Consider the following 144,179-nt stretch of genomic DNA (forward strand, 5'->3'; position numbering starts at 1 on the left):
GGCATTCACATATACTTCACAGGCGTATCCGGTGAGATCGTTTTCAGATCTCATTTGCTTTTATTTCACAGCTATCCTTTTGAAAAGCATGAAGAAAAACCTCTACTGGGCCAACTCAGTGCTGAACAAAAGTAAAAGAGTCAAGCTGAGCACATTTGTGTTGAGCTTCATTTAACACATTTGTGGTCTAGGTGTAGCTGTTGGCATCGCAACCATATTTATGGCTGAATTCTATATCACACAGAGCTGTATGTATAACTTAATCAGATGGCTACAATTCAAATAAGCAAAAGCCAAATGCTTCAACCGTATATCAGACGTAACCTGTTAAGAATGACTGTAGAAACAACAAAAACATACCAGCTTCCCCCTAACATTCCTGTGGTCAGCTTTTAGGAAATGGCATAATCGGCATGTGAACTCTCACCACTTGCTCGCTACTTAATCACTATGGGCCAGATTGGAAGCCTAACTGGACAGGTTATGTTACAGGTAGCATGGCCTTTGGTTGCACAGTGATGTCTGGCTTCCCCGATGGGAGCAATTAGCAGGAGACAAAAGGGCTATGAGGCATTTTAATGAATGCCTCTGTGCTCTGCCCAATGTCCCACACGCCATCTGTTGTGCACATGTGTCTGTGTGAGTAACTGTGGTTGTGGATGGTTGCAGGTTCAAATCCCCAATGGGATGCTGGCTTTGTACCTGTTGAATAAGGCACTTAGCTAGGATTGCTTCAGGGAAATATCCAGCTGCAAACATACGCTGTGAAAGTGGTCCAGGATAAGTGGGGGTCAGCTGAACAAGTTAATGTTAATGGTGACAATATACGGCCAAGTACAGCGTGTGAATCAGTTCAATCCCTAAGTGCATTAGTAGGTTTGAATTAATCAGAGGCACTTTTCTTAATCTGGGAGAAGCAGTAAAAGAAATCCTCAGCACTCTGAAATGCATTCGAAGCATGTGCAAGCCTCACCAGAGAAATATCCTGCAATGCTGTCACCACCAGCCTACAATTAAGCTTCAAGCCAGGGTGAGTTCAGTGAAAATACTGCAGAGAATCTCTTACTGAAGGTGGATGGAGTTCATTGTTTTTTTTTTTTTTTTTTTTTTGAAGTAGCTTCCAGCTAGCGAGATATCATTTGCTTTCTGATCACCTCTCAGGTCTTTAAAATATTATTTTTGACTCTAAACCATCCCGTTCTATAGGCTGTGATGATATCTCCATATGTGCCTATTACATTTTTGTAAATTTAGTGGTGGATATTTTTGTGGTCTGCAATAAATGTTCTGTTCAGTTATTTTGAATATTGCATGTTTTCTGGGATGTGGTATGGACAGAATGCAGTCCTGACCACTACTTGTCTGGCCAGTAGGAAGTATCTACAAAGAACAAGAGCAAACACACAAAGTAAAAACCATGCATCTGTGCAGTTTGTTATTATTATGTCCACCATTATGATTAAGTTAATCAAGTTAGCTTACAAGGTTAAATGCCAACACCACTGTGACACTTTGTTCATTTTGTCCCTCAGAGCACACTCAAACTATATTTGTTTCCATGACACTAGGCAAAAAAAAAAGCTGAATGAAGATAGATGCCCACATAGTTATCTAACTCCCAAAAGCTTTTTTTTTTAAACTTTTTTTATAAAAATGCAATGTGAAGAAAACACTTCTGGAAAGAAGGTGGCCTGCTCTACAGAATTATGCCAAACTGTACCTACCTGGGTGAATGCTTCTTATAAAAGACCCACTGGAGCCTTGACACTCACACATGGCTTTACTTAGGGTTTCTTGTATGTGCTCATTTCTCAGGACCTCTGCCTGTTCAAATGGTATGGTGTTTGTTAAATGTGAAATTCCAGATACTGTACTAATCTTACTCATAATATAAAAAGAACATATGAAGAAGGTTAATTTTGAGAAAAAGGGATTTCAATGATGAGGGTGCAGAGCAAAATGCTGTCACTCTAATAACAGAGGTTTACAAATGAGAACATCTTAAAGTTGAAATTACACATGCGCGCATACACACTCATACAAACACACACATACACGCACATGCACACACACACTTGATCATTTGCATGCAGACATAACATACAATCATTGATTGGGCAGAGAAACTGTTTCAGAGCATAATAAACTAACAATAAGGGTCCTGCTAATACTTACATATGAAATATTGCTAAAACTAAAGCTCAGAACACACATGATCACTGCACAATCCTCTTACTGCTTTAACAAGTTTATGCAATAAAAGGCCCACCATTGTCCTGGGTCACAGCTTCTGAAACAAAATGTAATTAAGAAACAATTTCTGTGCTTTGATTGGCTTTTACTATTTATTGCTGTGCGAGAGAATGTTTGGCTATTTATGTTGTCTATAAAATATTGTTATAATTATTGTTTATGCTGCCCTCTTGGCCAGGTCTCTCTTGAAAAAGAGATTTTAATATCAATGAAACTGGCCAGGTCTCTCTTGAAGAAAAGATTGTAATCTCAATTATATTTACTTGGTTAAATTTATTTGGGTAATAAATAAATAAATAAATGCAATCACAAACACATCATTTTGTAAATAAAGCATGACTGTAACTCCATACATAATGCTGCCTCTGAAAAGTACTTTCAAACCTCATTGCAAAGTTCAGATTTTTTAAGTGCTTGAAATCTTCACAACTATGTGCGCTTACTACCACCTAGTGCTTAGATATTAGCCTACAGTCTACCATGGAAATGCACCCTCGCAGTATAGAAATGAATTCAAAACAACATTAAAAGTCAATGCTTATATACAGATATATTCTTTAGTTTTAAATTTTATTATAAATAATTTCAGCCTAATATTTTACTTTGCCTTAAATAACTAATGTAGGGGCATAAATGTGTCAGAACCATAAATTTACTTTGGTAATCAAATTGGTCATCAATCAGTCAAAAATATACTTGAGATTATTGACCTTGAAGTACCAAGGAAACACATCTATACAGATAAAAATGTATTAAACATCTCAATAGGCAAACACATCCTTGGAATGCACATTACGGAATTAGCCGTCGACTTTCATCAGAGCCAGAAAATAAATTGATTAAAACGGTCAAGCAAGCATTTCAACAGGCTAAGCATGTCTGATGTATGCAAAACATCAGATTTGACTTGACCTTTCACTTAATTCACAATGTGGTTTGACATATATGTGGCAGGCTACTCCTCCTTTTAAAGATTCAATTTCCAGGCACAACAAAACGAACAAACTAATTAATTGCACCGTCTTTACTAAATCTCACAAGAGCCACACCGCAAACTAAAATTACTGGAACAAATTGCCACACGACTGATAATTCACTATATTAAACAACAGTTGCTGAATGGAATTTAAGTGTTGAAAAAAGATGAAGGAGCATTTTTTAGAAGTAAAAAGTGAGGTAGCGAACATTTAGCAGAACTCTGGCATGTGTTTAACTTAGTCACAGTTTAGCAAAAACCAATACAACTGCCTAATTTGAAAAAAGTGCCCCAATACAACTGTCTAATTAAAAAATACTCCATAAGTAACCCATTAAACAGAGTTCAGAGCAAATCCCTCCTGAACTTTCGACATATACGTGTTGAACTCTGGTGATCATCAGTGAGCGCTTACGATTGGTTAAATCTTGGAACATTTGTTGCTTACTGGATTATATCAAACGCCCCTAGACGTTTATTGGTTTATCATACTACTCTATATTCATTGAGTTTTTTTTACACAGGTCAGCTGATGAAATGACATGGCATCGGGCCGGGTGGGAAAAGGTGTACAGCTGAAACTCTGAAAATCTTTTATTTCCACGAGACAGAGGCCTGGTGTGTAGTTAGCTAAGCCAGTCGTTTTAACGAATACCCAGCTCTAAAGCTTGTCGGTCAGTTATTTAAGGCACGCATTGGTGAAGCCCAACTAAGACGTATATACGTGGAATATCGAAATGGGAGAGGAAAACCACATAGAGAAAGCAGAGGAAAACCACACAGGGAATGCTAACGGGGAGGTTGTTTCGGAAAGCGGTGAGAAGTACTACTCACTTGAAGAAATAAAATTGCACAACACGAGTAAGGACGCGTGGCTTATAATCCACGATAAGGTTTACGACATCACAAGTTTCATGGAGGAGGTAAGCAGACTATAAATGCCTATCGTGTCTTGTTCGAATTAGTGTTACTAGTTAGCTTGTTATTTCACCACTGTAAGTGTAACCATAGTTACATGGCCAGTTAGCTAGCTAGCTACAATCAAGGGCAGTCTTGGCAGGAGGCGTTTAGCTACGTGCCTAATGCTAACTAGTGTCGACGAGTCGATGGTTTTGAATATAGGTAGTGCTTAACTAGCATGCTTGCACCCAATTTGGATAGACTAATTCTTATATATCGATAAGTGACTTGATAAAATATAAGGTGGTACGTGCTGGCAGTCAAGCTAACTTTAGTAGACTATCCGTATATAGCATCGCCCATGCCTCTCGTCTCTTAGCGAGGAAGTGGCTCGTTGGCTATCGTCATTGATACAGTATGTCATACAACAAGCCCATTAATTTACCTAGGTAACGTTATTAGTTAATTTAAACTAAATTAGGTGATCGGTAGAAAGACTGATGAATGCATTTACGTAAATTGCTCATAAAATATTCTAGAGGAAGTTTTATTCAAACTCATGGTAGCTTCTAGTCTAAAGGTTGTTTGCTAATGTGTACCTCTAGGTCTAAAACAAACATAATCGCATGACGCTCTTTGTCTTAAAAACTGAGTATAATGTCCGAATTTATAGATGTCCAGTTCGCTAGATGTCCAGTTACTTTTTTACGTTGATGTAATAACAACATTAGTTATCGATACTGCCCGTTTACACTTTAGCCACGTACGTTGCTGAGCTAATTTTTCGAACTGTAATTTAGGCTAGCTAGCTAAATTAAGACTAATCGAGTTCGAATTTCGATTGCATTAACTACTTTTTTTATTTTTTATTAAAGGAGGCTATTTTGAGGAAATTCGTGTCTAAGATTAAAAAAAAAAAAAAAAACTTTTGCCAGAATCACTTATAGACTGAAGCTGCTAAAACATACCTCATGGCCTTTTCTTAACATCATATTTTTGCAATGACAAGAAAAGGATTATGCCACAACTTTAGGCTACATTTCCATACATTTTATTCCATTCATACAGGCCAGGGGTACGAGAAAGCAGCAACTTTACATGCTCAACGATGCAAAGTAACAAGCTCCATACTTCCAGTTCCAGTTGTCCAATTGCAGTTCACTGTCTTTCTGTAATGATATTGACATGTGCTGACTATATCCGAGATAACGCTGTATCTAAATGGAGTCATTCTTGATCTTGTGATAGGCTTGATCTTCAACTTGCAGGCGTATGTGAAGCCTTACTGGTGTCTTTTGGGCATCCCTGGATTTTGTTCATATCAGTGTTGATGTAGGCTGTATAGGGAGAAAGCTTTTGGCTGCGGTGGTCAGTGACATCACTCTCTGTAGGCCTGCAGTGTGGCAAGCAATGTTCATGTGACATGAATCTGCCACTATGGTGAGCGTTGGTGAGCCCAACGTCCAGAGACATGTTGTGAAGAACATTACAAGTACAGTGAGAGCCGTCCCTAGATTTATTTTTTGGCCCAAGGTGTAAAACATTATTTGTGGGCCCCTCCAAAACCTTGGCACAAATGTCTAATCCACAGTTTGTATTTTGGCAGTTTTACTATAGGGTGCGAAGCTTAGCAGTGCAATTTGTGAATCATAGAATCAGTTGTTCTGAGTCAGTGTGTAATTGTTAGCTGGAAAACATCAAGCAGTCCTGTGTACACACAGTCAACACAAAATGTTATTTTTTCTTTTGCAATTTTGATGCATTTTAATGCAAATCAGTCATCTACTGTATCTCATGGGATCAAGCTTAATTTTAAAGTAATTCTGAATTTTTGAGCATTTGCAAAGAGAGTGTTTGGCTGGCCAAACCAGAAGCTTTCCCTTGGTTTAATCCCATTGAGGTCAGCTTTTGGTTCTGTTTGTGCTGGGATGCTCATTTCTGGTGTCTTCAGCACCCAGGTGGAGAAGAAGTGTTGCTCGAGCAAGCGGGTGCGGACGCCACAGAGAGCTTTGAAGACGTCGGCCATTCCACAGATGCCCGGGAGATGCTTGAGCAGTACCTGATTGGCGAGCTGCACATGGTACCCGCCCATTTCTCTTGGCTGTCGATTTTTACCAATAATGGTGTTCTTCTGCAGAGCACAAAGTCTTTTGACTGGTCATTCAAAAGATTGCTAACCAAACTTTCTTGTCTGATTTATGAATACTGTCATATAAATGGTCTTCAAAGATCAATTTGTTGCTAGTAATGTTGATAGTTGCTTTAGACAAGATCTGGGCTCTGGAAAAAGTTCAAAGAAGAGCAACCAAATTAATTCCTGGTATGAAAGATAAAAGCTATGAGGAAAAACTAAAGATTCTTAAACTTGTCAGGCTTAATAAAAGGAGACTTGGGTGATTTGATATTGAGGCTTTAAATTCATAAAGGGGATCAACAAAGTGAACTACATATGATTCTTCAGGTTGAGTTCTGTTAGTAGAAGGAGGGGACATTAGCAAAAGGTAAATTCCAATACAGACATTAGGAAGAATTTTTTAATGCAGAGAGTAGCCAATGTATGGAATAACCTGCCAGGTCATGTAGTAGAGGCAGAAACTCTGGGGATTTTCAAGACTAGGCTTGATACAGTGTTCGATACTATCTAGTCTGTAGGTAATCAGAGCACTCGTTTAGTTAGAAAAATGGCAAGCATTGTTGGGATGAATAGCCTGTTCCTGTCATTATGTTATCTGATGCACATAAAATTGTAATCTAAGTATATTTATTTCTATCTGTTCTCTTGATCATGAGGAAGTTGATGGCCATTTATTATTCTCCTATATACACTTAACCTTTTAATACTTTTTTTTAGGATGACCGCAGAAAGGAAAGTAAAAAGGTAAGACCTAATACTATTTGTGTTTTTTTGCTGTGATGTAGTCAGCCTGATTATGTAAATTACAATGTTTTTTTTTGTTTGTTTTTTTTCTTTCTCCATAAGGATGTATTCATTACAACTTCAGGAGGAGAGGGCAGGTAAGTTTAAAAAAAAAAAAAAAAAAAAAAAATTGGTATTCGAAAACAATGACATTGGCATGCCACCATATTACACAGACGAATGGAATTTTAAAATAACCCTAATCCCCATTTACATAACCTGCCTCTTTAACAGAGTGAGAGCGAGAGAGATGCCTTCCATTCATGTCATAAATAAGGCATGCAGCACTGACTGACTTTGTAGTAACTTGCTGCATACAGCAATGTCTGCCTTGGCTTAAGTTGGTTCACTGACTGACAGTTTTTCTAATGTTAAAATTTGCTTCAAGCTCCAGCTAAGGATCAGTAGTCTTTTAACCAATGTAGGGTGCCTGCTTTTGGTTTTCCGTGGAATGTGTCCTTCATTTTTTATTGGCTTTAGAATTTATTTGCTTGTTTCACAACCTGTGCATTATTTGCTAGGGTTTTTATGTATATGCTGCTTTTCTATGGCTAATCGAATGTTCATCGCCTTCCCTCCCTCTCTGCTTGTAGTGCGTGGACCACGTGGTTGATACCCACCCTGGCCGCTGCCGTGGTCGGCCTGATGTACCGCTACTACACCCTGTAGCACCAGTCCTCCTGAACGTACCGCGAGCAGACGTACCACACCCGTCGTGACGGGCCTTAAAATCTGACCGTAAACTCTTATGTCCGGACCCACAATGCAATGCTGATCTTCTGATCCCTCGCCCCGCTGGTGAGGGGCGGGGACAAGGACGACATCCACTCGCATCCGCTCCAACCCCCCCTCCCCCCCCCCCCCCCCCCCCCCCCCCCCCCCCACATCCGCTGTAACCCAACCCCCGCCCTCGACAGAACAGGTAGTGCTGGAAACCAGCTGCTCTGCCGCACGACCTGTGCTCTCTCCTGCCACGCTTTCTGCCCCACAGCGACCCGTCTTACTGAGTCACATGGGAGCAGTCAGTCCAGCGGCTTAGTGTGCGTGTCCTGTTCCTAGCAACTGGTTCCTCAACTTTGGGGAAGAGTTGACAGGCTTGTTGGCTTTCATTGCTGGAAAGTCAGGAGGGATAATTAAAATGGACTAAAATCAGGAATCACAGGTTGTATGCATAAAGGAAAATACATTTTTGTCATTGCAGTCATCTTTTTATTGTGGGGTGCACAATATGTTTTTGCCACATCCTCTTAATATATCTAAATGTCTGTTGAGTGTACAGTTCAGTGCTGGGCCCTTCATAGTGAGTTTTCAGTCTGTTTTTAAGCCTTTTTTCATGTTAATTTTATGACCTTGTTCTGCAACTGGAAATAAGGTATGCAAAAAAGAAGGTCAGACTCGAGGTAAAAAGATTAATTTGAGGTCTGCCATTCAGTTATAATCATGCTCCTCCGTGGGAATTGCAGCCAGCCATGTTTAAATCTTGCTTCACATTCCACAGACATGTAAGATATCTTGCACACATGTTGGAGGAGTGTCCTTTAAGTTTACAAAAAAGATATTCACCTGCGTCTTGTATTGTTCCGGGTGTCATTTAAATGTTTAATTATGACAGTTTCCCACTTTAATTTAACGAGCCTTGTCGAAAACTTTTTAGATTTGTACAGAGTACCTGAAAGAACATATTATTGCCATTGAGTTTGTAAAATTGAGTGAGTATGAGGTTAAAAGTAAATTAAAAGTAATTCTTAGTGTGAAGTTCTGAAACGATGATATCTGGTAATGCAGGCCTAGACGTTGGCTGTTGGGGAGTACTAGTTTTTAGCAAAAACCACAATTTGAGGTTCAGCAGCTTTCTGAGGTACCACCTTTATGGTGAAAAAGGATGCACTGTTTGTTTTTCCCTTCTGTTAAAATGAAATAAATGTTGTGCTGTAGCTGATTATCTTTTGCATTTTAGACTTTTAGATTAATGTAATTGATTTATAACTTCTTGTCAGTCTTTGGGGAACAGGAACCATATGCCCAAAAGGTGAAGCAGCACCAAACCACAGAAGTGATATGAAGTGGTTTTTACTCACACTAAATAAGTAATTGTATTAGTTACATTTTCATCAAATATCTTGGAAAATAATATTTAAAAAAAAATAAAACACTGCAGCCCCGAGGCTCTTTCAGATCAGGGTTCATAACCCCTATGCTAATCAACACTGGGGGTTCAATCGCAGTTACCTGAGCCCAAGTGTATAGCTGTAATAAGCTACAGTTAATAGTTCGCCCAGAATGAGGCCATACCAAGATAAATATTGGGCCTGTACAGGAAGGAAGAAGTTATTTTGAACTATGCTTGGAGCAGCTGTAAGGATGATGGGTACTGTGCTTTGAATGAATTGCATGGTTGAATTAATGATCAGCTGCATCTTTATACATGCTTAATTGAGTAATTTATGCAAAACCTGCTTATAATATGAATACATGCATATTGCACAGTATGTTGAATTGTCTCTGCAACAAAGAGAAATGTCTTTCTTACACACTTTTTCAGTATACATTGAATTGTTTATGGGGGGCACCAGGTTGCTTTAATCAGGTTGGTTTCAGTTTTGTTGTCCACATGAATTCATACTTCCATTATTGGTTGTAAAAGAGCAAATAGCTTGCTATCCATTTAAACAAGGCCTCAAACTCAAACTTCATCTCTGTTTCAGATCACAGCGCATACAGAACGTACTGTATTGTCTGTGTGTGGTGTGTGGCACATTTTAAAACAGGACAATGAGCTGATGTTTTTTAAAGATACAATTCTGTTTACGATTTGTTACAGCTGTTTGCTTATCACCAGGTAAAAATGGTCCGTGATGTATTCACGATAGAGAAGGTGCACTGTACGGTCTGGTTGGAATACATTTTCCTGCATTTGTCACTTATGTTCATTTTATAAAATGTTTGAGGTGACTGATGTTTTGTATCTTGGCCATTTCCCTCTGTTTGACATTGAATAAAACTGCTGTAACCAAGTAAATTATATGAAAATGGAACTCAGGTTGCTTTTATGTTTATGTTTTAAACTGAAGTTTGTCAAAAAAAATTTTTTTCCATCCATTACTTTCACCAAAAATGTTTGAGGTCTGTTGTGTTGCTTTCACCATAAAGCTCATTAACATTTTTACATTTATTACTATACAAAGTAATTTTATAATGGGTTATGCAGCTTATCTATACACATTTTATTTACCGCACACACAAAGATTTGCTTGGAATAAAGTCAGCATACAACCTGAATGGCCAGTATCACTACAAGACCCAGAACAATCAACGTACTCAAAATGCATGGATGTAATGAGTGCATTAATTCAATAAAAACAACTTGTCTAAGCAAAACACATTTATTCTTTTTTTTTTTTTTTTTTGGTTGAGTATTAAACAAATGCATACTCCAATACAAAAATCTGAATCATTTAGTAATATGTACAAACAGTTTTTCTCTTGGCAAGGTACATATACATGTGTACCAGTGGCATGTACATAAAAAGCGAACAAATTCTGCTGTCATTACAGTAAAAACAAAGGTAGTACACTTGCTCATTGAAGGTACCTGTCATCAGTACTCCTTACGCACCATTTGTTTGTTTGTTTTTTTCCCTAAAGACAAAACAACCCTTACATATAAAGATAAAATCACAACATATTAAAGGCAGTAGTGTAATTGTACAGTGAAATGTATTAAAGAACAATAATTTGAATATTAGTCTGCATAGGTAAGATCAAATGTTTCTTAAGCATTATTATGTAACAGTACATACTTTCATATGATGATAATGTTAGAAAACACAAAACAGAAAAAGAAATTTCTGCCATAAAAGGTACATTCCACTCACACAACTATATATTAAGTACAAGCTGTACCTTACATATGTCACTTCTAAAAAAAAAAAGCATTACAACTAAATTAGCTGAAAATTATTTTGTTCTAAAGTTATACCTAGTAGCTTTTTGCAAATGCTGAAACATTAGATGCATTTTACAAACATGCTGTATGAATTTCATCGTAACAAAATAGTGGTTGACAATACTGAGTAGTACATACCATTTTTATGTGTGTGTACTCAAAGTTTGAGACATACACATTTAATTTTGCCCTGTTCTGCTTCCTTGAAGTATGAATGGTGGCCCTGTGCCATCATTAGCGCACTGAGGCTAAAAAAAGCGTGGTAAATCACAGGTTGACTATCAATATCCATATCCATATCCAGAGGCACTCAGAAGGCTAGCTCAAGTGGTTGGGAGGACAGAAGGGATTCAGTAGTTATAAAAACGCTGGCAGGGCTGCTTGTAGAAGCCGTATCGTTTCACGGAGGGGCAGAAGCGTGTCTTGGCGAGGTTCTGCCTGCAGAGGGCAGTGTGGGTCAGCGACCTGCGCTCCACATGCACCCTGGCTCTCTGGACTGCGCGGAAGTGGTCGGCGTGCTGTAGAATGCTGCCCCTGCAGGGGATGGAACGCCCAACCGGCACAGGCCTGCACAGGGTGAAAGAACGCCGTCAGGCTCCTCCCACACGTCCCCTCATGAACCCCCCGAGTTTGGCCATATGATGCAATCCCGGCACACTAAGAAGCTCGAACCTCTGGCCGTTTTTACGCAAAGGCTGCGGTGGTTGTGTCACTGACATTATTGAATATTTTGGATTTGAGAGCCACATTACTTGCTCACCTGGCAGAATCCTCGTCTTCCTCTCTCTCTTCATCAGACCCAAGGTCATCATCCTCGCTTCTCTGGCTGCTCAGTTGGTACACGGACATACTGGGATGTTCGATGAGCAGATTTTCCAGGGGGTCCACCTCGGGCGGGGCCAAGGCATTCCCCTCTGTGTACACAACGCATCCTCAGCACAAAAGTGACTACCTTATCTTCGATAAACTCAAGTGTTTATTTCAGACACTGTTGATCATATATTTTCCAAAGCACAGACCAATATCTCCTCTTCCAAATTCACTGACCGATGAAGATAAATTTACAGTCTCGGCTTTGACCTTGAACCCACTACCCAGGCCCTTATTTCAAGACTAAATAAACCTAAGCAATTTTTCCAACATAGTTTGGGGATCCCCCCCCTCCCAGCAAAATTAGAATTTTGTGTTCTCACCATGAACGTTGATTATGACCCAGTCTCCCTCTTCAAATTCGATCAGGTCTTCACAGCTTTCGTTGTCCTCAACATCATTGACATTTACAGCATCCTCGTCGCCGGCTCCAAGCAGGGCAAGGACTTTTCTGATCATTGTCACAACGGCTTTTCTCCCAGACTACGGGTCACAGTAAAGCTCTGCAGAGCAGACAACAAAGGAAACAGGTCGCCCTCTTGTGGTACATTTTGAAAAGGTACATCACACAACATTCATATAGGGAACATCAGGTACACCATTTATACCCCTTACATATCTTTAATTAGACAAATGATATGTAAAATATAGCATGTTGTGTGTAATTAATACACATTAAAATGTTGGAAAGCGAAGACGGATCTTAAAAGGCTTCGTCTCCACCACTGAAACTAGATCCAGCAGCAGCTTGTATAATACCCCTTGCAGCAGAACGTAACATGCTGTACTTTATTTTTGACCTGCTAGCCAGCACTGGTCAAGAATAACATGGCTTTGGCAGCCCTCAATACTTGGTCTCATTTTTCTCCCTGGAGTTATTTTTAAACATAAGCAATTCCTATCCTAATTTAGTTTGTTAAAATGAATGAATGAATGAGTAAATAAGTGAGATCAAACTACATATCTCTCTCTCTCTCTCTCTCTCTCTCTCTCTCTCTCTCTCAACATCAAGCAATAAAAAATATGTTTCTTTCATTGTATTTCTTAGCTGTGTCTATATTTGGACATGGCTTATTTTGCTCCCCTTTTCAAATAAATATGAAAAAAGATTAACTGAGCAGTTGTCATTATAGGACATCAGATCATTAGGGACTTTCTGAATATGTAGATCGAGCTTTGCAATTCCGATTTTAATTGACCGTGATGGAATTAAAAAGGGGTTTAAAGTCAAATAAATAAGTTAATCAATTAATCAATAAATTATTAAATAAGTCCCATCAGAGCATTGACGTTTCCGCAAAGGCAAAGGCCACTGCTGTTACTTCTGTTACGTCTGTTTACCCAGACACTCCGGATGTCTTCGCGCACTTGAGACTGTCTGCATGTTTGGTCAACAGCTGATAACCAGCAGATGCAGCATAACAGCGAGCCAATTACAGGGTGCTAAATATTTCAAACAACTAAAAAAAATTTCGATATTCATATATAAGAAAAATACTGCTGTACAACAGCAATAACCTTTGGGATCTCATAATCGACAACCATAAATTAACCTACTGTTTTTAATGGGATTTTAACTCGCTCACGTTTAAATCCTAATTTAACAGTTGGTAAAAAGGTAATAACCCGTACTGAATGCAGTTTACTCAAATAAATGCATCTTACGTTGAATTGTATTAAATTACACAGATGTGTTTTTGTTTTCAAGATTATATAGACAATAATGGGATGCGTTAGTGCTGGCCCGGGCATGCACAGGGCACTTGGCACCTGTCCCATAATGGAAATAAACAGAGTAGACCTAGGCTGTCACAGGCTCCGAACTTGGACAGGAACGCGCGATCAGCTGTTGCACTGGTGACCTTTCATAAAGTAATCAGTGGGCGTCCTTATGAAAACTTGAAAGAAAGAAAGTAAAAATCGGCAATAAGTAGGCTATGCAAGGATTGGATTAAATGCATTGTGTCTACTATCATTTACAGCACCACTCGATGCGTAGAATCAAGATGCAATATCAACAAAAAAATAAATGATTGTCATGAACAACTGACATGTCGACATTCAAGAGCAAACTGAACTATTAAAGACCCGGAGTGTTTTTTTCCCCCCCGAGTCGTTTATACTAAGCTGAACTAGACAAAGAAAACAAGCAGCAATACAGTTGACCGTGTAGCCTACATAAGGATGCAGACAATAATGTGCACACTTCTAAACGTAGGAAACGTAACGAATCAATTACCTGAAAAGATGAGAGTGGGTATTTTGTTGAAAAGTTGTATCCGAACACTTACATTTCAGTGTTCTGTTCCCATGCACAGTATTGAGCTTCAGGACTTGTTTGTGAACAGTGTTTTGTGTCGGTGCTGTCGTCACTGGGTTTTAAACATCGTCACTTAATCCCTCCTCTTAAGGCGGAGCATGCACAGGAATGAAATTATGGGGATGTCCTGTACTCTTGCGAGCTCAGCTGATCTAGAAATGGGACGTTAAATGGCCAAGCAAGATTTGTCGTGTGTAAACTAGAGAGCGTAAGATGATCTTAGATCCATTGTTAAATGCTTAAAATTGGCATATCCGCGCCAATTTTATTGCGCATGCCCTGCCCATTCGTTGCATATTATTTTTTTGAACTTTCGAACAGGCAGTGCTCGTTATAGCTTGGGGACTTTTGTCGTTGTTTACGTTAACTCTTCTTATTTTTCTCACGGTTAATTAAGTTCTCTTGTCGCCAAAACGATAAATCAGATATTAGCCACACATGAAAATGTAATTTAAAAGCACATCACTCTGTTGGATTGATTGGGATTCTTGGAGCAGGTTATGGAACAGGCTCCAACGACGATTTAAGAATACATTTTCTATTCTTTTTTTTTTGTCTTTTGAAAGAATCAGATGTTAAACAATAAAAACTGTAGATCAATTTTCGACAGTTTTTGTCCAAAATGACTAATTGTCTGAATGTACACTAAACACTGGGAATAGTTGCAATTCGATCATATCAATATACCACACACTTTGGCAGAAGTAATAAAAACACTTTGTACTGTTACCAAGGAGAATATCCAACTTTTTAAATTTAATTTATACAAGTTTAGTTTTGCCAAAATACATATAATGCTTTGCTTTCAGGCCAAAGTGCTCAACGTTTGTCTCATCAGACCCCCACATCACCTTCTTCCAGAAGGTCTTAGGATCTGTCACATGGCTCCTGGCAAACTCCAGTCATGAATAAATGTTGACCTTTCTCAGAAGTGGGTTCCATCTGGCCACTCTCCGAAAGATGCCATATCTGTGATGTGCTGAAGAAATCGCTCTCTGGATAGTTTCATCAATATCAGCCAACAACCTCTGCATGTGAAAGACCATAGTTTCAATACAGGATGAATTCTGGCACTGTTGAAACTGAGTGAGATTACAGACACTACAGGGATCTTTCACATCATTGACACTATTAGGGTTTTTAAAAAAATGTGTTCTGCAAATATATTTTTAATCATTATGATTTTAAAATATCATTATAATAATTTGATATTTCAGTTATTTTTATTTCCAGTCATGTTTATATTCAGTAATGATTTTGCATGTTATATTTTCTTTTTTACTGACGTACTTTTCCTTATGATTCACAAATCGCATATCTTGAAAAGCAGGTGGAGGAAAATTGGTGAGGACATGATCATAACTCTCAGTAAGATGTTTTGTGAACTGATGTTTGGACAGAGTGATTTATCAGCTCTTTCTGTGGCCTCCAGATAAGCGCGTGCATTGCTGAGCACGCTATGGCAGCTGAGGGCAAACAGACTGCAAGCTTCAGGCAGAAGTGAGTTCATTTGCCAGTGTAGGCTGCTATGGTTACTGATGAGTATTGACTCAATGAGACTATTTTGTCTCATTAAAGCCTTTGTTACCCTTGGTTGAGGTCGTAAAGGTGCATCCAGCAGGCTTGGGGTTTACACCATTCTACCAAATGCACAATATTTTCTTGCAGGGTAAAACTGGCTTTTGCCTGAGTGGTGTGCTTTTGTCTGTTCATGGGTTGATTGAGGTCAGCACACAACTGGGATGAATAAAGAATCCTGTTTGTGCCGCCTCTTGAATATGGTGAGCCCCAACCCATTGATGCTTTTACACCCTCTTATGAAAGTCCCAGGCCAAAAACACACAAGAATACACTGTGTTCCTGGATCACAGTCCGTCTGGTTGGTGGGATTTGTCAGTCTTTCACTGAATGTTTGGTTAAACAATTTAATCTGAAGACAAACATGGCTGCTCCCACAAGCAGAGATCCTCAGTGATCAATGGTCAATGGAACTTAAATGAGACAAATTAAATCAGTGTCCTGTGGTTTAGACAGTATTTTAAAAATAAACTGACCTTGCTCTTCCCAGCCAGGTATAAATAACTAGGAAAATGACTATAAGGTGCTGTTCTCCACTGTTGAGTTTGCACCACAAGCAGCTATACTATGAACTTTGTCCAAATGTCTGGGGAAATAGTTAAAGAAGGTAGAAAAAAGAATAATGAAAGTGATCATTCTAACTTCAGAAAACAGCATGGTGGAAACTGGGATTTAGAAAAGTTCTTTAACTGCCAGATATGACAGAATACGTGGTTAGTGTTGATTATAGACTGTTGTAATTCAAGTTGTCTTCTGATCCTTTGTGTGGTCTTTTCCTGATTGTACTTTCAAAAGGTTGCTAACACGTTGCAATATTGAAACTACAACGGTTGTCGCGTGCAGGCGGGCCACTTGAAGCGGGGAAACTTGAGTGGTGGTTGCCAGAATACAACCGTTGTTGCAGTTTCAATGTAGCCACTTGTTAGCAACTTACTTCTTTAAAAGCACATACGGCTTCGAAATTCGCTGTTGAGATATTAATGGGTGTAATTTATCTCGTAGAACAAAAAGTGAAATTCTCTTAGACTTACGTTACCACAGACCTTATTTTATGCAGAAAACAAAATCCATATGGAAGGGTAAGAAAGCATTCGAAAACTGCCGAGGGAAAACCATGGCTCAAAAATGCGATCTCACTTCCATGTTAGGACTACAAACTGTAACACCCCGGAAGTATTGTTCCCGAAACTTCCGCTTCACTTCCCTATGGTTGAAGAAAATCAGATGGTGGCTTAATGTGTCGGTGGTAGCACAGATACGGTTCTGTGGTTGGTAGACTAGACCATAGCTAGTGTGAACGGTACGCGTGGATTTCACAGAAGTTGTGCGCTGCTAAGGTAGACTACGTCGTGTAATTTAAAAAGTCACACTTTATCCTTTCATTTATTGAAGTACGTTTCACTGAGTTTCTTTATGTTACAAATAGGAACGACTGGCTTGCTATTTAGCGTTAGCGTCAGTTAATGTCAAAGATCAAATGCTGCTGTCTTGGCAGCCGAAAACGAAAAGTACAGCCGCTGGATAAAGCTAGAAAGTATTACTTCTGCATAAAGCTAGAAAGACAGCTAACGCCAGTTACCAGTAGAAGTAGAAGATTGTGTTCTACACTGGAAATAACTGAGTGAAAGAACGAAGGCTGAGAATACTGCCTTCTGTTCTGACAGGTTTAAAGAGAAGAAGGTTGGCTGTTCAGATAACTGAAGGCCTTGCCCATGGTTTTGATTTTAAATATAGCGTTAGCCACACGTTTGCTAGGGATATTATAGAAATGCCAACTTACTGTCATATTTACTAACAAGGTGATACCTTATTAGCTAAACGTTATAATGACTTTTACACTTGTTGTTAAACTGGTTCATGTAAGCTTTAAGTTGGGTATCATTGTACTCCTTTCGGTTTTGATTTTGCATAGCATAGTGGTATCGTTAACTTTAGGTAGTATTACTTTTAAGAGAGTATATTTTGATATTTTACACCTTTAAAGCTTTGGTTTGGGGAATTTTTTGTCCGCTGTATCAACACAAATCATCAGCCGGTCAATGAAATGCTAGTGTGATAGTGTAGCCTCCTCATCGGCCATTAATGATTAATATTCGTATTATTATAATGATTATTATTGTGTCTTATTAATGTTTGTGTTTTTTATTATTAGTACACATTTTAAATCCTTAATAATATAATCATCATTTTTGTGCCGTGCTACTTAATGAGAAGTTCACGTGTTTTATCACTAGCCTTGTCTTATGTAACTAGCAGAGAAGTTACTGGGAACGTGTTTGAATTATCGCCCGAAGAAGTTAAAACTGCAAGGATGCCTGCTAGAATGGATGACGTCATGCGACTATGTTGCGAGCTGTCTGCTAACCAGCAAATGAAGGCAGCTGTGAAGAATTCTGGGAAGGGTGCAATGCTGGCTGGGGCAGTAGCATTCGCGGGGGGGCTGATGGGAGGTCCTCCAGGAATTGCAGTAGGTAAGTTGAAGGGCTCTAGGTATAGTTCTGTTTTAGTGTACATTTTCCATTTGTGCTTTACATACCCCCAGACCCCTATACCAGCCACTGAAAAGCCAGCTGATTGTCAGAAACTTCTGTCTATACAATCTATGATCTAAAATAAGTATCTAAACTATTTAATTGCACACTAACTAGCTGAGTTGATCAAAAACATGCACTTATGCAGAAGTAACATATAAAAAAGCCAGCAAACTGTTCCTTTAAAATTTGTAATAATATAATAAATACCTTTCTTTGTAACCTGTATTGACAACAAGAAGGAACCATTTGCAAATTAAGCAGTAATACAAATAAGGGTTGTTAAGACTTCTTAACATTTTTTAGCATGAGGGTGTGTTCAGCTGTGACCCAGGTAACTGGCCTTCAGCTATTTTTGTGCTCCTGTTGAACACAAGTAATGCTTCTTAAAGGAACCATTCACCCTAAAAAGGAGTGAATTCAGTCATTTTCTTGCCTCAAGTATTGTCTTTGTAAACAATGATAGCTTTCCGCAATGTCTTTTTGCAGATTTGATAAGTCCATATCTGTAAACGTTTTAAGAAGGCTGCCAAGTAATCAGTTACTGTATGTAATACCTTTGGAAGTGCATTAACTAACATGGAAGCAAACAATCCACAGTTGTACTTTTGTTCTCATTGTCCAACTTCTAATGATGTAGGCTAGCACGTGTGTGACTGCATACCCACTTTAGCTGGTTAGAAAGGTTACTTTAAGAGGTTATGTAGATATGTATATGGTTGTAACTGCACCTACAGCCTTTTTTGTCATTTCTTTTTGAAGAGATTTTAAAGCAGAAACTTATTTGGATCTTCCCATCAGTAGATTTCCATATATATATAAAAAAAATGGGCCCTGTGGAACTCTTTTGAAAATCAAATAACATCTATCATAGTTATGAAGTTAGCGAATATTGACAGATGTCAGACAGAAGTGTGTGTATATAGCAGCTCCTTGCTGTCCTCTCCAGTACTGTGACCAGAGACCAGTTGAAAGCCGTGTGTCAGGTCTGGTATCCTTTGTTTAGGAGCCATTCATTGATAATGGCAGGTTCTGGCTCTGTCTAGTTGGCTAGCTATGGAAAGGGAAATTTTGTCTTTGGGAATGACCCCTTCAGTGAACATGTTTCTCTTCAACATCACCAACATCTAGCTACTAAGTTCAATATCTGTGACTCGACTCGGTACTTTCTTCTCGTTTCTGTGGTGCAGGCGGTGCGGTTGGGGGGCTGCTGGGATGCTGGATGACCAGTGGGCAGTTCCGACCCGTCCCTGAGATCCTCATGGAGCTGCCTCCCCAGCAGAAGCAGAAGCTGTACAACGACGTCTCGGCGGCGCTGGGCTCGCTCGACTGGACCGACTGGGCCCAGCTGATTGCCCTGGTGATGGGGAATGCCACCCTCCAGCAGCAAGTGACTGCGGCTCTCCTCAGCTACGTCACCCGGGAGCTGAGAGCAGAGGTGCAGTACGGAGACTGATACCACTCCCTCCAACCTCAACTCCATAGTTTTACAAACATTTCTGAAAGAGAGAACACATCCACGTGCAACACAGGCAAGCACGGCTTTTCCTCTGATTGGAAGAGCACTCCTCCCAGTATGAAGAAGAGCAGAAAAAACAATCCAAACCCAAATACATATCGGACTGAGGAAAGCCTTATTCGTTTTCATTGAGCCTTGATTTTAAGAGGATGCATTATGTTTGGCCTCTAGTCAAAGTGCCTCTGGTTTACTGTGGTAAAATGTTTGCTTGTCACAAGCGAGTTGCAAGTACATTGGAAGCATTACTTTTATGAATGTGTTTTAGTACTGTGAAATTGGAGAGGGGTTAAATCAACAAATTAGCAGGTTTATGTGGATTCATAACAGAAATATTTATTTTATGTGATTCAAATGAAGATCTCTTGAGTGAGTGTTCTCCACAAGAAAAATATATTTGTAGAATTGTTTTATTTTTGAATTGGAAAAGGTGACTGGTGACGGGTAATGTTAATATTACAACTAGACATATGCAACATAAATGCCTACTTTTGTACGTTAACCATACAATGGTTGAATAAATGTACACAGAGTATAATCATCTGTGCATTGATCAATAATTAGAGACCTATGGGCACAGTGGAAGCACCACTTGGACACCTAGATATTGATAAGTCAATGCTTGGCTTGAAAGTTTTAGATTTGCCCAACAATTCCAATGGATCATTGAATGGATTGAACATTCAGTGCATTAGTTTTCCTATTCACAACCTAGCCAAATATTGTCAAGACACTAGCCTTTTACATTCACTTTAATCTGTTGTTGGCCTTCAGTCTACATTTTATTGTTATTATTATTATTATTATTATTATGTAACATAATAATATCAACAATAAGCAAATTAATTTATGGCTGCCAGATGATTCTCAGTTTGTTTATTTGGTTTCTGCATCAATATATCTAATTATGGACTTGAGCGGAACCAAAATAGAGCCATGATGTTCTATCCTGGTCCTGGGAATTGTCCATCCTGCACTTTGTTGTCTGTCCTTCACGTAAGGCACATCAGCATTTTATGCATACCTAGTTACAGAACACATATTCAAGGTAATATTCTGTAAGTGTGTGATTGCAGTGTGTTTCCATTAGTAAAATAATTAATTTCTATTGTTACTTTAGGGTTGCATGATATAGTGATTCTGGGGCCAACATTAATTCATTGAATATTTGATTTTTTGATATTGATTGATGTTTGCTGATGGTAATACTCTGTTTTACATTGTAGCACATAGGCAAACAGAAGCCAAGTTTCCGTGTTCTTGGGAGAAGTAGATGAGCTCAGGTGTCAATTTTTGAAGACAACATAATGCATTGTAGTTGTATAGCAAATAATTTCAACTTGTTTACTTTGAGAGGCGAGAGCATAGGTCTAAACAGCCGCTGAGTTTGTTTGTGACTTTCTGAGTTCGGCTTTTAAAATGACAAAAATAATAAAAGGGGTTCAGATGTCAATGGCTATTTTCTGGGCATGATATTTTCACTCAGATTGGCACATCGAGTGTGTCACCTTTGGTGCATGTATATTATATCATGGGTGTAATTTCAGCTTCTCAGTATCAACAGGTAGAAGGTTAAACTTACTGGGGTCGGCCAATACCAGTATGCCCCAGATATAATTGTATGACCCTGAATGATGCATTACTTTTAGTTTTTGATCATTTTTGCGAATCAGTGCACTTGATGAAGAATAATCTGAGGCCTCAGTTACACTTTAGTAGACCACTGAATCTTGCTTATGTACGAAATTCTGCCACCATTTTTTTGGAGACAAAAAAATGAGGAAAATAAATCTTTAAAAAATCTTGAACAGGCACTCTTTGTCAGATCCAATTGCAATTAATAGCTCAGTCTGATAGTCAATTGAGGTTTATTTAGCTGGATTGCCTTAAGGGGAGTGTTTCTTGGGGGAACCAGAAGTAAGTATGTGGAAAATGAAGCAGTCATTATAAATCAGAAAAAAACCCCAGAGTACTTGGAACTCCTGCAGACATTGAAACTTTCTTATATTTGCTTTGGAATTATCTTCCCATATTTCTTCCATGCATTAACCTTCAACATATTGAGGAAATGCACAAGCACATATCTTTAATTGGGAAACGCTGCTTGTGTGATGTGATTATTTATACTCACTAAGAATGACAACAAAACATAATATAATCTATGGTTTGGGGATGAATTGTGTTTTTTAAGTACCTTTTCACTTCCACTTGATGTCATGCAAAGTGAATTCTTTAAAACCAGGCTACTTAAAATATGTACATTGTAAAACACCTTGAATAAAAGAAGACAACAACTTGAATCGGATGATTAAACAAAATAAAATTTGGTTAACTTATTGCTGGTCAGTTAGCCACTCATCTAGCCAGTCCCTTAGGAAGTGGCATTCTCCATCGTTTGAAATGGACTCCACTGACTGGCGACACATAATCAGCCATTGAACTCTCACCCTAAGGGGTAACATTTTGCTGATAGCAAAGCGTTGCTTTTCAGTGGCTGAATAGTTCACCTTTCTGGATTGCTCCTTCCTGCTGATGTGTGCCACAGACTATCATGCCTCTTTGTCATCGTGCAACAAAGCTTCCCCTCACCCCATATTTGTGGTGGCTGTTCATAGGATATAGTGGTTTCTGAAATGTTTTCAAGAGCTTAAGCCCCCGTTGTCCAGTAAAACTTTTGTCTTTGCACGTAGGTGTTGGTTAGGCTATAGCATGCACCACCCCACTGAAACCCTGTTGCATACTGATGGGTGACAATGGAAAAGACAACATTAAATGTCTTGGGAAGGTTTTGGGCCATCATGAGCCACCACAATATCTTCAATGTGCCTTGGCATATATTCTACAAGTCACTGGAAATCTACTGGAGGGATGGAACACCATTCTTCCAAAAGCTATTCCCTCATTTAGTGTTTTGATGATGGTGGTGGAGAGCGCTAACACATCGATCCAAAATCTCCCTTAGGTGTTCATTTGGGTTGAGATCTGGTGACTGTGAAGGCCATAGCATATAATTTGCATAATTTTCATACTCATCAAACCATGCAGTGACCCCTCATGCCTGGTAGATGGGGGCATTGTTATATACACAGTAATATAAACGTGATGGAAAAATTCTCTAAAAATAAATCTTCCTTCTTGGTACCATTAGGGGGCAGCATCAGGCAATACAATGTTCATTATGCCTAAATGCCTCAATAGGCTGTTCTTATTGGTACATTTTATTTTCTGAATGTATTCCTGTATTTGTAAATGTGAAAATGAAGTGTGGGGAAAATAGACATTTTCTTGGCTTTTCATAAGTGAAACTATTTTTATAATGGTAATAATATCAGTTGTTTCATTTCGTACTGGGTTGGGAATATGAGGCTTTCCACCAACCAGAGAAAGATGTGTTGGTGGTGTTTGATGTTTGGTGAAGGACAGTAGGAGTTTAATTCTGCTGTCACAAGGTGTGATAAGATTGACATGTGGATGCCATAGGTCCTGTTGCTAAAAACATGTGTCTTTGACATCAAAATTCCTGTGTGAAAATTGCAAAAAAAAAAAAAAAAATTGCAAAATGTCTATTTTTTCCATATTTTTTTTTTTTTTTACAATAGGAACCATACAAGTAAATGAGAATATGATAAGAATATAAGTAATGTCACTTCCCTCAACCAGGCGAATTTAGGAAATTTGACAATCGAGAGTTAACTACAAACTTATATGAACCATGCTTTAAACCGATTTTTTTCACAGTACTGCTATTCTGAATGCCCAACTGTGTCTGTAAATTTGGGATAGCTCAAACAACTCGTGGTAACAGATTGTGTTTTTGGAAAATGCCAGCTCCCTTGTCAGTACGCGAGCGTGATTCTGCTGGTGTCTGTGCCCCAAGAGGCCAGACTGTGTGCTTCCATGTGGCTCTGTCAGAGATGTTTTTGTACTCACCAGAGACAGAGCAAAGGATGCCAAACCCCCCATCTGTTTTTCCCACCCAGAGATAAAAGCCCTTTTCTCTGCGGCATCTGCCTTGGCACCAAGCAGACTAACCCCTGAAAAGTTTTAAGGATCTTTTTTTTTTCAAACTCCCACTTAATTGGCAAAGTAAGTGTACATCGATTGGAGTGCCATTTGTGAATTTATTGAAAATTAGGGTGGTATAAAAATTATCCTTGGCTATGTAGTCAGCCCCTGTTATTCAGGACACTTGCTAGCCTGTTGGCATCTCCCAGTCTCTCATATAGATGGGAAGAGCTAATGCATTATATTATTATCCTGAGGAATCCTGACTAACTTAATCAGTGGCTACTGATGTAAACAATAAATTCAAGCTGTATCTTGACATCATTCCAAGATTTTCTTGGCCAAATGCAAATATTTGTTTAATCAGTGAACCTGACTCTCCTTGAAGTATGGCACTCAATGATAAATCTGCTAGTTGAAAAAGGGGAGGGAGGGAGTGGGACAGGGTGAGGGAGAAAGAAAGTTTGTGTCCTCTTGTGTGCAGAAAGCAAAGGGGAGGGGGTGTTTGTTCCATATTCAGTTATTCAGTGATGCACTTATAGTGAAGTAGCTGTGAAATTATGGTAGGACACCAACTGGTAGGACACCAACTGTTTCTAATCCCTTTTCTGCACAGTTTCAGTTCGTCTTGTCACGTTGTGAAAGGACGACAGGGGAGCTGAGGCTGAATGCTTTCATAACAGATTCTTGATTAACGAAAAGCTCAAATAGGTAGTTGCTGGTCACACTCTTATGGCAACCTCTGTATCCACATCCCAATCAAGACTGAGTCACTGCCATAATGTAGCCTTTTTCCAAAGTAGGCTGAATGTTTTTGTCTTTTTACCACATGAGACATTTCTTTGATGCTGAAATTATGGAAAACATCCTTCAGTTTTAATGGGTAGTCTAACTTCCCAGTAAATATGCTGAAAACGCATTTAAAAATGGAATTGAAAGTATGAAAGTATTTCTCATTATTATTCACTGTTTAGTTTAGAAGTTCTTCTTTTTCACTTCAAGGATTATTGTGCTTAATAGTGCAGAAACCCATTTTCTTGACAATGTCATGTTCTATCACCGACATATGGCACTTCCTTTATCTAATACACAAATGAGTAATGAATTCATAAATCCCTGTGACAACTGTCAACTTTCTTCATATGAATGTATAATTTTAGTCTCTATATGAGCCTTGTAATAGAAAGTACTATGCAAGTACTAGTACTGAAACTTCTAACAGCATTCATGGTACAGATAGAAAATAACTTCGTACAAACAATGTAATCCTCATCATTATCACCACCAATATAGCTATTGTCATAATCATCATCACCATCATCAGAAACATCTGACATTCAGTGTGTCACCACTGCATACAAGGCTCATTCATAATATGAAAGGTCCCAAGGGAGCTTGTGTGAACTCACAGGCATGCTCCCTCTTGTACATCTTCCCAATCACCAGACCCTGTTGACAGTGCACCAAAAATACCCTGCAGCTCAACAATGTGTCCTGACGGCTAAAAAAAAGAAAAGAAAAACGGACAGATTCCTGACGGGGAACTTGCCCTTCGTGCTCCCTGTTTAAACTGGGACACAATCCTGGAAGCTGCTAACATCTGTGAACTCCCTGAGTTGAGCTCTGGACTTTCTGTCTTGTAGGACAGATCTGGGTTTGGCCAGAACATAGATGTATCCCCAAGGTCTAATGTAATGATTCTGATTGAGGATCAGTTGCGGAAGTATCTGCTAAACAGACATCCACCTTCATTCCCCTTCAAAGATCACATTTGACAGCATGACCTGGTGTCATCGCTAATTAATTGTCATGATTGACCATCATACATTTAAGTTGTTTGCTTGTTGAGCTTATTGCAGCCCTAGTTTCTCCATGTTGATTACAAAGGTTACAAAGGTTACAGCAGGGGAGTACATCTCTGGTCCTGAAAGGCCGGTCTGCATGCTACTTTTTGTTCAGACCAACTGCCAAGTTAGTTTACTTGAGCACAGTAAAACCTTTATGTTACCCTTGCAGTCTGCGATTGTCACAGGTGCATATACAAATGTCAGATCAAGATATGATTGAGCTAATGAAACAATTTAAGAGCAGATGTTGCCACAAATTCCTGAAGTGGATTGGTCCTTGTTGTATACCCCTGGGTGACAGGCTCAATCCCTACTTTGATAATACTTGTGAAACCAGTGCAGGGTAAAAATGGCAGTGGGGAGGCCCCTGGAATCCCCACCACAACCCATAACAGAACCATGGTAACGGCTGCTGTTCCCTTCAAGACTGTCAGCTGCACTGGGGGACACAACAGAAACAAGTGATGCGTCAGCAGTGGCAAGAGTCAAAGTTGTGGCCATTCACAAACCCCCCCAGACTCAACCAAGCCATGACCCTTATCACCCTCAATCAGCTCAACGAGTCTTCCTTGTAGAGGCCATCATGGGGGTTGGGGGGGGGGGGCACATGCTTCACTAAAATGACTATTGGGCACCTGCCTGTCTGGGGGGGTGTGTGTCTTGTGCACGGACTTAAAACAACATCAAAACTCTGTCCTATTAATAACCACGACTCATATTTCCTGGCATACTTGGTCTAATCTGAAACAGCTGTTATCACTCCACAGGAAGTGGCCTGGCCACCCAGCTGGGTGGGCAGGCCGGTGTGGCGGCGGTGATATTGTGACGGGGATGGCGCAAACATCCAGTTGAGAGGCCGATAAGCAAGCCCCCACGTCAGAGGTCCTGAAGTCCCTTCCGGAATGTTTCCGCTCTCCCAGGGCCTAGCGGCTCCTCCCACTCCACCCGTACCCACGCGCATTCCAGGATGAAGGGCCTGAAGGTCCTGGCACTGTGGGATAAGTGATGGGGACGTCTCTCTACAGATCCCTTCTGCTCAGCACCGGGGGCTTCACCGTGTCTGACTACGTCCAGAAGTTTACGGTAAGAAAACCCTGCCACTTCTGCCAGCGCTGTTGAACCAGGAGCAGTGTGTGTTCATTTTCATATGCAACTTATAAATGAGATATACTGAAAATATTGAACAGTTACATAAAATGTATTATAAATCTCTAGCGGCACTTCACAGCATGAGGGCAAATATGAATTACAGAGTCAAATCTTCATAGTTGGACTAAAAGCATACTCTCCTGAAATTTAAGCAGTGCCTTATTGTTGACCAGTTCCATCAAAAGCTGTGCACAAACATAGGCTAGCTGAGCCTCTGTCCCTTAATCCAATCATACTATATAAATTTTGCCAGACAAGTTAAGTTTTCTTTTTTCTAGAATTCTATCAGGCACATATGTTTTTCGTTTTAAAGAGCACACCATCAACAACAGATTAATCTCTAGAAATAGAAAGACAAAAAATCCAAAGCTTTGAGCTTGTGTGTGCACAGGGACTGCAGATGGAAATGTGCAGTTAGCTAAATCTGGTACAAAGCATCTCTTCTCTCTGTGATTAATGTATTTGTAAATGGTCTCTGACAAAATAGATAAATAAGTAATGCCAGGCTCAGGAGGTCTTGGTTTTCATATTCAATAAACCCTTTCCATGTATAGATCTGTCCTCTCGAAGCCGGTAAGAGTTCAAATGCATTCTCTCTTGTAGATTTTAACTGTATGCTTTTTAAAAGACCAGTTGTTTAAATATGCCTTTACAACATTTTTACTTTTAGCGTTCACTGCTCTTATCACTAATATTTGAAGTGTACTGGCTGCTCTGGTGCCTGCACTGCAAAATGGCACTGTTCAGCTGAAGTTGAAAAGGCATTATTTGAAATTGTGCAACTGAAATCATCTGGAGCTGTAGAAAAGAGCTGTCTATCTGTAACACAAACCATTTTCAGTTTCATAAGACTGCCCTATTTTCTCGCTCCTCCCCCTCTCCCTTTTCAGATTGTCAGGTATGCATTCATTGTCAAATTTGTCAACCATAGGTTTCAAGTTAAAACATTAATTCTTGCAGTAATATGAAGTACCATATAATATTATAATGTGTCCATTCTTATGGGGACAGGAATTATGTTGAGGAGAGCAAAATGAAAACCTGTTGTTCCTGGCTCATTGTCAGGGTGAAAAAAGAAAAACTTCTTAGTTTTTTTAGAGTTTTATAATTATTTATAATGCCAGATGGATGTGGTGGTCTCAGCGACCTCTATAGAAGCAATAGGGTTTACTTAAACAAAAGAAATAAACCCAAGCAAAACAAACAAGTAAACATACTCTGGCACATCTCAGCAACAAGGATGATAGTCCACTGGGCCTGTAGAATGTCACTGGCAGGCGGAAGGAATTTTTAAAACTTGCATTACTGGCATGCTTTCCAGTCAACAGCATCTTCTGAGCTGTGTTCAAATGACGTCAAAGGATCACTGCACCACCGGATCTGAGGGCAGATAACATGTTCAAGCCGAGCCGTTCATTTATGTGGTGTGTCCTCTGGCACATACAGACCACAGGGGAGAACACTGTCTCCCCTGGGGCCTGTCTGAGAGGAGAGTTTAGGAAATACAGAAATGGGAAAGGAATTTATGGGGTGTGGGGTGTGTGTGGGGGGTGGGGGTTTGGGGTGGGGGGGGGGGGGGGTGGGTTGGTAGAGGCCTACTGTGCATCCTGTGCAGACTTCAGTTGTCCTCTGTCTGCCCTGAAATTACCTGGAGACCATGAGCAAGCAAGCCTCTACTCTGGCCACCCGCATTGCCAAGATGTAATGAGGCGGTCAAGCTGGACAGTGCAGGGCCATCTGCGATGGGCTCTTTGGCAAGGAAGCCCAGCAACACTGTACTCAATAGCCTGAGCACCGAGGCCAGACTAAACCTGCTGGACGCCAAAGGCGGAGAAGATCTCCAGCAGCCGGGCGGTGATGCTGAAAAGGCTGGACGTCCTGCGTCAGGGCCCGGGTGCTTTGGAGAGGGATGTGGCCAATCCGAGGCAGGTGTGAAACCCACCGGGAGGGGAAGGGGTAGATCCGGGACACTCTCAGAGGTGCGTGCTCTCTGCGTGCAGCAAGTTTCTGGAGCTGCTGGGGAGCCTGATGCTGGAGAGGGTGTTCCAGCAGGAGCAGGTGGATGGCATCAGGTGGTTAGTCTCTGCCATGGATTCTGTCCTTCATTACCTGGGTAACATCTTCTAAAACTCCTGGTGGTGAAGTTTATTCTGAGGGGCGTGGTCTCCTGGAGAAGCCAGAGACTTCTGGAGGGAGGAGAGGAGTGGAGGTCAGTGTTTGCAACACACCTTAATTTTAAGTTCCTGGATCTGGATCAATTTCACATTTCTGACTGATTCATATGCCTTTTTCTTAATAATTTGCTGATACTTCTGTTATTATAAAATTGATTTATGAATGATTTTACTGGCCCAAGAAAGCAAAATGTGACACCCTGTGACATTTAATACCATCAAGTATCATGGTAGATGAAGTTCTGAGACTAAATCATGAGCTCTGGAATCCACTCCCAAAAGCAAGCACTCCTAAGCACATTTGGAACTTTGGCTATTAAATGTTACTCTGATGTTAGCTGCTCTGATTTTGTAGTGTAGTGCATATTTTCAGCCGGTATGCCACAAGCCTCATGGAGCAAATGTAAATATGTATATGTAAATTAAGCATGTGTAGGCTTGGTTGGTACTTCAATGTGAGACTTGGGAAGTGGTGTGGCCCAGAACAGAGCACTATTCCCACTGAACCAAATAGTCAATAGTCAAAAGAGTGATGGGGACGTAGTGTTGTAGAACTTGCTGTCCTTCAGATGTGACATTAAACTGAGGTCCTGACTCACTGTGGACATTATCCATTCAACTTTTCAAAAGGTCTGTTCTCTTTCACTATTAGGTTGTTCTGGATGAGTGCATTTGCTAAATTAACTTTATGTGTTGTACACCACACACAACATGACCAATATTGGAATCCCTGCTGTGTCTTCTTCGGCACTGATGAACAACACTTGGGCAGAAAATATTGGCCATGTTGTGATCTTAACTTGTCCACCATGATATCATGATACTAATCCAGATTGTTATGCAAATGTTTACAGAACTGCCTCTATGTTTTCTGTAGGAACGTGCATTCAAACAAATATTTCAGTGTGATGCATCAAAACCATCTCAATGTGTTCCAAGGAAATGACTTGAAATTTGAATGCATCCAGCTGCCTATGCATAATATGTCAGTCCAGCTGTATAACATTCTGTGTTTTCACATTTATTTGTGTATAATAGTGGTACAATTCTGCCTGCTTTGGACCGTAGAGGGGCAGGTGGCTATTTTAGTTTTGCACTTCAATTTTATGAACAGTGCTCATGAAAGAATACATTAAACACAAAAAAAGCAAAAGAAAAAGACCTTCGCTGTGACTTTTATGAATCAGTCAATTGCTGTTTTGATAGCAGTGACAGAACCGAGAATGTAAGTGCGATGTTTGAGTGGGATGCCAAATCACAGGTCAGCCATTTGCTGCAGCCAGTCCACCACAGAGGCACTTGTGCATTTTGTTTGGGGAACTTTACAGGCGAACGCTTCCATCTCAGGGTGACACGAAGGCCAATGTGTTGCTCTCTGTGGGACTCCTGGCCTCAGAAGATGCTGGCCTGATCTGGATTAGATTCTGGGCCACAGAACACACCGCTGTACTTAGCTGAAAGAGGCAGCCGCGTACCCCAGGCAGAACTAACTTTCAGAGTGAGAGAGCTGTGGCAGTGGATCCAAAGTGCAAAGACTGCTTTTTAATTTTATAGGTAGAGCTGAGATTGATGTACCAAACTGCGGGTTTCCTAAAATAGGCGTGCGCATGCAGGGGAGTCAATAGGGAGGGCTGAATTATGTGAGAACAATGTCAGTCATCAGATTGTGACCTTAATTATGTTATTTGACATGTGGTAGTAATTATGATTCTATTTCAGTACATTTCAAGCAACATAAAATATAAATTATGATTTTTTAAAAACCAACACAAAGAAGAAAAAAAACAAATAAAGGGGCTGAGGCTATTTTTGAAAAAAAAAAAGTATAGTTCCTAATTTATGAATATAATAAATAAAAGACCAAAGAAAATAAATAATTTGATATAATTTATTTTCGATTGATTTGGTTTGATGGCCGAGATTCAAACCTAGCCCTTCTTGCTGTGCGACAACATGGCTGCCCACTGCACCACCACCCAGCCCGACTTTGTTATCAGATTAAATTGAATTAGCTAGCAAGCTATCTAACTTGGATAACTAGTGAGCTATCCAGACATGCTGCTTCACCTAACTGACAGTTTCAGAACCTGCTCCAAAGGCACTGACGGTGCTGTTCTTCTGACTGGGAATGACCAAAATTAAGCTTATGCATGTACCGCTGAATTCGTCCATTCCTACTGCTGTTTTGGTCCTGTTTCGGCAGATAAATGACAGCTCAGAGGATAAAACTGTGAAGCCTAAATTGACCGTCCGGCATCGAGGCAACCAAGTCCAAGCTGAAGGCAGTCAGTCAGGAGCTGCTAAAGGTAAGCTCTGGGAGTTATTTGGGCGGCAGGGGGGGGGGTAAAGTATAAAGTATTTTGAATGTGGGTTGACAGCAGACTGAAATCCACATTTCCCTGTCTGCATCCTCCTAGATATCGGCCAGTAGTTTCTATAGTTGCCATATACATTTTCTGTTCCTCTACCAGTGTGACTCAATTAGCCCAGCGCTGTGCCAGAGTTAGCCTAGTCTGATAGTGGCCATCGCCCCCCACCCATTCACATGGGTGTATGTCACTAAATAAATTTAATAATGATATTTTTAAAACATGTTTTCTGTTTACTCATGGTCCCTTTGTCTAAGATATAAAATCATTCAGTGTGACAAATATGCATTAATAGAGGAAATCAGGAAGAGGAAAAAATACTTTTTTTCACAGTACTGTATGCATAAAATATGTCATAAAGCACAAAGGATGAAACTGATCATATACACGTGATAACACGTGTATCTGTACATATGCATGCTTGATAAGTCAGGCTGCATGTTTGTTCAGAGTGCTCTTTGCAGAAGGAACTGACATAAGCAGTAATGGAAAAGGGTACAGAATACATGCCCACGTGTGTTTTCCCTGTGGTATTACATAAGATTATTCACTAACCCCTGCTACCCATCCGCAGATGGAAGTGGCGCTGTGGCTGTCTCCAGGGAGACAGTGAAGAGTGCGGTATGTGGCAAAAAATCCTCATGTCCCAGTAGGCCGGGCCCCGGCTCCACTCAGGTGGGCCGGAAGCTCCCCTGCCATGGAGACCGGGGAAATAGCGCCCCCCGGAGGCCCAGAGGGGTCACTCTCTGGAGCAGGGAGTCCACTCGAACCCAAACTTTCGAGAGAGACGGCGGGCTGGGTGCCGAGGCTCCAGGTGAGGTGTCGTCGGTGCCATTTCGGGAGGGAGGCGATGACAGGGGCTTGGCAGCCGCGAGGGCGGAGGGCACTGACCTGGTGATGACTGATGTGCAGCCACAGGAAGCTGTGGCTGGGGCAGAAAGGTACGGACATGGCTGTGATGGTGGAGGGCAAATTGCACAAGTTTGACATAGTACTGCATTATGTTTTTTTGCACAAGCAATATATCATCTCTAACAATTTTAAAAGCTATCAACATGACATGACTTGTTTTGAGCAATTTTACAAATCTGTAATGGTGTAGTTTTGAATCACCAGCCATGATTATCTTTTAGCAATGCAGATTTACATATTATAATTGCATATACATTACATAACAATTACAAATCCAGCCACTGATAAGTGTTTCATTATTAGTATTAGGAAAAAGGAGTAGAAGCAACAAAGGCAATTTTCCATCATATGTGATCAAATCCAGCTATAGGTAGCCATCTTGGTAGCCAGATCTTTATGACCTCGGCTACAGTGTAATATTTTAAATAAATGAGGTGCCTTGATAGGATGGGCCACCCAGCAGTGCCCTACATAGGGTATTTCATTTCTGTTTACTGGAAATGAAACTGAAATGAAAATGGTTGATTGGTTCTCATAAACAATACTGGAGGCTAATGAATTCCATTATCAATTTGGAGTTCTCTGGAACACGCATAAGTGCCTCACATTCTTTAGTTGTGGCTGTGCTTTGTGGTTCATGCAGTTTGTGTTGAATTACAGTACATTCCTGACTTGAATACATTTTATTACCGCATAATCTGAATACATTTTATTACCGCATAATACAATTATTTGATAGTAATCCATATTGTAATAAGAATTCCACCTCTTTAGTGTTTCTGACAGGATTAAGATTGCACCATTCGTCCAAAAGCCTGTCACCAAGGAAACTCAGCCAGGCACATGTACAGAGTGGCAGAAGGAGGGAGAACAACAAACATCCCCTGCAAAGGCTTCACTCTGCTCCAAGAATGAAGTGACCTCCTCTAATGAGGATGTTGTCACAGCAACAGAGCAGAATGAGAACAGGGCCGTGAAACCTGACTCAAAACACAAGGCCCAACATGTTTGGGGTCTCTCTCCGAGCAAGCCGGTTCTGTCTAGGCCCCCGGAGATGATCCACTCCAAATTGGGAAGGCTTGGGGGAACCTGTGAGGCAAACAGAGGTTTTGAGAGACAAACAGACACTGCAAGGGGCACCTCAGCCAGCGGAAATGCTTCAGCCCCTGGGGTCCTGGGGACAAATTCAGAGGGAATGCTACAGGTCATTGGTAAGTTTTTAGTACACTCCATGATTCTCTTGCTGTTTGCAGTGATAAATAATTAATAATGAATTAGTTAATTAAAAAAAGAAACAGACATGAAAATCCATCCAAGATTATTGTTGTTTTTATCAGCTAGGGTAGTTACCGTGGCAATCAAACCATTCAAGACTATGCTCACACTGGGGGGTGCTCTGGTAAAAGCTGATGGGTTCTAGGGACCTACAGCACTGCCCTTTCTTATTCTTTCAGTCAGGAGTTGACAAGCTACAAATCCAATTTTAGTTTTCTTGGTTATCTTCTTTCCCCAGACGACTGTCCCCCTTTGCCTGCTCCCTTTGAGCACCGAATCGTTAGCGCGAAGCAGGTACCCATGAGCACTTATTACACCATCAAGCCCCACGAAGTGCTGGGAGGGTGAGTAAGGCCAAGCGCTCTAATGACATCCGCAACAGAAACACTTAGTGCCGCCAGCTACGTTAACCGCCAGTAAGCTGAACACCATTAATACAGAGAGCGCTTGACTGGGTCAAGCGATCCATGTTTATGGAGGCTATTTTGACTTCTCACGCTGGTGGAATGGAGATGAGGTCAGAGTGTGCGGTACTCGATGAGATTTTGCATGCATAATATCAGCCACTATTTGAATATGGTGGGTTGAGAACACGGCCTTCCAAACCAAATGCAATAGGCTAAAAAAGAAAAACAAAAAACATAATCAACCAGAGATAATACATACTGTGATATTAAACACTTTTAATTTAGTTGAGTGTTTAAAATTTGAAGATCATTTGAAAAAAAAAAAGATCTTGTAGCCGCCCCCCCCCCCCCCCCCCCCCACTGCTGGGAAATTAGGCATTGGGCTTTGAAGATCATGTTTATGATTTCATCAACAAGACTATTTACATAATACGCTTTGTCTTCCTTCGCCAATCAGCGCTGACAAAAAAAATAAACAAATTATATCAATGTGTTAATGTGCCTGCTTGTTGTCACTTAACCGGCACTGACTGCACCATATGGGCTGTAAAATTGTTATGGTTTGTTGGGTAGAAGTTGTGTGGGCATGTGAAAATTTAAGTGAAATGTATAAGTGAAATACAGCTGTGTGGGCAGGAACACTTTGCTTCTGAGATGGAATAATTAGCTAAGACACCTGGGTAATCCTACACTGAGTCAGGAGAAGATGAGAAGTGAACATTACCCAGGTTCAGAAAATGGCATGGTATAACTTCCTTGTTAGAAGTTTTAATTAGCTGTCTAGCAAGCTAGAAAACTTGATTGAACAAGGAAAAAAAGCAGAAGTGATTGAACAAGGCCTCTCCCTTTCATTTATTCAAATTGTATTCCCTCTGACATAATATTGCACTTCACCTCCAGTGAATCAAAAGTGAATGGATATTTGATTGACCAATCAAGCCATTTGCAGTTTACAATAATGTCATTAGAAAACAGAAACACATGTCAACAGAAAAGTACATAAATTAGAACACAGAAACAAAGGCCCAAAACAAAACATATCGCATCACATGACCCACAGGGATTTAAAGTCGCATTGCAATCAAACCCTGGTGGTGTCCCCATAGGCACTCAAATTAGCACAGCCAACTGAATAATACAGCAACTGATTAATTGTGACCCTCTTAAAAGCAATTTGTCTTTCTAATGCATGGAAATGAAGGAAAGTAAACATAGACGGAAAGTCAAACAAGAAAAGTCTTTGAGTGACTGAGTGCACCTGGTACACTGCTGACAGACAGATTCAATATATTCTGCATGGTTTCCAATTTATCCATACGCACACAAAACAACTATAAATTCATATTTACAATTTAAAAAATAACTATTACGGTCTTATTGCATGTAGACCAACAACAACAGTGACTTTTGTGTCAGTAGGGCACATGAAAGCATTGAACAGCAAATAAATGTATTTGCGTGCGCGTGTATGTGTGTGTGTAATGCATGCGTGCGTGTGAACGCGTGTGTGTGTGTGTGTGCGCGTGTTTATGTGCGTGTGTGTGTGTTTCCTCAGTGGACGCTTTGGCCAGGTCCACAAGTGTACAGAGCGAACGTCAGGGCTGACTCTGGCAGCAAAGATCATTAAAGTGAAAGGGATGAAGGACAGGGTAAGTGCAGCTGTGAGAACCTGTGCTGGAGGCCCTCTTTGCCTTTCTGTGACCGTTATTTATGAGTACCATATCCGCATTTCCCTCGAATCCTCCCTACCCTATTGGTCCCACTCACACAGCCCTGAGGGCGGAGGGGCATGTTTCCCATTAAATAAAGCTTCTAGCAACATGCATTCATTATACATGGTGGTATAATTTAGAGGATGGCCCATGCTCAAGGTAACAGGTACACCGGCTGCTATAAAGAATTCACTGTCTACCTGAACTCAAAATACCCTGTTGTCCTGAAGATTGAGGTTGTAAGCTCCCCACCCCAAGCGTATAATGCTGGAGCCTACATTATTAATTAAGGAGAGCACAGACAAGCATGAGCTTTCTTCTGAAGCATGTGATGTCAGCCACCATTTCTTACCACACCAGAGTTCACAAGTGGGGTTCACACACACTTGAGTCGGAAATCTCTTCATATGTAGCTCACCAGGCAGATCTGCAATCTGATCTGATCAACCTGCAAGGAATGCTGGTGTGTAATGAGATGCTATAACCTGGCCAAATTCATACCTCCCATCCCTGGGTGATGGTGCTGGAGTCAGTGCTGGAATGGTCCGGATTTGAAACCAGACAATGGGGCCCATTTATGCACTGGAACAGTGCCTTATTAGGATGAGCCAACCAGCTGCCCAGAGAATGGGTCTTTTTTAACCTGGGTATGTGGCATAACCAGTTTAAAGGAATGCTTATACGTCTCTCTCCTTTCATCTTAGTATCACCGCCTTTCTCCACAGGTCACTCTGAATCTGGAAAGACTCTGGCCTTGTCTAACACAGTATTTCTTTTTCAAACTGTCTTTGAATTCTGAGAACTAAAGTGAAACTACAGTGTAATAAATGGAAGGGCTAAACTCAATTCATAATCTCAAGTAAATACCCAGCTTGAAAATTACTTGCCACAAGCAACTTTTAACCACTTTCACCTTTTAGTCACTTTCTCTCAAACGATAACTATAGATCTGTGCTCTTACAGAGATCAGTGTTCATTTCACTTCAGCCTTGTTGAGGAATGAATTTCATCTCATCCCTGACACTGTCATTCTCTGTTTCAATTAAAGTCCTTAACCCTTTCTCCTGAAGCATTTATAAAGGCAATTTTCACCTGGGCGTACTACTCTTAAATAAAACCTTGCAACTTTGTGGCAACACGCAGCAGAGAGCTTACGGCATTATTTTAAGGGCACAAGTGTGTCATCAAGACTAAGTATAAAATTCACCCACAACCTTTTTCCCACCACTGAAAAAAAAACGAATAATTTTTTAATTTTTCTTTTATTTTACTGTCACTTATTGACCTGAGCATGACAAAGACAGGAGTGGCACTGTTGGGCAGAAAGGAGTCTGTTGAAAGAGCTGACCTCAAATTTGTGGTGTGTTTGTGGCCCATTTTTAAATAAATTGTGGCTATTTGCTTTATTACCATTCTGTGGGCGCCAACACCCTTACCACTAGGGGGCAGGAGGGATAGGGCCACAAAGAGTAATGCCATGTTTTGGGTAACCGGCTTTTGATTTTATTATTATTTTTTGTTCTTTTCACATTGTTCTCTGCCTCTTCTTTTTAATGCAGGATGAAGTCAAGAATGAGATCTGCGTCATGAACCAATTAGACCACGTCAACCTGATTCAGCTCTATGACGCCTTTGAGTCACGCACCAACCTGACACTTGTTATGGAGTAGTAAGTCCAAAGTTTTGTTATTTACACTCGGAAAACACCCTCACTGGAAAATAATATGCCTAATCTATAATTAGTTTGACTAATCTTGAATCAGAGTGTCAACCTGGTTAGGCACACAGTACTGTAAGTTTAAGAACAGGTGAGGTTAGCAATCTACTGATAGGTACATTGTGGACATATTGGTGGTTGGCTACTTGGTTAAATGCATTTTTAACCCTATCATCGATCTGTATGATTTGTTATACTATCGTAAAATGTTCATATCAGGTTCAAGGTGGGTTAAATTAATGTCAGTGAACAAACTAAATTAGTGAGTTAGCAAGATAATTATTTATTCACAAACCAGCAAGGTAGCTAGCTCACTAAGATTTACATTTAGATTTTGGTTGATATCTTAGCTAAATAAGAAATAAAAAATAAGAAAAAACGAGCAATCTTTTTTATAGCTTGAATGTACAACACGGTCATCAATTAATCTAAGTTAAGGTAAGTTTTACAAATATGTCACCAAACAAGCAAGACAATTTTTTATTCATCAAATACTTTGTTGAGGAGCTAACTCACTAAGGTGGAAAAATTGGATTGAATTTTTTCTTTGCTAAGAAATGGTTTAAAAAGCAGAGCAAGAGATTGATCTTTATTAAATAAAATAGCCTGCATGTACAACACAGTCACTGGTTACTCTGATAAATATGTCACAAGATGAATATCCCTTCTTGCTGGTTACCACCATGGCAAATATATGGCAAATTTGAAGAAAGTTTAGTTTTGGTGTTGGAATTAATAAAATGTCAAAAGCAACATCTTTGATGTACTTTTCCTAGGCTATATTTGCTGTGGTACAGCTGTGGAAAATCTATAGACTATCCGAATGTTGTTTGAGACTGTGTCCTTCCCAGTATTGCCAGATGCCTGTGATTTTCATCCTCAAATCTGCAACTGAATTCTCATGAAAATTTTCAAGACTTTTCTTAAGACATCTTCTATTTACCATTTACTCCCATACACATTTACACTGAAACTAACCCCATGAATATTTCACAAACCTCTACATTTGGGAGAAAATTCCCCAAATCTTATAACACTGGTCTCTTTCCTACAATGCGTGTGTCTAGCTGTGCTTGTCCCAGCATCCGTTGTTCTCATGCTCATTTTGGAAACTGGTGGGATTTGCTTGAGTGGGATAATTATGGTGAAGTAGAGCTTGAAAAGAAAAATCCTTCAAGAAAATGGTCTACTTCAGCATCAGGTATTGATAACATGCACTGTACAAACCCCTGCTTGTCAAGCCCAATTTCCTCAGTGATGCATTACAAAGGGATGCCTCTTAGACGAAGCTAATTAACACCTGGAAACTGTTGTAAATCTAGCAAAGTGCTGTCAAATTATCTTTTCCTGCAGCTCACTTAGCATTCTTAGCATCGCTGTTTCTTTGGATCTTTCACTTTGTGACATTTCACTTTTCTGCTTGTGACTCATTGTAGTGTGGTAGGTGTTGAACAGTGTGAATTTGAGTGAATCTGAATGCTGATCCCCGTGTCCTACTTTGCAGTGTGGAGGGGGGCGAGCTGTTTGACCGAATTGTCGATGATAATTACCAGCTGACAGAACTGGACACCATTGTATTCATGCGACAGATCTGTGAGGGTGTGCATTACCTCCACCAGCAGTACATTCTCCACCTAGACCTCAAGGTACAGAAAGAATTATGTCTGCATTGGCAATACATTCTCTGGCTGCACCTGAAAGTGGAGGAGAAACTTTGATTCCCAGTTAAATGCAAATGTTTCTTTCCAAATACAGTTTGCCACGTTCTGCAATCTCCAAAATTAACTTGCAAGCATGTGTTTTTGAAGAAAAAACAAATCAAAAAACAAAACAATTGCATTTATTTGTTAGTCAAAGTTAAAGAAAAAATAAATAAAACAATTGAATCATTTAATCCATGTCCATACATCCAGTTCATTTCATATTTACTAGAGGAAATGGCCCATGGCTTTAACTCAGTATATACCATTAGCTTTGTGATGTTCCATCGATCACTGTTTTGATTTAATTTTAGTCTTTGTAGGAAATGGTCTCCATTGTACCCCTGCCATCATTGGTCCTCATTGGCATATGCACTGACCTCCAAAATTGCACACACCAACTTGATAACGATGAGCAACAAATGCTGTTTCAAATAAACAGCACAATTAGTAAGCTATATTGTGCGTTCAAATAAATGTGGGAATTTTATTCTTTTGTATTTACAACCACAACTCCAATACTTTGTGCCCGTAGCATCACTTTGCAAGGATAACACATACTGCTTTTTATACTGCTACTGTCATCTTTTATACTGATTTATGAGATGAGAGGAAATATCAAGTGGCATCTTTAATAATTCCTTCTTATGGAATCTTTCCAGATACTATAGAGTCTATAGTATAGACTAACATGTGGACTGCCCTCTTTAATTCAAACCACACATCTTAAGTAAGGTTCTTGTCTGGAGACTGAACTTTGTAGTCAGTTAGCTATTTCTTGATAGATTCTGAGCTATGCTTGAAGATGCTGGCAGATCAGTTTGCAGCCAAGTTTGAGCTTCCTGGCAGGGGCATGCCAGGTTTTCGGTTAAATGACTTGGAACTTTCTGTAGTTCATGGCTCTGTTGACCTAAACACGAACCCCAGGACTGGTAGATGCAAAACAACCCCATAACATCAAAGATCCACCACCATATTTTGCATTAGGAGTGATGTACTCACAAAACCTACCATTGTTGTACATGGCCAAAAAGCTCAATTTTGGTCTAATCTGACCAAAACACCTGTTCGGAGTTCGAGTGGATTTCGTATTAAAAGGTCACTTGTGTTGAAAAGGACATGAAAGGAGGGTGCACAAAGTATTGATAACAAGGGTATGAATAAATATAACATACCTTTTTGGGGAAACAATACCACTTGTTGAAAAAATATTTATAGCAATTGTATTTGTGTAAAATCATATATCAATCGATTTTTGAGGAGACAACATTGCTTATATTTATCCATTTATTGTTTTCCCAGCCAGAAAATATTTTGTGTGTGAGCACTACTGGCAACCAGATCAAGATAATTGACTTTGGATTGGCCCGAAAGTAAGTCTTCTTCGATCTCTGCCTCTCTCTAGGTGATTTCTTATCTGCTGCAACTGTGGCAAAAGTTGTTGCTGTAAAGGACCTGTTTCATTGTTTACTCCGTGAAGCTCTCTTGTGACAGATTGTTAAAATTAAATTGAAGAGCACAATATTTAATAGCATGCTTGATAGGTTGAGCTGGACAAAGATCAGTGTGCTGCCTTTTTTGTGAGGTACCGGCCACGAGAGAAGCTGAAAGTGAACTTTGGGACCCCTGAATTTCTGGCCCCTGAAGTGGTCAACTATGAGTTTGTTTCATTCCCGACAGACATGTGGAGTGTAGGAGTTATTACATACATGCTGTGAGTATCATCTGCCTGGAATGCACATAATATAATGTATATATACAAACGTGTGTAAGCACTATCTGTATAATTGTTTAAAGTGATTGTAAAGGTAACTCTTTTCAATTTACCCTGTGTACGTGCCCTCCCTGGATTCACAAACATAGAGGATGAGTCTTTTTTTCAGTTTCCTAGGAATGATGCATTTCAGAAGAAATGGGTGCAGTTTTTGAAAAGCTATGGCTACACATTTGAACTATATTCAGCCTCCTCCAGTCACTTTAAATAATATAACAGAATGTAAGGAAAGTACTGAACTCAACTTTATTGAATAATAACTTGGTGCTGAATCCCACAAATTATAAATGGTAGAGAAAAACGGACAGCACTCTCTAGAATACAATTGCTTTTTTGATTTGGTTCTGTACTCCACAATTTTAGATTTGTAATCAAAAAGTTGGTTAAAGTGCACATTCTCAGTTTTTATTTATATATTTTGGTTTCTCCATGTAGAAATCACAGCATTAAAAAAGTTTTTTTAATAAATAATCCCCCCATTTCAGGGAGTCATAATGTTTTGGACAATTGACGTCACAGGTGTTTCTGATTAATCTAGCGTGTTCTGTTGCTTCCTTAGTGCAGGTACAGGAGAGCTTTCCGTGTCTAGTTTTGAGTCAAGCCTTTTGATTGCCTTTGGAGTCTGTAATTGGTGTTTGTCAACATGAGCACGAGTTGTGCCAACCTTAGGGAGGGAAGTGGAAATAAAAAGGGGAACGGGGACGATAATAACATGCGGGCAGCTGTCATGGCGTCAGCCGCGGCCTTTCTCCGAGCCGCTGTGATTCAATTAAACTTAACCTGACAGCTGTTGCAGGAGATTTAAAACTCACCCACAACGAGACACATCTCATTCCATACCAAGAGTCAGTTGACCTGAGTAGTTGGCGCTAGCCCACAACAATGCTGATTAAAGCAATTATTTATTTTTCTATGTTCTGTTTGCAACAGATTTGCATTTGCTTTAACTACAGTGTTTCTTTCCATTTTGTTTTTTTTTAGTTCAGAAATAATGCTAGCTCAAAGCTTTATGTGAATTCTGAGGGTGAAGATGGGTTTCGGGTGATATTCTGCCAGTTTTATTTAAATTTGACTTCTATCTCAGTCTTAGCGGTTTGTCCCCTTTCCTTGGGGACAATGACACTGAAACGATGAATAACATCCTGCACTCCAACTGGGACTTTGATGCAGACGCCTTTGAGAATGTCTCTGAGGAGGCCAAAGACTTTGTCTCCAGGCTGCTGATCCCTGAGAAATGGTATTCCTCCTCTCCTCTCTTCTTTTTCTTTGCACCCACCAACACCAGTTTTCTCCCGCTAGGTTGTGGAATGTTACACCTCTTTACATCAACAGAGCGTCGCAGCAATACCCCGTATTCTTTCTGAAGCACTTCTCCAAATCACTGACACCACAGGTCGTTAGCACTTAGCTTTCCCTTGATGTTTACAAGGCACTAGGCCTAGGTAGTCAACTGTGATAGGGAGAGCAGTATGGGTGATACAGATCCAGCTCTTAATGTTGCACTGATATTGGTTTCAAGACTTATATTAGCTTTTTCTGTCGTTGAGAAAAGAAGAATATTTAAAAGACAGTTCATGGCTTACCCTTGCCTCTTGGGACTAGTACTGGATCATACTGTACTGGATTTATCTGGAGTCTCATGATTCAGGCAATAAATTCATGCATTGAGGTCCAATCTCACGATCACACGCCTCTGATTAAAATCTCACAGCTTCTGCTTCACAATTTCAAATTTTTTTTATACTGACATCTAATGGCATAGCATGAGCTTTCCCTGATGTTGGGGTGCATTCATGGTTTTGTTGGCTTCCGGCTATCATGGGGACAAAGACGCCAAGTGTGTTTGCCCCATGTGTACAGCAGATACTCAGAACACATGGGGCAAATATTGGAGGAGAGGCTCTTTCTATTTACTGTGCAGTCATCTAGCTGAGCTGCATGCCAGTGGCTTTACAATAAGCACAGGCAGATCCCAGATGACAGATTGACTGGAGAAATTTGAAAATTGACATTTAAAACTTGAGAAATCACAGATTTTATTAAACTAAAGGTTAAGGTTAATCCTGCACACCTTTAATTTGAACATGGGTGTTTGTTGTACCAGGTGTCATCTGTATCTTGCTCTGTTTGCTAAAGGGATTCTAAAAGTTGTGGTTTTGGTCACATGTTGCATTTGTGATATAAAAACCACCGTTTGTGTTGTATTACATTTTAGCCTGATCTGACATTAAGGAGACAGAAAAGGGTCGAAGTCTGAGAATTGTGGTGAAGATATATTTATGAGCACCACGTGTTCCACATTTCTCAGGCTCAAATCTTGCACCCCCCCCCCCCCCCCCCCTCCCAAAAACAGCAGCCGCCTGAGTGCATCAGGCTGCCTGAAGCATAGCTGGCTGAATCACCTGGAAGAGAAGGCCAAAATGCAGCGGGTCCAGCTCAAGTCTCAACTCCGCCTCCAGCGCTACCTGGCCGCTCACAGGCAGTGGAAGGTGAGAAGTCACTCGAGTAAGCACATCTTGTTACCACCTGCTGATCCTGGGTCAACAGACAGCTTGTGAACACAGTGGTCTGGAGTTGCAATTAGCAGTGTGCAAACTGATCCCAAAACAGCTGGACAAGAAATGCCTGCAGTTCCGTTAATGAGGCGTCGTGATATATTCGAGACGCATATTTGCATAATGACACTTACGATTGGTTTTGACACTAATAACCTCAAGTAACCTCAAGTACTCTAGATAAGAGTGTTTGCAAAGTGATTCAGTGTAAATGTAACATTGCATCACGGCATGTGTATGTGCACATGCTCAAAGAATCTTGCTTGTAGTAGGCTACAGTGTGTGCAATAGACTGAGAATTACTGTGAGAGTTCAGTTTCCCGAAATGAATCAAAAACGAATCAGGATCCAAATGTCTTTCCACAGAAGCATTTTCATGTGGTCGCTGCGGCAAACAGGCTGAGGAGGTTCTGGGAGAGGCATTCAACTTCAACCAACCAAGCGTAGGACCAAGGAGGGCCCCTCATACAGAACACGACTGAACCGTTATGCCAATGGCACCCCTGCCGTGTCACTATGGCAACGCTTCTTGACTGAGAGCGTTACTTTTTCTAGCTGGGTACGGAAGCCATTCTTAAAATTCTAAAATCAACTTTCTAAAAGAAAAGGAAAATTATACACAAAACATTTTTGTGTTCTGTTCATGTAACAGGTTATGTTCAGAGTACTTTCCTTTTACTGAGCTACATAGTATCGTGCTCTTTCTTATGCTGATTTGTTGGATATTGTTGTGTAGAATGCTGTCATATAAGCTTTAATGCTTAATTTATTTTTTCAAAAAATTCTCCATACTAAATCTTAATGTGGTGCATACATATGGTTAAGTTTCAGTGGGGACACATGCACACCCACGTTTTTTGCAGTTAAGTTCCTGTATTAAGTATGCATGCTTTTCTCCACGAGATGGAATACATCAGTTCAGTAGATACATCAGATTTGTTACAACTGAGCACTGATCACAGGAATTTGATCATCATGGCAGACACTGTACCACAATGTCAGGTAGCCTATCTAAACAGTAGACTTTTTTATTTCTCCTTCTGTGAAGGCTGATTTACCTTAGCTGCAGCATATTCTGGAGAAATGTTTTTCTGGTGAATTTGCTTGTGTAAGCACATGCACTTTTTAAAGTATCGGGTTGTTCTGCTGAAAGAACAACTACATAGAATATTTTGCTAGGGAACTGGTATCCAGTGCTGTGATGCAACGCACCACCCAAAAACGTCACTGCCAGGACTTACTGAGTTCAGGAGGCCGAACGTAACCATGGCAGCGCTGTTAAGACTCTAGCTAAGCAAAGCATGTTCCAGTTATCACTATATTCTTCACCTCACTGCACAATGGAATCTCCTCTTCAACACATCTGTTGTATTTCTGCATTTATGTACATTAAGCCCCCTACTGCAAGGTGCAAAATAGTCAATATGATATAGCGGCAACTGTGCTAATTTAGCTACAATATACAATTATAGGATATATAATTTAGCTGTACCATATAGCAAAGTGTGTGAATTTCATAGGCCGTATGCATTAAAACCAGAAATTAAAACCGTATGCATTAAAACCAAAAAAAGCCATGTTAAGCATCTCCAGCTAAAACACATTGCCATGCTCTTGTTTAGAATGATAATGCTTCACATGTGTTTTGGGTGCAGTGTTTTTATGAAGTGCCCTTTCCCATGGATTCCATGTTGATGCACATTTGCTCTGGCATTAAAACGCTAATGTTTCTACTGTAAACTGCACTGAAACCATGACAAAATATGCAAATTAATGAATGTTTTAAATTCTTGCATTGTTAAGTATAATATCCTTCCCCCGCTTTTCGACATTTCATTTTCACGCTCAGGAGCAGAACACGTTCCACAAACTTTACCACAAACTACGTTCATGACACAAAAACATGATGACTGATGACTCCTGAGGGGAGGGAGAGGAAAAAAAATCCATATCCATATCCATATAAGGACTTCGAACAGCCCCTCTTGCACACTTCGACAAGAAAATCTGCAACTCATTCTTTAAACTTAAAAAAAAAACAAATTGTTTATTTCAAGCATTTCAAAACTAAGGACATCAAATGTTTCCCTGAAAAATCAATGAACAAATATTTTTCCCAAGACCTACTAAGATGCCATTACCTCAAATGCTGAATGGAAAGCTAACAAATCTGATTGAGACCTAGCACATCATTCAAAAGCTGGATGTGAGCTTTTATTAAAAAAAAAAAAAAAACATTTAAAAATAATTTAAAAAACTGCACTCTTAGAGACAGATTTATATACTTGCATATGTACAGGTTTAAAAAAAAAAAAAAAAAGGGAATCGTTAACTAAACACTCACCATCTCGAGTTGCAATTGGAGATTTCACATCTTCAAAGGCTTTAACATGCACCATCATTGTACAAATTCATATATGGTACATTCCTGTCATCACTTAAGGAGGCAATACTACAATTTAACTATAATTGTCCACATTACAATTACCATCAAAGATCGGAAACTTTGCTACCCTCTAGAAGGTCAAACTTGGCACCTCCCCCATCAAACTCAAACAATGAACAAACTTTACAATTAACATAAAATGTACAAATTAAAAATAAATCTATGCATCCACTTTCTTGGCTTTGAGGGCATTTTCCAGAATTCTCCTCTTCCATTCTTCATAGTCCTCTTTCACACATTCCTCTGGGTCACATTTCTGTTTTTTTGGAGAAGCTGACAGCTCGTCCTCTGGTAGTTAAAAAAATAAAAAATAAATTAAATTAATTAATAAGCTATCTAATACTGCTACAAATTGTGCGAAATTCACAGACCACATCTGTTACAGTCAACATATTAAGCCATAGAACATACGGGAAAGGGGGGAAAAAAACATTTTCCTCCACACAGAAGCAACACAGCTAGCACTTAATCTGTACTTTTAAAAGGATTAATCCTACCTTGTTCTTCCTGCTCAATACGCTCTTGCAGTGATTTTGGCCTTTTCTGAAGAGTCCTTGATGGCACCTTAAGCGGAGGCCGCTCAACTACATTGGGGGGGGGGGGGGGGGATAAATAAAAAAAATCAACGAGGAATTTCATGGTGTCAGCATTTGGAACGCATTTGAAAAGCGCCTCGGGCCTTTAAGAGTAGTGCATTCTCCATGCACACAGGCGTGTGCACACACACTTGCAAATTTAAATACCTATTTATTTCAAATCAACATTCAGTTTACAACAAGATAAGAATGACAACACAGGGCTGCAATAATTTTAATTTTGTCAATACATTACCATTTTTAATTCCATTTTAGCACAGAATAATTTCTGTTGCAAGTAGCTGTGGTACAAGCAGAATAAACTCCAAGCTGTGCAGGTGCATGAAAATAAACCACTTAAAGATGGATAAAGAGCCCTTACTTTGCAGCAGGATTGTATAACCACTGACTTTATGATTTCATTTTATGTGCAGGACCCATTTGAAACAGGGGGCTGGTAACTGGGGCGGCAGTGTAGTATAAAGGCTAAGGAGCTGGTCTTGTAACCTAAAGGTTGCAGGTTTGATTCCCCAGTAGGACACTGCCGTTGTACCCTTGAACAAGGTACTTAACCTGCATTGCTCCAGTATATATCCAGCTGTATAATCAGATACAATGCAAGTCGCTCTGGATAAGAGCGTCTGCTAAATGCCTGTAATGTAACCCATGGAGACAGACCTAATGCACCGACACAGTTCCACGAACTGTCCACGTACACCCAGTAACAATAAGCAGACTTACTGCAGACTTCCTGCCCCAGCTTCTGCAGCTGGGTGCACAGCCGGTCGAAGATCCCCCTTTTGGCTCCCGATGAGGCTGCCATTTTCTTGTTCACTTTGATTTTCATGCATCTGCAGACAAATAAATAAAAAGCATCAAGGATCACTGCGTGCCCTCAAGTCTGAATTCCCCAATACAAAAGCCACTGTGCGCCTGGACACATTATTAGTAGGCCAACCATCCTTCCACACCATTTATCGGTACATTCATGTGCTAGTGTAGCATTTTTTCTCCTGGATTAAACCAGACGATTAACCTTGACAGTAACATGACTGTAGCTCCCTGTTGGATGGTGCGACACTCACTTGCAGGCTGTGAATAGGGCTGCTGTTGTGAACAGGGGCTTTGATAGGTCTATGTCCAGCCTCTGGGCTTCAGGGAGACTCTCTTCATATCTGAAAGACAAAAATTCATTCAGTCATTCAATTCATTTAAATACACACACTGTTCCTGAATTTTGAAGCTCAGGAATGTAGGTCAGCCCCAGTGCCTGCTGGAAACTGCCTGTTGTTCAAAACGGATATGACTTAAGTATCCAGATGAGGTATCAGACAACTACTAGCACCAATAATCATTATTAAGCTACAGGAAATAGCTGACCTTTTCAGCATAATGGCGGCAGCCTTCACAGACTCGGTGCACCCATACTGCACGGCCAGGTCTCGGAGTCCCAGGTTTGATTCCAGGCCCAGCATACACTCCATAGATTTTAAATTGCTCTGATAAGTTCTCGTATTTAACCCAGACAGTTTAACGGCATATTCCTATTTGACAAGAAAAGGTGGACACAAGACAAAGTCATAAATATCATCAGGTTTCTTTGTTTCATTAGACAGCTAGCTAGCTAGGATGATGCACGTTACAGCAAGTATATAAACGTTGAAGCAATCTTACTTTGTCTAGGGGGAATCTCATGACCTTCGCGGCCAGATCGAGGCATATGACAGCTTTACTCGTCACTGTTAAGTTCCTGAGGCCGGTGCATTTGACTTGACACAACCTCATATATTCCTCTGCTTGGCTGCAAACACATTACAAAAGCGACACTTCAATAAGACATGTTAAGAGAGTTGTGTTCTTGATAAATGAAGAGTCGACGCTTTAACCTTCTCACGCAATGCTGCATTAGATTAATAGTAAAACATGTTTTACTGACTTCATGACTTTCCGACTCAGTTTAACAACTGATTAGCAAAACAGAAAGTTAGCTAGGTGATTTAGTTGTCTCAAACGTCGATCCAAACCAGTATAATTAAATAATTCGCCACTCACCTTATTATTTTTGTAGACGTTATACCCATCTTCCCCGCAAGTTTAATAAACATTCCCTTTTCCATTTCCAATCTTTACTGCCTGCTACTGCAGCCCGCTGACTAAGACCTTAGATTATAGACTAACACTCTTACCAGAGAATGAAATCTCGCGCCAAATTTAAGAAATACCACACCTACCCAATACGTTCATTGGTCGCCGAAGTTGTCTTATGCATAATCATCTATTTTTCGTTTGGTTAAAAAAGATGGTTCCCGCCGAGTACTGCTTCGCTATTGGACAAGAATGTCAGAAGGGGAGAGGATAAAGGGTTGCAAAACTGGTTGTGAGCAGAACTAAATATCACGTCATCAGTCTATTTCTGATAGATGTCAATGTTATGATAAATGTTACTGGAGAAGGGGCTGGGATTTCAACGTCCGGAGTCTGCTGCCAGTTTGTCCAACTTTCATTGTTACAGACATTATATACCACAGTTTAACAAAAAGTAGCTGATGCTATATAGGCGTACACCTATCGCCAACCAAATGCTCTTGATCAGACAAATGACAGGTAATGTTGATTACTGCAATACAAGAACAACATTTTAATGTTAAACCCGAATTTAGGTAAGTATTATTTTTAACGAAAGAAAGCATATCATAGCATATAATTTGATACAAATAAATGCACAACTGTGAGTCGACATCGCTGAGTGAAAGCCAGTGACGTCTGTTATTTCCCTCTGCCAATCTACATATTCTAACCAATGGGCGAATGAGTTCCACGCGTTTATTTTTTGCTCGACCAATGATCTGTGGAAAATGCGTAGCAAAGTAAACCGGCAATGGTCACATGATTAGGAACGCTTGACATGTTCTGGAGTATTTCCTGAAATAGACTTGGAAAAACATGGTAAGTACTAAGTATAAGAATAATCAGACTTAAATTATGCAAAATAACTAAGAGTAGGCAAAAGACGATCTTCTGTCTTCGGTGTCGTGCAATGCATGTTTACCGTTAATATCTACCACTTGGGTGGGTAGTACAAGGCCTAGCAAGCTAACGTAACTTTTAAAGTTATCTAGCTGGGTAGCCACATACTTGTTAGCATGTCTTTCCCCTCTTATTGTTTTTATTTTGCCTATTTCTGACTCATGATTGAGTAGTTATTTTTTTGCACGTGACTAATCTTGAGACAATTACTATTTAGTGGACGTTTTGACTGCAAGATGCTACATGCGAAATGCAGACAACCGTTTATAAACTAAAACATGACTTTGATTTATCTTGAATGTATTGTCCGTACATGGCCTTTATCTCACGTTTGTCTTGTTACAACATCCCGCAAGGTGTATTAGTAGCCTAATATTAATTGCCTAATGTTATTATTAGGCTATGTCAGACTTCCTGGTTTAAATAGTTAAATTCATTATCGTTTCAATACAATGAGCTGTCGGTCATCATCACGTGTTTTGGTGAGGCGTTGCTTGTCTGGCACATAAATATATGAGATTAAATATATGGAGTCAAGTATAGATGTGGAGTATAGCCTAAATTAATATACGTAGTTATTTTCATAACCTCTTTTCCTTATGTGAAGTGGACTAGCAGTTGCCAAATGGCACTTGGGTTTTTGGTACTGGGACTTTCTGTATGAATTTTGGTGCCAACATTTCCTTGAAGTATCCGATTTTCCACGAAGAAAAATTCTGTGAGGGAAGCATATTTGCTGCATCTTTCGGATCACAGATCCTTTTTGCAGGCAGAATGTCCTTTTATAAGCAGTTGGGCATATGGGTGCTTCCTTTAAGACTGGATTTGTTGAACCATACATTTTATGGACCGCATGCTGCTGTTTTATAATTTTTTATAGGATTTTGTTAATGCTGTAATGGCTATGCAATTTGTGTAGGCTTCAGTTATTTCTTTGTATGATAAGTACCCACTAAACTACACTGGCCCCCAGTGTAGCTTAGTGGGTAAGGAACTGGGCTTGTAACCGAAAGATCATAGGTTCAATTCCTAGGTAGGAACTGCCGTTGTACCCTTGAGCAAGGTACTTAACCCGAATTGTTTCAGTATATATCCAGCTGTATAAATGGATGCAATGTAAATCCTATGTAAAAAATCTTGTGTAAGTCGCCCTGGATAAGAGCGTCTGCTAAATGCCTGTAAAGTATAAACATTTCAGTAATCTTTATTTATTTATTTATTTATTTATTTATTTATTGCTGAATATGCTGTTTTAAAGCAAATGTCATATAAAACTTCAATCTTCCGTTGTGTGTTCTCTCAGCCAAGCACGCAACAGTCACCCCAGGATGAGCAGGAGAAGCTCCTTGATGAGGCTGTCCAGGGTGTTAAGGTTCAGTCCTTTCAGATGAAGCGCTGCCTGGTAAGGTCGCCCTCGGGGACCATCTTTCTGTGATCCATGCTCTTTGCCACCGGTCTTTTATTCTGTAATTTATCCACTTAGTTCTTCGTCACATTCGGTTTGTTTGGGTTTGTTTGTCCCCTGTCTTCATGACACGGTTCCTCTTTGCAGGACCAGAGCCAGCTGATGGATGCATTAAAGCATGCGTCGAACATGCTGGGGGAGCTGCGGACCTCCATGCTGTCTCCGAAGAGTTACTACCAGCTCTGTATCCTCATGCAATTGGAGCATACTGTGGTCAGCAGCTTGAAAATGAAAGAAAAAAAAAAAGTATTTTGTCCTCATTTGACTCCCAACAATGAAAGGTTTTTTCTGTCACATTGAAACCTGGTACTTTCCCTCAACAACTATAACAGTTCCAGACAGTGTTCCCCAGATCTACAGTATTAATCTTCTCTATAGATTTCCATATCAGTTTAGGAAGTTTTACATATTAAATATTATTCATTTATATATTTATACGTAGCAGATGCTTTGTAGAGCTTACAATCTTTACATAGTCTGTTTATACAGCTGGATATAAAATAATTCAGTTTTACCTTGCTAAATGGTACAGTGGAACAGTGCCCCACTGCAGAATTGTACCTTCAACCTTGGAGTTACAGGCCCAGTTCCCTAACCATTATGCTACATTGCTGCGATATTTGTTGCTGCAATGCAAGTTAAGTGAATAGCTTAGGTCAAGTCGAGCTCCATCACCACCATGAGTGCTATTGCAACGCTTGTTCCTTGCTGTATAAAATTAAATAACATTAAAATAAAATAAAAAGTTTTAATTCCTTGACTTCTGGCACAGACATGGCCATCTCGGACGAGCTGCACTACCTTGAGATCTTCCTGACAGATGAATTTGCCAAGGGGAGGAAAGTGGCTGATCTGTACGAGCTGGTCCAGTATGCTGGGAACATCATCCCCAGACTGTGAGCAGACTCTGGGTTCTGGCAGAAAAAGATCAGAGCCATCCCCTCCTCCTGCCACAAGTCCATAGTGGCCTTTGGTTTTCTAATCAATCAGATCTGAACGCACAGTAACATCTCAAGACCCATTTACACTCGTATGTGGAGGAGACCGAAATTACTGCTTCGCTGCTCAAATGTTCTCTTGCAATTTGTAATTTGGAAATAACTAGGACACTAATGAAGTACTGTGCAGGTGTCTGATCTAATTGGTGGCTCTATTCATCTAAATGAATAAAAAAAACCCTGAAAGGAAAAATATTAAACCTAGAATGAATGCACACAAAAATCCTATTTTTCCACCCTGTAATTAGATATAATTTTTTACGGTCTGTATAACAGTGGACCTACATTCTGTGTGCATTGCAGTGTGCTTAAGATTCTCAATTACACTTAAGGAATACGTGAATAAAAGAATATGGAATATTTCAATGGGAATATGTTCAAATTTCACACAATGGGCACATTTGCTTCATATTGCTTTGGCCTTTGAGATGTGCCAGTGCCTTTTGGGTGTGTCGTTTTTGACCCTTTGACCTCCCTGTGGTCTTTCAGCTACCTGCTGATCACGGTGGGCGTGGTGTACGTGCGGTCGTTCCCTCAGTCCAGGAAGGACATCCTGAAGGACTTGGTGGAGATGTGTCGTGGGGTCCAGCATCCGCTGAGGGGTCTGTTTCTCCGGAACTACCTGCTGCAGTGCACCCGGAACATTCTTCCCGACGACGGCGAGCAGCTCAAGTAAGACTTGCCCGCCGATGAGTCTCTCATAGCACTGACTCCCTGCCACCCAAATAGAGTGAAATATGAATACCCAGCACTGAGTGTCTGTATGGGACTCAAAATGACCCTCTATATGGCACTACTCCAGCACTGAGTCACTGTGTAGCACTACTCCAACCACAGACTTGTGTACTCAAATCACTTCGCACTAATACTGTTACAGAGACATGGTGGAGTGCTGTTTGCTAATATCATGAAAGAGACTACATGACATACTGTGTGCTTATACTGTGATAGAGAGGAGGTGCTGTGCCGTGTGCTTATACTGTGACAGAGAGGAGGTGATGTGCTATGTGCTTATACTGTGACAGAGAGGAGGTGCTGTGCTGTGTGCTTATACTGTGACAGAGAGGAGGTGATGTGCTGTGTGCTTATACTGTGATAGAGAGGAGGTGCTGTGCTGTGTGCTTATACTGTGACAGAGAGGAGGTGATGTGCTGTGTGCTTATACTGTGATAGAGAGGAGGTGATGTGCTGTGTGCTTATACTGTGACAGAGAGGAGGTGCTGTGCTGTGTGCTTATACTGTGACAGAGAGGAGGTGATGTGCTGTGTGCTTATACTGTGACAGAGAGGAGGTGCTGTGCTGTGTGCTTATACTGTGACAGAGAGGAGGTGCTGTGCTGTGTGTTTATACTGTGACAGAGAGGAGGTGATGTGCTATGTGCTTATACTGTGACAGAGAGGAGGTGCTGTGCTGTGTGCTTATACTGTGACAGAGAGGAGGTGATGTGCTGTGTGCTTATACTGTGACAGAGAGGAGGTGCTGTGCTGTGTGCTTATACTGTGACAGAGAAGAGGTGATGTGCTGTGTGCTTATATTGTGACAGAGAGGAGATGACGGGGGACATCAGTGACTCAGTGGACTTTGTGCTGCTGAACTTCACGGAGATGAACAAGCTGTGGGTTCGCATGCAGCACCAGGGCCACAGCCGAGACCGGGAGAAGAGGGAGCGCGAGAGGCAGGAGCTCCGCATCCTTGTGGGAACGAACCTGGTGCGGCTCAGCCAGCTGGATGGAGTCGACATGGACAAGTACAAACAGGTGTGTGTGTGTGTGTGTGCGTGTACATGTGTTCAGTCAGTGTGGACAAAGGCAAATGGGTCAGCTTTCTATGTGTATTCTGTACATGTTCTCTCAAACACCATACGCCCAATGGCCACTTTATTAGGTACACCTGATCGTTGATGCAAATAGCCTGCTCATCCAAACAATGAATCCTGTGGCTGCAACTCAATATATAAAGCCATGGTGAAGAGGTTTAATTTTTTGTTTGACCAAACATTAGAATGGCAAATGCATGATCTATAACTTTTTAAAGAAAAAACACAGTGAGTGGGAAGTTCTGTGGCAGACTTGTTCAGGCCAACAGAAAATGCTCAGATAACAGCTGTTCACAACTGTTGTGTGCAGAAGGGTGTCAGAGTGCACAACACATCAAACCTTGAAGCGGACAGGCTATAGCAGGAGAAGACCACATCGGGTTCCGCTCCTGTCAGCTAAGAACAGAAAGATAAGGCTACAGTGGGCACATTTATCACCAAAACTGGATGATTGGAAAAATGAATCCTGGTCTGATGAATCTGGATTTCTACTGCAACATGGAGATGGTAGGGACCGAATCAGGCGCAGGGTGGTGGTGAGAGGGAGAAAGAGAGAGAGGGGGAGCTTCAGACAAAACCACGTCTGTTTTCATGTTGCTTTCATCAAAGTAGGGACTTAAATTTCTTAAATGGATCTGGAGATCATGGACAATTATTCATCTGAACTTTGGCTGAATTAGCATTTTTCTAAGCCAACTGTTTTCGGTCAAATTGTCGGTTAAATTGTAGGTTAAATGAATGTTAATGAAGTTTAGTTTATAAGGCCAATCAAAGCAAACTCGTGCTTTCTTCTACCAGTTTTATGGTGAATGTCCTTTTCATGCATTATTCTAAATTAACCACTCTGGGAAAAGCTTTTCTGATGTTTAGATGTGTAGGCTGGCAAGACCCTCATGGCTAACTATAGGTCCTATTAAAAAATAAAAAAATGGAACATCAGATAAACTTGAGTGGAGCCTCCTGGAGTCTGGGAGCCTTTCTTTTATTGGATGTAAAGAAACAGACCCTCCTGCCACTTATGATGTGGCTGTATATCGTTTACCAACATGCTTTTATAAAAAAATCTTGTGAATCTCAGTTTTTGATTCAGGCTGAAAAATACTTCACTGTTCTGCATACAAGCTTTACCTGGATATGTGCTGAAGCCATTTCAAACCACTACATTATTCTGGATTATATATATTGCCTTTAGTATAGATTTTCAGAGTGTATGGTCGAATCCAAACATGTAAATCTATGTAACTTATAGTTTATGTCAGTGTCTTTGATTTTCCTTTCCAGGTGGTGCTGTCGGGAATCCTAGAACAAGTGGTCAACTGCGGTGATTCCCTGGCCCAGGAGTACCTTATGGAATGCATAATACAGGTATCATTTCACTCTGAAGCCTTTCAGGCTCTAGACACTGTGCTATAGCAGTAAAAAAAGGCCCACAGGATGCTGGGATATATGGCCAAAAGCATTGAGTATAAATCCAAGGAAGTTATACTTATCTTATACAATACATTTGTTTGACCACACTTGAAGCATTGTGTGCAGTTCTTGGGACTGTACTACAAGAAAGATATAGAGGCTCTGGAAAAGGTTCAAAGGAGGGTAACCAAATTGATTCCTGGTATGAAAGATAATAGTTATGAGGAAAGACTTAAAATGCATAATCTCTTCAAGATAAGTCAAAGGAGACTTATATTAGGGGTGATTTGATTGAGGCTTTTAAATTCAGAACAAAAAGGTCATGTTGAGTTTGTATGATCGTAGGCATCCTGGTCTTAATCCCTCTTCTGTATTTTTGAAAAAATTTGGTCAGGTGTTCCCAGATGAGTTCCACCTCCAGACCCTCAATCTGTTCCTGCGTTCCTGTGCAGATCTACACCAGAATGTCAACGTGAAAAACATCATCATCGCTCTCATTGATAGGTTCTGCATCACTGCAATCATGCTCTTTTATGAGGACAGTCTTAGAACTGTACATTTCTGTAATGCTATTTTGTTTAAGCGGACAACAGAAAATTTTGTATGTAATTTATGTGTAGCTTTACGTATGTAATACATCTGGATAATACACTTACAGAACAGTGCATCACTGTCGACATTCATTCATTCATTTATTTAGCTGGCACTCTTATCCCGAGGAACCTAAATCCACAGAAAAGTATTATTTGATTATATATTTGACAGGGACCTACTTCCTACTCTGGATGTTGCTTTGATGTTGTTAGAAAATGCTACAATCAGCTGTGCTGATATCACAATATAGCATACTGACAAACATTTTCAGATAATGGCAAATTCTTCCTCAGATTGGCGTTGTTTGCTCACAGAGAAGATGGCCCAGGCATCCCTTCAGATATCAAATTGTTTGACATTTTCTCACAGCAAGTAGCTACAGTCTTACAGGTAAGTGGATACCGTTGAAGTTGAGTACTTCATAGAATTGATTAAATGTTTCCAGGAGCTCCATTCTGAAATGTCACTTGCTGTAACTGGACCAAACCTTGAACTGACTTGTTAGCTCAATTTGTCATAGCGTGACCTTTTCACCCATTTTCCAGTCTCGACAGGACATGCCGGCAGAGGATGTGGTGTCTCTGCATGTTTCCCTCATTAACCTGTCCATGAAGTGTTACCCGGACCGCGTGGACTACGTTGACAAGGTCCTGGAGAGCACTGTGGAGATTTTCAACAAGCTCAACCTTGAACAGTAAGCACAGGTTGTGGCCTTGTGGTATCGACTGCAGTTTTCTGGAACAGGAAGAGAGAGGATCAGCCTTGTGTGTCACAACACTGAGCTGTGTACATCCTGTATCTTACAGGAAGTGCAGGGCTCCGCTTGGTGTGTCACGGGAAGTACGTGGTCCTGTGGGTGTTATGGGAAGTGTGGTTCCCTGCATTAGGAAATGAGTGGATCTGTCATGTGAGTTACAGGAAGTACAGGGCTCTGCTGAGTGTTACAGGAGGTGAGATGTTTGACCTTGTGATTTACATAAGCAAGGGGCTCAGCATTGTGTTTTACAGATAGTCAACATTTTGTCCCTCTGTGGTGGGTGTATTAAGCTCTGGGATGAGTTCATATTGAAGACTTTCATGCATCCTATTGAAGGGCTATTGAGACAGGTCAACATTTGTAATGCATCTTCACAAGTGTCATTAATTTACATGCATGCATTTTGTTGCCGGAAAGCTATGTTGAAGAAAGTTACTGTTTTCAATTTCAGGTTTTTTTTCAATAATTTTGTTGTTGAAGGAGGTTACTCTGGTTTATAGATACAAGCGGTCACAAGAATATTTTTGTATGGAACCTGACCTTAAATAGCCTAATAGCTATTTCCTTTCATGTACCGAAGAATTGGACACTGACATTCATTAGCGCTTTCCATTCATCGTGTTCTGTGGAAGATGAATAGAGAACAGCCTTTTTACAATTTTCGGCTCATGTTCTTTCCGCGTTTTTCACTTTTGTAGGCAGCGCAATTGTTTGTGCTGTTTGGACGTAATTACCTTAATGTCCACTCAGGTTGAGCTGAACATAGCCATTTCCTTCCTTGTGTATATCCCCACGACGCTGTGGCTCTCGCCGCGTACCAAGGTTTCTGATAGTTGATGTATTTAGTTCAATTAATAATGTATAGGCACCTTCTTCTTTCAGACTAATTGGTGCCTGCGAGGCAGGCATCGATGTGGCTTGTCTGTGAAGAATTAATGTCACGTCGTGTGTCATGATCAAAGCTGATGGAGCGACCGCTGTGGTCGTGCAGCGTAGAGCCACGGCTGTCTTTAATACCGGGCAGTCAGATCGGCTCCTGCTTTGATGGATCAGATGATCAGAAGAGATTAAATGCTGGAAATGTCTGGTTACTGCAGCGGTGGTTTGGATTCATTTTGTATTTCTCGCTCGGGTGTTACCACATGTGGTTGCGTATGAGTATATTGGCTCTGTGAAGAGAATGTCACATAAATGGCATCGGGTGCATTTCTCAACAGAATTCAAATGAGCTCGCATGGGTTTGCGTTTGGGACTTTATATTTAAGTTTGGATAATCCCAGCTCTTTCTGTCTTCCCTTGATGAAAATGACCTTTTCGGGCAAGTTGTTTGTGCTGTGTTCTGAAGACAGAAATAGTCCTATGAAATGCAGGGCAACAGCCCCCGAGTGCATTTATGCTGAAAACACAGAATATAAAACCTGAACAAATACCCAAGCTACATAAAGCATTGTACACTGGACAGGTGTACTTGCTACTCATTCTTTCTCCCTCTGAAGCCATTAACTTCATTTGCCCTTCAGCGTCGCGACCAGCAGTGCCGTATCCAAAGAGCTGATGCGTCTGCTGAAGATCCCGGTGGACACCTACAACAACGTCCTCGCCATTCTGCAGCTCAGGCACTTCCACACGCTCTTCCAGTGCTTCGACTACGAGTCCCGCAAGAGTATGAGCTGCTACATGCTGAGCAACATCCTGGACTGCAGCACGGAGATTGTGGGCCAGGATCAGGTGAGTGGGTACAGAAAGATGTGTGAAAAGCCACGCCTGGGTCTAATTTTGGCTTTTGATGTCCCGCCAGACATTTGAAGATGGTGACTTTCACTAGCTCTGATCAATTAGAAGTAGTGATTGATGAAAGATATTTCACATGTTATTTATGGAGAAGTTTTGCTTGAAGTCTTCTTTACTACTTTTTTGCTTTTAATTGGGAGACTTGGGAATTTCTCTTTCAGTCAAATGTATAAAATACTAATAATACATTTAGCTCCTTCACACATCCCAAGGATACAGTTTAATATGTGGTCAGCCCAAATGGCCAGTGCACTTGGCAGATTCCTCAGCAGCCCTTTGAAAAGAAGGAATCATTATCCATCTTTTTTCAATGGTATGATGAGGATGGGAAGTTGAAAAGTGGTGTTTGATGCTGAGGTGGATACACAAGCAACTCAACAGTTTTCCCAAACCAAAGCGGTACATAATGTCCAGTGGCAGGAACGGTCTATAAATGAGCAATAAATAAATAATATAACACAATTTCACAAATATGCCTTTTTCCTTTTCTCTCATTTTACATGTTTAGTCTCCTAATTCTCTCTCTTGTGATTTTCAATCCAATTCAATTCAATTCAATTCAATTTGTATAGCCCTTTTTACAGAGACCCTGTCACAAAGACTCTTTAACAAAATAGGAAATGGGAAAAATTAGCCAAGGCTGAATCACCAAAAATGCAGCAAATGAATAAAAAAAACAGTGGTGAGAAAAAACTCCCTGGTGGGATGAAATCTCTGGGAGGAAAGAGGGTATGGAGGGGGGGAGCTGATTCTCTGCTGGTCAATATGTTGTCAATAGTTTTCTTCTGTGCTTCATTTTTAAAATTCTTTATTTGCCTATTTTGATGGATTTTAAAGCTTTTAAAGGCTGAAGCGCATGTCTATCTCTCTGGACAAGGCTTATATACAGTTGTGCCCGGCTCGGTTAGGCCATAACAAAGAAGGGGAGGTCCACACGGTAGCAACAGTTTTCTTATCAAAAGTTTTTTAAACTAAATGAAAAATCAAGAAATGGAGTGTGGAATCAGTAATCAGGAAGCGTATGCATGTGTGGATGCAATGAAAACAGTATGGTGTGTGTAGGTGTTGAAGGGTGCAACAAACAAAGAAAAACCAAACAAAATGGAGGTGCCCAGGCACCAGCTGGCCGGAGAGTCGGGAGAGAGCCCAGTCAGCTACAAGCAGGCCTTTCATGCCTTCTCCCCCATAGGTACAGCTAATCAAGGGCGGAGCCAGTCGCTCAAACTGGCTCCTACGGCACAGGACTTTAAAGAGACAGAACAGGGAGTTACAAACAGGAAGTTCTAGACAAACAGGGAGGGCAGACGGCCAGGGCCATCACAGTGACTCTGTTGCTACCATTGAGGAGGAACTACATTTACAATTTTTACTAATGCAGATGTACTGGAAAATGTATTTTTGACAATTCTAAATTGAACTCAAGGTCTATTATCTTCCAATCTCCTCTGCACATAGAAGCAAAACTTGTGTACATTGTTGTGAAAAAGTATTTGCCCGCTTCCTTATTTCCATTACTGTTGCATATTTGTCACTCCAGAATGGTTCCAGATCTTTAGACAAAACATTCCCTGTGTAAACACAAAACACATTATTAAGTTTAAAGGGACGATTGCTTTTTCATGATATGGATGTTTGATTGCGTTTTTCATTGAGGTATGTGTTTTGTATTTACTCAGTTTTCATTTGTCTATTACAGGAGCAAATATTTTCTCACAGCACTGTAAATGATTTCTCAGAATTTCAAGTACATACATTACACATTTGCCTCAGGTCATTACCTGCCAGTCCATTTTCTCTTTGGTAGTAGTAGTGTCTTGACATGGTACCAAATGAAGACTTACCCCATGTACTGCCAGAGTCTACCACCATTTTTAGGTTGTTTCATTAATTAACAGCAAAATCACTACCTGGTTTTTGTCGTAGTATGGATCGAATGAGATCGATTTCTCTTTCTGTCTCAAGGTTGAGACCATCTTGAGCCTGGTATCAACACTGATCCAGGATCAGCCAGACCAGCCAGCAGAGGACCCAGACCCAGAAGATTTTGCTGAAGAGCAGAGCCTGGTTGGCCGCTTCATTCACCTCTTGCGCTCTGATGACCTGGACGAGCAGTATCTGGTAAAGAAAGCTTACGAATGCTCAGATTGACAGCTGGCAAACATTAACATAAATTCATGGGAGGATTGTGACCAGGGCCATTACCAGCACCTAAATAAAACGCTGAGGATGAAGAGATTCGGTGGGGGCGGTGGGGTGAGGTAGGGGGTGATGGCGGTTAGACTAAGGCATGTTCTTTTTACCCCTAATAAATTTCATTTGATTGCAGATGTATTTTACTTGAATACTGTAGCCTATATATGCCTCTATTTTTGGCTTCAATTTGAGAAAATATTAAATGAATGGAATTAAATCTATGCTTTAAAAAAATACCCAGTGGCCTTGATTGTGATTGTGATATACGCTTGTGAGGAACTTGCTCTTGGAAACTTGCTGCCGGTTGCTGTTGATTATAAAGTGAGATGTGCTTTGAGACGGCACCACCCCATAGGCTACTTGGTGACTCACGCTCATTCACAAACTATTACATTCTGTCGACCCCAAATTTAGTTGATTTCAGCCAGAGCCTTTTCTATTATGGCAATGGGAGACCCTCATAGAACAAATTGCCCCGCTGCGTCACGACTTAATATAATTTTGTTTTGTTATCACGCCCTCAGACCAGCTTTTAATGGCCCTCCTCCCTCTTCAGATTTTGAATACGGCCAGAAAGCACTTTGGTGCCGGCGGGAACCAGAGAATTCGGCACACGCTTCCGCCGCTGGTGTTTGCAGCGTACCAGCTGGCCTTCCGCTACAAGGAGAGCTCCGAAACGGTACACTCCTTTTCACCTCTGTCCTCTGTGTGTTCCTTTTGATGTCTCCCCTTCAAGCTCTTAAGCCACTTAAAACAGCCCTCGCCTTTCGGATGAGAGGGGCGCAACTGTTGCCACGCAATTCAGCATTACTCCACTACCTTTCTGTAGTCTAAGACCGGATTAGTCATTTACAAAGAAGGAAGTGCTTCTTTCCGTTTAAAAATAGGAAACGCACAATTTTGATTCATGGGAACAGGACACATGTTCCACAGTGGACAAACAAGTGAAAGCCCACCCTGGTTTGATGCCTCAACAAATACTGTAAAATTGGCAACACTGATTGTGAGTAGTATCATTGGAAAATTTAAGGAGCGTGAAAAAAAAATGGCTGCGGTTGGAAGGTACTTTATATTGATTTGGAATGTTGTTTGTGCCTGTTAGTGTAGTGAGCTTCGTCTTATCTGTACATATTGTGAGTTGAAACATGAATCGAGAAAAAAAGTGTTCTGTTCCCACAGTTTTGGTCCTTTTTAGTCCACCCTCCTTTTTAAAAAAACTTTTTTTCAGAGGGGTAGAAAGCAGAAAGCGTAACAGATAGAAAAGCACAGCTGAGATAGCGCCCTGGCAGGAAACAAACCCCTACCTATGTAGGGGGAATCTCATAGGGCCAGGAGTCGCCCGCCCTATTGACTATATCACATGCACTGTTGCCAAGTCCAAGTTTCGGTTTGTGTTTTTTTGGGGCTTCTTTTAAAAAAATCTGACTGTAAATATAAGAAGCGATCTCCACATTCATGGTTCCTATGGCTTAATGGCACGGTCGAACTTGTAAATGTAGTTGTTACCCAGTAAGCACACAGGGTAACGATTGTCACAGTGTCTGCACGATGAAATCAAATTCATGGGTGACATAGTATTTAGAGCGTATATAGCTATTCTCCCCAGGACTGCAATCGCTCCCACACCCCCACCCTCCATTTGCTAGTGCTCTAACCCCCCCCCCCCCCCCCACCCCTCACCTGGTTCACAACTGCCACCCTAACCACCCCCCCCAACCCCCCACCCCCTGGTGCTCAATTGCCCTTCCAGTTCTTTAGAGCTTGTTTCTGACGACGAAGCCGCGTAATTGTCTTTGAGAAATCAGAATGTCAGTCTTAATGAGCATGCAATTATGTGAAGTCAGAGAATTAGGATTAACAAAGTACATGGTGTGAAGCCATGCAGGAAAAGTACTGTGTGCTGAAATACCATGCTTTCAACAACTGAAGCCATTTTTCTCCAGGCAGGTGTGCTTCGCATAACAGTAAATTTTGTACATGTAAGTTGCAGAGGGGAATTTCTTTGAAAAGTGCACACATTTAAATTGTTTGAATTACCTATGTGAACCTAGCTGGCTTGGAGTACACATCCTACAATCCATCATAGGTCACTCATTCGCATGTGTTTACACTGGGGGGAAGGACATTGGCTGCCTTCTGTGGTATGACCCCGTTGGTTTATGGACCCCAACCTTTTAGGTGCCAGGGTGGACTTGCTAACCAAAAGGGCACATATATTGTATGCATGTTCTTTTTTTGTTGTTGTACTTTTCAGGATGACAAGTGGGAGAAGAAATGCCAGAAGCTTTTCTCCTTCGCCCACCATACCATCGGCGCGTTGATCAAAGCTGAGCTGGCCGAGCTGCCCCTGCGGCTCTATCTCCAGGGTGCGCTGGCGGCTGGCGCCGTCGGCTTCGAGAACCACGAAGTGGTGGCCTACGAGTTCATGTCACAGGTAATGGGGACAGCGCCCCCCCTCCCCTGATGGCATCCATGTGTGTTGTGTTGTGTGAGTGAACCGACAGTGTCTTGGCGTATTCTGTATGTGGGTGTACGCCATCCACCTGGCACTGAATCCAAACTGTGTCCACAGGGCCCTGCATAGTGACTGTGTCTCGTTGTGCACCAGTGTTCCCCTGTGGACATGTTGCAAATGAAGCACTCTCCAAGGACTCTGACTGCGAGTGGAGAAAAAAAGAGATGGTTGACAGCAGGGTATATTTTGGAGGAGAGCATAAGCTTGGCTGCTCTTTCTCGAATCGAGGGAGGCTGCGGTGATTAACTCGGCTTAAAGCACAGGCGCGCTATGCAAGATTTTTAGAATTGCTGTGGTCCTTTGTTTACAATCGAAGCAGTCTCCTCCTCCATCCTTAACCTGCCCACTCGCTTCAGTTGAGGACAAGAAACACCATTGAGCACAGAAAGCGTAGTTGGCTGGATAACTAGAGGTAGAATTACTTACCAACTCCTTGTCGCTTTTCATCTCCTTGGTGAATTTTGATTGCTGCAATCGAGGAAAAGCAATTCCAAAGCTGACTCCAAATTCTGATGTTTTTTGAACAAGCCCTGTTGGGTTGTTGTTTGTCTTTGCTGTAGCCTACTTGTGCTTCTTCCACTCTGCCATTGCAGTAACTTGCTAGCTAGCTACAAATGCTCTGCTGAAACCTCATCCCACCCGACAGCTCTGTAGCCACATCCACCCATAGATAACACTGAGCATGTTTTTTGAAAAACAATTTTATGTAAGATTTTCAACGTAATCCTGCATATCATGCCTTTAAAACACAATGAAACATTCAAAATGTCCAAATTACACAAATACCATTGGTATGTGATTTCATATGCTGGCCAGTAGGTTTGCCCTGCTTGCTTTTTGTGAAACCAAAGGCCACATAAATAAAACAAGATAAAAAAAAAAGTGCCTCATCTCAAGACAGAATTCATGTGACTCGGAATTCAATGGGACATATCTAGACTTAACCCAGAATGCACATCTATCGTATCCCACTTAAGTCACCCAAGCCAGGGTGCACGGAGGGAAAATAGTGCTTCATTTACGTGGATATTCCAGTGAAGTGAATATGTCTATTGCCAAGACTGGACCTAAAGTGCATTTGACTGAATCTGGCATTTCCTGTTTGGCCCTTTTCCAGGCCTTCTCCCTGTACGAGGATGAGATCAGCGACTCCAAGGCCCAGCTGGCGGCCATCACGCTGATCATCGGTACCTTTGAGAGGACCCGCTGCTTCAGCGAGGAGAACCACGAGCCGCTGCGGACCCAGTGCGCGCTGGCTGCCTCAAAGCTGCTGAAGAAACCTGATCAGTGCCGGGCCGTCAGCACCTGTGCGCATCTCTTCTGGTCCGGGTGCAACACTGACAACAACGGAGAGGAAGTACGGTTCCACCTTGCAGCCGGTTATGAGAATGCTCCTGGTTATATCACAATAATATACCTAGCTACTTTTCTAAGATTCTAAGAGTACTGCTGAGAAAATTCTATTTTTTTCAAACTATAGTTTTTTTTGCAAACTATTGCTACAATAAAAGTGGGGGGAAAACAAAAATACTGAGTAGCACAAAGCAAACTATTGCTGAGAATTTAAAGCAGAGATAGAAAAGATCTCTAAATGTGTTTATGTCTGCAGAAGGTCACAGGCCATACTCTGCTTGCAGGGTGACTTGAGGCATATAAACTTCTAAGTCATTCGCAGCCTACAATTTGGTGTAGTACATACCCCTGACCATGAGAAGTCTGGACAGCTGTTTCCAGTTTTTATTTTTTTTAGGCATGTCGTACAAATATTGGCAGAGCACTGGTAAAATAGCAGAAATGATAGGGGTGGGTAATTACCATTCAACTGAGATTGCGGGTGGTGGAGTACGAATCCTGATTATGAAGCTCCCTGAGATTTCTCCCCTGATGTTCTTTGTTCCTCTGATTGACAAGAGCTGTGTGTGTGTGTGTGTGTGTGTGTATTCATATGTGGGTACACTTGCATCTGTGTTTATGTGTGTATGCAGGAGTTTGCATGTGAGGGGCTGTGCATGTATGCGTTTGTGTGCTTGTGAGCATATGTGTGAAAGAGAGAAAAGGATTTCGCTCCGTAAGTGATGTCAAAGTCAAATTAATTGGAGTAATGTAGAAGGCTGCAGTCTGTCTCCTGCACTGGTTCTGAATGTGTCCGTATCACTGTTTCGGATCTCTGTTTTCATCATTTTAAGGACAACGTCACTTTGGCCTTGGCAAAGTGAAGTCTTCATAAGAAGAGAAGGCGGTAAAGCCCAAATCAGACATGAGCCATTAGCACATCTGTTCATATTCATACAATAAAAAAGTAAAAATTGTGTTTATTTATACTATTTATAAAATGACATTATACTATATTATGTGCTATTTACACCATATTCTATTAATATTTATACTGTTTCTGTATTGTCATTGTGTATTTAAACTGAAACTATTAAAACTATATTTAAACTGCTGGGTTTTTAACGGATCACCCCCCGCCCCCCCCCCACTCCCTTGTCTTTGCAGATCCGCGATGGGAAGCGTGTCACGGAGTGTCTGAAGAAAGCTCTGAAAATCGCTAACCAGTGCATGGACCCCTTGTTACAGGCCCAGCTCTTTACTGAGGTCCTGAACAGATATGTTTACTTCTACCAGAAAGGGAACGAAGTGGTAAGGCTATTTATGCAGTCTTTTATTTTTTATTAATTTGGATGTTTAATTTGGATGTTTTCAACTGGGCATGGGGAGAACGTTCCATTCTGAGCAGACGTTATCCACCCACCATGGGTTGGGGGGGGGGGGGGGGGGGGGTTGTTGGCTTCTGCCACTGATTGAACTGGGGTTTTTTTTTTTTCCCGGCCCATGAACCTCCATTTCTGTGTTCTGAACTTCCTGTTCCTGCCGTCATTATCGGCGAGGTATTTTTAGCTGTGGCACTGGAAGGGGTCTGAAATAATGAGGAGCCCTCCAGGTATAATGACAGCAGATGCTCTTGACCCATACGTGGAAGGCCGTAACAGGGCTCTTTCAACACCGGGGGAATGCACTGCTTACACATGTTTACGTGTGTTTCCATGACGGTGGCTGCAGTACAGGCCCTGCAAAGCATCAGCAGAGAGGATACTCACCACCTGGTGATGTCTATGGGTCACAGATTTCACATTTCGCAGTCATTGCTTGTAAAGGATATGCATCAAATTACTGAACATGACTACTGTCATTTACATAACAGTAATATGTCTCAAACATTATGGTGCCCTGAAATGGGGAGGCTATGTATTAAAAGTGCTATAATTTCTACATGGCGAAACCAAAGTTTATAAAAATTCTCTGAAATCAAAGCTGAAAAAGTGCACTTGAACCACATGTGAATTGTTGATTTAAATCTAAAATTTAGTACAGAACCAAATCAAGAAAAAAAAAAATGCATAATGGAGTTCGTTGTATGTTTAAGCAGTGTGCAACTGTGCAGCTGTGTACATCCATCGAGAGCATAAAACATTTTCAGGTGTACACACTGGCAAAATGTTTATAGCTCTAGTTATAGTTTCCTGTGACAAAACTTCCCTTGTTCTCTCCAGGTGACAGTCCAGGTTCTTAACCAGCTCATTCAGAAGATTCGGGAGATCCTCCCGAATCTGGAGGCCAGTGAGGAGATGGAGCAGATTAACTGGCACTTCCGCAACACGCTGGAACACCTGCGGCTGCAGCAGGAGACGGCCGTGGCCGATGGCCCGGTGTATGAGGGCCTGGCCCTCTAGAAATTGCCAATTATGGCAGAATATTCTGTCCAGTGCAAAAAATACTTTTTTTTCTTCTGATATTTCTCCTTTCTGTGTGACAAAAAAAATGCCTTGCCACCCCAGGGTAGTGATTTCTGTTTAAGAACAGAAGGTTCACCAGATTTTTAAAAAATCCAACTTTACCTTGGAAAATATGGCAGATGTTGCCATAGAAATACAAGCACTCGCACCCCCTTCCTTGCTTTCCAAGCCTGCCCTGTTATTATTGCCAAAAGAACTTTGCACTCCTGCGGTCAAATTGGATGTCGCTGGACATGTACGGCTGTGTTGGCGGCCCCCATTTTCTGCTCCAGAGTCTGCACTTTCTGTGCACGGTCGCTGTGTTGTGTGGTGAGTGGGCAAGGTGAAACGCACTCTTCAGAAAGGAACATTCGCTTGCGTTTCTGGGACAGCAGGAACATTACCCACCTAGCACATCCAGTGTTTGCCGTTAATATTGTGTGGCAGAGGCCATTCGCTGCACACCAAGGCTGCATTGAGAAACGGCTGGGCGGAAGAATGAATGAGGTACACTGTGAATGAGCGGTGTACTTCTGGGGTTACGAGTGTTCTCACCACCATGAATGGTGGAATACAGATGGCCTGGGAAGGCCTTTTATTTCTGAATATGTTTAGCCTAAAAAAAGATTATTCCCCCGCTTTAAAAAAATAATTTCTTTTTGTATTATTGTAAATTGAAAAATCAAAAATGAATAAAATAATCATAATAATTTCACAAATCATTTGGAGAAATAGCCACGGGTTTTTATTAATGCTGATTTCTCCCTGGGATAGGTGTTTTATTAAGTGAGCGGCCTTAATAAAGTATGAATATGTATTAACATCATATTTCCATTTCACAGCAGCTTTAATGGTATTTAAAAAAATGAATTTGATGCCCGGCGTGGGGCTGAGCGGGTCCAATTTCCACCTTGGAATGGCCAGCAATCTACAACCGCTGCCGATTTGGGAGAGTGTAGACATCCGTGGCTCTCCTGAAAAACACACTGTGTCGCCAGCTGCTTCTTTTCACACCACAGACTACAGCTAAGCTTGTATACAGTGGAGTCGGAGGAAAACCTTTTATAATCAACTAACGTAGTCTGCGTGCAACTCGACCTGCGGGAGTCGCTAGATATTAATGAGACGTGGCCCCCTAACCCTAACCCCCCATACCCTGGGTGACGCAATCACCAATTGCGCATCACCCTGTGGAGCTACCGGCCACTGGCCGAGATTGGGGCTCACGCATGCACCACAGTGTGGTGCCTTAACAGAATATGGCACCCAGCTGTGGCACTTCAATGGCATTTTGAATGCATTTATCACCTTCTTCCTGAAAGGTATCGACACCTGTGCAGTTCTGAGTCACTTCATTCAGTGAAATCGAATTTTGAGATTTTGCATTTGCAATGGTGGCAGACTTAAGACGGCTTTAAATGCTTATCAGATTGAGTCTTATGTGCTATGAATGACGCAGTTTTGCCCTCCATAACTTTGTGAAGTGCCCTTTGTGAAGAAAGTGACTCAGATATAGCAAATAATGCCTTTGTCATCTGTTGCCCAGTAACAGGGTTTGCAGTTTCCATGTAGGCTGGTTTTCATCAATGGCCTTTAAAATTAATTTGGTCAAATATAAATTAAAAAAATCTGACACCCTTAGACTTTCCTCCCTTCAACAATCTTTTCCCCCGCAATTTCATTTTAAATATCCAAATGCAGTTAATTAGTTTCAGAATAAAAACAGAACATCAGTATGTAATCTGTATGTACAGCTTTATTTAGCTAGCATGCATTGTGTCAAAGCTCCAGATGAGTATCAGCATCAACGACCTTCAGTCAGGATTGCAGAGGGGAAAAAGAAAAAAAAAAGTTTTCAAACACACATATCACCCATTTGGAAAAAGTGCCCCCTTAGTTACTCAGCCAATTAACCTAATTTAATTGATAATTTGATTCAGCTGATTAAGCACAGCCAACCTTGATTGCAGCCAGCTCTTTTGAATCTAAACCTCACTCGCATTGATTGTTACCATCAGAGTGAAGTAGTCACCAGTAAGTTTCAACAAGTACATTATGTCACGATCAAAGGAAATTTCACAAGAGATGAGGAAAAACATGTTGAAATATATCAGTCTGGAAAGGGTCACAGGCTTTAGGCTCTGGGACTCCACCGAACCACAGTGAGAGCCATTACCTCCAAATGAAGAACACTTCCCAGGGTTGATCAAGCTGCCAGAATTTCTGCAAGGCTCATCCAGCACAAAAGATCCCGGAAGAACATCCAAAGAACTGCAGTCCTCGGCTAAGGTCAGTGTTCATGACTCCACAGTAAGAAAAACACTGGGCAAAAATATGATTAATGAGAGAGTAGCGAGGAGGAAGCCACTGCTAACCCAGAGAAACATCAGTGCTTGCCTTACATTTTCAAAAAAAAAACAAAAGTACTTGAATAATCCCCACGCATTTTGGGATAATGTTCTATGGAAAGATTAGTCAAAAGTGGAACTTTTTGGGTGACATTGGTCCCATTATGTCTGGTATAAAGCAAATACAGGATTTCACAGCAGGAACATCATACCAACAGTCAAACATGGTGGTAGCAGTGTGATGGTGTGGGGATGCAATACTGCCTTGGGATCTGGGTGACTTGCCACCATTGATTTCTGCTCTGTATCTGAAAATTCTTAAGGAGAGTGTCTGGTCATCTGTCTGTGAGCTGAAGCCTAATTGGGTTGTGCTACAAGACTGGTTTTCTAATATGTACATACCATATTACGGAACACAGTCTATTTTGTGATGTCGCAATATTTACTACTGAGGACTGTTCTTTGCTGTTGTGCTTCTGAATCAGTATTATCCAAAACACAAAAGCAAGTCCACATATGAATGACTGAAAAGAAACAAAATGAAAGTTTTGGAGTGGTATGATCTCTGGTCCAAAACCTACCAATTTATCTGAATTACATAAAGCAGTTCTGCAAAGAAAATTGGGCTAAAATTCCTCCACATTGTTAGCTTGCAGTTATCGCTGCTGAAGATTGTGCAACCAGTTAAGTTTAAGGGGGCAATTACTTTTTAACATGGGTGATATCAGTGATCTTTTTTTTCTCATAAAATGTAATGATTTTCAAAAGTGTATCTTGAGTTCACTCAGGTTCCCTCTGTCTAAAATTACATTTTGTCTAAAGATCTGAAACCATCCAGTGTGACAAATATGGAATAGAGGAAATCTGGAAGAGGCAAATACTTTTTCATGGCACTGGTTTTCTAATATGTACATACCATATTACGGAACACAGTCTATTTTGTGATGTCGCAATATTTACTATTGAGGACTGTTCTTTGCTGTTGTGCTTCTGAATCAGTATTATTATTCCTAAAGAAGTTAAAGTGGTAGGACAAAAAGCACAGATATTACCAAGGTCAACTCTGTGATTCTATAATCACTTTGAGCAGACTTTTCTGTGATGGCACGTGCACCACTCACTGGCTATATAATTCAAAACGCAATGCCATAATGCTGTGCCTTTAACTTGCATTCATGCTGTTGATCATTGTATGTTTTCTATTGTGTTGCGCAAATAAAATATTTTAAACTGTATAAATCTAAAGAATGCAACAGCGTTTTTTAAAAAATCCCATTCTTTACACCCATGCAATGGTAAACATTTTGTTTATCCTTTTTTCATACTTTCATGGCAGTGAAAAAATGCCTAATTTAGTCTATATAAGGTTTATAAGCTTTTATGGGTATGGATAAATAGTTTTTTTACCCACAGCCATAAAATTATGAATGAAAGAATGAACCCCATGTGGCTAGCTCCCTCCCTAGCACTTCTGTTCAACATACTGGGGCTGAATTTTGATCTTGGAGGGGCAGAGCAGTTTTGCGAAGGCCCTCCTGAAGCTGGTGTGACACAATGGATACAGGATGGGGTTAATGGAAGAGTTGAGCCAAAGCAACCAGAATGAGATCTCGTACAGATAGTGCTGCACACACTGCCCATGACAGGCAGCTCTGATGATCATCAGCATGGTGTAGGGAGCCCAGCACAGTCCGAACACGCACACGATCACCGCCAGCGACTTGGCCACCTTCTTGTCGCGCAGGAGGCGGAAGCGCACTGGGTCGACGGCAGCCTCAGAGCGGCCCTGCTGGGCCCCGCAGGGCCCGTCCCCCGGCCCCTGGGCCAGGTCCTCCAGCTGCAGGGGAGGCAGGTCCAGCAGGTCGCTGTCCCGCCGCTTCCCGTCGCTGTCCCTCGTGGACGCCTTGGTGCCGCCCCTCCCATCACCGCCGCACCTGCTGGCCGCCGCCGCCCTGACGAAAAACACCTTCGGCTCCCCCCCGACCCTGCCGCACGGCTGCATCTCCCAGTCCCCCAGCGCCCCCAGCCCAGCCCCGCCCCCCGCCGACTGCCCCTCCCTCATCTGGTTCCGCCTCCTGATGTTGATGTAGATGCTGAGGTTGAAGTAAGTGACGCTGATGAAGGGGGTGAAAAACTCCACGGTGGAGGCTGTCATCAGGAAGTACCAGTTGAAGTAGAACTCTGCGTGACACTCGCCGTGCGGGACCACGCTCCCGCCCGCAATGTGCTCCCAGCTGATGATGGCCGGACCGTACAGCAGGAAAGCGGCCAGCCACACGCTCGCCATCTTCAGCACGGCCTCCCTGGTCACACCCTTCTGGCACCTGTAACTCACCTGACACAGAGGACCCGGCAGGCTAAAAATCACTGTTCTGCCTTTGTGATGATTCAGGACCATTGCAACTAAGGTTCACAAAGGAGGCATCCAAGACCTGTTACACAGACCTTCATTTATTAAACCATTAATTTATTTAACATTGTAACAAAATATGTTCTGCACTTCTGCTAAACTGTCTGGTGTTGGTTTGTGTTCCCTCAAACAATACAATGCAAAATGCTGATTTTGTGTGTCAAAATGCTGCTGCTTAAAGAGATGGGGACTGCGTTCTCTTACCGCTCTTGTGACACAAAGAAACCGGTCGAAGCTGATCAGAACGATGTTGAACACAGAGGCAGTGCAGAGCATGTAGTCCACCACGAGCCACAGTTTGCACAGACCTCGTCCGAGTCTCCACTCTCCAGTTAGTACATAGGGGATGTAGACTGGAATGCAAAACCCCCCTAAAAGAGATTTTTAAAAATGTGAAACATCGTTATTCACTGCAATGTCAAACTAGCATGCATTTGTTTTGGGACGTGGCAATATAGTCCTATAAAATCCTAATACAATAAACTACTCCATGGGAATCGTTTAACATGACAATCTCGAATTTCTAAGGGGGTAAAGAGTATTAACATCAGCCGTATTTGGTGATATGATGCTGCGGGCACCAGTTTAAAACTGTCAACATCGCGCTCTTAAAAATCTTATAAATCTTAAATCATAAAGTGTTTAACATTATTGTTCGTATTGTCAGTATTTTTCTTTTGGTCACAGAGTTCGTTCTTAATGCTACATACGCGCATTTTCTCTGTGCTTTATCTTACAGTGGATCATTAAATGCCATGTTAAACGCTTCAAAAGTTCATAGCTTTTTAGAATGTCCTCCAATCCTCACTGCTCTTGCAGTCGAATTGCTACCTTAAGTAAAAAAATAAAGATAAATAAAAAAAATAAAAAAAATGTAATCGCTGGATTACCAGATGCAATCGTCGTAACGATTGTAACTGCATAATGGCATTGGCAAAAATATACAATATATTTGTCAAGTTTATTTCTAAAGCGCATTTAAAATGACTACCGTCAACCAAAGTGCTGTACAATTAATACATCAGTGTACAAAACAGGATAAAAGGCATAGGCAGGTTATAAATAAGCATACCATACTGATTCAACTTACCAACAAGAAAGTCCGCTATTGCTAAATTCAAAAAGAAAAAGTTGCCTTGGGTCCGCAAACTTTTTTCCACGACAAATGCCAAAATTACAAGTGCATTGCCCATGACTGTGGCAAAGACCAGCAGCGTCATGAGCATTGCTAAAAATACTGATGTGGACGATGAGAACTGTTTATAATGAGGGACGCGTGTGTTCTCCGTATCCAGGTGAGAGGTGTTTCCCCGCATTAAGGACCAGTTCACCGTGAGAACGCTGTCCGGCTCTCCGACTTCTGGAGCGAGGGTGGAGTATCCGAATCGCTGTGGGGCGGCATTGAATGCGGATTGCATGGCTGCAGCCGTTTTCTTAATGTCATCCTAAAGTGTTGATCGTGAATTGCCTAAGCCCCGCAGGACGCAAGGGTGGTGGTCCAGATCTTAGAGCTACCAGAGGCAGAGCCCGAGTGAATCTCTTATAGCACAGGGACGCCTGTGTGCCGTTGGTCGTAGGTTCCTTTTGAGACGGTGAGGAAGGCTATTGATGCGATCAAACCGGCGAAATGACAGTATCATCGCAGGAAAGAGTTTATAGCGAGACGTTTTGTAAGCCTATTATGAACAGACATACATATTGTAAATAAGGCGAGTTTAATTGGTAGATCATCATTACAGTTCTCTTACTCCAGTTTTATACATTTTGCACACCTGTATGCCCACATTCTTTTTTGTAACTCAATCATTGCTATATTTTTAGCTTTATAAGGTCATTAATGCGTAATTTATGTATTACTCTGAGATTACATGTGAATCTATCACGCAGCCTACAAGTGTCAGGTGTTTGCCCAATAATTGGCCTTTGACGCTAGGGATTTGACTATTTAGATCAAATCAAGTTGGTCCAGGTAATAGGTTAGGTTTCCTTGCTGTCTCACTAGTCGCAATGAACTTTTACGTCACTCAGAGCAGCTGTAACCTACGTTGAGTTTAAGGCAAGTGGTGTCCAATTTTATCCGAAAACGGTCGATGTGCGTGCAGATATTTTGTTTTAGCCCAGCACCACGACTCCAGATTCAACTAGGCTAATTGATTAATCATGGTCTTCAATCAAGGTTGTGTCAAGTCCAATCATGCATCTTAGTGCTGGGCTAAAAGAAAAACCAGCATCCACATCGGCCCTTTTTTAATAAAACTGGACTGCTTTCGACCTATCAACTAACAGTAAATTCCAACAGGTGAACATCGCGTTTTAATTAAATTAAATTAAAGCACGAAGAGTCCCTGGTGGTCCTGCTTTAGCTTTACAATACAAGTAGGCTAAAGGTCGCACCGGGAGAGAAATTGCCTTGGCTATGAAAGTAAACATAAGAAATAATGTCATTGCAATCGGATTTTCTTGCTACACCGTTCAAACGGCATTAAAAATAGACCTCTTAAATATTAAGAACCGAGCGTGACTCAGTTTGCGTTTCTGATGTTTCAAGTCCTGCAGAGATCCATTCAGAGTAAACAAGAAAAACAAACGGGAGGAGAGGAGGCCATAGCCAAAATTATGCTCAAGAGAATAGCTGCGCCAATTGCCTTTTGTTGTAGGCTAAATCATGTCTTGCTAATTTCTAAAATCTGTTAAAATGATCTCAAATGGCGAGGAACCTTCTCAAGAGTTTTGAATCCACTCTTTCTGCTTGGTGGATTATTTCGGGCTATTGCTTCCTGCTTAGCCTGTATCAGAAAAGAAGACATCACTGGCGCTTTTGGGTGCTCTCCCGTGTGAATTTGTACAAATGACATCAGCCTATGTCCCCAGTTTCCCCTGTTTTCATGTGCTTTTGACAATTGTGTCGTTTTGTAATTTTACGCTTGATCCTGTTGTGTTGCTGGTTTGTATTAACATGGCTTGAATTTAATCTAACTTGAAGTTTGTCAGAGTTGTTCTTTGCCCGTAAAAATAATGACCTATAGGGACAAACAAATGTCTCTCTTGATCTCGACATTTGAAACAGTGATCCAGTCAACGTTGACATCAACTAAATATATAAAATATGATACACTTTTTTTCAGCAGACCGATACACTAGGTGCCTGTCCTAACGTGTCCTAACGTGGGGATTATCTGGTTTGATAACACAGGTTTCACGCACAGCATCACGTAGAGTAAATTAGCTGGAGACACGTTACTCAGAACACCCATTTTCGCGTTGGTTTTTTTTCCTAGTCATTTCCCCTCGTTATTTTTTTTTATCGCAACACTGATGGGGCCGTATCTCCCGTGTTTCCAAGCAGTTGCATTTGATGTGTGATCACCATTGGGAATTTTGATCATATGATTACTGATTTATCACCTGGTTAACAGTTATTACACAGAAGATGATATATAAGAGTGACTTTAAACCAAGACAATCTAAAAGTGTGAATTAAACATTATGTAGGCTCACAAGGCAATTCCCGTATTGCGGATAACTTTTTAATTTTTTAATTCACAGTCTAAAGACCCAGTCAATTTTGAATATGGTCAGAGTATAAAATAACGCCGTCACGATTAACATTTTTATACACCACAACAGAAACGTTGTTAAACGTTATTTATAGACGTGCGTATTCACATGGTCACCATTCAGTATGCAGCCTCATTATCCGAGAGAATCAGTCACTAGGGAAACCGACGGATAGAATATATGTACATCTGATTTCTGTCCGCTTAAAACGTGGAGATGTTCGGAGTAACATAGTTTAAGTTGACCTGTTGTGTAAAAGAAGCGTGATTTCGTCTAAATAAAGGATATGGGGATGGATCCATCAATCTATTATTTATTATTATTATAATTCAATTAAAAAAAAATAAAATAAACGAGTATCAGGTGCAGGCCAACCAAATCCAAAATTGTGCAGGAAATAGGATGGAAAGTGATCCCAACGAGAATGTTTGGAGAATACCATTATTAGTGAAAAATGAGAAGGGGCTTTCTGAAATGGCATATGATACAGGTTCCAAGGGTCAGACAGTCACAAAAATAGGTAGCTCAGTTATGTTACATAAATAACTACGGGGGTGGTTAGTCCTTTTTTTTCTTTCAATTATTATTATCTTTATGTCACAGTCTGATTTTCTATTTCATATAACAGTAGATGAGTAATGGACTGTGACCCACTTTAACAGAGCAGAAGAGAGAACTGGAAAAAGAGGAGACTTTTAAAAATTATGTATGAACAATGTTCAGTATAAGTAGATGAATGCACTTTTAAACGGAGGCTCCACAAAGTATAAAAATTGCAATTTAGACACTAGCTTACTATAAAGCGTTTCCTAAAGGTGCTTGTGCAAGCAAATCAGATACAAATACAATCAAAAAAAATAAATAATAATAATACTTCTATGTAGGAAACACATTCTGGCTATTATTTTGACAAATTATATTTTATTCTTGTGGAATAAGTTAAAAAAAAAAAAAAACTTCTTGACTCATTCAACTGATCAGAAAACACATTTGGAAGTTAAAAAAAAATCTAATAATAATACCACCCCAGTGACTATTAAATGTCCATTATAATTCAAATCTGGGAATGAAAGGGGTTATCACTTGATGGGTTCAAAATTGTCTTGGGCTCCTAACACAAAGATTAGTAATACAAATCAGCCAGTGCATGGCCACAGCTGTTGGAGTCATAATAAACAATGGAAATGATACAGGAAGATGTGAACAAGAAGACATGATGAGACAGACTTTGGCTTTGAATCATCTTGAAGAAAAAGTATGAATAATTCAGATAAAAGAAAACCACCTTGATTCATTCATGATAATACCAGATTAATTTCACTCCGAGCAAGATACTATTCACACCAAAACGTTTGCATCAGTATCACATGTTCATACCGTGGAGTCCCCCAATTTGTTTCGTATTGATACTACATTGTTAACGATTAGGCTGCACAAACACCAGGCTTCAAACCAGGCTCATGACAGCCAGAATAAATACTGGTCACAAACTGTTTTCACGACAGCCTACAGCAAGCCTATATATATACACACAAAGCCCAAAATAGCATTTCCACATATAGTTCACATCACACATGCATTCAACCAGGGGTGTAGCACAAAATTCTGGGCCCTATACATAAGCAGTCTCTGTGGGCCCCCTTCCTCTCTTGATCCATGATGCATGGATCCATTCACGCATCATTTCAGGCTTTTCGAGGGCCCTCCTCCCATTCGGGCCCTGGGTAGTCAGTCCCACTTTTCCCCCCACTACGACGCCCCTGCATTCAACAGCCATCTTTGTAAAAATTCAACAGTTAGGACTTATATACACATATATGCAGGTGAGTACTACGGGGTGCATACATCTGTAAGCTTGTTCAGGGCTGATATTGCCATAGGGACAAAACTCTTCACAAAATATGGCATTTTCCATTTTAGAGTTCTGTACCTCTGGCCTGAGTTAAGAAGGGAAACATAAGAGTTGAGGGGGTGATCCAGGTCATGAGTTACACTGAGTCCTTTATGTGTGATGGCTTTATCGTGGAGATCTAAAAGGTTGTGAGTGGGAAGACCAATAATATTTAAAGCAGTGTATGTGATATGGAGAGTTTGTTCTTTTGACTGTGCCTGTCAGCATAGTGTAGAAACAGGGTGAGCAATGAAGTAAAATGGGCTCTTGAACTTTTGCATACATATGTTTTAGTAACTGAATTTCCCTTTCAGTGTATTAAGGATGAATGGCTGTAATGTTGGTTTTGGTTAATGTTGAGTGTTTTCAGTTGGTTCAGATATGTGTGGTGTGGAATATTTTGGATGCTTGCAGAGATTTCTGGCAGCCAACCAACATTACAATGGCTGGTATTGGGGCTGTGCTTGGGGGGGTTTGTGGTCTGGGGCAGGGGGTATAGTTTGGGTGATTCCTGGCCAGCTTGTGTACGATGTGTGTTTTGTTGTTTTTGACCACAGGCCACTGGATGCCCCAGTACTGGTCATTGTGGACCTGGTGGGTTGCCAGAGTTTTCGGTGGGTGTTTGGAACAGTGTCCTTCCTACACTGGGACTGTCTGGAAAGGTCATTTTGGGGGCATAATTGATTTAATAGGAAAGCAACACGAATCATTCTCATATTAGGATGAAATAGAGCAACAGCTCCGCAAATGAACCTGTAATTAGGCTGCACTTAACTGGAATCACCGCTGCGTTGTCAAAAATAAGTGTAACTATGTAAATACATACAAATGTATTAATAGCCTAATGCTATTGTTCTGTTCTTTATCTTATAGGAGATGCAATTTCAACATAAATGGGGGAGGCTCAGGGGGGTGCCTGTCTTGCTATGTACAAATTTCAAAAACTGAACAGAAGGGAGAGTGAGAGAGGAGTGCAAGTCACAGCAGGTTGTCGGTGACGAGACACCCCAGCCGTTGCTGCCTACGAGGCGTGTGTTCCTCCCGGCTAGAGCGTCCCACACAAAATGCAGATTGGACCGGCAAAAACGGAAGAAGGGCTGGTTTTTTTTTGTCATCAAGTCTCTCATACACGTCTGGAACATATTGCTCTTTGACATCTGGATTCTTTCAGGCTGAGTTGCCAATGTTAAATTTAGATTTTTACTGACACATTGGTCTGTGTTTAGCCACATTTACTGGCATTACGTGAGCAGTATATAATGATATGAAAATAAAAGTAAAAGGCATGTACCCATCCTACTCCGAAACAACCTGTTGTCCCTTGTAGTCAAACTCTAAGTTTTTTTTTTTTTTTACCGCCTTTATCATATCCGGTCTTTCAGAGAAGTCTTCAATATTAAAATGCCATCGAGTATCTCTGCTGGCAACTGATTTCACAGATCTGTTTTGATATGGTTCATCTATGAAAAAAATCTCAAAAGTGCTGCGAGGTAGAGCTAGACTAACCCGGAGAGAGCGGAGAAGCATGGCTTTTTACTGGGTGAGGTTTAAATTAGGTACCATAATTGCTCAATTGGCAGGTCTTGGCTTAACTGAAAGTCAGTCATTTCATTTCCATTTACAGTGCCTCTTACTGATTGTCACTCTCATCACTGTGAGCTGGATAATGCTATCGTGGTGATAAAGCTATGGGCACCTATTTTATGAGCTTTCTGTACATCCTTTGTTTAAGTACCCAAAACAGTATGAGCACCTTGATTGTGTTGATTGACATGCACTTCCTGACACTGTTTACTACGTTGAAGTAAAATAAATGTATAAATAAATAAACAAATAATTAAATAAATATTAATTGGAAAAATCCAGGGTAAGTACTTTCAAAGCTTTCATTAGAATGATTGTGAATTACTGTTGCTGTTGTTATTGCTCGATTACAGTCTGGTAGACACACTAGTATTCTGATTTAAAAGCACTGTTGTTAGGCAGTGTTGATGTAGAGATGAAAGAGAGAAGGCAAGTGCACCAATTCTGCTTGTCCATATTTTTCATTTATTTTTTCCTTCCCCAGCTCTATTCTTTCTTGATCTTTAATGCAATATGTTATTTTTTTAAATAAGATGGTTGGGAGATAGGAATAAAAATGAGGCTCTGTGTACCCTCCTGGAATATGAGGCAGCTTTGAACATGGTGGTTGCTATGACTACAGCAATTATATGATTTTTATTTTTATTTTTTGTCTACATTATATGTGACATAAGCTGGTCTGTCCTCATCTCCCAGCAGACTGGGAAATAATAGATACATTATGTAGATGTCAACATACCTCAGACATGCCTTAAAAGTAGTTACTCAAAAAAAAATAAAAAAAAATAGATGAATATAATGCAAATAAATCAGTCCATTAAAACTCTAATATTAGTGCTGTTCCAGTAAAATGGTTTGTCTCCTTAGCCAGTGTGGTGCTGAAATTAACACAAGATGACTGCAGTTAAGACAAGTAGCCTCACAATCCTGTTTTCCAGTTCATCACACTTTCCAACTACAAAACTAGTGTTGTCCAGATGGTCTATACAGATAATAAAAGAGCACCCAAGTGGATAATATTGTGCCATAACTCATAAGCTAACACTTGGTTTGTATGTACTCCCAGTAACCCTTTTGCATGAGTCACCTTCCATGTACTGAATTGGTGCTGTCACCATGGCGATGTCCTGTAACTCCCAGAATCTTGAAGCTTGCAAAGGTTCTCTCTTGCCCAAAATGCAGGTTCAGGGAAGATAGAAAAGGACCCTCTCCTGAACCTGTGAATAGTGCTGAAGTAGTCAGCTGTAAAAAAAGAGACACAACAGCATTTTAGAATGCATGACCTGACTATTGTGGCACCCCCCCCATATTCAGTCAAGTTCATTTGAATTGGGAACATTGTACGGAACATTCTTACTCACGGGTGTATTTATTTATTGATATCATAAACCAGTTTTGCTTTTATTATTCAAGGTGGTACATTTCACTCATCTTGAATACATGAGAGAGAGAGAGAGAGAGAGAGAGAGATGAGCAAATGAGAAAATGAGAAAAGACAAGATAGCAGGGAACAGAAAATGCATTTGTTACTACAAGACCAGAAGTTTATTCCACTCAATTTCCCCACATAATAGCAAATGAGAGCAAATTGCACTTCAAAATACAACTGTCTTGACAATTCATAATTTTCTCTAGCACTCTTCACTTTTTAAAAACTGTCCATAGTGATTTATGGAGCGAACAAATTGCATTTCATGCCACCCAAGCAGTGTATTCAGCATGTCCCCTCAGGAAATCCCAGGCCCATTTCAAAAACTAACTATTCAAAATTGTTCCATAGAGATTACCGTTTAGCCATTTGCCCTAAACGTTATGGTGCCCTGAAATGGTGTGACTATGCATAAGAAGTGCTGTAATTTCTACATGGTGAAACCAAAATGTTGACCACAGTTTAACCACATGCAAATTGTGTTATTACAAATCTAAAATTGTGTAATACAGTGCCAAATTAAGAAAAAATATTTTTGTCCCAAACATTATGGAGCTCACTGTGTGTGCGTGGGTGGGTGTGTGTGTGTGTGTGTGTGTGTGTGTGTGTGTGTGTGTGTGTGTGTGTGTGTGTGTGTGTGTGTGTGTGTGTGTGTGTGTCTATATATATATATATATGTGTTTATGGTTTATTATTATTTTAAAACAACTGTAATAGATACCTCTTTCCTGCCATCTGCTGGGAATAGAAAGAGCCACTTGATTTAATCTTTTGGATGAGGTGCATGAGTGAATTATGGAATAAATTAGACAAGCTATTCAACCAGGGGCCACAGGCATACTCTGGGACCTTCATCATTACTTCAGTCCATTTTTCAGATTTGGGTAGGTTCCAGGTATTCCTCAGTGCAGTTGTCCATCTAACTCAGTATTCCTGCTACGTGTAATAGGGCCTAGGTGTGTCAGGGCCCCAACTGTTGTCAAGGTATCAGCATGTCATAGACTACTACACTTACATAACATTTAGGTATTCCGTAGACGCCCTAACAGAATCCTTCTCCTGAAAAAAAAAAAAAACAGTCATTTGATACAGCAAGAAATCAAACGCTGGCCTGCTTTTGGGTATATATCAGACAAATTTACACCCTCATTAAATGTTCCTGGTGAATCGATGGGCAGCTGAATTACTTACCTCAGATTAGGTAAGAGCTAAATCATCAGAGTCAAGAGTAGCAGTCAGTACATAATTTTACAAAATAAAGTGGGTTGTGGGAGTATACTTTTGTAGTCTTATCTAGCATAGGTAGGGCCAGCAAAGCCATATGAAATGGTCAGCATTAGTTTAAATGGGTGCGTTTTCAGTCGGTGTCTCTGTTGTGCTGATTGTAATGGGGAGGTCATCCTACCATTGGGGGGGGGGGCCCTTTACAGAACAGACAGTTAGATGACCAGTGAATGTGGAAGAGAGTGGTCTGGATTGTTATTATCAAACCTTACAGGGCGCACGGCCTGATAGTAGATTGCAGGTAAGAGGGTGCTCCTCCTCTTGCTACAGCACAGGCCAGAACTAGAGATGCGTGTGTTATTCAGGCTGTAATTGGCAGCTAGTGGCGGGAGATAAGGAGAGGCATGACTTGCACACACTCTGGCTGATTGTTGACCAGATGAGCGGCATCATTTTGAACGAGCCGGAGGGGCCTGGTGGTGCCTCTGCGACGACCAGCTCAGTTGTGGTCACATTAGTCCAGCAAGGCTCTGAATAATGAGCTGGGTAGCATGTGTTGCAAGGAAAGGAGGTTTTTTGCGGAAATTGCAGAGAAGAGATTGGTAGCTCCGAGAGCCATCTCTGTTGAGTGGTTATATGTGAAGCCAGACTGCTGGGGGTCAAAAAGGTTGTTCTAGAAAAGTGATGACATGTTTGTTCTATTCCAATTTTATTATCTCTGAGTGCAGGGATAGTATGGATAGCTTACTCAGTGGACCCCACGCCCCTCAAAAGCAGGATGGTGCTGCAGGATCCGGTGTCTTGATTTTCTAGGATGTCCCAGACTAATAGAGACAAAGTGCAGAATCAGAGAAGAAGACATGTGCAATTATCACTTTTTCATCAGGGTGGCTGTCTGATTCATCTGCAGGTTAGGTGTGCCAATACTCTAAGGTGGGTAGTGTGAATGTGCTAATTAGAATATTAATGGCTATAAGTGACTGATTAATCCGTTATTTTGTATAATACCATTTGGAAACAGGTTATCAGGCAACACTTAGCAACGATTATTTTCCAGAGGGCATTTAAAAAATATATATTTCAGATGATGATTCCCTGGCTGTTTATCAGCCAATCCAGCTGAGTTCTCACCATAATGAAGAAAAATCCCCAAACACCAGTCTGACAGATCAGAAACACTCTTTAGGAAGCAGTCCTGGATGTGTCAGTGACTACTGTCTGCAGACGACAACAGAGTAGACACTCAGCAGCTGGTGATGTCTGTGGGTCTCAGACTTCAAGCAGTCATTGCATGCAAAGGATATGTGGCAAAGTGCTAAACATGACTACTTTCATTTACATAACATTAACATGTCGCAAACAGTATGGTAGCCTAAAATATAGGTGCTGAAGTGTGGGAAATGTACTTCCTGTATTTAATTCTTCACCACAGTCTATTCATTTGCAGTTACTGCCATCTACTGGACCAATTAAAAAAAAAAGAAAACATGATTGTGAGGAAGAGCCAAAACAAAAGATGTGTCACGGTAGAAATCGCAGAAAATTTCACAGCGAATGAGCCAAATTTGCCATGAATTAGGATATTGATCCAGGTTGGGATATCTTAAATGACTAAAATGAGTCTTGACCTTGGTTTATCACCCCATCTGAAAGCTGCTGTCTCCAAAACAGAGCATTGTATTGGAACAACACAATGAGGCAATGGCTTTTTAGCTTAAGTGAGAACTCTGTCCCCTACTGGCCAACCAACATCGCTTCCAGCCACAACTCTTCTAGTTCCACAGAAGTTCATAACCGTTTCTGAGAATTATCCAGGATATTTAACCCCCCAGGAGGAAAGGGTTTCTGCATGTGCATTAAGGCTGTGCGTAATATTATTTTAATTATCTGGAGGTGCTATAACTGCAAAGTGGTCATTAAGTTAACATGGAGATGTGAAGCTAGATGAATAACCATTGCAGATGCAAATTAGTCTTGAAGGTGCAATAAGCATTCAATAATTAATGGATATATTAACATGTACTGTAGAAAAAAGAAATGCTCAAAGGATTTAACTTGGGGTGGGGGTGGGGGGGGGGGTAGCAGTGGGGTGTGAGTCTTATTATGCAAACACAGGATCTACAAAGTCAGATAGTCAGCACAGAAAAGATCGGAAAGGCTTTCATGTGCTTTGGCACATGGCCTCCTATAGTGCAGAGTACTCCTGAAAGCTCAAATAAGAAACAGGCACATCCACTGCTGGTGCATAATGTTCTCAATGAGCAGCCCAATTAAAATGAGCTGACATGCCCTAACAGAATCCTTCTCCTAAAAAAAAAAAAAACAGTCCTTTGATACAGCAAGAAATCAAACACTGGCCTGCTTTTGGGTACATATCAGACAAATTTACACCCTCATTAAATGTTCCTGGTGAATCGATAGGCAGCTGAATTACTTACCTCAGATTAGGTTAATTTACTCTAGATGCAGAGGGGCAGTGAATCCTTTTTTTCACACATTCATTTTATGTTTGTAATTGCTATTGATAATTGTGGGAAGTTTTATGACTCGATAGTAAGACAACCTTATGATCCACAGGTCAAGATTCTACCCTTAGATTTAAACAGTGTGGTTGGGTGGGTCTGGGCATTTCTTAAATTCACTGTCGCAAAATCTTTAGAATCCCTGTCTTCAACTGTGTGTGTAAGCGTGTTGCTGTGTGATGGAATGATGTATTTTAAATGGCTTGCTGTGACATTGCTGCACTATGGTAGGCTTAAAAAAGCATTAACATGCACTTGCACATTTACAATTACACGAGTGGTACAAATAAAGATATTTCATTTAAAGTCTGAACAACCCCCAATTCATAAGGCCATCCTGCGGCTCCTGCGGCACTTGCCTCTCCAGAGAATTTTTGGTGAAAATCACCTGATAATCAAACTATTAAGGCTGAATAAACGATGGCATGCAGGTTATATTTCTCATATAACTAAGGAGAATACAGTTATATTTTTGGATAAGAGAGCCCCTATTCCCACATTGTTTATTTATTTGACTGCGGGTTACTTTATTTTACATGTTACATTTTTTTTTTTCAGACAATGCCCTGGTATAAATCCAGTGATGCAAAATGCTATTGTTACGAAGAGCGGCCTTGAGCGATAGACAAAGATGAAAGCGGACATCTGGTATCAAAAGAGTTGTTTAACTTCCACTTAACAGCTGATCAAAGATTAATCAGCAATACAAATATCCAGGCATCTCATCATTATATTTATATATATTTTTTGACAGCTCCTATGTTACAGTACTAAGCAGTAAAATTTTGATGCCAGTCTCTTGTGCTGCAGTGTGGTTTACAGAAGTGCGCCCATTATCAGACCCCCATAGGAAAACAGATAGTGTATACAGTGTTGACAGGGAGTCAGCAGGGCTTGAGAAAGAGACAGTGCTTTTCAGTTGCGAAACATTCTTCTTGATCAGTATTGTGTAAACCTTAGGGTTACCATAATACAGTGTAATCATGTTTCTGGGTAGCCAGTGTCATGGAGAACAAGTTGGTGTAAAGATAAGATGAAAAAGAAGTCAGATGTGTACATGCAAATGTTTATCAAATATGTTATGACTGTAAAGTTGATCAGGGTCCGCTATGGCTTTATTCAGACGGTCATGCAAAATGGACAATGTGTTGCAGATCCTTAGAATGACCCTGCAGGTTTTCCAGAGCATGACTGTGAAGAAGAATGCATGTGAATTTAATTGTTACAAAACACGCAGTGAATGACCAGGCAGTAATAACCTCTTCTCAGCCCCTTTCTCTTCCTCTTCAGCAGAATTAACATAAATTTTTCTCTATATGTCTCATCTAGTTTCACAGAAGGAAGGGCTTAAAAGTAAATAAATAAATAAATAAATAAAAAAAGGCTTGACCTTCAGTAGAGGACACTGGCTAATGAAAATGCATCATTTCCATGGGCTTGGCTTATGATAGCAAAAGAGGACCCCTTTCCCTCACCTCATTCCACACTGCTGGAATACTGGATCGTTGTGAGTAAATAGACTGGACTGATGAAATGTCAGTGGCAGTTACTTTCAAAAAACAACTTACCACACTTTGCTGTCACAGAATTATTTTTTGTGATAACTTCTGTATCCCCAGGATCCCCATGGAGAGTGATGGAGTGATCGGTTTGACTGGCTTAAGGCTCTCCATATTTTAGTCCCCATTTTAGTCGCATGCAATTTTTATTGAATTCCAATTGATTAAATTGCAGAGGATTTAATGTCAGGCCAAACCTAATTACAAAGCCTGCAGTTCGATTAATTCCGTAATTGACAATGTCTCACTGGAAGGCGTCATGTTTTGTAACTTCATTTGAGGTGGTTAAATCTGACCAGCATTAAGAAGAGTTACTGAGCAAAACACTGAGGTGGAATTAAATGGCCTGAGCAGTAATTATCTGAATGGAACTGGCACTGACTATTAGTTCTACGGTATTATATGGGAATTGTACGGACAGAATTGAATTTATCAGTTAGACTTGCTTACATTGTGTTGCTTGCCTTGCAATTTTCCCGAATTCAAGATAACTAATGCTTTGTTTTCAAACTCCGTGACTACGAAGGCAAATGGTTCTTTACTGGCCAACAGGAGGACTGCAGATAGGGGTAAAAAAGTGAGACTTTTTTCCTGGGTCTGAGCTCCCAATATATTTTGACCCTGGCCTAAGTACTAATTGCTGCCCAGCACTATATTTTTTAGTTACGATATTTTGGTCCCTGCCAGTCTTACTGGTGACTCGCACTTTCCGGTGATTAACTAGCTGCAGATCTGCTGTCCCCTGCCCCTTAAGAAACAGACACTGTATGTGATTTACCATGAAGATACGTTTAAAAAAAAAAAATTTTTTTTACTGATTTTCTCCATATGATGAAAGAGTAAAAAAAGGATTTCCTTCAGTCTTTTTCTTTTCGGTGTTTCAACTTTAACATTTGCATTGCATTTATACTGGTTGTGCATGTAAAGTCCTACCCAAGAATCGAACCAGTGACCTTTAGTTTACAAGTGTGCTTTTTACAAATGGCATCACATGCATTCTTATATTATATTATATATATTATACATATTCACATATAATATTATTATTGGTTACAAATAATGCTAAAGTCATACTTCATTAATTAACACTGAAGAGAGGTTGGTGGTTTATACACTGCATAAAATTTCCCTATTATCTCTGTTGTTAACAATTTTCGTAGGATTGACCATTTGACCTGCATTATGTTGATATGGTTTTAATAAAAGCCTGTTAAGTCGGATAACTATGGCTTTGTTAATCAAACAAAGCCAGTTCTATGCACATTACGGGCACTAAGCGCATTATTTCTGCTGAATGATAGGGGAAAAATACACTTCAGTAATACTCTTATTACTGGAATTTGGCAATTATGCACCTCTGCGAAATGGCCATTGAAGCAGTCATAGTAAAGACAAAGATGTGTAAGATGTATTCATTTGCTACTCTCAGAAGCAATTGGATGACTAATATAATTTCCAGAACTCCTTGGTGCCAGTAATGATTTGAGTAGCTTTTAACAGTGTACATTAACTAATCTGATCGCCTCATATTTGAAAGGCTAATCAACTTAAACAGTTCTCATGTGCTTCCCAGTCAGCCCTTCCTCGTAAGCCTTCACCAGTGAAAATAATCAATCTTCTTTCATGATGTAATGTTTTGTCTGGCCTCCTCAGTTCCAGCTCCTTCCTCAATTTCAGAGTGCTCTCCACTGCCAGTTTTAAACTTGTCATTTTTTCTTAATTACCAATGTCAGTTTCAGGACAAAATAGAAAGCTGCTGGTGGCGGAGAGGGGCAATAACTTAGGGTATTTTAGGCTTTCCAGTTTGAAGAGAAGTTCAGGAAGCCCAGAGGATTGTCACAACAAAGCACTTCTCATTAAAAGTTAGACCTCATTGGTAGTGCAAGAGGAGCTACTGCAGAGTTTTATTTATTTATACCCACACTCCAGCTACATCCAGCTCAGCCCCTCCCTGCCATGTGAGCTTGGTGGAAATGCAAGCATGACTTGTGCAGGATTTGCATGGGTCATTATAAACCTCAAAATGGTGTTAATTGTAAACACTGGTGGTTGCAAACATGAAATTCCTTTAGCCAATTTGGGATTGGTTGAGCGTTCTTAAATGTCATGTTTAAATTTGTCTAACAAATTTATTTGTGCAGGGAAAATGCACATTTGGGCGGCACAGTGATGAAGTTGAGTAGCACTGTTTCAAGAAGGCAGCGAGTTCGAATCCTGGCCGAGGGCCTGTCCGTGCGGTGTTTGCATGTTTGTGGGTTTCCTCCGTGTACTCTGGTTTGCTTTTGTAGTCCAAAGACATGCCGGTTTGTGTGAGTGAATGGTGTGCAGCCCTGTGAGGTCTTATTGATTGCAATAAGACATAAATAATTTTACTTGTAAATCAGATGCATGGCTACGCTGTTGGATATCTTACATAATCATCTTTGAGAAACAGACCTCGTTTTTGGGCACTCAGCCAGTCACTGTATCATCTCTTTCGGTGGAGATTCGGGGGTAGTGTCTGCTGTTGCCATCTGAGGAATCTGAACCTTGCGTGTGGGCCTTATTGGTGTTTGGTGTGTTCAGGGTCTGCCATTTTTGTCTTTAATAATAATTACCAAATTAAATCAAACAAATGGATTTTAGATCTTGGATAAGTGAGAAGATTTAAGTTTTTGAGACACGTGTGTTCAGTATTCAGAGTGCTGGATGGTAAAATGAGGGTGTAAACTGGTGAAAACCTCTGGATTCAGAACATAAACGTTTTACTGAATTCTCACTTTTCAGACAACACACACTGACCTTTTCCCACTTATTTGTAGCTGTTATTATTAAAAAAGCATGAAAAATTGAGGGCACATTGGCAAATAGGGCAGAGAGCAAACTGACTGTTCAGAGTGTAAAAAAGAAAAGAAAAAATAAGCTGCAAAACACCAAGCAAATAAATATTCTGCAAACTAACTGAAACATGCATTTTGAATGAACTATTTCTGATAGACCCATCAAACATGAAAATATCAAATGTTACACCACATGAAGATGCATTACGTATTGTGACCATGTGAGAGGCATAATCAGAAATCTTCTCTTTCAGACGGTTTGTGTTTTTAGAAAGAAAGAGTGAATGCGAAGCATGGCTTTTGACCTACCTCAAAGCACTCAGGAAGGTTAACCAGCACAGAAAGAAAAGGACTGAAGATGCTTTTTCTAGAGTCAGACTGAGTTCTGTGCTAACAATATACACCCAAACAGACTTTGATCTTCAGAACTTTTTTTTTTCTTTAATAGAGAGGTCACAATTCCCATGGTCTCCCCACTCACTCAAAGTTGGTTTGGATTTTTCATTCATTTCTTGTCTCTCTGCAGTGTTTATATACACTGTTCTCCTTCTTGTCTAATGCCCAGGTTCTTTCTGTGACTTGTGAGGATGTTTTTTTTAATGGGAATGAACACAGTTTATCTACTGTTTTGGTGGCTTTTTTTATTCCCAGAAAAAAATATTACTCTTTGATGTCCGTCATGCACAAAATTATAATGTGAAATTTGTCTGCGATATTAGGGGAACACGTATAGCCGCAAGAGAGTGTGCAGAAACCATATACAATTGATGGGGCCAATTTTCTTTGAGCAAACATGAATGGCCTCAGCCATTAAAATAATTTTAAAGGGATGAAAGGTAAAATTCTTGCACTTAGTCAAAACAACAGAGCGGAGCAAACAGAAAACTTGTGTAATCCAAAAACTGTCATGTGCACAGCCTTCTTCTATTGAAAAATAGTTTGACATGGAAATATAGCTGGGGTTTTTTTCTACCATGATATAACCAAATAATAAACACTTTTGAATGTTTTTTTTTTTTCAACTGTAGATTGAGTGCCTTGGATTTTTCTGTTTCTTCCTCTACAAGGAAATGCTGCTTTTAATAAAATCATAAAAGCATCATCATCTTGTATGAATCAGAAGTTACCCTCCCTTTTGATTCAAAGCCCAGTATGTTACACATACAGTGTCACCTGACTCCCAGACTCCCCTTCTGTGACTGACAGGCGGTGACGGGTAAAACGGGGCTCTGCCGTCAGACAACTCGCCGTTATTGGTCGCCGGGGCGCGACAATTTGGCAAGGCCGCGCTCCGGAGCGCGTCCAACCTGTTCCCACGGCGGAACGAGTCGGCGAAAGCGTCTGGCAAGGCCTTCCGCAGCGGGGTTTTTTTTTTCCGGTTTAATAGCCGCGGTATCCGGCGCCATCTGTCACACTCTGCAGGCGGGGAGACGGGGCCCGCCACGCGCTACGCTGGCTAAGAAAGCAGTCCGTACCCATGCTCCTCTCTGCTGTCAGTCAGGCAGCCGCCACCCAGCGATCTGATAGACGCGCTCTCACTCAGACTGCAACTTCAAGACTTCCGCTCTCTTTTAATTACGGTGAAAACTTGTAGGAAAGTGGCAAGCCGGTTTTTGAATAATTGGAAATAGCTTTGAATGCTGCTTGTAATGCATTCCTATATTTCATTTTGCATTTATCACATCATGATTAATCTTGGTAAGGTGGTGCATTTGTCCACACGCACACACATGCACACACACACACACACTCACAATCACATACTAATGAAAGTCAAGGAAGCCATTATGAAGCTGAGAAATAAGAAGAATAAGAAGAAGAAAAAACAGCGACATAGGCCAAACCTTACATAAAATCATTACTGGTGAACTCAGAAATCACAAAAACTTTCTCTTAAATGGAATGTTTTGGGAGCTCCTGCTTCTTTTGATCAAGACCATTAAAGTTAAATCACTTATCTCTAATGCATAGCATCTATTGCCGACTATTGCTATTGTCAGACAAAACAATGCATTTTCATTTACTTTCATTCTGTGTTCAGTGTGTGCATTTGTCACCGTTTGATTCATTTTTTGTTTCTGACAGTATGACAAGAATTTAAATAATGCATTTGTATACATTGCACAAGCTCAGAGAGCAGGAAAAGATGGTGGACAGTGAGGAAAGACATAGCAGGACAGAAATACAGCGATTTCCTTAGGGAGGATGTTTGTACATGAGGAACTGCTGAGGTTCAGGCTGGCAGAATGCACAGGTGCACTATATGCAGTAAATCTTGACTTCCATGTCCATGTTAATAATTCACTGACATTTTCTGTCCGAATCGTGATTATTTTTTAATTTATGAGAGTCTGAATTGTGAAGGGGAGTAGGAGTGTGGAATATTTCCAATATTTTTAGTTCAACAATGTTACTTTGAAATGTTATTTTAAGTTCAGAATGTAAAATTATGCATCCATTTCCAGTTAAAGTGTATCAGAACGGAGAGGCATGCTATTCACTAGCCTGATAAATGTAAACAGCTGTTCCTATTTAATCTCTAGGATCTTGTGTTTGTGTTCCTGGCAGAAAACCAGGAAATATCTGCATACAAGAATGCAGGCTAATTGCTCCTACTCTTGATTAGCTTGCATTACTGAGACACTTTTGCTGTAGGATTCTGTCCTTTAACCCAATGCTCAATTCACCAGAACCTTAAAAACCACACATAATGCAAATCCATTGAATTCTTTTTGCTGAAGTTAGAATGACTTACTTTCCATTTAATGTACCACATATGACCACCTGAGGCATGTTTCAGAATAAGACCCTGTGTTTTCCATTACCGGAGATGTTTATCAATGAATCTAACAGGTTTGACCTCTTCAGTCCAACCACAAACATGTCCGACCGCTGCAGAAAATGGCCCCTGATCAGTTATCTGCTCGTGTTCATTTGCCTTCTGAATGCTTCCAGTCACATCCCATTCAACTCTAATAATGGCAGTTTGCCAGCAATGCTGAGAACACAGTGAACATTTCTATCGGCAATTAATGTTTAAAATGGCCTCTGTAAAATAAATTATTCTGCACAACTCGCATGCACAAACTGAAATAAACGGTGATAAAAGGAAGCGCTGCTGGAATCACGCAATGGCTTCCTTTTCATGAGCTGTTACCCATTAATGAAAATCAGGGTGAGTCGTGAGGTGCACTAAAGCTTCAAGCTCATTCTTTTGCTTGTTGAACACGGACCTGTAGAGCAAAGCCATCTGTGCGTCAGGAACAAATGTGACAAGTCTGCAATTATTAACAATAAAAAAAACAGGCGTTCCTTCGCCAACAGGTGTTTCTGGCCTCGTCTCTTCCATTTTCGGGCTCACAGACTGTCGACCGGCTGGGGTTTGGTTTCCCACAGCGAAGGCCCCCCGCTGTCCTCTGTCCCCCCGCCGTGTCTGCGTCTCGACGCCAAGCCTCCCATAGCGAGCATCCATTGGTCCATTGATCGCTGCTTTCAACCTGGGAACAGGATCCTGCACTCCCAGCATCCTGCAGTGCTGCCCTGATCCTGGAGACAATGTGACAATGCACCCCCAGACTGTGCTTCCGTATGCTGCCACCTTCTCAGCCTGGCTGTCTAAGTCCTGCTGGATGAGCATCTGCTAATGGTTAAACGGCAAAGCTAAATGATGTCAGGAAAAGATACGCACACCATGAACAATAAGTATTCCAACATCCCTGGACTTCTCGTAACATTAACCCATCAATGGTCAATTAATGGTCTCATGTTCTGCAATGTGTTTTCAAGAGAATTACATCATTTCTTTCATTGATTAAATTATAGACTGAAGTGCGAAATCAGTGGGGTCTTGTATTTTTGCAAAGTTTAAGCACCCCAATTTAGGAAAAGTAAAGCATACGCCAACACACTTGTTCATGAACACTTCTATTTTTCATCGATTAAGCTGATAAACTTTGATTTCAGCAAACCATCCAATTTGATGTCAATAAATGCTGCTCAATTTTTTAAAAATTCAGCAGTTCTTTTTTCTCCTCCAAATCAAACACAAAATGTTTATAAAATTCCTTGTTCTAAAAATGATCTTTCCCTGAACTTATCATTATTCATTTCAAAGCCCTACGTCGGGGATTTCATGATCTCTTTATTACACGTTTTACCCGGTCTGTAAATGCAGGAGGTAATTAAGGGCTTGAGCTGAGCGTGTGACACGAGCCCAGTCTCCCAATCATTGCGAGTGCATGCACGTTCCTGCTGAGAGGTTCTTTGAAACGCTTGCCACGCGACAGAGACCTTTGTGTCACGCTACCATTGACGGGGGATGGATTCAAACCTCCGGTGTGCTGTTGTCGTCATTCTTGGGGGGGAAAAAAAAGGGAACGTAACTTCAGCAGAACGTAAATGTGTAAAGATGTATGAGGTCAAATCCTTCGCAGTAAAATATGCTACTTACATGAATAGATATTCACCTGAATAGCATACCCTTTTAGTGCACACTGGGCACTGTACTGGGGGAACAGATACATTATCATAGCAGTCATTCAGGAAGTGGGATTTTTTGACCGCATCTCACATCTTGTCAGTCTAAGTGAAATAAATACAGGCCTCAGGCAAGAGCCACCACAACAGGCCGCCTTCACAAGGCATCATTGGGAAGCATGTGGTTAGTCTGCATAGCTTCTCCCATTCGGATCATCCCTCGTGTCTGCGCAACTGCATTTCTGTTCTCCAGGCTTCCCTGAGCACACAGACTCAAGGTTCTCTCCTGAGTGCAGTTTTAACAATCACTCACCCCTCTGTCACCTTGCTGACCCTCTGTCTGTGCCCACGAGTGGATTTCTGTCAATTTATTTAGACTTAATTTTTCCCCATCAGGCTGATAGGAAAAATGAGCACTCATGCCTTGAACCTGTCCGGACCGCATCTCTTTGCATGCTGATACCCTTTGACCCTACATCTGTTTGCATTAGATTAATTCAGATGGTGAACACTGCAGCCTGGATGGGTGCCTGTCTCTTCAGAGCACATTTCCAGCCCTGCAGGTGGTCAGAGTGTAGCTTTGGCAGCCCATCACATCAGGAAACCAACAGGAAACCGAGGAGAAACAGTAGAGTATGCCAATAACCTCCATCACCAATTCTTTTACAACTTCACATAATTGCTGATTGTTACAGTTTCTGACCGCCAGAGGCCGCCACTTCCCCAGCACTAGTTTTTCTCTTTTCTGCATGTGTCGTCTCTGTTCCTAGTAATTTGTCTTTTATTGGTTTATTAATTCCATTAGTGTTGGCACTTGTGTCTAGTTTAGTTATTTAGTGTCGCTTTTTCTTCTGTGTGTGTTGTGTTATTCTCACTTTTTCTTCTCAGTAGGTTGTGTCATTATTGTATTATTGGTTTTGGTTGCGCTTGCCTTTTATTAATTTAGCATTTTCACCAGTGTTTCTGTGCATTTAAGTCTGTAATAGTTTTTACTTGGTTTTAGGGTTGTGTTTGCATTTTTTTTTTTGAGCCCACCTGCTTCTCCTTGTGCCTTGATATTCCCATGGCTCCCTATGTTTGCCCTATTTGCTATTTTTGTTGCAGAAGTACCATGTCTTTAGTTTGGTCTCACCCTAACCCTAACCCTGTGTCAGTCGCTGCAACTGGATCCTAACCGTGAGCCTTGTGTCAGTTGAGCTCGTGTCATTTATAGGTGTTGTGCATTAAACATGAATGGATTGTGCAATCTTGGAATAAGTACTCCCCTATCATTGCTTATTAAAGAATATAAATTTGAGAAAAAGTAAAAAAAAAAAAAAAAAAAAAACTATTCTAAAATACACTGCAGGGGTGTAAATATATGAAGTGGGGGAAAAAATAAACAAAAAAGCTGACCACACTCTCCAAAAATATCAGTTAGTTATCACTGAATCAACATCAAAGAATTTGAGCTCACTTATGGTCAATAAGTACAAAACCAGAGGTGTCTAGAGGCATGCTAATGTTTCAGTGTCTCAGACCTTCATCATTGCTGGTAGGTGCAGTACAAGCACTTGTACCTTGGTATTATTATTCTTTTTGATTTTATTTTGAGAAATGCACTTATTTTGCAGAATGAGATCTGAGCTCCAGCCAAACTGTCTCTTTTGTTATTTATAAGATGGGAAAAGATGTGGAAAGATTCACAATGCATAAAATTTAGATCTTTCAGGATTTAAAAATTGGTCAAGCTGGGTTGATGTTGTTATGAAGCATACGACTGCAGGCTTTTCACATTTGGCAGTGAGAACGCACTGTGAGCCTTCAGCTCTTTATGAAAGAGAGAGAGAGAGGAGTGAGAGGAAAAAGGATAAAAACAAGAAAAAGAGAGCTGAACAAATGAGAAAAGACAAGATGGCGAGGAAAATAAAATGCATTAGTTGGCAAAAGAAGGAGGGAATAAGGAGGGACATGATGTGAAAGATAGAGAGGAAAAGAGAAATGGTTTGGACATCTGTGCTGCACACATTTATGGTTTTACTGCTTGTAATCACTGTGTACCTATTATACAGCACACAGTGGCATTATTTACATTAGGTTTAAGCCTGTCGCCTTTGTATTCATATAAACTACAAACCTAGAAGTACGTAGCTGTAACACATTAATTAGAATGTAATTACGTGCTAAAAGTAATCGTCTTAATGCAAAATGATACCTCTTTCTCCCTTCTGAAGTAAAACTAATGTTTCATTGCTCTCGTGAGTCCATAGTACTCTAAATGCCATAAGTGCTGCTTTGTCTGCTTAATGTATTAATTACACACTGTGATGACAGGTTTATCCTGCTCAGGAGGCTTGGATTTTCAGCTGTCTGTGTCCCAGGTCTTTCGCTTTATCACCGGCGAGAGGGACGGTCACAGGCTTATGAGTTGGGCTACCTTGGGAGCAGTTTACCGCTCTATTATTCCCGAAAATAACATCTCTTACTGAAGCTCAGATAATCTGTGATTGATCCACACTCGCCCCGTCACAGAGCCTAACACTTGATGTTTATCCGAGAGCCGGAGACGGATTCAAACCCTGCAAGGTGGAACCGTGGGCTGACAGTTCCAGTGACAGAGCCGCACTATGAATACAGCGCAATCTTGTGATGTAACGAAAGATAAGGCTCATACTTTAACAACTGACAACTAATCAAAAAAGAGCACAGGGGAACAGGCAGGAAGTAATAACAGGTTTAAAAGTAACACTTCAGGTTTCTGCACACACATGCACACATTACATATATATATATATATATATATATATATATATAATACATGTATGCAAGTTATTAGTTTTACCTGTCTGCCTAATGCCTATGTCTACAGTACAGATACATTGCTAGCATCACACTTCAGGTTTACACTGTGACTGCTGTTAATTTCATAATGAAAAACATGTACCCTCCAATGATAAATCAAACAGTTTTAATGCTGTTTAATGAACTGTGGAAATGTTGTCTCATCTCAGTTTTGATAAATTCATAATTGTTTTCTATGCCTACACATGTACGTTAGTGTGTGTATTGTACACTGTTATATGGGTTAGTTTGTGGCAAATGCAATTTTTTAAACACAAAAAAAAGAAAGAAATGGAAATCAATAAGAGTGCAGCCAAGTGTTGGGTTTCAGTTTATTCTTGCGATGGTTTCTGGGGAGATAGGGTCTATGCACCCATATGCACAGTCTATCTGGCATGTGTAACGTCTCCTAGTAAAAGATGGCATCTTGTCTCACGCCCATCTGGCATCTGCGTTTCCCTCTGTGGAACTGCTGTGGTGACATAGTGTTCTTATGCTGAAAATGCTGCATATTCGGGACAAGCACCCATGGGGGAGGTGCTGCACCTGTTGGCTGGGTCTCGGTTTGCAAGAGGCCCCCACCTGGCCAGAGGCCTGGCTCGTGTTGATAAATATGCACCGTTGTCACCGTTGAGTGATAATAAAGAGTTGTCACTTGCTTATGTTAATTCTGGTTTCATACAATGTTTGATTGGCTGGTTAGTCCATGGATTTAAACAAGTGTATGCTCACTGAAGTGATGTAAGTGAAAAAGCTTATTCAAGAGTACAAGGGCAGTGCCACCTGGCAAACAAACTTGGAATGTTCTGGTAGCAAGCCCATATTTTAATTCTCATGCCTTTATTCTGCATGTTTTGGTTAGCATTGGTATTTTTTTCTTCTATTTTATCATCAAGATGATTCAATTTAAAACTTAGGAAACAATGGGCCTGTTAATCAGATCTTTACGCAGCAATACCATGCACATGATCAATTAGCCTCTGTATTCAAGAAGTACACAGAAAAATGATCAGTATTCCGTTCACAAGAGTCCAATATGGATCACATAACAGTAAAATGTAGCCTTTGATTTAACAGTGAATATTTTATTATGTATAAGCTGTCCCATAAGTCTAGTAGTGTCCCATATTTAATTCAATCTGCTTTTTGTATTTTGTATTTTCTGTCAGGCAGCAGCACATGTAACAAAATCACAGCTCAGCCTTGTCATGCTGTGCAATTACTTTCATATTTCCAGAGGTAGAATCAATGTGCTGAACTCCATCTGCTGTTCCCCATATTCACAAATGAAAAAAATACTTACTGGAGAACACTGCCTTCCTATTCAAACTAAAAACATATTACTAGCTGTGAAAGTGCCACTGTGCCAGTTTCTTTCTTAGCCCCTGTGCTCTTAATTTTTTTCAATTTTGCCTGTCGTTTAACTAAAAATGGCATCGGGTATGATTTGGGCCCCATACAGAAAAAGTGCTTCTACCTCTCCTTCGAAACTCTAAATGGTGGTAGCAGAATGTGTCATTCTGCTTGCCTGCTTAAAAGCTTGTATTTCGACTGGTTCCCGCGAGGGTCGATTTGGATGGTGTGACATCAGGCTTATCCATACATGTGCATCCTGCGAAAAAGCCATCTGCCCAAGCAGACAATAAGCCACAGTTCTCACCCTGCTTGCTAGAGCCATATTTTGACCATATCAAAGGGAACGCACCCAATGTTGTGCACCTCTGCTTTCCAAATAATGACCAAAGCAGGCTGTTCATAGTACCTGGCGGACAGGGTCACTAATGGCTCCAGCTGAAATGCTTTGGGCTTTGGCAACATATATTCTGTCTCTCTTCTCTCTTCTCTCTCTCTCTCTCTCTCTCTCTCAGGAGGCAAAAACAGGACTTGCTGTATAAAACTTGGATGACAACAAAATGTTACCAACAGGCAAACATCTCCTCAGACGACCCATCAGGACAAAACCCGGGAAAGTTTATTCTACAAGTACGTCTGTGAATCCTTTATGAACAATTTACAAAATTATGCAAAGCAGGGAAACATACAGTTCATACTCACTGCATTGCTGTCAGATGATAATTCCCATTCATTTTAATCCCCCCCCCCCCGTGATCCCACTTTATAAACAAATATGATCACAAAAAAATGCAATGCTTTTTGTGAATCACTCCCAGAGGGTTGAGTTAAGATCATCAGCGCTGATAACGGCATGCAGAGTGTGAAGAGGGGATTAGTCCGTGATTGGACCGACAAAATACAGATCTGCCATGACCTTGATCAGGTGCACTTGCGCACGTATAATAATACAGACTAATTATTAATGCAATTTACCAAAAACGTGAAATTAAGTACTTTTCTGTCATCACAGTTTTTTTTCTTTCTGGCATAACGTTATTTTACCCCGGCTAAAACATTTGAAATCCTGTTAGCTGTAACAATAACATTAGTTTATTAGGAATCCACGATTACACAAAATACAGTTTTATAACATTAGCAGAGTTGCACCGGAGGGTCAAGAAAAACAAGTCTGAATTTAATTTATGTAGGAAAATGGCACTTTTGCCATTTTTTTCAGAGAGATATTTTGAATGGATGACTCTGGAACTCCATCCAGCCGTCCTTGGGAATGGGAAATATTAAAACTGAGGAGACTGGACAGCTGAACATATTTGAGGAGAATATTTTCCAGGTCCTGTAAAAGCTCCTATAGCTGTAAACACAAAATTCAACAAAAGTCTTTGTGAAAATGTCAATCCACATTTTTTACTTATTCATTATTTATTTTTCGCCTGTTCCAGTGTGCTTGTGAGGACCACCCTGTGCTCCCAGGGTTACTAGGCTCTAGCCCCCGCTCTCCTAGCAGACTCACTTGTATTCTTGTGTCGAACACCTAAATAAAACAGCACAAGAATACAAACGGGCGGGAGAATAACTCACACAGGGCCCCAAGGTTTGGGGGTGGCTGTCAGGAGCATTATGAGCTTCAGATTACATGTGCAACCAAGTCTGACACCATGATTTTTGGAAACCATAACATGATGGGATGGACTTTGACTTTGAGAGGATCCCTAAGGTAATGAAAGAGGGGGGGGGGGGGGGGGGGGGGGGGTTGTTATATGAGTGGATGCTGTACTACTCTTGCAGTATTTTTTTTCTCAGTCATTCTCAGGGTTCAAGGTGAATGCCTTTCCTTTGTAGAATAAAAGTACAGCACACTTTAAACGAACGTCCCCCCGACCGGCTTGGTTCTGTGGCTTTTATTATTTTAAATTCCTCTCGAAGTTTTATGTTTTTTTCCCTTTGGGACGCCCCCAGAGGTTTGCTTCATTCTGCATTTCACATCACGCCTGGTCTTTATTTTGCACAAAATGTACGGCTCTCTCTCCTTTCCCACCTGCCAGCATCAAAAGGTCTTACCACCGCGACGTCAATCATCGCATTACATCAACCAAGCTGTGCCTTAGCTCTCAGTAAATTGCATTGTGTGTAAAAGGCTTTAAAAATCACGTTTTTTTTTTTCTTAAAATAAGCTATGCCTGCCTTTGTTCGGAATTTTACATTCAGAGTGAAAATAGAAAATAAAATAGCCAGTTACGAAAGTAAAATAATATTTTTCCCATTATTTTAATTAGGACTTGATCACATTATAGGAACAAAAAAAAAAAAAAAACTTCATTAGAAGGACGGGGTGCAGTGTTTTGATAAAGTTCCCTCATTTCTGCTTTTCAGTTTTAATGAGAAAAACCAATCAGACGAAGTGAGACGAAAATCTTGGCAAGGGACTGCACACAGCCTCGCTGACTCACGCACGCGTAGTATCTCGGCAAATGTTTATTAACGCATTTTGGAGACAAGTAGACGGCGTTTTCTGCTCGAAGAAACAGGAACGGGCTATAATAAGATGAATAAATTAACTTTAAACCCCCCCGGGGAATCAAAGTGTTGCACAAAGCGAGTTGTTAAAGAAGCGAGATTAAACAAATTTCAACAGCAGCTCCCATCCTCGGGGCTCCTTCGGTGCAGCGGGAAGCCCCGTAAAACCTGTTAATTTTACAAGCGTTAATCTGCCTCTGAAGACGTGTAAAACCACCGCTGAGTGTAAGCTCCTCCTCGCCGTGGTCATATAAGCCATCTTATCTGAGCGCTGCTAGTGAGAAATCAACTCTCAGCGCACTTAAGCGTGTGTGGTATTGCGAGGAGGAGAAAAAGTGCTGGAGAATCTGGGAGTGAATATAATATATTTTTTTTTTGGCATCAGGTAGCCAACAAAAAGCATTTGCCACAAATGATACGTACAGTACAGTGCAGTCCGTAAGTATTTGGACAATGACACAATTTTTGCTCCTTAGGCTCTGGGCTCCAGTGCATTGGAGATTAAATGAAACAATGAATATGATGTCAAAGTGCAGACTGTCAGCTAGTAGTACAACCGTTTTTATACATAGACCCTCCCCCATTTTAGGGGACCAAAAGTAATTGGACAAATTAACATAATCAATTAAGTCATCATATTTAGTACTTGTTGCAGATCTTTTGAGCTTGATGACAGCCCGAAGTCCCATAGACCCATAGACATCACCAGGCACTGGGTATCTTCCCTTGTGATTCTCTGTGAGGCCTGTAATGCAGCCATCATCAGTTCCTGTTTGTATTGAGTTGGATCCGAGCAGTAAGATGTTTCTGTACACTTCAGAATTCATCCCGCTGCTGTCCGGAGTCACATCATCAATAAGGACAAGTGAGCCAGTTCCTTTTGCAGCCATACATGCCCAAACCATAACCTTACCTTAAAATGGGGAGGGGCTGCATTGGATCATGAAAAGTTACCTTCTTTTTCTATACTTTTCTCTTTCTATCACTTTGGTGCAAGTTAATACAAATCAAATCCATAAGAGTTTGTTCCAGAACTCTATTATTTTTAATGTATTTACATTTTTATTTTATTTGTTCTTGAGGCTTACCAGTGGTTTGCATCTTGCATCTCTGAGGTTATGCTGGTGCAGTCTTCTATTTAAGATGTGCCAAACACTTGATCTTGATAAACTAAATGCTATGGCTATGTCCCTGACTGATTTATTCTGTTTTGCCATGTTTTACTGGCATTGACTATTCTTTTTGTTGAGAGACAACAAACAATGAATGCAAATTCCACAACTAATGATGCAAAGAGACTCTGGCTAAGAGCTGGCCAAGAAACAGCTGAACAGTCAATTGTCCAATTACTTTTGCTCCCACAAAATGGGGGGACTTTGTATAAACAGGGCTGCAATTCCTCCCTAGATCACAGATGTAAAAAACCTTTTCTTACACTTTTCATAATCATTGTTTCATTTCAAGCACAGCCAAAACCACAAAAATGTGTCACGGCCAAATACTGTAATGATTCATAAGAAACAAGTGCAGGAGGTGCCCTCATTCTCCCATCAGTCCCACAGACAGATGCAAGCTGGGAAAAGGAGTTTTTATAGACTTCAGACTTCATTGTCTACACTAGGTGAAAATTTGCTTTTTGGCTTCACATTACAATATACATATATTAAAAACATAAACAATCACCACTCACTATTGAATCTTATTAAATATTCAGACCTTCAAATAGCAAAATAAAATTTACATAAGACCGCCTCATAGGTCCAGGGTTCAGTACTATAAATAGCACAATTCCTTACTACACATCCCCTATACTAAATAATACATATAAAATACAATATTAAAAATTCAGTTGTAAGTTGTGTCATTCTGTCATCCTTTATTTACCCAAATTCAATATGCAATTGCATTTGGTATGAACATTTTTTAAATTGCATTCTTGGTTGCCTTTGGTTGTCGGTACCTTCTTCCTTGATAAAAGCAATTCAAAATAAGAATATAAAGGATGAGAAATATCACTTCATTTCCGTCCAAGATGCTTAGGGCATTCTTGCGGGTACACACAATGTATATATCATTAAGTTGAGGCATTGCAGAGATTGTGGCCAGCTTCTAGCAGAGCTATAACCCAAGCAGGGAGCAGCTGGGAGCCAGACAGTTAGCTGTTAAAGTTGAGAGGCTGACCTGATGGAAATCGAAGCCTGGGTGTCTTCCATCAACAGTCAGTGTCTGTTTACCCAAACGCCCTCTCAGAAGGGCTTCAATATGACACAGGTCAAAGGAAGCAATGCACTGGATAGGAGTGTGATAGGCTTAGCCAATCCTCTGCCCTTCTCTGTCTTTATATCCCACTCGATATCTATCTCCTTCTCTGTTTCTGTCTATATATCCCATTCTTCCCTTCTCTCTGTCCTCCTCTCTTTGCATCTCTGTCTCTATCCCTTCATTTTTACTCTCTCCATTCAATTTTCTTTTTAATGGATCCTTATCCTATCCATAAATGAAACAATGTTGCCATGTCTAGGATGGAGAGACATAAGATATAGACTATACCTACATAGGGAAAGTATGTATCCACACATTTAGCCTTTTCAGTACCCCACCCTCCCTGACATAGGTAATCTGCTGAACCTTGGCCTGTAGTAAACAAGCTCCTACCCGGCAGGCCCTCTTCTTCCAATCTGCTAGAGACTGTAAGGCAGTACCTGGGGAATTTTGTTTAGTACTCTTTTTCCTACGTGAGAATTTTGTCTATTTTCTCCCTCTCCCCCTCTCCCTCTCTCTCTCTCTCTCTCTCCCCCTCTCCCCCTCTCTCTCTTGCTCGCTATGCAATGCAGTTTGGCAAGCGGGCAGCATCACGCTGGCAGACGCCCCTCTTTCGTGGACGCTGCCGTCTACGCTAAATGAAAAACACAGCGGCGTGTCGGCCGGGGCTTTCCGGCTGCTCAGGGCAGCAGCTGAGCGTGGCCGCCTCCCGCCTGTTGCTGCTCTTTGGCGGTCTGGCCCAGTGTGCTTGTTTCTCCTCATCCTGATGGCCAGCGCTTGACGTGCGACGGCTGAGCGCTCATCAAATGATTTCCTGCACTTATAGCCTGAGACACGTATTTGGGACGTGGGATGACATCAGCAACTTTTCGTGCACTTTTTTTTTTTTTTTTACTGATAGAGATCCTACGGTGTTTTAAGTGTAGAGGTGATTCTAGTGAATAAACGGAACGATTTGGCATAAAGATTGAATAAATAAAACCAAGAAATTCTCTCACATGGAAGTGTGAATACGACCGCTTTATGGCCGATGTTGTATTTCAGTCAAATGGGGGTGATGAGCATTCGATGAGGCTGATTCGGGCACTGGAGTAGAGATGCAAGGTGATAAAGCAGTCGGGGCATCGAAGGGTCAAAGGTTAAACTGAAAGGAAATTGAGCTGCTGGTGAATGCTTACCGCCTTTGCCTATTCGTGCTGATGTCTTTCTCCTACATTCACGCATGATTATTGTGTGTGTGTGCGTGTGTGCGCGCACACGCTTGTGTGAGGGAACATCCTTTGTGCATGTAAATTGCAGAAGCCTGGGTACATTAGTGAATGCACTGCAGCTGGGAGATTGTGTCCCAGCAATAATGCTTTGCCTGGGACTATGACCTGCATACTAACGCACAATTTCTAAAAGCTTCCAGAATCAATAAGATAAGGAACACAGAATACATATGAGTTCAGTGAATGAAATGAAATCTAAAAAAAAATATGCGTTTTAGCTTCACTGATGTTCTTTTTCAGGTACAATGTTTCTTGGAAATCCAAAGTAGATTTGGTCTGGCATACTGAGTGGACTGTGACCTGAAGAACACCTGATTATGGTACTTTAGTAGTGCAGCTTGTACTAAATAGAGATCATAATTTAGATTTATTCTGGAGCCATTACCCTGAGGGGTTGTGAGTTTTACTTATGTTTCTTATATAAATGTTGGAAAATTAATCTCTCTCTCTCTTTCTCTCCTTTGTTTTGTCATAAACATTTGTTATCTTATAAACATATTTGTTCCGAAAATGCACAATTACACAGCTTGCTATTTGCAGAATAAATTCAAGTTGTTTACCTCACTGAAAGGTATAAAGGCAAAGATGCATCTGCAACACAAACACATCGCCACTGTGTGAAAAGACAGATTGTGTTACTTCTACCCCAAACCCTAAGACTATGATTTCCTGAGAGAGAAAACACTGGAAACCAAACAAAACTGTGTACCTTATATAATTGACTACACGCTTGATCCAGAGGTATTTACAAAAATTACTTATGGAAATTGATATTTAATTAGGTCTCATTGGGTTTTAATTTACATTAATCCACTGAAAAATTGTCAGTTTTCCCACAATTACATATGCTGTCTGATGTCTAATACAGACAATTATTATTGAATGTGGTTAGACATTTCATGTGGTAATGTGCTCTTTTCAAAGTGGATTAGTATGTACAAACCATCCCAAAACCTCAACAAATGCCTTGTAAGTCAAATTTCAGTCTCTGCTACTAACACACAAAATAAGCAAAGGAATTGGAAAATTAAGGAAAGGACATTTTTAAGGATACTGACTTAGGTTTTCATTTAAATTTCTCCCCCTCAGCAGACTCAGTCTGTCTCTTAAGCTTATTCCAGTCTGTGGAGACTACTTCCTACCTCTGTAGACTCTTTACTGTGTATAGACACCCTCTCCTCTCTGTGGAAACATACCAATTTGAGGAAACTCATTCCTGTCAATAACCCCTTTCGCAAATTAAGTCCAACCGATGTCCCTGACTTTACCGTTAATGTGTCAATATACAGTAAAATGTTCAGTGTTAAATCAACAGAGTACATATAGTGCCAGTAGGGCTCATACAGTACGTACTCTGTTAGAGTTCAAATGACAGCAGACATTTTACTGTGTCCGAAAAGTAGCTCCAACAATTAGCCAGCTCAGGGCCAAGTAATATTTACAAAAATATTACGTCTCAAAAAGACGTTAGCCTTCAAGCACGCAAAAAAACGACATCCATCCACACAGCTACACTGAGACATCCCTCCAGCTACATTGTATCTATAAATGATAGCCTACCTCACTAACTGGCTACATGCTATACAATGTCACCATCACACATCCTCAAAAGTTTCAAATGTCTGGAGAATAATTTCCCTACCATCTGTTGGACACCTCCCTCCCCACCCCCCACTGCTTCACTGAGCTCTTCTTTCAAATTAAATCTACATAGCCACAGCCCTGACTGTTTTCCTCCATCCTCCCCACAGGCAGCAGGTCTTAAATTAAATCATCTTTATTTGGAGGCCAACCTGATGCTGCTGCGTTCACTAAAGTGGGAAGAGCTCAAGGACAAATCTCCAGCGGAGCATTAGCAAGTGACGGTCCATCTCACACATGCTGTGCTCGGCACTCTGGGGGTAGGGGAAAAGAGGAGGGGGGGGGGGGGGGGGGCGGGGGATTTGAAGGAGTATGCATCTGTGAATCCTTCAGCTAAATAATGGATGTTTCAGAGAAGAGTATCTGAAGTTACGCCTTTATGCACAGCCAGGTCCTGCGTGTTTGATTCCGCTTTTGGGAGTTTTTTGACCTGTCAGCACAACAGTCGTTTGGTGTTGAACAAGGAAGCTTCAGCTTTCCCCAAATGTAAAAAAATACAGACAGCTCTGCTGAGCTTCAACAGTCCTGCTACTGTCATCAACAGTCCTACAGAGGAATAGTCATTCTTTAAAGCAATTAAACAATATATGGTGGGTACTGTTTTAATAGTATTATGCAAGCTCCCCTAGTATCCAGCACTGTGTCAAGTCTGGTCACCACACAAATCTATGGTTTTACTACAAGTCCTGCTAAGCAGCTTCATGCATTAGCAACTCTTTATCAGCACCTGATAGAAAACAAAAATTGCATATTTAATTGACATCTTTATCTACCCTGATCTGCTGCTATTTTCCAATTATTTTGAGCTCTGCATTCTCCATAATGGTACGTATGGTTAGTGTGACTTCCCTGTTGAGTCATCATCTCTGCAATTGTCATCTTCACAAATGCATTAAGTGCTTTAGCTATCTAATGTCCCTTCAAAGGACATGAAAATAAATTAGATGGAGATGGAACTGTGACTGTTAGCTCTGTGGTTCTGTTAGGTTAGCTGGTGATACAGGGGAAACACAGTGTCAAATCTCGAAAGTGAATTACATGGGACATCTTGACATCCAGTTTAGAGAGTTGTCTGAAGGCCCTGGGTTCCGTGCCGAGTTGAAACTGCATAATGACTTGCAAAGTGACAAGGGTGTTAAATGCTGTTGTCACGGGACCTCCCAATCGGCACTCCGCTCTTGATTTCCCGATCCCACCTCTGCTGAGGTTTATCCCATCAAATTTAACACTCCGCCCAAACGATCACCAATGCAAAGGGAAATAACCAGTGTGTGATGTGGCTACTTCAGCGTACAGTTTGTCACAGTATTACTGAAGCTGCCCTGATAGCTGAGGAGAGTGGTCCACTGCCTTCCTGCATTACACTATCACCCACCGCCTGTGCTGCAGCTCAACACTGTGAAAAAGGATTACAAAATACCTGCCATTCTGTTCAGAGGTAATTGTACATCAGGCTTGGCGACAGCTCCAGTCGCATTATAATCTGGATTTCCTGGCGCTCGCAGATACGAGATTAAGTCAGATCTGATAAGGCAGTAGACCTCGGTCTCCGTGACCGGAACAATTATCCAGGAGGCAGCGCCAGAATCCCATCTCGTTTCAACAGTGACGAGCAGAGACTTTGATGAGAGAGATGTGACAGCCCGCGCAATTCGGTGACGTTGCTCAAAGGGCAATAGTTTCACCGTTAATAGGCCTATAATATAATCCTGCAAAGGATATGTCATTTAGATGTAGTGTAGTGTCCAGTGATTATTCCACTCTTAACAGATAATATTTAGTCCAACACTCCAATGTGGGACCAAATGTTATCTGTTAAGAGTTGAATTAACCCTGTTAGAGTTGAATTAACATTGAACAATTTAATGTGTATGCTACACACGCTTTTACTGGGTAAATCAGTGAAAATACATTTTCTTGCGAATTGTACGCGATATGCTATATATTATTTAAGCATAGAAGCTTCCTAAAGAATCTGCGCAGATTTACCATTGCTGTGTGGATTGCGCCCTATACATGCCTGTGTTTTGCAAACAAAACAGAACATGAGCAGGTATTTTATTTCCAGTTGTTCCAGTCGCGAATTTATACATTTAAATCACGAACACGGTGCTAGAACCTTTGCGTTTGTAAAGTCACGTTTGTCTACCGAATAGGCTACTAATATAGCACCAGAAACAGATGACCAATTATAATTATAACGTAGTTATACATAGTTATTGTGTCGATGTAATGTTAAGCAGTGCTGGGAGTGAAGAAACAGATCATTTAAAAATGAAAGTTAAATAAAAATTCGATGGTACCAGAGTAGCCTACATTTTGATGGTTCATTTCTCTTCTTACAAGTTCTAACCTTCAGATAGAATTTGCATTAAATCGCCACTAGGCGGCAATGTTGCAGTTCTAAACACAATACATGATTTGCAATTTGCAGAACAGTCCTTTCACACTGCTCTCTCTCTCTCTCTTGATCTCTGTCTGTTTTGATATATATATATATATATATATATATATATATATATATATAGGGAGAGAGAGAGAGAGAAGTAATGAGTATAAAGCAGAAGTCACACCAAACTGTATCTACAGACACTTTCTTTTATCAAATCTCCAACAAGAAGTATCACTCCGACTTAAATCCATCTGGTCTGAGCTTGATAATATTCCACCAGTGAGCAACCGTGTAACAATGCTACAGTCTGTTTGCATTTGGTGTGCATGCCACGGATTTCATTTATACCCATGGGACGGAGGTCTGACAACAGCACAGTGTGCATTAGAATCAGTAACGGCATGCTTGATCACCCTTCAGTAACGACATACTTAATCATGCAGGTGCTGGACAGGTAAATTGAAACAAATTGAAATTTAAGGTTACCTTGTTAATTGAGAGCCTTCTCCTTTCCATAGCCCTGCAGGGTGTGATTGCTTTTTATCATATCTGACTGATGCCTAGCATTTAGATGGCTTAATTAAACACTTTAAATTCAGTGAATTCTCTGTGCTTTGTGAGAGGAAATTGGAGAGGAACTGTGTACCCTTCAAGGTTAAAGGCAAATAAACAAACAGAGGCGAAGAAAAAAAAAGGACTTCCTATTTAGCCTCCTCTCAAGGGATTTTTGAGCATTTCCACCTGGAGTTCACCACCACCACACCACCATAACACTCTCTCTCTCTCTCTCTCTATCTCTCTCACACACACACGCACGCACGCACGTGTACACACACACACACACACACACAATGTGGGATTTAAACGTTGTCCATTGGTGTTACTATCATTTGCCGTTACTGTCCATTGGTGACTGAGGTACCAGGCTCTTAGGACAAAGGGCTTACTATAAGAAAGAACACATAGTCCCTCCAAGATAAATTATGTTTTCAAATGTAAAAAAAACGAAGCTTTTCATATGCACCCCCCCCCCCCCCAATCCCCACACTCACAACACATGTACACACACAAAATAAATTATGTTGAGAGTGGAAGCATAGCCTACTGGTTTATGTGTCTACTAATCAATACAGATGTATGTTGACATTTGACAAACTATAATTGAATATCCCTCGTGTTTGTGAAAAAACCTTCCACCGTGCATGTTTCTGCAACAAGTAGAGCTGTCGAATTCACTTTAATCAGACTTGGCCTTTAAAGGACTATTCAGTGCATTTCAGAGCCAGGACTTGAAACATAATGAAATAAACAAAACGTATAGATGATGAGGTGTGCGCTACATAAGAAAAAATCCATGATGAGATGGTCTGCTATTGAAATATAAGAGGATAAAGAATCAGTCGTTGTTTACTTTTAAAAGCTTTATGACCAGTGATGTTTCCGGGAATTATAGGATTGGTTCACTGTAAACAGATGTCACGCTGGGGACAAAGTTGTTGGCATCATGTTGAGTTTCTTGTGGAATGCATGGAATTGTATTTCCTTTGTCTCTACAGTACATCACCCAGAACTTGGTAAAAGTGATGGGGTCACTCACTGCCGTGCAGTGTTTGTGCGAATACAGACAATGAAGTAGTGCTGCTCTAACTCTCAGCTAATGTTTCCATAAGGCCTCCTTTCAGAGCCTCCTCCTCCTTCATCCTTCTCTCTCTTCTTTTTCCTGTAGATCTTTATCTTGGCCTGCATTTGATAGGCCTTTGTCCAGCTTGATTAAGGGCTCCATAGTGCACCTCCTTTGGTCTGGAATCTCTCGCTCTGCTTTTGAGGGTCAGTGCTCTTCCATGGCTGTCCTTATGGACTGAACTCAAAATCTAGTTAATATCAAAATCATTTCACACATTTAGCTGCCACATACACAGTAGCCTATTCTAAATGTGCCTCTTTATCTGAGTCATTTGAGAATGCATTTTTTGTGTGTGGTGAAATTGTCTTCTTCCTTCAAAGAGCAAGAAAAAATGATTTGGCATATCATGCCGTTTAGGTAATTTTCATTCTATCAGCATCATCAACATGCTCTGCGAAAAGACCAGAATTGATAATATTTCTGTCCAACTTTCAATGAATTTATTCTATTAACAATTATTGTCCATCTTGCCCATATAGTGGAAGCCATAGATCTCCATTGTTGTCAGCGAGTCAACAAGACATACTGTTACTTTGGTCAGCATAGTTCACAATAATCTGGCCTCTTAGTACAGAGATGTTAAGAGATAGAGAAGGAATCGCAGCTCAGAGAGTGCTATGGCATGGAACGAACCCCCCAGCTGCACAGGGGCACTTGTATATGGCGTGAGAGTCCGCCATCTTGACTGCATCACACATCTGGCCGGTCACAGTTTATTTCTTTCTTTTTCGGTTCTTACAAATCAGTCCTGCGCGTCCTCACGCACGCGCTCAGTTCTCTCGCCCCGCGCCCTTAGTTTTTGGCGGGGGCTCCTCACCTGCGGCCCTTTCTCTGCCGCTTTGACAGGCAGCGGTGTTTGGCCGCGGACAGAATCCGTCTGTCCCGCCTTCTGTCTGCGTCTCCCGCCGGTGGGAATGCATCTCGTCGGGAGCATAATGAACCATTTAATGACCTATGGGTTGATTTATCAGACATGCTGGAGAGGCCAATTTAAAAATATAAGGCCATAAGTTACCCAGTTGCCACGCAGCGCTTGGCGAGGTCTCCTCGGCTCGACGGCCCCCGATTGGCGTGTTAATCAAAGTGTCATTAGGGACGGCAAGCAGGGAAAGTGCTTATATGCAACACTTTTCATCCTGAGATAGTCAGTGATGCTGATTGTTAATAATACATCATCAGCCTCATTCACCCCCCCCACCCCCCCCCACCACCTCCACCACCTCCACCACCTCCACCACTGCCACCAACCAAAATAACATACAGGCATTTTTGGTATGCAAGCCTATTTTGGGCCTGCACTTTCCAAGTTGCTTTTCGATTGACTCCAGGTCAATAATGTGCAGATCCACAGCTTGCCATATTTGGCACATTAGCATTTCACTTGCATTATTTTCCATTTGGCTTTGAGAATTGCTGTAGTTTCTTTTGTTCGTCGAACTCTTCCAGATCACTCCGGTATAACGCCTTCTCCCAGCAGGCAATAAAAAGGCCTGTGCTCCTGACTGTATCATGCTAATCATACCGATGTGTACACAAGTATCCAAGTACACTCTAAGAATCTAATAGTTTACATTTGGAACACACTTTCACATCTTCACCTTTGATCTCTATTTTTTGATCTCTGAGTAAATAAATTTAGCAAACATTTATTGGAAGCATATATTTATTGGAAGTTCTTCAAAAGAGGTCATCATGAAATGTAGTTCCCTGCCAGTATGCTGAGAAAACAAAAATTGCATGATGACTGTTTGCTTATTTGTATGATTGTGTATGAGTAGTGCCATGTTGCAAAGACTTTGGGGAACACATCTATGGATAAAGTAGTTTATATGAATTCATACTGTGCAGCCAAGTATTTAAGTACACACCTGAGTAATTTCTTGAAGGAATGTGAGAGAAAAACCAGATTGACCAAATTAACCAGTATAATGCTTGGAATTCCCTTCATAGTAAAATGTCCAGTGTTAATTCAACACTAACAGAGTACACGTGAGTACAATAGGGACCATTATGTCCTCTGTAACAGTTGATTCATCACTGAACATTTTACTGTGCTCCTATAAGCCAGTCACTTCAATAGGGTGGAGGAATGCTTTATGATATATTTGCTCACTTAGAAGGTGCCCTTTTGATATCTTATATATTTATACAGGTGACATTTACTGAAGTGGCTCTTGTGAAGTATTACAGGCCAAAACAGTGTTCCACCAGGATTCAAATTTACGAACGTATGGTCACAAGTACCCTCACCATTGAGGTACATTGCTGACGGTGTCATATTTATTTATTTGGGAGGGGTTATTAAACACTCAAATGAACTCAAAATACAATCATTACCCACTTGCATGAACCGGGATCTGTGCTTTATGTAGTTATTGCGAAAACTGCACTTCCTGGTTGGTGGCTCCTGTCATAACGAGCTTAGTAAGTAGGAATCGTGTGTAATTGTGTAAGGACATGCCTTTAAGATGTAGCAGTGGGATTATAACCAGACGAAGACATCAGTGTGCTTTTCCTGTCTACATGTACTAAAGAGGAAATAGAACATTGTACTCTCATTAATCCTCAACACAAATTAATGTGGCTGCGCTTAGTGGATCTTCTATACTCTGCATGTTTTGCTTTTTTTATTTTTATTTAGTTAATTATTTCATAGACCAGCTCCTCACATATAAATGTAATATTTTTCTTGTTAAAAATGTTGAAATGTTATTCTTGTTATAAAAAAAATACATACAGTACGCAACTATAAAAACAGCGTATGCTGTTTTAATGGGAGCAGAATAGGAGAAGCGAGCAAAATAGGAATTGATTTGCAAGACTCCTTACCCCCCGTCGCCCACATCTCAGCACCCTACTGGCTGTGAGCAAACCTCTGAAGAAATGGCTGTCACAACAAAACCATAGAATTCCAAGTCAATACCCGACCACACCGACCAGAATTATCATAGTCAAGAATGTAGTGCAAAATTACCAGCAGGGAACAAAAGGCCGAGCTTCAGTTTGTTACATTACTTAAGTACTGAAATTATCTATGTTTAGCTTGCCGAGGCAATAGCTGAGCAATTATGAGGTGCAAGGCGTGTGAGCCTTGTGGCGTTTGGAACCGGTCCATGCAGAGAAACGGGAGTTAGACTAGCTCTTTGATATCCATGCTGCTGAATCTTACCATATTCATACAGTGAAAAAGGCAAGGAACACAGAAAAAAATACTTACAGGGAGCTTTTGAAATGAAAGGAGCCTTAGCCACCTTATAAGAGGGAACGCGTCACGGCAGCACCATGGTTTTCAGTACAGTGTGATCTGGTGCAGTGTAGTGAAATTTGGTGCAGTGTAGTGTGATTTACAGTATGCTGTGACAGGGTGCAGTGTAGTGTGATTTACAGTATACTGTGACAGGGTGCAGTGTAGTGTGATTTACAGTATACTGTGACAGGGTGCAGTGTAGTGTGATTTTCAGTACTGTGTGATGGGGTGCAGTGTCGTGTGATTTTCAGTACAGTGTGATAGGGTGCAGTGTCGTGTGATTTTCAGTACAGTGTGATAGGGTGCAGTGTCGTGTGATTTTCATCACAGTGTGATATGGTGCAGTGTAGTGTGATTTTCAGTACGGTGTGATGTGATGCAGTGCAGTGTAATTGTTAGCATAGTATAGTACACTGCAATGGTTTATACTGCAACTCTCAACCCTGGCCTTCAGACACATAGTAAACTTTACAAGTGGATCAATGCACTGAAAACCAATGGTAGTGTGGACCGAGCAAGACAAAATAACATCTGCTTTCTGCAGCACTCTGGCGAACAGGATCCCGGATGAGCACAAAACAATGCTGTTACACGAAGACCCTGGTTTTGCACCTTGCTTGTCATTGAGGAGCTGTTTGTGTGTTGTTGGGGATGGGGGTGGGAGCAGAGCGACACCAGAGCTGACCCGCAGTCTGGAGCACAGGTACTGCAGAATTAAAGGAGTCAGCTCGGCGCTCACAGCAGTATCGGGGCTGTGTTCAGAATGGGAATATACACACTGAAACGGTGCTGTATTGAACAGCCTGTCACGCAGAATTGTTGTTGTGACTGCTGATAGGGTGATTATGTACGCTGTGACACAAATTCTTAAATTTGTTGCTCAGCGGTTCCGACTAGTCCCTCTGGCACACCCAACAAATGGGAGCAAACATGTCTCAAAAAACGTTGAAAAACTTTTAAATCCGTTTTGAGTAAATATTACGTTCCGGGCAGACACGTTCCAAAACGCTGAAAAGCGATTTTCATCCAGAAACTTCCGCAGGTCTGTGGAAAAAGCCTGGGGTTATAGATAACAACCTTCATCTCCAGGTCAAAATATTAAAATTACTACTTAATTTTACTCTCCAAAAGGATAAGTCATGATCATGCTGTTTATGGGAGAGAAGGCAGGTGAGAAAGTGTGCGAGGCAAGAGAGAGAGAGAGAAAGAGAGAGAGAGAGAGAAATACAAAGTTAAATCTGTATTGTAAACATCTCCATGGAAACAGAGTCCTTGCAAATAAGAAGCCACCCCAGTAGAATAGCTGATTAAAGCCAAGTGAGGGGTTGGGTGGAGGCAGGATGGGTTCAACACAAACCAGTCTTTAAGCTCTCACTGTCCCTTCCATTAATATGTCATTTCCTTTTGCTTTTAAACATTTTTTTTGTTCTTTTTGCAAAATCTAGGGTCTGACTTGAAATTCCTGAACACGGTCCACACTGAGCCAGTTTATGGCTTTTGGTTTCTATTTATAACCGAGTGTGTAGCCTTCTTTGTTTGTTTGTTAGTTTTTAAAAAAATTTGTTTAGTTTTTTTTTAAGAAGTGGATCTATGGAAATCAAAATCAGATAGGGGTTAAAAATAAAAGCATAAATAAGTAAAAGATAAAAATGTGGTCTGAGGACATCACTCCCCAAACAGTCACCACAATGGCTGCCTGGCAAACTGCCAACAATCTCATACTGACTGTCACCTGGCTGTCTGTCTTTATAGCACTGGTCCATTTCATTTCCCTAGGTGTGTATCCTTCAACAGTCTTGAATTGTTTTTTTTTTTTTGGGGGGGGGGGGGGGCACGCACTAGAGGCTAGCCAACTTAAAATAACTACTGTCTCCCATTGGTATATCCATGCAGGGCCCCATTTAAACACCACAAGCCTCTGGTTGTCTCATAGCTGAAACTGGTACATTTAACAAGGCCAGTTGGCCTTGTGCATAATGGATTTTAAAAAATTTGGGAGCGTAATGACACATAATTAATAATTACTGGTGCATGACCATGGTCCAGATTTGCTGGAGATTTGTTCCAGCAGCCCATCTAATGAGCAAACCATACCAGGAGACTGTATAATTGCACAAACCAATAGACCCTTCCATGCAGTAAGTTATCTGACTAAAGGTCACAGACAGAAACTGACAGGACAATAGTCATGTAGAGGACAATCGCTTTGATCACATTGCAAAACTACATCTGGATCACAGACCAGCTTGTTAGCGTGTTAAAAAGTATGTTAAAAAAAACCTTCAATCAACATTTGTCCTTAATTTAGATGTTTTTTTTATTTATTTTTTTATTTAATCTTGTAAATAAATGCAAATGGTTGGTTTCATCTTCACAAATTTAGTTGAGGAAATTTTGGTGATTACTGAAGAATACATTAAGAAAAAAAACACAAGTAATTATAAGGCAAAGAAAGTGAATCATTGACATCCAGTACAGTCCATAATTTCTGTGCTATTCAGAAATAAATATCAGTCTGAGAGCAATACGCTTATGACAAAATTTGCTCCAAATCATCCTGACCTCCATATTGTATAATTGAACTGGAGAAAATGGGCCAGTGCTGGCGTCTGCCTTGAAGTTTGCTGACATTGAGGGAAGAGTCCCTGGAGTCTCTGTGGATCTCCATCTGTACTTTAGCAAGGACCGCTCCTATATTTACCCCTCTAGCTGCTATCCCAATGTATTATTGATGCTGGGACGTCGCTGGAGAGAGGACAAGAAGAAGGGGATCATTTATCACCCATGTGCGCACCTAAAATCCATCCCTAACTGTGCATGGGATCAGTCTTTCAGCATTTCATGTGATTTGTATATATATATATATATATATATTTTATTTTTTTATTTTTTTAATTTTTTTATTTTATTTATTTATTTATTTATTTATTAACCTCATGCACATTTTCTGCAGTGCATAGAAACATGGTCTCCTGGCTGACTGAAGGTATTGCCAGTAAAGAGAGAAGAAAGCAGACGTTGCTTGGCAATTCATTGTTGTTATTTTGAATGAATAATGTAGATAAACTACTTTTATTCGCTGTCAGGTTCTCAAACATTCCCTTAGACAATATGGGCTCACAGCTTTCAGAGACATTTTCCATATGCTGCAGTCCAATGCTTTGTTTGATGCCAAACTTCAGAGCTCGTTCATGCTTTTTGTTCATAATCCTTGCAATTGTGTTTGCCTTGTAAATCACCCTGGATAACAGCATCAGATATATGAATGTAATGCAATGTAAATGTTCCACTGCAATATCAGTACATGTAGTGACCAATGTATAAAAGGACAACAGTGTTCCAATGGTGAAGGGCTTTGGTCTGTCCAAAGAAACTCCCATTGGTTGAGCATGGTCCTTACTACTTTGTTTGAGCTGATTTCTTTAATAAAAAATAAAGTATTTTTCCCTTAGAAAATGAAGCGGACTTAGATTAGAGAACGTCTGATCAACGGTCCTACATTATATTAAATAATGTGATAACAGACCTCCAGGTCTGAATGCAATGTTTTACAACAACACCGAGTCAGCATTTTCCACTTCCATTAACTTAGTGTAAGGACATTTGAATTTTTGTGCAAGATATTTCTCCATCAGAATTCCAGTTGCTAGAAGATCACCTGTATACATACCGCACTGGCTCCAAGCAGTGGGCCCAGCACCCTACTTAGTGACTTTATGTCAGTCTCTTTCTTGACTATCTCTGCAATTGTTTATAAAGGATGGCACTTGTCTCTGACTCATGACTTGTACCTGTCCCTCAGTCTACTAAGGTCTCATTGCACTACCTTTACAGCATTGCTCACTTGAGACCTTCCCTGTCAGTTACTGATGCTGATCCACATTTTTTATCACCTCTAGGCTGGATTATTGTAACTGTCTGTCCTAGGGGTAGCTGGCAGATTTTTGAGTAGCTAGATGTCCAAAATTCAGTTTCCCAGATCTAAGAATCACATTACCTTTGTTCTTTTCAAACTGAAATGGCTCCCTGTCCAATTTAGGATAAATTAAGACTGGCACCTCTCTATTTATCTTCAGACTTGGTTCAAAATACACCCATACTCATAATTTATTTTGTTTTCTTTCTCTTATCAATACATCTTATTTTTCTATGATTTGCTTTGTATTCTGTCTTAACTGTTCTTTTGTTTCTGTTGTTTTAATTTACCTGTTTTTCTCTCTGCATGTTCACTCCCCCACCCCCCACAGGTTTGAATGATTTCAGCCAAGAAACATTAGAAGGCATCACAGAATTCTACATAATGCCCTGGTACTGAACAATCCCAAACCAAACAACATAATACCATTTCTGCAGCACTGTATTAACTTTGGGATGACACTCTGTTCTGTTATAGCCAGTAGACTCAGGACTCATCCAAATGGCTGATCTTATCTAAACCTAATCATCCACCAGGTATCAAGAGGTAGGATCTGTTTTTAATCAACCTGTTCAAACACATCTCCTGAATTTAACTAGACAGGCTTTGTACAAAAGGACAGGAAAAATGAATATCTGTCTGTTTCAATCATTCATGAGGAAATGCACACCGTACTGGGACTGGTAGGCTTACAGGGGTCCATATTTATTTCTGAAAGGATCGAAAGAAAGATGCAGGGAGTGAAGAAAGATGTGCATGTGCCTCTCCTGTGCACAGATGGCATTTGAATTATCTTTAAATTCAATTTGATTGAAACTTGGAGGGAATGGTTGAATGGTTTTGACTATCTATGGAAATCTTTCATTGTGGTTTTCTAAGAATTTAAGAATTTAATTGATTGATTTCCCTCCCAAGTGATTTTGGTGTGTCCCCCCCCCCCCCCAAATAAGATTGGAAGGAGCAATTATAATGATTCAATAAAGTGAGCAACCTCCCTCCCCCTCCACAATAGCTCATCACCATGCCCCATGCATAAAGCACGGGTACAGCAAACTTGGCTGACATCTGTTTAACAACTACAGTTACTCTGTGTGGGCAAGAACAAATGTAGACATGTGATAAGAAGCACTGAGATTTAAAAATTATAATTATATATAATTAATTATAATTAATTACTTCCCTGGGTTCAGTTCTTGAGGCGAACACATCTAATTTACTTACTTGGAGTAATAAATACCTACTAGATCCTGTTGTATCCAATTTTTCTGAACCCTGCTGTGATTAAACACTTGTGAAAAATGTATTACACATGTATAAGATGGACGAGGTGCTTTCAATGAAAAGGAGGCAAGAACGTTCTCTGAACGTTCCACTGTCCAATCACAGAGAGGGAAACTGCCAGAGGCATCAAATCAGAGCCAGTTTCAGTCTTCTCTCCTCCAATGACCTTTGCAGGAGACAATTTATTTAACTGACACACAGTGAGGAATCTGCCAAAAAAAGTTCAAAGGAGGCAAAGGCTTCTTGTGGAGATCCTCTGGTTGAAAGAGTCCTTTCAACTCCTTTCAGGTCCAGCCCACTCACCTGGCTGTCTTTAAGAGCTTGGCATTTCACACTGTGTGACAGCATCTGAAAGGAAAATGGCGACACTTCTGAAATATGACTTTATTTTCAGGTGCAGCTCGATTCTGAGCTTTTTGTCAAAAAAACTTATTTAAAGTTTAAACGTTTAAAAACTAATTATTTGCCCCCTTCCTGATTTCCTTTATTATTGCTAATTTGTCAGACTGAATGTTTTCAGATCTTTAGACAAAATGTAATATTAGATTGGAACCTTTTGTGACTTCCTGGATGAGTTGTCGCTGATCCCTTGGGGGAATTTTGGCAGGCCAACCGCTCCTGGGAAGATTCACTACTGTTCCAAGTGTTTTCCATTTGGAGATAATGGGTCTCACTGTAGTTTGGCGGAGTCTCTGAGCCTTTGAAATGGTTATGTAGCCCTTTCCAGATTCATATATTGCAACAACTTTTTTCTAATCTTTTCTAGAATGTCCTTTGATCGTGGTATAGTGTGCTTGTAGAAACTTTATGTTGACTACTTCACTCTGATAGTAAGGTTCAGTATGAGTGAGGTTTAGATTCAACAGGGCTGGCTGCAGACAAGCTTGGCTGTGTGAAATTAGCTTAATCTAATTATCAATTCAATTTGGTTAATTGGTTGATTGAGTACATAATGGAGCAATTACTTTTTCACATGGGTGATATCAGTGAATTTGATATCCTTGCCCTGAATGCATGTCTCCAAAGCAGCTAGGCTCAAGATCGCTCCTTCTATGTCAACTAACTACAATTTCTGGGCATTCAACTCCATTCAAAGCTAAAAAATGATGGACAGAATTTTAATTCACTATTGGCTAGTATTGCCAGCCATTATTATTATTTTCTTTAAAAACTTACCCTTCTTGTATTAATCATGAACCATATTTACCTAACTTTCATCTTAGCCTTCAGACATTTCCAAAAGAAAAATCTGAGCTTTGAAAGTCAAGCTGATATACCAAAGCTGTGCTTCAAGTCCTTACAGTTTTCATTATTTTATCAGCAATTTGTGCAATTTTAATCATTAATAATCACATTTCAGCTCCTGTAATTGATCCCAATCCTTGAAGGAATAAACTGTTAAGTTGGCTCTAGTGTCCATGTTTTCCAGAAAAAAAAAAACAGTTTCAAGCATTTTTGAAAAAGGACATCGACCAGATGAGTGGAAGCAGAGCAGGAGAGTTGAAGGCCCCCAAGGGAGCATTACCACCAAAAAAGTGTTTTTCATTTCTGCTCTTTACCACCCATCTTACACTCCTGGTTTCTCCCCCCTAACAGGCTGGAGGTAAAAAAAAGAAGAAAAAAAAAAGAAAAAAGGCTTACAGCCAGAGAAGCCTCATGTAATTTCACTGGGGAAATATTATTATATCCACTTGAAACTGCAGATATTACTGCCATCAGGGTGTGACCTGATTAATTACATTCCAATTGCTTTTCTCTTCAGGATATGTTTTTAAATCCTAAACCGAAGGAAGGGGATCAGCTGAACCCTTGCATTCTTGGTTGTCAGGGTGTACGTTCTGAACATAGGATCATTTTCCATTTTTTGTTATGAAGTGGGGACTTGCGACTCTAAAGTATGATGAATTGACTGACAGACCCAACTATATTTGACTGCTACTTCCATAGACATAAACACAGTGTGAGCGTACCTCTATAGTGGAAATAATCACATTTTATTTGACCATGGCCAACACCAGGAATGTGGTTCATGCTATCAATCAAGTATCTGCACACAACTTCATTGGCTCGGCTGTCAGAAGTCAGAGGGAGAGGCTTGATTATAGATTATTTTACTGAAGATCAAAGCCACCTAGCATGTTCTGAGTCTGACAGTGAGGAAGACACAGAATCAGAATCAGATACAGTTCTTGACAATGGTATGATGGGACAATTTTGAAAATGAATTTGCTTCTATGCATAATGACAATAACAAGGCAGATCCGGGTGTTGTTGTGACAGATGAAAGATGAAAGTTGAAAGAGTTCTCCGGGCTAGTTTTGCATACTTATTTGAACTGCCATCATCATTAGACGCAAACACAACAAACACATTGACAATCTATTGTTTTATTCATTGCAGCCAACCAACTAATAAACCATGCTTTAATTTCTCTAAATAATCTGGTGTCTTGCATATTTAACTTTTAGTATTGCATATCTACAGTATCCATAGGAAATGCTTTACTGTCGGAAGTTTATTGTATTAACATTTAATTAATGTTTATCTAAATATTATGTTTTTGCCTTGTCCAGCATTCAGTCACTCCTACAGTACAGTTACATGCATGATAATAGCCAATTAAGTTTCAGTGGAAATGGAAATTTGTCTGCATTAAGCACCACAGCACCACTTCTGTGACAATTTTGTGTTGTGGCTGCAAATTGTGTGACAGACTAACAGAGAACCAACATGATGCCTGGACACTCTCTCTCTCTCTCTGCATTGTTCGGATTCTGAGTGTATTTGGGCGCAGCATTATGTCCATATGGAAATGGGTCCAAGGAAATGTTGTATGCCTGGATGAGAGTGATTTGTTAGCCATATCTTGAGAAAAGCCTAACCCTCATCTCTGCGGCAATGATTGACTGATTGAATCCAATCAAGGCACAAGGTCCTCCGCTTTCCTTCATAATCACTCGGATAATGTCTGTGACCACGGGTCAGCCTTGGGAACCTGTACGGCATGAGAAGGAGTATGCTGAAAGTGAATATGTGTGTGCTTTGTGTGTGTGTGTGTGTGTGTGTTTTCTCTGCATGTCCTTCTAATGGTAAGTCCACTCATGTGAAGAGATTCCTGGTAATGGTGCATGCTGCTCTAAGCTTCGATCGGCAATCTCACTGGCATGAATAATGCATGACTGGTACCTGTGTGCTCATGTGATATGGTACGGATTATAGTAGCCTTGGTACCTTTCTCCTCCATACCTCCATCTTGCAGCTCTGGATCTGTGAGCATACGTGTGTGTGTGTGTGTGTGTGTGTGTGTGTGTGTGAGTGCCTGTGTCTAAGCTTTCACGTGTGTGGTCTGGCTGTATGCATATAGGTGCATTTTGTGCCTGTAAGCGTGCGTGCGTGTGTGTGTGTGTGTGTCTATGCTTTCGTGTATGTGGTCTGGCTGTATGCACACAGGTGTATTTTGTGAGTGTGCGCGCCTGTGTGCGCACGTCTGTAGTATAACCTGCATACGTGTGTTTGTGTCTAGCGTGTGTCTGTGTGTGTGGCTGCATGTGGATTTGTCTACATGGCTGTGGGTTTCTGAGCTTAGTGAGCCGGTGTGTCTCCAGCACTGTACAGTACATAAGCCAGTCTCAGAGGAGCTCACTCACTTTAAGAAAGTTCATCGCACGGCAGCCAGAAACAGAAAAACAGAAAAGCAGAAGCTTGGGGCTGTGGCTGCCAAACGAACGAGGTGCACCGTGGGTCACTCTCTCCTGAGGCGCACGGTGGGGAGTTAACATGACTTTTGAAAACAAAATGTATCAATTTTAGCCCATTTCATCGGCCCTGCTGTGATGTGGTATGCCGGTGTGCTTTGTTCTATGGGGTTCAGAGCACCATGTTGAGGAGTTTATAATCCACGGCTCAGTATAGCAACAGGTTCCAATTTTAGGTCTTTAAAAGCATTCAATTTGCATTAGGCTTCAGACTTCATTCACACAGACCCACATGCACACGCACGCACATACACACACACACACACACACACACACGTGCGTACATACACGCCCGCACACACGTGTGAAACACTTGAACAAGATCCTCAGTGTGTATGTATGTACGTACGAATGTGTGTGTGCGTGTGTGCTTGTGTGCATGTATGTATGTGTATGTACATTTGTGCATGTGTGTTTGTGTGTGTGTGTGTGTGTGTGTGTGCATATGCATGTGTGTGTGTGCATATGCATGTGTGTGAGTGTGTGTGTGTAAGTAATCACAGCTCTTGTCCTGTATCGCGTGCATGTTTTTCTCCCCGTTCCTGCAGCCATCTGCTGCACACGTGTTCTGTTTGGCTGGCTGCGTGGTGATCGGCGGACCACCAGGGGCTTAATAATGTCTGTTTTTAATTTGCCCACCTTCCACAGTGAGGGACTGAGCAGCTAATCCTGGATAAACTGGGTTGGTGGAGTGGGAAGGTTGGCACCCGGTGGGAAGGCAGAGGGCCAGCTCTGTGAAGGCCGGAGTGTTGGATCGCTGGCTGCTCTGGGCCCTCTGCACTGTGCTGAGTGCTGAGCCTGCCCCTGCTGCGGCTCTGATGGGATGGGAGCCAGGTGTTAATAGTGTCGTGAGCCGAGCTCGGCTTGAGCTCGACAGTCTGCAGCGGCAAGCGGCGAGCAGTCCAACACCTTCCGGCCTTTGGTTCTTTCTGGAGGATTTGCTGGGAAAAAGGATCTGGGATGGGCCCATGCCGCTCCAGCGGACCCTTCGGTTTCACCCCTCCCCTCCCGTGGTCTCCTCCATCTATAGCCCTCACATAATCAGCTGTCTCTTAGGGCTCTTATGTGGCATGCATGGTGAAGGACCACACCATGACTGTAGGCTTAGCGCTGTAGCCTAGATATTGCAGGTTAGTGTATGGGCTATGCCATTATCTATCACAGTGGGCTTTTCTCACCATGAGTAGGGTTAAGGTATGTTCAAACTGACCAAGGATTCTCAGGTTACCTGTATAACTGTATAACCTTCACCCAAATCACCCACTGGCTGTCAGTGCTCACCAGTATCTCTTTGCCGATCGGTGCTACCCCTCCTGTAGTACTGCGTGCCTTGCAGTGTGAAAAATAGTCCCAGATCCATGGCTGAATGCAAGAATGAATGCATTTTCTCCCTGAAATCACACAATCATCAATCAGATGTAATACTAGGGTTCTTGTAAGACCACAATCACCAAGCAAGCTCCCAGCTCTTTCTGGGCTCTCAACACCGCTCAACACATACATGATACACACACACACACACAGACTCACAAACTCTTCCTCTGTATTAGACATGTGGCTTAAAACAAGACTATCCATCAGATAGCTCTGAGCCGTGCTCGCTGTCAGGGGGGGACAACCGGGTACATTGTCTGGGGCCCTGGAGGAGATGGGGCCCAGTGGTCTGTGAACTTGTGGTAAATACTATTGTACTGGGCCCAGGCATAATATTAAATACTTTTCACCCAGCAGCCCTGGCTCTGAGTAAAACTCAGACCTCACATCAATTCCACCCTGAAAGAGTATAAGCCAGAAAGCCTGGCCATATTTCAGCAATGGTCCTCTCTCATTTCCTTTGATCAAAATGTTTGATCAAACAACAGGCCACTACGCATGGTTATGTGTTTCCTGTTCATAGTCACGTGTAGAAAAAAAAAAAAAATCTGTTATCAGACAGATGACTGATGTGGAGACAAGTACAGGTGATTTAGGATAGATCACTTGCTTGGTGATCGAGCCCTTTTGCTTGGGGATCGGACCCATGCCCTTTTTTTCACGGGTGAGCTGCTTTCTAAGAGGTTCAGAAATAAAACTGTCAAACGTGTTAGTCCCCGAGGGTTGCTTTAATGATCACCCTGTAAAACTGTCAGCCTTGTTTTATTATACACGGGGTTAATTGTCTCCTGATCACGGCACAACGCTCTTCGGTTCCTGGAAACTGGTTCTCCAATGCTGGTCTCCTTCCATCCCTCCCTGTCAGCTTCAACCAGCGGTCAATCAGAAGGAAGAGAAAATCCATCCAGTTTGTTTTTTTTTTTGTGGCCTTTTGGTTTCAGTGTTTTCATCTCACCAGGGAGAAGATGGAATAATTGGAGACAGCCGTCATAAATAAATTAATAAATAAATACAGTGTGAGTGTGAGGACATAAGACATGGGGGGATTCATTATGCCCACGTATTCCAGGCAACAGATCTGTGTTTATCCGTCATTACAGACATTACAAATTCTGTAAAATGTGAAGAGTTACGAGGCTATTTATATTTTTGAAACAAGCTACAGAAGCATCATGTTAAATTACTTTTGCATCATTTGGGATATAAAAATAATGACCGACCATATGGATCTAATAACCATGGCCAAAAATGAAAGTTAATTAGTGGGTGAATAACAGAACAACACATGTTCATGGTGACTTTTTTTGATCTGGCATTCACTCAGAAAAGACCTGGACTCCTGATCATGGAGGCAATGCTGAGCTATCACTGGCTTAAAAAGGCACATACATGTATGTGCGTGTGACTGTTCATTCAGCAATGTTTTAAGCTGAAGATTCAAATGATTTGACATGGGCTTCATGCAACCGCTCGGCAACCGCTCAACAGTTCCAAGTCAGTCAGGAAATAACAGCGCTAGAACACTTTCAATGTCTGTTGAGAGAGAAGTCACCAGGAGTATTGACTTTTGAAACCCCCCCCCCCCCCCCCCCCCCCCACAGCACATGGTCCATTGCCACCCCTCACAGGGAAATCGTGGTGCTTCCAGTGGGTATTTTTGCAGGTGTTTATGAACCATATTGGGAGAAACACAAAACAGCATACTAGACTACAGCACGCAGGGCCACAGGCCTTCCTAAGATCCCTGCACTACTCAGAGATGCACAAATGTAGTGGACAGTAAGGAGACTTTGACCTTGAGGGAATCAACACATAAGAACGATGAAAAAATGTATGTAAAAAAAAAAAATGAAAAAATGAAATGTAAATTAAAACCACACTTGCTGCTGAACATTATATATCATTTCTGGAACCAGTAGATAGGATGAAATATAAAATTGACAAAAACATTAATGAATAGTGAACACACAGATTTAATTTATTGTGCAGCTATGGATGACTGGGGTTACCGATGTGTAATTACAATTCATTGCTGTGAGAGGTGCTGTGGATAATATTTTTTCTTTTCAAAAAAGTGTATTTTAGTTTTCGAAAATATGTGAATTTGCAGGTTATTGCTTGCTTTGATATTCATTTCAGGTGATGCAAAGGCTGTGGCATTTTCGCAAGAACCCTCAAGAATGGACAGACAATTCGAACTGCGGTGTCAGTGAGAAGGCCTTTCCGTTAGAGGACTCATAAACGGCAGAAGAAAAAAAAAAGTTGAAAAGTTGGATGATGCAGGAACGGTATACTACGGATAAATCTCAAACTGTCAGAGGCAGAGTGTGGAGATACCGAAAATATTTGCCATGCGCACTCTCAGAAATCATCCGCTCGTCAGATTGCATCGCCGTTGCAACAGAAATTGGTTTCTGCTCAGGGAAAGATAATGTCACTCTAGGGGCTCACTGTTTTGATCACAGGCTCATGAGTTGGGAGAGGAAGTGGTGACTCGGTCAATAGACAATCCCAATTGTACATTTAAAAACCGGTTGGAGTAGTCCGTCTTTAAAGGAAAACGCAATCTTTCAGCCCTCGCTGGAGGAAGCGCTCATTTCTCAATAACCCGCTATAAAATGGGATTCGTAAGTCTGACCTGTGTAATACTGCACATCCCTCATCCTACCCCTTGGGTGGCAACAACATAATTGGAAAGATAAGATAATTGGAAAGAAAGATAATGGGTTATCCCTGATAATCCCCAGAAAAAAAATATGAAACGGAGAGAAACCTATTGAAGCTGGCACGTGCAGCATTAAAGAGATTATAAATAAGGTTTATACTTAATAGCCATTAGCATTTGAGAAGTATGAGCTGCCTGTTTGCAATCGAACTGCAACGTGTCTTGTACTTAACAAGAAATACAATGGCTAAATTTTTGTTGCCAATTACTCAAAATGCTACTGTAGACTTATCAATCATTTAAAGTGACTGTAAAGATAAATCTGTGAATGGCTTCATTGTATGGGGTTATTTTTGTAAGTATTAAGCATCAGCGACAGTATGAGAAATTAATTGCATTGCAATATCAACTTATATCAGTCAAAATATTTACATCTGTTCCTATGTGTGGATTGAATGGTGGAGTTGAATTTATTGCTGGGCTATGACATCATGAAGGACCTGACGTAATGGTGAATACATGTTTTAGTCTCATTGCATACCTCCACTGAATCATAGCTGCAACTCAGTATATACAGTAAAGCATGCTGACACTGTAAAGTGGTTTAATTGTTGTTTCTCGATTGTACTTGTGATTGGTACTTTTTGGAAGGTGTGTGAGGGGAAAGGTGGGGTGGCAGGGCACTCCCAAACAATCCCATACTGTCCTGAGGTTTTTTCAATGTGCATTTTATGCTTGATTTTAAATGTGTGTTACTACAGTTAATTGACATTACTTTGAATAAATATTTGGTGGGTGTGTAGTGGATACATCCGCCTGTGATAATTTATGGTTATTTCAACTATTTTCAGCCACATTACCATCATTTAAGGTAACATAAAATTTATTTGTGCGAGACACAGCGATTGGATTCTTTCTGCTTGTGCTTCGGAACAAAAACTGGCCCCGGTAATGATGAAAACCTGCTCCCAGGCTACATGAATAAGCACCAAATTAAACAGAATTGATCTGTAAACACTTGCAGACATTAATATTTTATGACTATCCACAGCTCAAAGGCCCAGTAACCTCTGTGCAATGCAACAATCAAATTAGCTTGAAAATCCAATTTGCTTAATTAGCATAAGACCGCAAACCTGAAAGGTGGCAGCTTCTGTGTTTGTAGGCTTTCACACTGCACTGATCATAAAGGGATGAACCTGCCATTTTCTGCATTCAGTGCAACAAATCAAAATCCACTTCCATGGAATACCATCCAAGCTTCTTTCTGGAAAAATATGTTGACATAACCTTACGGCTGATGCTATCTTTCCTTATGGATTTTCTGTTCTTTTTTTTTGCTTCTCCAAGTGAGCAACTAATGTGAACTTTTTTTTTATCAGATGTGCAAAAAAATAGCTCTTATCTCTCTCACAGATGCTATGAGCCAAAGACCTTTTGCTTAAAGGCTACATTTTCACAGGGTGGGTTTTTGGATAGCTGAGAAATCCATCTTAAACATTTCACTCCTTGCAGACCTGCAGGTACCTCTCAAGGGGCAATGGGGTGAGTAGAGTTTGAATGGGTAATGTGAAAACATTAGTTTGAGGTTTAAGGGTTGCGGGTGGCAAGTTGTGTGAAAGTATCAGTCTCAAGGGTTATCTGTAGAGTGTATCTGAATTCCACTGGTGTAGAACCATTGGAACCATAGGTGCATTTACTCTAAAAGCACTTATACTACCGGACCACACATTTACAAATTCTTTATTTCAGCAATTGGTACTGGATGTGTGAGTAGCACAGGGATACGAGGTCGTATGTACACTTTCTGTGAAGAGTATAGGATAATTAATAATATTTTATTTCTTTTTTAAATCCTATGAATAAAATTTCACGTACACACAATGTGAAATGACACACTCTCTTGTAGGTTGCATCACTAGTTCAAAAGTGTTATGTAGTTCTTACAGTATATAGTGACATTTATAAACAGTATTGGAAAAAAAGCCACACAAATACCACAGTCACCCATATCTGTTATTTGTTCTATCTTTGGAAACTTTAAGTTAAACAAGTAGTCTTCACTAATTTTGAGTTCCTGTTTCACCAGATAATGATCAATTTGTTAAGAGTTGCCTGTTAATTGGCTGCTGTGCATTTGTTGACCAGATGTATGGAAATAATCTGGTAGGCTGCATCCTTTTCAGATCTTTATTAAACTTGGGGCAAAACTGGATGTCCACATGTTAACATATTCATTTCTCAAGGTAGATGTGTGCTTTTGCTCCTCTCCAAAGGCCATAAATTATGTGTGATTGACATGACCACATACCATAAGAGAGCCTTAATCAAATAGATAGATCGTCCTCCGAAAGCAGAACATAAAAGAATGCCTTACTCTTCAGTGCTGGAGGTTCTGTCATGATTAATAATGTGCATTTGCCATTCTCCGGGGTTCAATCCGTGTGCATCCACAGTCAGCTCAGTAACACGGGGAACTGTGGCTCCTGGACTCTCAGAGAACACCATGGGGTATTTTACAGTGTCATTGTATCTCTCTCTCTCTCTCTTTCACCCTCTTTATGTCTATCTCTATCTCTCACTCCAACCCCTCTCCATCTGTCTCTTTTCATAATCTTTGCATGGCTCTCTCTCTCTATCTTTCTCTCCATCTTTCTCACGCAGATTCTTCATCCGGAGGCGAGCGGGCGAGCGCGCGTGGCCAGGAGCCGTATGCAGATGAGGCCGCTCTTCCGACGGAGCCGAAGCGACAGCCAGATGAGACGGCGCTCGTGGGGGATCCGGCCCTGATGAAGCGGCGCGTCACCCGACGCCGCGGATGAGGTATGGAAGACGAGGCCTAACGAGCGATAAAGCGGGCCGATTTTTCAGCCGTCGCGCTACGTCTCGGCGCGCCGCAGGTGCGCTGGTCCGGACGCGTGGGCAGCAGAGGCGATGAGTTGCGTAAACGCTTTGCTGTACACTGGCTCATTTGCAGCTGCTCCGTCCGTCCCACAAAGACCTTGGTGGTCATGCATGCTGTGTTTGTAAGGCACTAAATTCAACACACAAAATTATCAGCACATGAAGTTGTGCATATTAGTCTTCTTTGGTAGGCAAATAGGGGGTATGTCAAAAAAATAAAATTATATATATATATATATATACCCTTCCTGATTTCCTCTATTATTGCGTATTTGTTACACTGAATGGTTTCTGATCTTTAGACAAAAATGTAATATTAGACAACACTGAAGAAACACAAAACACATTTATTATCTTATTACTTCATTTATTTCATGAACAAAGTTATCAAACACCCATACCATCCAAGTAATTGCCCCCTTTGTTACTCACATAACCAATTAACCAAATTTAATTCATAATTAGATTCAGCTGATTGAACACAGCCAAGCTTGATTACAACCAGCCCTGTTGAAACTGAACCTCACTTTCTCCAAGGGTGCAGTGAGAACTCATCCAGGAAAGTCTCAAAAGATCCAAGAAGAACATCCAAGGAACTGTCCCTCTCTAGCCTCAGCTAAAGTCAGTGTCCATGGCTCCACAAAAAGATAGCCTCCAAGCCTTTTGGGATTATGTTCTATGGAGAGATGAGTCAAAAGTGACCCCATGATGGGATATGGATCCCATTACATTTGGCATGAAGCATATACAGCATCTCACAGTAAGGACATCATACCAACAGTCAAACATGATGATGTTAATGTGATGGCGTGGGAAAGGTTTGTTGCCTCAGGACCTAGATAACATTCCATTGTTGAAGGAGCCCTGAATTCTGCTTGTACCAGAAAACTCTTAAGAGAATGCCTAGTCATCTGTCCTTGAGCTGAAGTTGAAGCATAATAATGGGCTATGCAGCAAGACAGTGAAAGCACAAAAGCAAGTCCACATCTGAATGGCTGAAAAGAAACAAAATTGAAGTTTTGGAGCGGCCTCAAAGTCCTGACTTGAATAGAACACGAAGATGCTGTGGCAGGACCTGAAACAATATCAATCTTAACTCAAGCCCTGGCACTTTCTGATGTATTGCTAGTGGTATCATGTGCATGTGTATGAACCTTGAAAATATGGAGCAGTATGGGTGCATCCAAATCAAACTGATTGCGATGGAACTGCTCAGATGAATACAGTGCATTGTAAAAACATTCTGTATTTTATATTCCTCAAGTTAGCCAATGATATTCAGAAACATTTTTCATTTGTTGGTAAATCATTTAAATCACATACTGCTGCTGAAAATAACTTGTGAGTCACACAAAAACAGGAGGAAGTATTAAACAGTATAAGTATAAAACTCATTAGACTCTATTTCCATTCTGGAAATATAAGAAAATCTGGAAATGCAGGGCTCACTCTATAACTGCTCTATAAATGTGCTGGTTCTGAAAGAACAATATCATGGAAATAAAAAAGTTACTTCTTGCGCACAAGAACACACGTTTTAATGTATTTCTCAAAAGTGCTACGAGCACTTTCAGCTGAGCTAGGTTGTCAGAAGCCGCCTGCATATCCACACTGCTCACCGGCTCACCTCACCATGGCCCTTCACTGACACCTTGTCTTCTACAGCATGGCACAAATCCATAAATAGCTTACTTACTCTGAACATTTCCCTAGGTCTAATGGCTTGAATGTCTGATGTTCTACTGAGACAATACTCATATCTGCCAGCCTGGTTGCATGGATATATCTGTGCAGGGGTTAGCAACTCCAAAGTCAGTAATATAACATCAGTTAATTCATTACTTTCATTCAGTCATTTTAAGATGATGTCAAGATGATCAAGACTATCAAAACTAAAAAAAAAACCTTTTTGGCACTGGACAACCCTGTTGGCAAGGATCAATTGAACCGACCCTTGAAAGATGATTGAAAGTCTCAATTTCATTTAGCAAAAAAATGTCTCATTTGGGCTTTCACAATACATAAGAAATGTTAGCAGGATGTACAGAAGAGCATATCCTGGTCTACATATTCATGGCCCGAGAATATTAATTTTTATTCTTTCAACTGTTTCATGGAAGACTTTGAAATTAGTATATTTCCCACCATTAATTTCCTGAAAACACAGATGAACAGATTTTCAGGTTTCATACTTTTTAAAACCTGGTCACAGGGCCATCCTCACACACTCCCCTGATGTAAACCTGTTTATATTCTCTTTTTAGAATCAAAAACTAAAAAAAAAAACCTGAAGTGACTGAATACTGGTTGAACATTGCAACTGATTTGAATTATCTTCCCAGTGCTTCCTCCGGTATTGTGGGTAACTGCCATACAAAAAGCAGAGCCCTATACTAACACAGTGTCTGATAGAGAAATCAATATTCTTGGATATATAGCACAGCCCTCTGAGCTGCACAAGAAGCAGTCAACAGAATGAACGTAAACCTGGAAGCAACATACACAATTATTCATTTCCAAGCTCATTATCACTGATCCACAAACATGAGCAATTAAATGGAAAAGTGGCAGACTTCATTTATGTATGTACCGAGCTGGAAATTAAGCTCGCCCAGGCAGACGCGAGTAGTTTATTTATATTTCGGGTGCGCCGAATTTGGAGCTCACTAGTCCATCAAGCCAATGGGGTTTCTCGAGCGGTGATTTACAAGAGTCTATTGAGTAAAATGTGCAAAAAACGTATTTGATGATCATACCTTAACAAAATATATGCCGGGGTTGGTTAAGGTAGTTGAATGCCTAATCCAATCTCTAGCCACAAAACATATTTTCATGGCCACATAAACGGGTGGCACAGTGGCACAGTGGCACAGTGATTCAAACTCTGCAGTTTCCCTGCAAAATTGGGCTATATTTGAAGTGTTACAGGTTGAATTTTTGAATGTGGTTTGGCTGTAGGATGTTTTATTCATGCAAATTACATTCAGTGTATCTGTATACTTGAGCCTCTTTCAATTAGTATTTATTTGTAAGTCAAAGGAAAGGAAAACTGTTGGCTGAATCCAAGGGAATGCCAAACAAATGTGGTGGTATCTACCGTCTCACGCTCAGGTGTTCTCTTACATTCATATCTTTATTCTCTCTTTTCCTGCCCCCTGCAACACCTTTACTATTTGCTCAAGCTTAAGCCCTCACATAATCATGCTTTTAGCTATAGCAGTCTTCCTCCTACTCTTCTTCCTCACTTGTCTCCTGTCAGTTTGATGACCCTCACCTTGAAGTTTCTCCGCCCTGTCATAGAGGCTTCTGATGTGTTAATGCATTCTGCGTCATGTTCTCCCTTATGTACGTGATTAATTTTAATTTACTCTAATTGACAGTCCATATTTAATAACTCCTACCATTTCAGTTGTTGATAGCCATATGGGAAATTAGACCTCGACCAAAGCCTTCAACACTTGCCTTGTCATGACTAAGTTTGAAGGGATGATAATAATTACTTGAGAAGACATTCCCTTGATTACAGCGGGGGAATTATTTAATTAGGGCTTTTGAGCAGAATTAGTGAGAGGTTGTCTTTGTCTCAGCCAGAAGCTCTGTGACATCGGCACTTTATTTGCAATTCAGCAGTCTACTGTATGTAAATGAACAAGGCATTCGGTTTTTAACATATGTATATACTGTAAGTTATTTAGGCATTTGAACACTTCACACAATTCTCACACCCTGGTCCATCAAAAGAAGGGGAGAAAATTTGCCTTTAAATCAAATACTGATGTTAAAACAAAACAAGCATTTTCAGGTCTAAAATATTAAAATATAAAATATTATTCTGACATTAAACCTGACAGAGACAGATTTTTGTGAAAAAAAAGTTTATATAGAATTATATAGAATTAGCTTAAACTAATTTGAGAAAAAATGATTTTGAAGAGAAACTAACACTAGCATTAATGTGTAAGTCAAAGCTAAGGCCCATTTTGATTTAATTCCATGTCTTAGTCTAACCATAGCTGGTCTTACGCAGGAGGAACCCACCTATCTGCATCTGTTGGCTATTTATTACAGGTTATTCACAGGAGACTTTGTGTAAATGTAAAACTCTAAAGAAAGCTATATATTCTATGACTGTGAACCATATGTTAGAGTTATTCTTAATCTATTTAATGGCAGGTTAAATCTTGTATTTGGCCCACAATTTCCAAAGTTTGAACTAAAAGCAGCTCAGTTTTGTGTCCATATATATTTAGCACCATTTATTTAAAAAAAAAAAATTAAAATAATATTAATTTCCATGTTTGAATATACATGGTGGCTGGTCAGAGAGAATGTATTTTCTCATCCAGTGAGTCTTAGGCTGAGGAAGTTTTGGAATCCATTTTCTATGTTGCTTTACGTCCTCAAATTAATTAGACGCTCAGTATTTTTCCTGTCATGTTGGGCTCCCTTCTGTCCACAGCTAGACTGAAGATGTATTTCTATAAATCACTTGTTAAGGAGGTGACAGTGGATAATGATTCAGACGGCTGGATAGCAGGTGGTTCTTCTGCATACACCTGTTCCCTTCTCCCTGGCGTAAAAAGGCACTTTGGTAACTTGTCTGCCGAGGATCCCCGAGAGCTCACAGCTGCTCCTTTGTTTTTGCCTGGGGCAGGATGTGGAATCCACAGAGAGATACAATACATCACGAGTGTTCTGTGAAACATAGCACAACACAACAGACATTGAATCTTCCAGCTTTTGTTTATTTATTTATTTATTTATTTATGGATTACTTTGCTTCTGTAAAATGATCAAAAATGATAATTTCAGATGCATTAAAACATAAAATATGGTGCCTTTTGTATAATGTGGTGGGTAACTTAATGAGAGCGATATGAAAAAATAGCATTTGGTCAGTGTAACCACAGTGTCTTTTTTTTTTTTTTTTTTGTTAGTTTGTTGTTTTAAACATCAGGTGACCATCAGGGAGAATATAAGTATCGCTCTAAACATCAGGTGACCATCAGGGAGAATATAAGTATCCATCTAAACATCAGGTGACCATCAGGGAGAATATAAGTATCGCTCACAGGTTTAAGTGGTATCTTTTGTAATTCATCTAACTTAATTGAAATTGTAAATCTTAATAGTATTCTGTCTTTGCCAAAATTGAAAGCTTGTTGCAGTCACTCTACAGCAAAAGATTCTCTCAACTTTCAGAGCACACTTACAAGTCCCCATCAGTACCTAACTTTTCTTTCAAGGTCTAACTCACTTTCTGAATCATTCTAATGATTTTTGTATTCTTTGTACAAGGCTCACTTATCGAACTGCTTCAGGGCTATTATTAACACAAATTCTTTTTCTCAATATGGCTGCTTTATTGTGCACTGCAAAAAAGAACCAGTGGAGAGATTCTCATCTTAAGTCTCCAGTAAAATAGATATTGAACACAGGGTAAAAAAATAAAAATAAAAATGCATGTTTAAAAAAAAAAATCGTAGGGCCTCTACCATTTGTAGGCATGAACCTTAATATTTCCAGGATGCTGATGAAAAATTTAGATATTCTAGGGGGTATAACAGTTGTTGGCAGAACCTGAGAACAGGAAACTGTCAGCAGTGCATCCCCCCTCGTCACAGCTGCATTCCATGAAAAATGACTATGTGTATAATCCAGCCTCATGGCTTAGTCCCAGGAGCTGGCATCACCACAAGCAGTGCTCCGGAACATACTGTGATGACACATCAATTGGCAGTGGCCCTGCACTCTGGGTGCCAAGATCCTCATCTCTTCTTAAGTAAACTACAACATCGGGACCATGGGAGAAGGGGGACTGGCCTGCAGTAAAGTTAAATTTGCTGTTCATCATCAAAATGATAATCGCCCTCCACAATCTTAAACTAGCCAAAAAGTGATGGGTACTTAGGCAGCAGTTAAATTGGGCAAAATCAACTGAATCATCATTTGGCAGAATAATGGAGGATATTAAAAATTAATGAGAGGCCATGTACTGTGTAAAATAAACAGCCTTTATGATTTTGCTCAAATTAAAGATTTTTATGTGAATAATGGGGTGTGGAGTAAATGTAAGAGGTCAAACAGGGAATTCTTAACATTGTGCTCCAAGCCTAGGCACTGCTTCTCAATACTCCAGCTAAAATCTTGGCACATAGTACACATACACTACATAAGTTACCTTTGATGAAGGACGTTACACAAGCAAATACGCAGTTGAAGGTACTGCAGCTACAGAGATCTCAAGGTTGCCAAATGGCAGACTGGCATGATTGCAGATGGGCAAATGTTTTGAGCTGAGAGAGGGGAATGAGGTGGTGGGAATTTAAACAGAGAAAGGAAATGTACTTTCAGCAACAATTTTTCATTGCTTCACATATCCAAGTTACTTGGCATTCATTGTTGCTGCAAGTCTTCCCATGAACATAATCATTTTCATTAAAGATGAAAAATGTGTTTACTTTTGTTTTTCTACAGTGTTCCTCCATTGTTTTCTGCATGTTCTTAAAATCTCTCATTATGACTGAATAACTGCTGTTATTCAGTCATAATGCATTTCACCTTCCAGAGGTCACTTTCACCACCTCAGTTGCAGTGGCATAGAATATGACTGCTTTGTCCCTGTGGTTTGAACCCACAATCCCTCACGTTAACAGTGCCATGCCTTAACCGCTGCCCCACACGACTGTCAACATATTGCGGATATTACATAAATTCTCAAGCTAGCTTTAATAATCTATTACATTTAACCTGTCAAAATCTCAGTTCTTTGCAGTGAAGGAGGGACTCTAACCACAGCCTCCATCAATGTGGTACACCCACCTCGGTGATGCACAGCAGTTGCTTTGCTCCAGAATGCTCATTGCAGATCAGCTGAGCTAAATTTGCAGAGAAACTAATGATGCGTACAGCCTTTGTCAGATGTTGTGCCCCTTGTGTCACGATGATGTCATGTCGGCCGATTTATATAGTGATGCAGTGCAGGCCAGTTTTGAAGCAGGGGAGGTGTTGAGGCCGGGTGTTTTATCTTGCCCATAAAAATAAACAGTTCTTTGGCTTTTACCAAATTGCCATTTAAGGACAAGGTGATTGAGTGTTCTGCTCAGGCTGAGCTGATTAAAATGCTCAACGAAAACCCAAAGATGGTCAGGATCTGCCTGTCTCTGTTAGAAGGCTTTGCATTAATTGCACATGACACCGATGCAACCCTGAGAACCTGCTCTTATCTGTTATTAACACTGATACAGATGGAGGCCGTGGCTCTGAACCTGAAATGCTTTTAGACAAAGACAAACAACTAGGAAGCTCTGGAGTTTGCTTTCAATTAAACAAGAGGGGATGAGAGCAGGAGAAGCAGAGAGACAGAGAGAGAGAGGGACAAAGACAGAGAGGATGATAACAGGAGAAGCAGAGAGTGAGAGAGACAGAGATTGAGAGAGAATGTCAGAAAGCTCTTATATTACGTTTTCTGTTTGCTAAGGTTCACTATGGCTATGTAGAATAAAAGGACACAAAACCTCTGATGTTTACTTACACATTCTGTACAAACAGCTTTGAAATGGGCTGATCGGCAACAGAATCCAGGCAACAAATATGCTCTGCACAGAAAATGCATGATTTTCTTCCTTCTCCCCATATCCATAGTCAGGCTGAGAACAGCCTTGTGTAGCTATGCCATTTCTGAAGAATAAGTTGGTTTCCAAATCTGGCTTTGAGTTGTTTATCAAGCCAAATTATAAATGTCCTTTTCCCCCCTTGTTTTAAAATCTGATTGGATGACATGCTCTTCCAGCACCAATGCAATGTATAAATGACATTCACACTGCAGGTAAAAAAATATGATCAATTATGAGTAATCTTTCTAATGATTGAGCCCAATTTCAGAATTAAACTGAACAATTAGATTGTTTCTGTGATTAAAAATTGTGTTTAGATATTACATACCTTTTTACTTGATACAATTCAAAAACAACATATACTTTGCTACAAATGTGTGTTAGAAGTGTATTCACATTATTGGTTTATAGCATATTCACACTGATCTGGTTTTATGCCAATATACTGTATGCTGCCTTCAGCCAGTAGAAGTTAAAACTGTTAAACCTGCAGTCATAAACCTGAGAATTCTCTCAGCTATGTGCTTGTTATTTCATATGAAGACCCTTAATAACAAGCAAACCACCATCACTGTCTATTGTGTGCTGCAAGCGAGTGAGGACATTCTCATCTTTTTGAATCACTTACAGAGTTTTCCAAAATGAGCATTGGGTCATTGGGGTGATTTAATATATGGGATATTACTTTTTAAGTGCCTTAATTGACTAAATTAATAATAGCTCCCTTTCTTTGCCTCATATAAGAATGAATAAATGTGAATCACCCTCTGAAGAATTGAATCACTCGTTTGCAGTTTCCACGAGGGGGTATTATTCTGCATTGATTATGGAATAATGAAGTGGCAAGGTCACCTTCGGATGCACAAGCGTGGAAGGATCAGAGGTCTGTTGAGCTTGCAGCTCACACAACAGACTCTGAGGAGGACCCTATGTTTCAGATATGAAAACATGAAACCTTTCTGACCCAGACAACCAAAAGAATCACCAAAAAGTTCAATAAAAAAATAAAATTCAATGAGGCATTTCTGCTGATTTCTCTTCACCTGGCCATGCATTGCATTCTATGCACTTGTCTCTTGTTAAGAACCCATTTGCCACTTATCTTGTCAGTCAGTACATGAGTGCTTTTTATCAGCAGTACACACATTCATTGATCTGTAGATTGTGGCTGATGGACTCAGTGAATGGGGTGAAATCATCCAGATAATTCAAAGATTGGTGAATCTGGTCTGCACCTGTGTAGCTTTGATCATCAAAGTCATTAAAGCATAAAAAACAGCATGTGCTTTGTGTTGGTCATACAATATTTTAAGAGGTTACTGATCTTAGATTGGTTGATTCATTCATGGTGGCTACCTCACCCTGGAAGAAACCACATAAAGATCAGGGACCCAATACAAGTTAAAATCATATAGCATCCAAAAACATTGAAATGCCCCCAAACCACTTTTTCCATCTGCTGTCTATAAAATCTGAACAAGCCTTGAACAGAGCATCACCATTTTTGCTGCTCTGCCAAATGCGTAATGCATTGAACATCACCCAGTAGTTTGGAATTAATTCACAATAATGTGTTCTTGCTTGAGTGGAAAAAATACTGTAGATACTAATCTTTCATCTGTTCATTTAGTCCTGCAAATGCCACACAGATAATTGAATTACTCTCCTTTGTTTGCCTTTGCACCATCTTGTAAATCATGTTTTATTTATTGAGCAGCTGGTTTGCCTAATCCACCCATTTCCCTCTACAAATCCTGGTAACTGTGGTGGATACTGACACAGAAGCACTGAGCCAGAGACAATGCACATACAAGCTGAAGGCAGACGAGTCTCGTTGCTTGGCAATTTGAAGTGAGGCTTGTTGATTCAGCTTAGACCCAGAAAATTATTTAATCAAATTTATGAAATGTCACAAAATGGCTCACATTTTGACCTCAGTATTGGTTTTATCACGTTGACCAATGTAAACAATTGATTAAGGAATTTAAACAGCCAATCTTTCATTCAATGTCACTAAATGAAGAAGCTGACTTCAAACAAGAGATTTCTATTTTACTATTTTAAATATGAATCGGGTCCATTTAAATAAAACATATAAGGACTGCTGCCATAGACTGGGGATTGGGCTAATCAATCAGTCATGCTTAATTGCCCAACTGCTGCTTTTATAATTAGGCCCCATTAACTTGTCACATGCTGATAAGGAGGATGACCTGGGAGCAAGCTGAAGAATCATTGCTTTCTTCCATGAAAGTTATCCTTCCATGGATGCCTGTCAGTTTTCTTCCCAAAGCCGAGGTTATTTCAGAGTACAGTTTTGACAGTGCCTCTGGGTGTAGACATTTCCCATTACACGTTTATAATGATTTCAAAGACAGATGTCTCAGACTGCACTATAACAAGCCCCCATGAGCTCTTTTACTGTATGCCCAATGCTTTTAGTTAATTATGAATGACTCTTGATTCTATTATCTACCTCTACTTTTGGATTGATCAGCTTTCTGCTTTTCCATTTCTTCTCCCCTCACTGTCAATAATTCACTTGGCCATTTATTAGCTTTCACACACACACACACGCACACACACCCACACACACACACTTTGACGGCAAAACAAATTTGTGGGCAAATCACCCATCTCCAGCGTATGCTTGTAAAACGAACAAATTTTGAACGGAAAATTAAGATCTAGCCATAAATGATGAGTTGCGATAGCTTGAAAGGTTTATTAACTTTCGACTACTTATTAAGATGACTGTCTACTGCAGTTTATAGGCAACAATCTCAAAGAGTGGGTGTTTATTGGCTCGGATATATTTACCATGAAACACAGATTGTGTCGTGATGAGTTTCAACCTGGCCATTTAGATAATGAAAAGAAAAGGCTATGATTCAGAGCCTATACGTTCATACCCTCAGGATAATATCCCCTGTCCTTCCTAGATACATGATATTTAATTTCATTTGATTTAAATGCATTTATGGGGTATAGATGGAAGTTCCTTTTCTCATATGAGTAATTTGAAAAAATCGACTGACTATTAAGTGATGGAGAGAGGCCTTTCCTTCCAAGTAATCTGCAGTTTCAGCAATAAGAAGATATGTATATTCAAGGGAGCACAACTTCAGATATTAGTCGTTATTGTTAGCTATCCTGTTTCTTCTTTGTCAGTTGTCACAAATGCACCATCTTGCAGGTGGATGCATCACATACTATGATCCATAACCTCAACTGTCAGTTTGCTTATATAAGTCAAGACAAAAGAGGCTGCATATGGACACTGGTTTCTTTTAACATCCAAAGACTAGAAGCAAATCACGTATACATGTGACAGGTTCAATGGTGTTTCAACTTTCCATCCTGACACTGGAAGGCTGTTTATTTAACCCACAGATAAATCAAGCCAAAGAATTATACCCTTGTCCCTGAATCTGGAATAAAATTGAAAAATATCACTATTTGCTGTGCAGACCTTACCCAGAAGAAATTATACTGCTACACAGTAAAATGTCCTGTGTTAATTCAACTCTAACAGAGTATATATGGTCCAGTAGGGACCATATATACTCTGTAGGAGTTGATTTAACACTGAAACTTTTACTGTGTGCACGTTATTTATTCAAACAAATTATGTGCAGTGAAGAACTACAAGAACTACAATGGGAGGGTAATTTGAATTTAGAGATGTCTCGGATGTAGGCAAAGGGGGCATTGCCCAAACTCACGTCAAATAGTGATTTGGGATAGCTAGCTGCTGACCAGCTGACCAGCTTCTCCAGTTTTTCAGCAAAGAATTTTCTTCCTTTTTGTGCTCTGACAAATGAGACTCAAAGTCACAGTGTGTGCTTCTGGTCTCAGCCCCAAACTGTGGAGAAACACATCTTTAAGTACCTGGGCTGATTAATTAGCGCAAGAGACCAATCCCCTTCCCCAGTGGACCAAATATCACAATTACATTTGGTAAATACTTATATACAGAATAACAGTGTGAATGGTGGTAACTGACCCAAACCTTGTAAACAGTAACCACACCTGAAATGGCTAAGAACTCGACATTGAAAACATTTAATTTTCAACGGGCAGTAATACTGGTAAAACTGCAAATTGATTTCTCAGACCGCATAGGCTACTTCTGTCTTTATTCCATTAAAATGACAAATTCATCAGGTCATTTTATTGTTCATGCTATGTTTAAAAAAATGAAAGCAATGAAAAAACAGAAATGAAAGAACAAGCGGCAAGCATGATATATTTTTGCCAGACTAATTATTGAAATGCGTAGATGTGAAGAATATTCGTATCAGCTCTTGTATGAGGGAATGTCAATGAAAGTCAACCATACATTTCTCCTTGCCTGGCTTTACAACGTTGACTCCTCTGTTCTCTCTCACCACCGGTATCCTATAAAAAAACAGCCATTCTTGCCGTATTTATCATGACAACCAAAAATTGTGCAAGTCGTGACTGCATGTGAAATAGTTTGCTATGAGCCAACTCAATAAAAGGCCTCCTGGCTAAGTTTCCTTGCCAAGCCAACTGTCTGGACTTCATCCTGGAAAGAGGAGCTCCATTTTTCTTGTTTGAAAGGTCACAGCGTACTTGATAATGTCTCTCATGGTGCGAGTGTCATTAAGGGTAAGGCTTGGCTTTTTCCATAGATGTGAAATTTGTTCTGATCAGTTCAAAAGGAGAGGCAAGACCCAGAGAAGAAAAATGAGTTAACTGACACTTCAGAGCTGTATTCACTGGGACCCTATAGCTATTTGAACTGTGATCATAACAGGATCACATTCAGAGCAGCTATTCAGTCCCCCAGTGACGCAGGTCTTGGTAAGGTAACATTTTTCTTCCTACCTAGTTCAGGAGATGCCACTGCTTTCTAGATTGGTGATACAACAAAATTCTGGTATTTCACTATGCTTTTAATAAAATCACAAGAAACATAATGAATATTGTTAACCACCGTTTTTGTGGTCAATTTCTAAAATTCTTTACTATCCTCAAATGAAGGACTACTGATTACAAACCATCAAGTACATTCATTTTTGCAATTAACAAAATCTGAGTGCAGCAGTTTAAATTATTTCCAATATGTTTTACTATTTGAATTGTAAACATCGACACAAATGTTTCCCCCCCCTCAATTTATGTCTTTAATTTGTGTCACATTTATTTAATCATTTTTATGTTGTGCTATTGTAATAATGATAAAGGTTTCCTTGCTAATGTTTCAGTCTGTAGCATGCAGCTGTTGTCTGTATTTGTATTTTGTAGCTGGTTACTGCAGATAATAGTACACTTAGTTGTTTTAATTAACTTGACTGATTGATTACTGTATGTCATACTTCTCCATATGGTTTGTTTGTGTTGCTGAAGTCTTCTATAATGAGGACTGAAGTGCACTGCTGTACAGCTGATTAATTTCTGAATGGCACCTCTACCCACATGATTGACTTTGGTGGCATGTGTGATAGAAAGTGCGTCTGCCTATATTCTTCTTACTAGATGACTGCTGTGATGTGCATTCTGGTTTAATTTGATTTCTGCAATCAAAAAGAGGCCTAACTCGAAACATATTTTGACAATGAAACATATTCCATCTATGATATGACCTTTCCTTGAGATGTAACAATGTTTCATGTTTTTCTGACATAATTCATATGAATGTTCGCATTAAACACATAGTATACATCCTTAAAGCTTCCATTGCCTCAGCATAGCATCTTTATAAAGCATTCATAAATATTAATGCAGAACTTTGGATAAATGATTTCATTAACTTGATTGTTGGCTAATTGTATCATTTGAGAATACCATTTTACATCTTTTAACCATGTTTTCTTTCCCTTGTCATTCTCAACAAGCATTTCATTTGTTCAAGAAGATCCAATTCCATGGGATCCCATATGGTAGCCAACTGCTGTACAGTGTGTCGTAAAATTCTGTGATACAAATATTTTTCACATATTAATGGGGGGGGGGGGGGGGGGGTTACGCATAATTCACGGAGGCTTTGCTCAAACCACTTGTAAAGTGATGCATAATGTGTGACCCCATTCTTTGTCAACTTGTCTTTGAAAACCAAGAGAGCTTGACCGGCAAAGCTGCTTTTAAATCCACTTTTGAAAGCGTCCAATGCCTTTTCCAAAAATGGCGTGGAAATAATGATAAAATTTCTGAGTAATGACTCTGTGGGGCTTTTTTTGTCTCTTCCCATCAGTATGGATGCAAATTTGTATGCTTGAATCAGCTTGAGCAGCAGCACTATTCTTCTGGTTCTGCCTCTGTCTCATTACACCCAATGCCATAATGGGTATCTGACTGAGAGTGGGTGCTGCACATTGTCAAAGTTTATTTGCATCTCTTTATTATACACAAAAGGAAATGTCAAGTTGTTTCCAAGCACTCATGAATTTCAGACTTAAATATGTTTACCAGCGAGTTCCCACACTTATTAACAATTAAACAACAGTTGTGAGTTTAAATAAAATACCTTTGTCAAGTTAGCTTAACAATACAAGCAAGCAGGGACTGTCAGACAGTATGTAGCCAAAAGACTAGCCTGTAGAACACTTCACAGTCCAGGACAAGTCATAACTGGCTACGCTAACCCTCAATGAGACAGGATTTCCATTGGCAGGATGTTCACTGCCCACTGATCTCTTTACCTGCCAAATAATTTAAGTATTAACAGTCTGGTGAAGATTTTTCTTTTATGGCTGCATGTGTTGGTTGTTTTCTTACAATATACCTACAGGTCCTTGCTAAACATTGTTAGTTGCTTGTACACCCTGTATAACAGGCATGAATGGGGCTATATCAGTGAATTTTCGATACAAAAAACTGTCCAGTGTTTCTGTGTGTACTGAAGCTTGTTGCTCCCAGGCATGCCGAAGAACTGACAGGGGCTGAAGTGAGCTTCAGAGGCAAGTAAATTGTCTCATCACAGCCTTGTCATTGACCAAGCAACTCGCTGTGAATGTTTTGAACATGCTTCATGGTATTCTGATGAATGCCACAGCAAGTGTTCCATTCTCCGGGTTTAATTTCAGATTTTAAATGGCTGAGCTTACAAACACTACAGAAATGTTGATACATTCCCTATCATGCACCAAGAAAGTGCATTAGTGGTCATTTCACTGTAGGTGAGATCAATTGTTCTTTCTGCGCAATGACTCGAGTGTCTCCAGAGAATTGTACCATCGGGGTCTCATTTATAAATGGCCGACAGTGGTTCAAAGAGAAATGAAAAAAAGAAAAATCAGTATTTCCCAGATGCTCAGCAATAGCACTGCCTCAAATCTTCCGTGGCACACAAGCATACTTGCTGGATGGATGAGGAAAAAATTGTTCATGCAACAAAATTAAAGTGCACCTGCAAAAGTGGTTAAGACAATCAGTTCATGCTTTGCTAGGAGCTGGCATGCACTTTGCAAATCTGCATATTTCAGATAAGTTCCGGAATGGTTAACACTGTGCCCACGTTTGAGGAAACATATCCTATATTCATTACAGGAGGTGTGTATACTGAGTCTGTGGTGGCAAGGTGACAACACTGAATTTATTTCAGATTGTTTTAGCATGGTCTGGTGGTGACCTTAGACAGAAAAGGCAGGATTCAAGTATAAAACACATTCTAAAAAATATTCATGGAAATATTGGGTAAGTTAGAAGTGTGTCCAAGGATATGACTGCACATTGGATTTCTTTAGGTGAATAATACATTGAAAGATTGTTACAGCAGATTGTTACAGTGCTCATTCATTGTGGTTCGCCCAACACACCATAGGTCTTCATAAGTTCCCATTATAGTGCCACTGTTGTTATTTTCATCTTTTGACCTTGTATATGTAGCCTTGAGTTGTTAGATTTTTCATTGAAAGTAAATTATTTGTTTCTGTAACTGTCCAGCACCTGCTGTCGTTTTCGTCTGTGGCTTTTCGTCCTGGTGAATAAGAAAATTTGCAGAGCCGGAGGAAAATGGGGGTGATGACATGTACCCGATGCAAGCCTTTTGAGAGACCTGATTGGATGACCGAGGTCACGTTGAAATGACAGGTGTAACCATAGTCTGAGAGACTTTTACCGTGATATGATTGTTGGTGTCAGACCTTCCAGATGGTTTCAGTATCTCAGAAACTGCTGCCTTTCTGTGATTTTCATGCAGAAATTGATTAAATAAATAAATAAATAAATAAATAAATAAATAAATCCAAGGACCTGCAGTTTTTTGGGTGAAAACTCCTAATGAAAAAAGTCAAGGGAGAACGGGCAGACTCGTTCAAGCTAATAGAAAGACCTGCATTGTCCCCTGACCTCAATCCAATGGAGCACCTTTGGGCTGAGGTTGGAACAAGAGGTTTACAACATGCTTAGTTGAACACCTGCAAGAACTGTGTGATGTTATTGTGTCAGCATGGACCAAAATCCCTAAGTAATTTTCCAACACCTTGTTGAATCTATGCAGTAAAGAATGCAGGCTGTTCTGAAGGCAAAATTGGGTCCTACCAGGGACAGTGCTTGATAGGCATACATAATAAGAGGCCACTGAGTGCAATGGTGGCTTATGAAACTCATATCAAACTGCCAAACTAGGCATTGCAGATCAAATATGAACCTAGATTTAGCAATTACATGGCCTATTTCACACCTCAAATGCTTTCAGAAACCTATTTTAGTGTAATGTTTAGGTGGAATATGATAAGTTTTTGAACAGGTCCCCATGTTGTTCCAGTTTGGAACGTTCGGCTGAAAGGGCCACAGTGTGTCTATCCAATCAGGTGCTGGCAGTGTTCTATGGTATTGATCCTGAGCAGCTTGAAAATTTGAAAATGTTTGGTTAAAAGGTAAACAGATGAATTTGTGGGTGACAACAATTTCCCGCTCAATATCTTG

General features: G+C 40.6%; 7 protein-coding genes across 14 annotated transcripts; 4 read left to right on the top strand and 3 right to left on the bottom strand.

Annotated features, from left to right (window-relative positions):
* Positions 1-3,746: 3,746 nt before the first annotated feature.
* LOC118227756 (cytochrome b5-like) lies at positions 3,747-7,912 on the top strand. Its single transcript, XM_035418605.1, has 5 exons — positions 3,747-4,152; positions 6,081-6,209; positions 6,981-7,007; positions 7,110-7,144; positions 7,640-7,912. The coding sequence occupies exons 1-5, from the start codon at positions 3,967-3,969 to the stop codon at positions 7,713-7,715; spliced, it is 453 nt and encodes a 150-aa protein (XP_035274496.1). The 5' UTR covers positions 3,747-3,966; the 3' UTR covers positions 7,716-7,912.
* Positions 7,913-10,410: 2,498 nt separating this feature from the next.
* On the bottom strand, positions 10,411-14,253 carry si:ch211-260e23.9 (tumor protein p53-inducible nuclear protein 2). Of its 2 annotated transcripts, none has more exons than XM_035418603.1 (4): positions 14,102-14,253; positions 12,186-12,365; positions 11,753-11,906; positions 10,411-11,559 (listed from the first exon to the last, which is right to left on the bottom strand). In XM_035418603.1, exons 2-4 carry the CDS (start codon positions 12,319-12,321, stop codon positions 11,343-11,345), a joined length of 507 nt encoding a protein of 168 aa, XP_035274494.1. In that variant the 5' UTR covers positions 12,322-12,365; positions 14,102-14,253; the 3' UTR covers positions 10,411-11,342. The 2 variants fall into 2 exon arrangements, with proteins under 2 accessions (XP_035274494.1, XP_035274495.1); XM_035418604.1 differs by having other exon boundaries at positions 14,154-14,249.
* A 2,700-nt stretch (positions 14,254-16,953) lies between these two features.
* Positions 16,954-21,615, top strand: LOC118228270 (protein C19orf12 homolog). 3 transcript variants are annotated; one of them, XM_035419662.1, is made up of 3 exons: positions 16,954-17,097; positions 18,017-18,231; positions 19,482-21,615. In XM_035419662.1, exons 2-3 carry the CDS (start codon positions 18,072-18,074, stop codon positions 19,745-19,747), a joined length of 426 nt encoding a protein of 141 aa, XP_035275553.1. In that variant the 5' UTR covers positions 16,954-17,097; positions 18,017-18,071; the 3' UTR covers positions 19,748-21,615. The 3 variants fall into 3 exon arrangements, with proteins under 3 accessions (XP_035275553.1, XP_035275554.1, XP_035275556.1); XM_035419663.1 differs by having other exon boundaries at positions 16,957-17,097; positions 17,995-18,231; XM_035419665.1 differs by having other exon boundaries at positions 16,958-17,097; positions 18,014-18,231.
* Positions 21,616-26,557: 4,942 nt separating this feature from the next.
* LOC118227419 (myosin light chain kinase 3-like) lies at positions 26,558-45,638 on the top strand. Of its 3 annotated transcripts, XM_035417849.1 has the most exons (13): positions 26,564-26,742; positions 31,186-31,288; positions 31,926-32,292; positions 33,038-33,474; positions 33,777-33,882; positions 35,501-35,594; positions 37,217-37,326; positions 38,879-39,020; positions 40,377-40,447; positions 40,660-40,788; positions 41,933-42,085; positions 43,202-43,337; positions 43,770-45,638. In XM_035417849.1, the coding sequence occupies exons 1-13, from the start codon at positions 26,665-26,667 to the stop codon at positions 43,848-43,850; spliced, it is 2,007 nt and encodes a 668-aa protein (XP_035273740.1). In that variant the 5' UTR covers positions 26,564-26,664; the 3' UTR covers positions 43,851-45,638. The 3 variants fall into 3 exon arrangements, with proteins under 3 accessions (XP_035273742.1, XP_035273741.1, XP_035273740.1); XM_035417850.1 differs by lacking the exon at positions 40,660-40,788 and having other exon boundaries at positions 26,563-26,742; XM_035417851.1 differs by lacking the exons at positions 41,933-42,085; positions 43,202-43,337; positions 43,770-45,638 and adding an exon at positions 41,218-41,258 and having other exon boundaries at positions 26,558-26,742; positions 40,660-40,807.
* Positions 45,639-45,756: 118 nt separating this feature from the next.
* On the bottom strand, positions 45,757-48,634 carry orc6 (origin recognition complex, subunit 6). Its single transcript, XM_035417853.1, has 7 exons — positions 48,477-48,634; positions 48,099-48,225; positions 47,805-47,968; positions 47,510-47,599; positions 47,166-47,275; positions 46,347-46,433; positions 45,757-46,137 (listed from the first exon to the last, which is right to left on the bottom strand). Exons 1-7 carry the CDS (start codon positions 48,539-48,541, stop codon positions 46,010-46,012), a joined length of 771 nt encoding a protein of 256 aa, XP_035273744.1. The 5' UTR covers positions 48,542-48,634; the 3' UTR covers positions 45,757-46,009.
* Positions 48,635-48,875: 241 nt separating this feature from the next.
* On the top strand, positions 48,876-67,592 carry vps35 (VPS35 retromer complex component). Of its 2 annotated transcripts, none has more exons than XM_035417848.1 (17): positions 48,876-49,028; positions 50,755-50,853; positions 51,004-51,100; positions 51,689-51,812; positions 52,404-52,586; positions 53,458-53,671; positions 55,012-55,095; positions 55,535-55,644; positions 56,028-56,124; positions 56,280-56,428; positions 58,012-58,219; positions 60,245-60,400; positions 61,032-61,154; positions 62,730-62,909; positions 64,108-64,347; positions 65,490-65,633; positions 66,545-67,592. In XM_035417848.1, exons 2-17 carry the CDS (start codon positions 50,839-50,841, stop codon positions 66,722-66,724), a joined length of 2,304 nt encoding a protein of 767 aa, XP_035273739.1. In that variant the 5' UTR covers positions 48,876-49,028; positions 50,755-50,838; the 3' UTR covers positions 66,725-67,592. The 2 variants fall into 2 exon arrangements, with proteins under 2 accessions (XP_035273739.1, XP_035273738.1); XM_035417847.1 differs by lacking the exon at positions 48,876-49,028 and adding an exon at positions 49,249-49,370.
* Positions 67,593-68,504: 912 nt separating this feature from the next.
* Positions 68,505-73,827, bottom strand: hrh3 (histamine receptor H3). 2 transcript variants are annotated; one of them, XR_004765275.1, is made up of 4 exons: positions 72,615-73,827; positions 71,729-71,895; positions 68,943-71,449; positions 68,505-68,578 (listed from the first exon to the last, which is right to left on the bottom strand). XR_004765275.1 is itself a non-coding variant. In XM_035417852.1 (3 exons), exons 1-3 carry the CDS (start codon positions 72,940-72,942, stop codon positions 70,577-70,579), a joined length of 1,368 nt encoding a protein of 455 aa, XP_035273743.1. In that variant the 5' UTR covers positions 72,943-73,827; the 3' UTR covers positions 68,505-70,576. The 2 variants fall into 2 exon arrangements, 1 of the variants encoding a protein (XP_035273743.1); XM_035417852.1 differs by having other exon boundaries at positions 68,505-71,449.
* Between the last annotated feature and the right edge of the window lie 70,352 nt (positions 73,828-144,179).

Source organism: Anguilla anguilla, chromosome 5 (genome assembly GCF_013347855.1).
Source record: "Anguilla anguilla isolate fAngAng1 chromosome 5, fAngAng1.pri, whole genome shotgun sequence".
Classification (NCBI taxonomy): Eukaryota; Metazoa; Chordata; class Actinopteri; order Anguilliformes; family Anguillidae; genus Anguilla; species Anguilla anguilla.

Coding starts and splice junctions, on each gene's coding strand:
- LOC118227756 (XM_035418605.1), top strand. CDS start 3,967: ATGGGAGAGGAAAACCACATAGAGAAAGCAGAGGAAAACCACACAGGG. Junction 4,153..6,080: donor TCACAAGTTTCATGGAGGAG/GTAAGCAGACTA, acceptor TGGTGTCTTCAG/CACCCAGGTGGAGAAGAAGT. Junction 7,145..7,639: donor ACTTCAGGAGGAGAGGGCAG/GTAAGTTTAAAA, acceptor CTCTGCTTGTAG/TGCGTGGACCACGTGGTTGA.
- si:ch211-260e23.9 (XM_035418603.1), bottom strand. CDS start 12,321: ATGATCAGAAAAGTCCTTGCCCTGCTTGGAGCCGGCGACGAGGATGCT. Junction 11,907..12,185: donor GGTCATAATCAACGTTCATG/GTGAGAACACAA, acceptor TTGTGTACACAG/AGGGGAATGCCTTGGCCCCG. Junction 11,560..11,752: donor GAAGACGAGGATTCTGCCAG/GTGAGCAAGTAA, acceptor CACCCTGTGCAG/GCCTGTGCCGGTTGGGCGTT.
- LOC118228270 (XM_035419662.1), top strand. CDS start 18,072: ATGCCTGCTAGAATGGATGACGTCATGCGACTATGTTGCGAGCTGTCT. Junction 18,232..19,481: donor TCCTCCAGGAATTGCAGTAG/GTAAGTTGAAGG, acceptor TCTGTGGTGCAG/GCGGTGCGGTTGGGGGGCTG.
- LOC118227419 (XM_035417849.1), top strand. CDS start 26,665: ATGGGGACGTCTCTCTACAGATCCCTTCTGCTCAGCACCGGGGGCTTC. Junction 33,883..35,500: donor CCCCACGAAGTGCTGGGAGG/GTGAGTAAGGCC, acceptor GTGTTTCCTCAG/TGGACGCTTTGGCCAGGTCC. Junction 35,595..37,216: donor TGAAAGGGATGAAGGACAGG/GTAAGTGCAGCT, acceptor TTTTTAATGCAG/GATGAAGTCAAGAATGAGAT.
- orc6 (XM_035417853.1), bottom strand. CDS start 48,541: ATGGAAAAGGGAATGTTTATTAAACTTGCGGGGAAGATGGGTATAACG. Junction 47,276..47,509: donor GCCCTATTCACAGCCTGCAA/GTGAGTGTCGCA, acceptor ATTTGTCTGCAG/ATGCATGAAAATCAAAGTGA. Junction 46,434..47,165: donor GCTGGGGCAGGAAGTCTGCA/GTAAGTCTGCTT, acceptor CCCCCAATGTAG/TTGAGCGGCCTCCGCTTAAG.
- vps35 (XM_035417847.1), top strand. Junction 56,429..58,011: donor AACAAGCTCAACCTTGAACA/GTAAGCACAGGT, acceptor TTTGCCCTTCAG/CGTCGCGACCAGCAGTGCCG. Junction 61,155..62,729: donor ACAAGGAGAGCTCCGAAACG/GTACACTCCTTT, acceptor TGTACTTTTCAG/GATGACAAGTGGGAGAAGAA.
- hrh3 (XM_035417852.1), bottom strand. CDS start 72,942: ATGCAATCCGCATTCAATGCCGCCCCACAGCGATTCGGATACTCCACC. Junction 71,896..72,614: donor AATAGCGGACTTTCTTGTTG/GTAAGTTGAATC, acceptor AATCTCTTTTAG/GGGGGTTTTGCATTCCAGTC. Junction 71,450..71,728: donor TTCTTTGTGTCACAAGAGCG/GTAAGAGAACGC, acceptor CCTCTGTGTCAG/GTGAGTTACAGGTGCCAGAA.